This window comes from Mauremys mutica, chromosome 16 (assembly GCF_020497125.1).
Source record: "Mauremys mutica isolate MM-2020 ecotype Southern chromosome 16, ASM2049712v1, whole genome shotgun sequence".
NCBI lineage: Eukaryota > Metazoa > Chordata > Testudines > Geoemydidae > Mauremys > Mauremys mutica.
In genome coordinates this window covers 27467344-27593670 of record NC_059087.1, presented here as the reverse complement: position 1 = coordinate 27593670, position 126327 = coordinate 27467344, and the positions used below count along the sequence as shown (strand labels likewise).

General features: G+C 51.4%; 1 protein-coding gene and 1 long non-coding RNA gene across 3 annotated transcripts; one reads left to right on the top strand and one right to left on the bottom strand.

Moving 5' to 3' along the window:
• The first annotated feature begins 15207 nt into the window (after positions 1 to 15207).
• SCARF2 (scavenger receptor class F member 2) lies at positions 15208 to 113241 on the top strand. 2 transcript variants are annotated; one of them, XM_044990317.1, is made up of 11 exons: positions 15212 to 15428; positions 33582 to 33640; positions 37474 to 37575; positions 40614 to 41133; positions 41377 to 41595; positions 43591 to 43719; positions 62007 to 62110; positions 69754 to 69871; positions 90276 to 90397; positions 107567 to 107719; positions 108854 to 113240. In XM_044990317.1, the coding sequence occupies exons 1-11, from the start codon at positions 15280 to 15282 to the stop codon at positions 110089 to 110091; spliced, it is 2913 nt and encodes a 970-aa protein (XP_044846252.1). In that variant the 5' UTR covers positions 15212 to 15279; the 3' UTR covers positions 110092 to 113240. The 2 variants fall into 2 exon arrangements, with proteins under 2 accessions (XP_044846253.1, XP_044846252.1); XM_044990318.1 differs by lacking the exon at positions 107567 to 107719 and having other exon boundaries at positions 15208 to 15428; positions 108854 to 113241.
• Positions 49610 to 59795, bottom strand: LOC123351110. Its single transcript, XR_006573924.1, has 4 exons — positions 59677 to 59795; positions 55049 to 55172; positions 51724 to 51932; positions 49610 to 50564 (listed from the first exon to the last, which is right to left on the bottom strand). It is a non-coding gene; the product is annotated as an uncharacterized LOC123351110 (long non-coding RNA).
• Positions 113242 to 126327: the final 13086 nt, after the last annotated feature.

Below are 126327 nucleotides of genomic sequence, written 5' to 3'. Positions count from 1 at the left end.
AAAGAGATCCAGTCTTTTCTTACTCGTCCCCGGTCTTGCAGTTCTGCATCACACACTATCAGGTGGCCATGGCCAAAAGAACTTAACTACCGGTAATTACAAGACGTTTACAGCCTTTATTAAACATCTGCCATGTGACTGTAGGGAACCATTCCAGTCTAGTGTTGCAGAGGGTCAACTGCTGCCCAGACCAGCTCTCCAAGCATCCTTAGCTGTTGCGGATCCGGCTGTCAGGTCTATCTCCACGGTGATAGTTATGCTCAGGGAGGCATGACGCCAACTTTTGGGGTTTCCAATAGAGGTTCAAGACGCAATAGGTAACCTCCCCTTTGATGGTCATAAACTCTTCTCAGAGACCACGAATGACTCCCTGCACATGCTTAAGGACACCAGAGCTACCTTACGTTCATTGGGTGTTTATATGCCTACAAGCAAGAAGCATTGCAGTAGGTCCCAGACTGCCCAGAGATCATGCCCTGCTCAGTTCTCAGGGCACCAAAGACCCAGGGAACTCCCCAGAAAGAGAGAGATTTCAGAGGAAGAGGGCCATCCAGCCAGCCACCCAGGTATCATCTCAACAGCAGCTTTGGTGGGTTGGACGAAGGTTCAATTCCTTCCATTCCTCTGATTTTACAGTTGCACCCTCACTCCCTCTGGCGAACCGCCTTGTCCATTTTCACCAGGCCTGGGAGTGGATCACCATAGACCAATGGATCTTGGTGGCCGTAACATCGGGCTACGCCATCCAGTTTTTGCCACTCCCTTTCACACCCATTCCTGGCCCCTCTCATGGTCTTCTACTAAGGGAAGAGCTGGACACTCCTCCAGCTAGGAGCGATAGAGCCAGTCCTTTCCCCTCACAGGGGCAGGGGGTTCTATTCAGAATATCTCCTAGTATTGAAAAAGGATGGAGATTGGAGGCCACTCTTAGATCTAAGACAGTTGAACAAATTTGTGAAGCTTGAAAAAACCAGAATGGTGACTCTTAACCATCATAATTCAGGCTCTAGAGGAAGGGGATTGTTTTTCCTCCCTTTACCTACAAAAAACCTCTTTCCAAACACCCATCACACAGGAAATATCTATGATTCACTGTAGGCAAAGATCATTTCCAATAACAAGTGATTTTCTGTTGGTCCGTCTTCAGCCCCAATAGTGTTCTTGGAGGGTTGCGCGGTAGTGGTGGCTTACTTGTGTTGTCAGATGCTACTGGTGTGGTGCTCTGCTCTGTTCAATGTTGATATCAGTAGGCTGCGTGCATGTGTTCCCTCTGTGTGCTGTCCCAGCTCTGCGCAGATAGCTGACACAGCAGACCCCGAGAGAACCCCCAATGACCACAGACTCTAATAAGGTACGAAGGCACGTCGGCCAGGTTTATTGTCAAAGGAAGCACAATAATAGTTCCCTCTAGACTTTACTCTACAGGACATACTACGAATATGTGCCCCCTGGCAATGGACTCAGCTCAGTCAGTGGCGGGACTTTCCACTGCCCCCGAGGCTAGACAAAGACATCCACTCGGGTGCATTCTTATACAGAGGTACAAACAAGTTACACATCACTCCTGACGTATTGAGGTGCAACCCCTCTACGTAGCAAGGTACAACCCCTCTATGTAGTAAGGTGCTGCCTCTCACCTTGTACATGTGGGTTCGAACAAAACAACGCTATCCATCATATTACCCTTTTGGCCCTGTCATTGGGATGGGTCGGCCTGTTCCTTGTTATCTGTGTGGAGTGTACAAGTATGCGAATGTTCTGATATCTGGTGTCCAGTACCTTTTAGGTATGTCTCTTTTTGCAGTATAAGCCCTTCCCTTGCCAGCTTCTGAGAGCAGGGCCTGCCTCTGGCTCACAGCTTAACTTTGCTTTATGTTAGCAAAGTCTTGACCATTACTTTAGTTCAGGCCTCATACTGGGCCTCTGATAAGGGTTTATGTTTCAGGGCCTCATCTTACTACAACTTGTACCTCAGCGACCGGCTTCTCAAAGGCTGCTCTTTCCAGGCAGAGTTGTCGTCCAGTAAGAAGGCTCTGTTCTGAGAGTTGGGCCTATAGCTGAATCTAAAGAAACCCACATTAGTACCAGTGAAAGGAATACCATTTATAGGGGCATATATGGACTCAGGGACAGCCGGCGCGTACCTTCTTTCAAACAGATTTGTGACTGTCGGGACTGGTAGGGACGATTCAGGGAAGCCCTCAGACATCACTAAGGAGCTGTCTTCAACTCCTTGGCAATATGGTAGCTTGTACCTTTGGGATCAATCATGCAAGGTTACACCTCCACTTCTTCCAAGGTTGGTTGAGAACTGCCTGTTCTCTGACTAGGGACAGCCTGGACAGACAGGTCATGGTCCCCTTGCACGTGAAGAGCTCCCTGAACTGGTGAAAGGAGCAACACCATGTCTGGCCTGTGTTGTTCATAGATTTTAAGATCAGCAGGGATCTTTGTCATCATCTAGTCTGACCTCCTGCCTCATGCAGGCTAGAGCCCTGCCCCCACAATAATTCCTGGAGCAGATCTTTTCAAAAAAAACATCCAATCTTGATTTTTAAAATGGCCAGTGATGGAGAATCCACCACAACCCTTGGTGTAAACTGTGTTCCAATTGTTAATTATACTCAACCCTTAACATTTCCTGCCTGAATTTGTCTACCTTCAACTTCCAGCCATTGGATCATGTTATATCTTCTGCTAGACTGAAGAGCCCATTATTAAACATTTGTTCTCTATGTAGGTACTTCTAGATTATAATCATGTCTCCCCTTATAGAATCATAGAACTGTAGGGGTGGAAGGGACCTCAAGAGGTCCTCAGGTCCAGCCCCGGACACTGAGGCAGGACCAAGTAAACATAAGGAGGGTCTAACAGGTGTTTGTCCAATCTGTTTTTAAAAACCTCCAATGACTGGGATTCCACAGCCTCTTTTGGAAGCCTACACCAGAGTTTAACTACCCTTCGGGTCAAAGTTTTCTCTGCTATCTAACCTAAAATCTCCCTTGCTGCAGATTAAGCCCATTACTTCTTGTCCTATCTTCAGTGAACATGGAGAACAATTGATCACTGTTATAAAGACGACTGACCTTAACATAATTGACGACTATTATCAGGTCGTCCCCCCCCCCACCCAGTCTTTTCTTTTGACCATACATATCCAGTTGTTATTGGGGCTTTTTTAAACCTTCCGTCATAGGTGAGGTTTCAAAACCTTTTATCATTTTTGTTGCTCTCTGGACGCTCTCCACTTTGCCCACATCTTCCCTAAAGTTTGGTGTCCAGAATTAGACACAGTGCTCCAGCTGAGCCCAAGTAGAGTGGGACAATTACTCCCCCATCTTCCATACAATGCTCCTGTTAATACACCCAACAATATTAGCCTGCTGTGCAGCTGCGTCACACTATTGACTTGTATTCAGTTCATGATCCACTATAACGCCCAGATTATTTCCAGCAGTACTATACCATGCCAGTTATTCCCACTTTGTAGCTGTGCATTTGATTTTTTCATCTTAAGTCAAGATCTTTGTACTTGTCTTTATTGAATTTCACCTTGCTGATTTCAGACCAATTCTCCAGCTGGTCATGGTCATTTTGAATTCTAATTGTGTCCTCCAAGCTGTCTCCAACCCCTCCCAGCTTTGTGTCATCTGCACATTTTATAAACATACTCTTCTCTCCCTTATCTAAATCATTAATGAAAGTAGTGAATAATACCAGACCCAGGACTGACCCCGGTGGGACCCCACTAGGTACACCCTCCCAGTTTAGCAATGAACCATTGATCAAACCCAGGTTCTCAGACTCACTGCCATGGGGCTTCTTTGTGGGGTAGACACTCTTTATGCTACTACTCACATGCAGCTCAGAACACAGAAACACACAACAGCTCCACCTAGGACAGGGAGTCACCTTTATTAACCCTTGAGTGGAAACAAACCCCTTTGACCCACCTTCCTCCCCTGAGTGACTGACATCCACAGGGTTTGCAGAAGGAAACAGACCAATCCAGGATTTCACTGTTTAAACCCTGGATCACTCAGTAACCTGGGCACAAACAAATGTGGTTTAATGCAGCCCAATGCAAAGTCATACATCTAGGAACCAAGAATATAGGTGACAATGACAGGATACAGAGCTGTCTCCTGGAAAGCAGGGACATTGAGAAGGAGTTAAATGTTCAGGTGGAAACCAACTAAGCGTGCTCCCAGTGCACTGCAGTGTATAGGAGACCTCCTGTGATCCTTGGATGTTAAGCAGAGGAACATCAAGCAGGAGTAAGGAGATGGGATTACTTCTATATATGGCATGAGTGAGACAGTTTTAGGAGAATACATCCAGTTCTGTTGGCCACATTTCAAAAAAGGAGGTTGAAAAATTGGAAAGTGTTCAGATAAGAGCCACACAAATGACTTGAAGTCTGGAAAACCTACCTTCCCCGGGGAAACTAAAGCTCAAACTATTTAGTTTATTCAAGAGAAGGGTGAGATATGACTTGATAGCCGGCTTAAGTACCTCTGTGAGAAGATCTCTGATAACAGAGATATTTAAGTTAGCAAACCAAGGCAGGCCAAGGTTCAAGGGCTGGAACTTAAAGATAAAACATTCAAACTGGAAATAGGTGCTGGTAGATTTGGAAGGATTTGAGATTGGTAAATGTCAGTTTTACTGTACACACACAAATGGGTGAAAAGATATTTCCATCAATAATAAGAATTTACAGATAGGCAAAGTGGGATGGGGGGAGGGTAATGCTGCTTGAGAACTCGTCAGAGTCAAAACCCAGGAATTTAGACTTCTGGGTCAGGCTTGTTGCAAATGGGCTAGTGAATGAATATTGAAAACAGTTATTCTTTGACTTAAGGGTATTTACTTTGACATGATGCTGACAATTGGTGTATCAATGGTTTACAAAGCTTTACTTTTCTGAAATTCAAAGGGGCTTCTGTCCTGAAACAATTGTGTGACCCCCTCCAATAATTCCCCACAACTGTGAAAAATTAAATTGATCATAAAAATTCTTAAAAATAAATATCAACATTGTCCAATTACATGTTTAAACAATCAAATTCTGCCAAGCCTAGAACTAAGTCACAATTTTTTTAACTGAGAATAATTAGCCAATGCAGCAACTTACCAAATGATGTAGTGGATTCTTCATCACCTGGAGTCTTTTTACATCAAGACTGGCTGTCTCTTTCTAAAGGATACTCTGTATCTCAACCACCAGTCATTGGGCTTAATTAATGCTCTAATAATACCATGTAAAAATTGTTAAAAGCCCATTAAGGCTGTACAATGAAGTGCTGAAGAGGCAGGAAATGTCAGTTATGTCCATGCAGCCTTCGTTCCGCCCTCTGGTGCGGATGCATTGTGAAACAGTCCTTAATTCTATGCTCACAGACGTTGTTCCTGTCGAACCCCGGCCTGTTCAGTGCACAGGATGGACTGGAAACCGTGGATGAGGCAGCTGAGTCATGTTTCTTTTTATCCCCAGGCAGGAGCCCTGCCTTGAGCACTGCCCATCCGGTGTGCTGCGGGATGTATCCATAGGCGAGGCAGAGCTTGTCCAGTATAGTAAATTCTAGAAGTGCAGGCAAGAGGCCTCTTGTTCCTTTGTGACATGAAACAAGGATGAGTCCAGGATCCGCTGTTTTCTGCCCACACTGGCATAGCCCTGTGCCATCCCCACGCGTGGCAGTGCAGGCATACGCCAGACTACATTCCTCTGGGGCACCAGTGCGCCTGCCTTAAAGCAAATATCGGCCATGATAAATATAACATGGCATGTAGGAAATACAGCAGCCCAAGAACCGCCAGAGACCCATGGTCCATCTTGCCCAGGGCCTCTTTCCAACAGTGGCCAGAACCCTGCAGTGGATAATGGTGGACTAACCTGCCCCAGGGAAGTTTCTCACTGTACCCATCGGTGACACTCCCAGGGGTACCCAGGGTTGTAAGGCCCCTGCCCTTCCTGTGAGGACGTCTTGTCTGGCCCTGCTGTGGACCAGCTCTCTGAAACCACCAGCCCCTGGTAGCACCAGAACTGCCTCACAGGCCTCACTCTCTCTGTACAGCGAGTGCTAGAAAGGCCCCAAGTCCTCCAAATGTTCCCTGTAGCTTCCAGCCCCTGCTCCCCTGAACACTGAGTTACCAGGGCCACTGTTCCCAACACACCAGCTTCTTAATGAGGCCTCAGAACCCAGCTCTGCTAAACACACAAGAGTGAAAACAAGAATATTAGCAAAGAACAGTCTAGAGTGAGTTAGAGCATTGGAAACGGATGGTTACGTATAAAACACAATAACGCTCTTTCTGGAGCCTAAACATAACTACCAGGTTTGACCCTCCTGTCTAAGGAAGCTTTTCTCACCCAAAGTTCTCTCCAGTGGTTCCAGCCAGGCCTGGCCAACAGCCCTCTTTCATGCTGTCCATTTACCTCCTAGGTGAAGGAGCCAGGGTGTGAGGTTCTGCAGAGACCACAGCCCGGATGGGCAGGGTGCGGGATGGCCAGTGCCTCCATGCCGTTACCCAGCAGCGTTAGCACATAGACCCTATGGACGTACCTACCACAGAAAGTACCACCCCAGATGGCCAAACTGACAGCTTCTCTCATGGCCCCTTGTTGGTCCAGGCTCCCTATTTAAGCCCAGGAGGGGTTCCCGGAGGCGTCTGTGCAACAAGATGGACTCCTCCGCCAGCTGTAGCTACAGATCTGCCTGCCGGCTCGCTCTTGGACAACTGACCTCAGTTCTGAGCCTTGGCTCTGACCCCTGGTTCTTGACTCAGGTTCTGGCCTTTGACGCTGTTCTTGGCCATCACTGGTCCAGCCACTATGCCTGACCACCCACGCCCCGGTTGTGAAAGTTTGCACCCCTAACTCCCTCTGTGGAAATGGCCTCAGGGAGGGACTGGAAGCAGCAGGCGTACCGCCCCCCAGCACACCCCAAGGGACACCAGGACCACAGGAGCAGGTTGACCATCTCCAGGCAGAAAATCATGCACGGTGAGCTCAGGTGATGCACTTTTTGGCTGAGAATCAGCCCCTTTGGGAACAAGTGCCCCACTTGCCCAAAGAAAACACCGCAGCCAGGCATGGGTTGTGGCCCTGCCTCCTGAACAAGGTCCCAGGTACCCCCGCTTGAGCATTTTGATAGAAGCAGCCAAAAATTCAGAGGGCTCCTCAGTCAATGTCACCTATTTTTCCTGCTCCACCCCAGACCTATTCCACAGAGCAGGCAAAAGTGGAAGTGTTGGACTGGCCTTCCCCTCTTGGAACAAAATACCCCAGTGGTGTAGGGTTGGAACACTTCCCTGCAAGCCTTCTCAACTCTTCAGTGCTACTCAGCCGAAGCCACCCTGCGAAGGATCTGGCCAGGCCAGGCTACCTCGTACACCTCACCTCTCCAATGGCTCACTGCTGCCGCAGAATGGAATGGGACAGCTCGGCTTTATCCATTTTGAGGCGGGCTCCAGGGAGAGACCAAGGACGAGCAGGTCCGGGCAGAAACACCTACAAGTCTGGATGCCTTCATCAACTTGTATTGACAGCCCGTTGTGTGAGTGAAGGGAGGAGAAAAAAGGGTATCGCTGCTGCCCGGTCGATACCCCAGCCCCATCATCTGCAGACCAGACCCCCGAGCCCAGGTGGGTCAGTCTGGCTCACTGGCATCTGACCACCAAGGAGGGGGAGCAAGGCTGGTGTAATAACCTGTGTTTTTATGGCAGCGAGCCCAGCCCCAACTGGCTGCCTGCCCTTTGCAAACACGAGCCCGGAGAGACGTGACTGGAACGTGCCCTGGGCCACATAGGTCCTCAGCACACCTTCAAATACGGATACAGTTACGCATTCAGGGTGAGTCCCAACAGATACGTCCACACTGGGCCCTTGTTGATTCTGATGCTGATGATAATTTTATAGACACCAGTACAGCTCAAGCTGTGGAAATCCTCGAATGGCTGAAATCTACCCTGGACCGCCTAGAGATGATAGTCTGGTCACTCCTGTCCCCAGGTCTGATGGAGGAAGAGACTGCATCCCTGGAAGTCACCATCCAAGGACACCGAGCGACACTGGGATTCAGTGCAATCCATTATCTGCATTTCCCACTGATACTCAGCGTCTTGTTTCTGGCTCTCTACAACCCCCAGGTCGTCTGGTGGTAACAAAACATCAGCTTCCCCTACAAATTTTGCCAGCAAGTCTGTCTGCTCACAGCTGGCCATGGGTCTTTGGACCTGGGTAGACCCTTCTAGCGTGAGGCAGTGCTCATCTCAAGGGAATCCCAGGCACTGGTGAGGGGTCAGGTGGGGCCATGCTCAGGATTGACCCTCAACCTCTACCAGTCAATAGCAAAACTAGGGATGTTTTTGAGAAAAATAATGCGGCTACCCTACTCCCGCACCGGGACGACAACTGCCCCATAAATTTGCAGTCTAGGGCACAGGCCCTTTAGGGTCAAATCTACGCAATGTCTAAACCAGAGCCAGCCACTCTACCCCTTACCTCTGATCCCTGAACTGCTAGACCATGTAAGGTGGTCTTGGCTATCTACGAAAATGGACCTTTGGGGGTAGGGTTGTAGCTTGGTGCACATCTGGGCAGGGGATGAATGGAAGACCACCTTCCAAATCCATTACGATCACTTCAAGCCCTTAGTGATGCCGTCTGATCTTATGAACACCCTGGCAACCTTCTAGCACTTTAACGACGTGTTCTGGGACCTCTTGGACCAATATGTAGCCACCTATCGCGACAATACACTGTCAAACTGCCTGCAGTGACTCAAGAGCGAGACTCAGGGCAGACTGTTTGGAACCAGGGCACAAACACCAAATTGGCTGTGAATTCTATACATGGATTTCACCCACCAGTTATCAAGTGTAAACTCCTCAGGCCCTATAACAGCTAAACATGGAGTCACAGACAGTCCTCCTTGGGTACTCCGGTCTATCTGGCTACCCAGGTGAGCTTACCTTTGTGATAGATGGTCCCTTACACCAAGAATCAGAGAAATATTCAGGTTATTCCCAGTCCTAAAGGATCAGTCACTTAACACAGGCCAATCACTCCTTAGATCTCACAGCAAAGACAATGCTCGTTGCTAATCCTATAATAAACTATCTGAAGCTTTATTAACTAGGCAAAGGAAATGAGAGTTATGTACAAGATTAAAGCAGGCAAACATACACCCACAATGAGTTGCAATCTTACCTTTTGAAACTTAAGAGAAGTTTCTATAATAAGCAAGCTCTCTATGTCTGTTTGCCAGGAGCTGGGAATGGGCGACAGGGGATGGATCACTTGATTGCCTGCCCTGTTCATTCCCTCTGGGGCACCTGGCATTGGCCACTGTCAGAAGACAGGATACTGGGCTAGGTGGATCTTTGGTCTGACCCTGTCTGGCCGTTCTTAGGTTGGCTGACTGAAAACCTGTTTTTCACCTCAGCTGAAACAGACCTTATGACCATAATTTTCAGTGTATATAGATCACTCCTCACAAATCAGGCTTGTGTGCCTTTCACTATGATAGTGTGACACCACCCCCACCACCCCCCAGCTCTTACGTGAGACCTCCCATCACCTGCCAGCCCCAGGATACCCCTGTAACCCCTCTGAGCCCCTCGGTGCCCGGGCCCACCTCCAGCTAATGTCTGGCTCATGCCCTGAAGCAGGAGGGCTTAAAGCCCTGATCCATTTGTACGTCGGGTCTAGTACATGAGTGTGGATTATCTACAGACACCACTGAGCCTTTGCGTGACTCTTCCCGGCTGACGAGGCTTGTGTGCAGGCTGACAGGGGACCATCAGCTTTGCCTCATCCTGCAGCTCAGCAGCATGGCCACCAGGGGGAGGCAGTGCTACGTGCCTGGTACAGATCTGGAGCATCCTTCATGCCTGCTAGCAGTGAGCTGGGGCTATGCTGGGGGGGGGGGTGCTGCACCAGCCCCAGAGCTGCCTGCTGGGCCCAGGCCTTCTGTACTGGGAACCTGCCCTCAGCCCTGCCTTCCTCCCTCAACACAGGCCTGCTGGCAGCACTGGCACATCGCCCCCATCCATCCTCTGCCAGTTCTCCCGCCCAAGCTCCTGGACTCTGGCCTGGTCGGGGGGTGGTTAAGTGTCTGTGTTTCTGTCCTGGGAGTGGAGACCTGTGGCGGGGTTTGGCATGTCGCCTGAGGAGAACAGACTGGGTATGAGGGTGGGTCTCAGCTGGGTGAACCCATCCAGACTCCCTCAGGCATGAATCCAAGTCATCACCCCAGGGACCATAAATCCCCCTCCTCCTCCTCAACATGGCATCCCTGTGGCTTCTCCAAACCCTCAGCAATTAGCCAGTGTCAACTGCCAGGGACTAGCTGGTGGTCTAGCCAGTGGGCCGTACTGAGGACTAGCCAGAGGGGTCGTGGTCTCTCTGGCTAAGGTCCATTCACACAGCTGTGGGAACCTCCGCTCTGCAGGAATCGGATAACGTACCAACTCCACGCAGCCCCAATGTACTCCGGAGCCTGTGGGGGAGAGATGCACCAGGTCAAGCCTACCCTGAGCCCTCAGTAACCAACATAGAGATTAACCTGCCTCTTCGTGTAAATATCTACTGAGCAATGAACACAGGGTTGCTGTATTCATGGCCCTGGGCTGGAGTGATCGGTGACTAGGGTGTGGTGAGGAACCTAGCAAATCAAACTCTTTAAGACAGAAATACTCACAGGAGGTGCTGGTGCTGCCTCTTGGTGCTGTCTGTGGTAAGCGTGCCCTGCGGGTACAGTGACAGCCGGTGGCAGGTTATAACTGGATGTAAATCTTGCCAGGGTCCCGTTCTCCTGACGGGGAAGTGGAGGCCTGGTGCTAAATTGGAAAAGACTGAAAACCAAGGAGATCCAGCCTGTTGGGGCTGGGTCCTGCTTTGAGCAGGGGGTTGGACTAGATACCTCCTGAGGTCCCTGCCAACCCTGATAGTCTATGATTCTATGACAATGAAGGGGTCAGGGGAGAATAGGGTGACCAGATGTCCTGATTTTATAGGGACAGTTCCAATATTTCGGGCTTTTTCTTATATAGGTTTCTATTACCCCCACCCCACCCCACCCCACCCCTACCCCCATCCTGATTTTTCACACTTGCTGACTGGTCACCCTAGGGGAGAATCACAAAGAGAAAAGACAGGCAAACTCCAGTGACTGCTTGCCACAGAGCCCGGGTCCAGAGGACAGTGAGACAGGCCATTTCTGGGTTAAAGTTCCTGGAGTTGAGACTCCCTGGATCCCATATTCATAGGGGACTAAGGACCCAGTAGATGCTGGGTCACACATACAGCCAGCCACGGCCCAAGGGAGTTTGCTTCCAGTGCAGAAAATAAAGTGATCCAAAAAATAAAACTTCCCAGCCAGAGAAGAAACAGCTGAGCACCTGCCTTTTGCTGACAGCAAGACACTGCCTGAGAATCACAGCACCGATGCTCCAAGCCACTGGCACTGGAAGAGATGGGGACACAGGCTGGTGAATGAGAGGCACGTGATTCTGCTGCCCCAAGACTCAGTGAAAAGCCCCATTGATTTGAATGGCAGCAGGAGCCTCCAGCCCTGCATGCCAGGTGTAATAGAAAGAAGACGTCCCCTGAAAAGGACACCAGAAGTAAGCCCTTTGCATGACAAGAATGCAATGGGGAGGAAGCAGCCAGGGGGACTTCAAAAGGGGCTGCTCAAAGAACAGGCAATAAGGAAAACTCTGTACTGGAAACAAGATGGCAGAAAGGCAACCAGATACAGGGTCCGGCTGTCAGAGACATAAGTTCATTCCCTCTTGCTGAGCAGAAGCAAGGGTCAGGGCCCTGCAGGGCAGCTTCCCATTGGAGCAGAAATCAGGGATGCAGCGTCTGGGTATATTCTTAGGAGAACTTGTTTATTTAATGCTATAGACACCAGTTCTGGAACAGAGATGGTCACAAATGCAAAAAGGACAACATTCAGCCAAAACATGATCTGTCTGGAACATCATGTCGAAGGCCCACACATTCACAGGCAGTCGATGGGTTGATCAGCATGCCAGCACCGTTATCCCCATAGCTGGGTACTGTGGAGGAGGCCAAAGGTCAAAACACTCCAGGAGATGCAAATATTCTCCTTCGTGTTTTACAACATAGAATTTACCATCTCGCTCAGCATTCTGGAGGCACCTTTGCATGAGGCAGTGTCAGCACTGCACTACAGAGCACCAAGACGAACGTCCATGCCAGCCACGGCCAACGATCAGACCGAAAAGGTGAAGTGATGCCTCCAAGACTGGTAGCCAAAGGGTGATGAATTCAACAAACTCTGCAAAAGCCAAACAAGTAGGAAGGGATGCTGGCCTGGAGCTTTCCATGTCCGTGTGTCAAGTGACACCACCACCACCAGGGTTTGCTCCTCTGAAGTCTGGGCTGCCACATTACAGACGATCCCTGTTTCTTCCATTTGTGCTCTACTCACACAGCTAAATAACACATTTGGAGCTTGTAGTAAAACTCTGTTTTGCTGTCTATTTATTTCAACAAATACAACTACATTGTACTACTTGGAAAATGACTTAGCTACTATATACTGTATGTACCTGATGACAAACATGGGGAGTAAAATCTGGCCCCACTGAAGTCAACATGAGTTCAGTTCAGCCAGGATTTCTTTTGAAGCATCCAAATGTCATTAAGAACACTGACTACTCTGCCTGTGACTGCAGCTACTGGGGGATGTTCTTTTTCCTCCCTTGCTTGCCCAAAAAACTACTTCTTCACCACAGTGAGTAAGGTCTGGTTGGCCATGTCAGACCTAGGGGGAAAGGTGTGTTTTAGCATGTGTTAGCTAACACCAGTTAAAATTCTAACGCAGACAAGGCAAACTATTCTGTTAGCACTTCAGCTGGTCAAGGGAACCCCCAGTTAAACCTAAAATTTGAACAGGGGCTTGAAAACTCACCTTTTTCCCCCCTAGGGAAGACAACATTCATTGCTCTGAAGGCCAGAAGGAATCATTATGATTGTCTAGTCTGACTTGTATAGCTATAGCACAGGCCAGAAAATTTCACCTAATAATGTTTGCATCAAGCCAATAACCTCTGTCAGAACTATGATAGATCTTTTAGAAAGACTTCCAGGCTTGAGTTAAAGAGTTCGGGTAATGGAACAACTTCCTTCTGGATGGTTAATGACCCTCACTCTGAAAAGCATGCCTCTTATTTCTAATCTCAATTTCTCTAGCTTCAGCTTCCAACCATTGGATCTCACTGTGCCTTTTTCTGCTTGATTAAATAGCAGTCTGGTATCAGAACTGTATTCCCCACGTTGGTATGGGTAGACCGTGCCCAAGTCACCTTCTCTTGGCTAAACTAAGCAGATCCAGCAGGAGCAGAGAGGTTACTTTATCTCTGTATTTGGCACTGGGTGTGACCACTGCTGGACTCCTGTGCCCGGTTCTGGTGCCCACATTTTAAGAAGGCTATTAAAACATCAGAGGGGTTCAGAGAAGAGCCACAAGAATGATTAAATGATTAGAAAACATGACGTATAGTGAGAGGCTCAGAAAGCTCCATCTATTTAGCTTAACGAAGAGAACGTTCAGTGATGACTGGATCACAGTCTGTAAGTAGGACTTCATGTGTCATTATATAAGACCTGCATCTGTAATTTTCACTCCATGCATCTGAAGAAGTGGTTTTTTTACCCACGAAAGCTTATACCCAAATAAATCTGTTAGTCTTTAAGGTGCCGCCAGACTCCGTTAAGTGATGACGGGATCACAGTCTGTAAGTACGGAGCTGGGGAACAAATGGTGGGCTCTTCCATGGACCTGGGAAAGTTATAACATGATCCAATCATTGGAAGTTGAAGTTAGACAGGCTGGAAACAAGGCATACCTTTTGAAAGGTGAGAATAATTAACCATTGGAACAATTTATCAAGAGTTGGTGACTTCTCCCTTGCTGACTATTTTAAATCAAGACAGGCTGTTTTTTCTAAAAGCTCTGCTCTGGGAATTATTGTGAGGAAGTCCTGTGGCCTGAGTTTTAGAGGCGGTCAGACTAGATGATCATCAGAATGATCCCTTCCCTGAACTTCTTTCATCTCTCACTATCAGGCAGGTTTGCCAGCCTGGGAGGCGCTTTTCGAACTCTTTTAGTTGGGGATTGGTCCTGCTTTGAGCAGGGGGTTGGACTAGACACCTCCTGAGGTCCCCTCCAACCCTGATATTCTATGATTCCATGATCCCTTTCCAATTTTTCAACATCCTTTTCTGAAGTGTGGACGCTGCTTAGACATCCAAGGAGAGTGTTTGCCCTTTGTCACGTTCAGAGTCTGCTCTCCAGGGTACAGTCCCCCTGTGTGTGGCTTGGCTTTGATGTCTGGAAAGCGCTGGCTGGCTCTCGTGCGATTCACCGTCTCTCAGAGAGATGCAGTTAATGGGGACAGCTCATTTGCATATCGCCTTGCCCCCCTCCCTCGATCTGCGGCTGGCAGTGACCTCCCAAGTCTGTTCTCCAGCCTAATCGCCTGGACAAAGCGCTTCATCCCCCCCCCCCCCCCCCGAACTGAACCTCTCTATGGGCTCTCCGTTACTATGGGGTCCCGGCTGCCCCTGCTCTCCCACCCCTGCGGGACGGGCTACCGCTACCCTGACAGGCCATCTCCGCTCCTCTCCCGCTCTCTTCCCCACGCCGCTGCTGCGAGAGCCTTCCCCTCCGCAGCCACGGACCGGCAGCCTCCCTGTCCCGCTCCCCAACACGCTTCGGACACGGGCTGCGGGGAGGCTGGGGACGGCGCCGGGCAAACTCCTGCCCCGCTGGGAATCGCGGCACCAAGGGACGGCCCCGCTCCTGCCAAGCGACCCTACAATAACAAATGCCCGCGGGGCCTGGGATGGGGGCGGCCGCGCCCCTCGCTCTGCCCCCGAGCCCCAGGGGGAGAAGGGCTCGGACGGGGCCCGGGCCGGGGCCGTGGCGGGACGAGGAGCCGCAGCCCGGCCGGGCACAGGGCGGGGAGGCCCCGGGGCGGGCAGGAGGCGGCGGCTCCGCGTCCCCCAGAGCCTGGCCCGGGATCAGGGGAACCAATGTGGAATTTCCTGGCTGGCCGGGCGCCCTCCTGCTGCTGCCGAGAGGGGCGCGGAGGAGGCGGCGGCGGGGCAGCTCCGCGCTCGCACTGCAGCTTCCGGCCGGGACCCCGCAGGCAGCCGCCGCCGGGGAGCCAGGGCGGCCGCGCTCGGGCCGGAGAGCGGAGCGCGCCGCCCCGCACGGGACCCCAGCGGAGGAGACGCCGATGGAGGCGCCCAGGGGCCCGGCCGCCCGGCTCCGGGGGCGGCCTCGGCCCCGGCCCGGGCGGGCTGGAGCGCTGCTGCTGCTGCTGCTGAGCTGGGGAGCTGCCCAGGAGCTGCGTCCCGGCGGGAGGAACGTGTGCGGAGCCACCGGGTAGGAGCAGCCGCGGGAACCCGGAGAGAGCCGCCTCTGCCTGCCGGAGCGGTGCCCTGCCCTGCGTCCCCCCCGAGAGGGGCAGCTGGGGGCGAGGGTCTCGCTGGCCCTGAGACCCCCCCCCCGAGGGGCAGCTGGGGGCGAGGGTCCCGCTGGCCCTGAGACCCCCCCCTGAGGGGCAGCTGGGGGCGAGGGTCCCGCTGGCCCTGAGACCCCCCCCGAGGGGCAGCTGGGGGGGAGGGTCCCGCTGGCCCTGAGATCCCCCCCGAGGGGCAGCTGGGGGCGAGGGTCCCGCTGGCCCTGAGATTCCCCCCCCCAGGGGCTGCTCGGGGCGAGGGTCCCGCTGGCCCTGAGATTCCCCCCCCCCAGGGGCTGCTCGGGGCGAGGGTCCCGCTGGCCCTGAGATTCCCCCCCCCCGAGGGGCAGCTGGGGGCGAGGGTCCCGCTGGCCCTGTCCTGGCCCCCCGGATTGGGGCTGCTGGGGTGCCCGTTCCGGGGGGTGGGGGGTTACTGGCCGCTGGGGATCAGCGGCCCCTCCGGAGGAGGCTTTGGGTGGCTGGGTCCCGCCTGTGGCTGCGGAGACGGGGCAGGCTCTAGCTAACGGTCCCCGGCCGGCCTGGCTCCGACCCGCAGGCACCGGGCAGGGCAGGCTCGGGGAGCTCCCACATCTGTGCACAGCTGCCCTCGGCACCACCTGGGTCGTCCCCGCTGCCACGCTCGGGCTGGCCGAGCCTGTAACTTTAGTCGCACGTTTCTCGGCATCCCTGCGTGGAGTTTGCCAGCTCAGAGCCCCGCATGCCTTTGGCTCCCCCCCGCCCCTTCCAGCGAGCGCCGCTTTCGGGAGGATTAACCCCATCCTGGGCTACGGTTCTCGGGATGCTGCAGCGCCCGCTGCCCCCGGCCAAGCCCGAACCCCGCCAGCAACCGTGTGCCGCTCGCCCCAGCCCGCGGAGCGCCCCGGGGCTGGCAGTTCTGGGGAGAGTCCGTACAACCGCGCGGTTCCGAGGGAGAAACGCAGCCCAGGCGTAACCTAAAACCCAGTGGAAAGGAGGCTCCATCTGCTTTAGATTTATACTCTTGCAAACAAACCCTCCTAGACAAGAGACTTTCCAATTCTGTGGAATTTCTGTACCCCCCCCCCTTTCCAATGGAAGCATCTGGTTTGTTGGTTTTTTCTTTTGCAGGACAAAGTCCCTTTTGTGTGGTACTGCAGGGCGGTGGGGCCTGACACGGGTCTGGGGTGGGGGGCTAGGCAGGGGCTGGGGTATCTCATGAGGCGCTAGGGCCCGTGTCTGGGGGAAGGAGAGCAATTGTGCGGGGGTAAAAAAGGGCACCAGAGCTGGTGAGGAGCCCGCCCGGCCCTGCCCTCTGCTGACCGTGAGTGCACAGTACGTGGCGATTGGCGACTCCTGGCGCGGAGGAGACAGTCTCCTCTCTGGGGTCACTGGCCCACTCTTGGGCAGGGGCTGGATGAGGGGCGTTCGGGGTTAGATCGCCCATGGGCTGGAGCAGTAGAGAATCAAGGAGACTTTAATTTTGGATCGAAATGGCCTGGCTCTCCCAGTCACTAGATGAGCTGTGGTGGAGCCCACGGGGGACTGGCATGCCGAGGGTTGGCGCTGTTTCCCCTCCAACGTCTTGCCAGAGCGTCTGACTCCTCCAGCAAGGCCCAGGAACTCCAGGGAGTTGCTAGAGTCCCTGCCTCGCTCTCCAAACAGCTGCTTAGAGGCCACCACTTCCTCCCATTTGATTGTATCCCTGACGCTGCAGATTGTTTTCACAAGCCCCACGGCTCCGCAGCGCTGGATTTGAAGCAAGAGCTCATTTTCAGCGTGCGGCTGGAGTGGGAGGAGGGAAGGGGGTCAGAGGAACTGCCAACAAACCCGACATTCAAGCAGCAGGTTGGTTTGTGGGGCAGGAGCCGAGACCTGCTCTTTGCGGGAAGGAAAAGCCCCTCTCTTTGCTAGCCCCTGGCCTGTGCTGGGAGTGGGCTGCTGCCTGGGGACAGTGCACAGATTCACCTTTTGTATCGTGGCCTGTGAGGTCAAGTGAGTCCACAAGCTACTCCAGGAACAACACGCACCTTTCATGGGCTCTCGAGGGGCTGGGATAATGGGCTCATTGAGCAAACCTCCCCAGCTCTAGTGCCCTCGCCTCAAGTTACAGGCTGCGTTTTCTAGTGAGACAGTTTATGAACCAGAACAGGCTTCAGACCCCAGCCACGTGCTCGCTTAGGAGTTGGCCTTCTTGCTGCAGGGGGACTAGAGGATTTCACATTTGCTATTTAGGGAGGGAACCCTCTAATTTTCTGAAAGAAATACCGAGTATCCCCCCTTCCCCGCCCCACCCACGCCTCCCTTCAGCCACCTTCATTCCAAAAATGCAACAAAAGCCAGCGGAGAGACCACGTCCAGGCTGGCTCCCCCCCACCCCTGGTGTTTTCCAGACGCACTTAAAAGGAGGGACTTGCCTGGAGCCTGCTTCCAGGTGCAGCAATAGCCATATTGTTTTAAAGAACCAGTGCTTGGGAAGTGGAAACAAAATCCCTGCTCCGGGGCAGGCCAGAACTGAGGGAGCCCTGCCTGGCACCTCCCCACTCTCTGTAGGGAGGTCACGTCTCACCTGGTGCCCTTGCTACCAAAGTAAACGACATTCCACAGGATGCCTTGAACTTGACCCTTCCCCACCTTAGCGCCTTATTCTGGTTCTGCCTGGCAGGCAGGGTGGATGGGGAGCTGTCTCATTTCCTGGTCTCTGCAGTGGGGATAACCAGTGGAAGCTCTTCTGGGCAAGACCTGTTTATTGCAGAGCCTGTGAAGTGCCTGGGGCCAGGGGCCACAATCTCAGCTGGAGTTTCTAGAATCTAATAGAAATAATCAATACAGTAGGCAGGTTGGGTGGGAGCATGGGGAGGGGGGCAGCACCCTGGGAAACGGACACTAGTAAATAGTCGTTCTCCCCCACCCACCTCTGTAATGAATCCCAGTATCCGGTCTGAAAGATAGGAGAGTTGATGGGGACGGGGTGTGTGGGCTGGGTGTTGCGTCGCAGTGCCTCTCAGGCGGGCATGGACCGAGCCCAACAATCAATGTGATTGGTAGCAAAAGTCATTTATTTCTCTCCAGCATGCTCTTATATACAATTAAGGCAGGCAATCAAGCAATTGCTAATTGGTTAATAAAATACACACAGGCACAGCTACAACTTCATAGGGTAATTATCATCCTGTACAACTTTCTGATTTATTATCCTGTTTACTGCCTACTGGCAGATAAGAACCAGCCCAAGGCCAGCGTCCTTAAAGCCTAAACAACTCAGCTTCTAACATACCCATCTGCCAAATTCCCACAGCTGGGACAGGGTAGAGGGAAGAAGGTGGCTCCTCTTCTTCCAATTCAACCTTCCAGCCTCCCCCTGCCCCCAATGTTCTGCCCTGATCGCCCACTAACCCTCTGCCCTGCATACCCAGTACCAGTGCCCTGCTCCCATACCCAGCCATCCCCCACTCTGCTGCTGCCCCCGCACCTAGTCTACCTGAGAGGGACCTGATCTGTACATTTTTAAAATCTACTCATCCTAATGTCAGCCGCACTTAGGAACCCCAGAGAAGGAGGCATACATTTCATGGGAGCTTCCCACCCCTATGCACTGTGGTGGTTACTAGTGGAGTTCCTCCAGGATTGGTCTGGGTACCCATTTTATTCAGTGTTGTCAGTAATGATATTGGTACAAAAAGTAGGATTGTGACAATGAAATTTGCTAAGGATACAAAGTTAGGCACTGTCAATACAGAGGAGGATGGGCAGGTTCTCCAGGAATATCTGGATGATCTTGAAGTCTGGAGTGACAGAAATGGAATGAAATTCAATAGTACAAAGTGCAAGATCATCCACTTAGGGTCTAATACAAATATCTGCTACCAGCTGGGGGCTCATCATTTGGAAGTGACAGAGGAGGAGAGAGACCTGGGGGTGTGGGTCGATCACAGGATGACTCTGAGCTACCAATGGGATGCAGCTATGAAAAAAGCAAATGCGACCTAGGTTGTATCAGACAAGGCATTTCAAGCAGAGATATTGAAGAATTAATGCCATCATATGAGGCGCTGGTAAGACCACACCTGGAGCACTGCGTACACTTCTGGTCATCCGTGTTCCATTCCACATTAGGTGTGTGCACCGCGAGCACAGTCCCGGAAATTTTTCTCTTGGTGGTACCCGTCAGGTTGGCTCTAGCGCCCTCTGGTGCCACACGCTCATGCGCCGGTATACGGGGTCTGGCTCACTCCACATCCTCTCAGTTCCTTCTTATCACCCATGACTGTCGCTGGAACTGTTCTTGTTTTGACTGTACTCGGTGGTCTCTGTTTTACTCCATTTTCTCTGTTTTCGTTCTATCCCAGTTGTTTATTTCTCGCTTGGACTATTGTTAGTTTGTTATACATAGTTAGTTGGTGCTTCTTGCTGCGTTAGCAAAGTTTCATCTGTCCCCAGTACCTCATGAGGCATGCCTCAGTCTTCGGGCTTCAAGCCTTGAGCCTTCTGCGTCAAGGCCAGGCCTGTGGGTGACCCACTCTCCAGTTGCCTAAAGTGCTTGGGTGAGACTCATATCGGGGATCACTGTCAGATCTGCTGTCCGTTCAAGCAGTGTATAAAGAAGTGTATAATGGAGACCAGGTTGAAGTTCCTCCTGATGGAGGTGGTGCTCTGACCCTCTTTGGAGCCGAGTCGGTTGGACTCAACACCGAGTCCCTCCACGTCGGTGTGGAGTGCTCCTCCCACGGTGAGAGACTCTCAGCGCTGTTCCCCTTCACTGGTGCCGAGAAAGAAACAGAAGAAGCAGCTGGCCAAGAGGTGGTGTTCCCAGAAGGCCAGGCATGGGGAGTGCAGTGGAGTCTGGCCACTCCTCTGCCCTGCTCCGTGGGCAGTACCATTAATTCCGTCCTGTACATAGGCTCCGTTGAGTCCGGGACCCATCATCAGCGCCGGATGGACAGTGCAGCACCAGTGTAATCGTGGTACTGGGCACCCAGGAGGCGTTTAGTGCAGCCAGAGAGGTGCTGGTGCTTCCGGTACCGCTGTTGCTAGCAGCACAGGAGCCGTTGCTGGCGGTGCCGGTGGGCAGAAGGGAAAATATGTCCCATGGTCTCAAACCTCGAGCTGGAAGTGGAGGTAGTCAGAGTCCTCCCACAGCTTGGTCGATATATGGACCGCGGAGGCCCCCTCTAAGGTGGCTCTACCTCTCAATGAGGCCATCATGGGAGCTGTTAATGCTCTGTGGCAAACCCCATCCTCCCTGCCTCCCACTCAGAGAGGGCCAAAAAGAAGTAGTTTGTTCCCGCCCGGGGGTACGAGTACTTGTATCCCCTCCAGACCAGGGCTGCAAGGAGCGACCCCCCTCCCAAGGCGAAGGACTCCAAGAAACGGGCCTCTTTGGTAGAAAGTTTTATTCTACATGGGCTTTACGGTGCTGTATCTCCAACCAGCCGGCGTTGCCGGGAAGGTACGATTTCACGGTCTGGGGCTTTGTCAGAATTCAAGGAGTCGCTTCCCCAAGAGTCCAGGCAGGACTTCTCCGCTCTGGTGGAGGAGAGGAAGTCTGTAGGCAGGGCTTTCTTGCAAGCCACCCTGGATGCAGCGGACTCGGCGGCTAGACCCAGGGCCTCTGCCGTGGCCACGCACAGTTGCTCTTGGCTTCAGTGCTCAGGCTTGCTGACGGGGGTCCAGCCATCCCTTCATGATCTCCTGTTTGAAGGTGCTTCGCTCTTCTCAGCGCAAACGGATGCAAAGCTCCATGGCCTGAAGGACTCCAGAGCCAGCCTCAAGTCCCTGGGTCTCTACGCTCTGGCGCCTTTGAGGAAGCACTTCAGGCCCCGCACTCCACCCATTTCTTGGCTCTACCACTCCATCAGGACCTGCAAAAGAAATGGAGCAGGGATTTTAGACGCAGGCAACTGACCCCGTCTGCCTCAGTGTCCCTACCCAGCCCGCCCAGATACTGAGGGGACGCCCAAGGGCATTATACCTGTTGCCGTGTCACTGGATCCTGTCTCTCTGCTGTTTTCGGACCGCCTGTCCCACTTCAGCTCGGCATGGTCTCATATCACCACAGACCACTGGGTGCTGAGCACTGTGGAAAGGGGTTATACACTCCAGTGTATTCTCTCCCCGTCCCTCTTCAGGGACTCGTCTCATGAACAGCTGCTAGCCCAGGAGGTGCCAGCCCTCCTCTGAGTGGAAGCCATGGAGAAGGTTCCCCAGGACTTAAGAGGGAAGGGGTTTTACTACTGCTATTTCCTAATTCCAAAGGCCAAGGGTGCTCTCTGACCTATTTTAGACCTACGATGCCTCAACAGCTGAAGTTCCATATAGTCTCCCTGGCCTCCATCTTTCCCGCCCTGCATCCAGGGGACTGCTTTGCTGCCCTCAATTAAAGCGACGCTTATTTCCACATCTCACTTTTCCAAGCCGCAGAAAGTTTCTCAGGTTTGCTGTAGACCAGACTCGCTACCAATTTGCGGTTCTCCCGTTCGGCCTATCGGCAGCCCCACAAGTTTTTACAAAATGCCTGGAGGTAGTGGTGGCCTTCCTGAGAAGATGTGGGGTCCAAGTCTACCCAGACCTTGATGACTGGCTGGTCAAAGGCTGGTCCGAGGCCCAGGTGGAGGCTAATAATCCAGCTCATACAGCCAACCTTTCAAGCACTGGGCTTGCTTATAAACGAACAGAACTCTGCCTTGGCCCCTGTGCAGAGGATAGAGTTTATTGGAGTGGTGCTCGATTCCACCCAGGCCAGGGCCTTCCTCCCAAAAACCCGCTTCCAGACAATGGCATCATCAACAGAGCAGGTCAAGGCCCACCCGGTCACGATGGCCTGGTTTTGCCTCAGATTGCTAGGTCACATGGCTGCGTGCACATATTAGTGCAGTACGTCTCAGACCCCTTCAAGTTTGCTTGGCCTCAGTGATCATCTAGTCTGACCTCCTGCACAACACAGGCCACAGAATCTCAACCACCCACTCCTGTAACAAACCCCTAACCTATGTCTGAGTTAGTGAAGTCCTCAAATCATGGTTTAAAGACCTCAAGGTGCAGAGAATCCTTCAGCAAGTGACCCGTGCCCCACGCTGCAGTGGAAGGCAAAAAACCTCCAGGGCCTCTGCCAATCTGCCCCGGAGGAAAATTCCTTCCCGACCCCAAATATGGCGATCAGCTAAACCCTGAGCATGTGGGCAAGACTCACCAGCCAGCACCCAGGAAAGAATTCTCTGTAGTAACTCAGATCCTACCCCATCTAACATCCCATCACAGATCATTGGGCATATTTACTTGCTAATAATCAAGCTGAAGCATTTTTCCTTTTGGTCTTCCCAGCAAGGTCTCTCACCCGTCCAGCTGTCACTGCAGACCGTTCTGGAGTATTTGTTCCATCTGAAATAGCCAGGGCTGGCAGTCTCATCAGTTAAAATACACCTGGCCATGCTCCATGGATGGCTGATCATTTTTTGGCATTAGATGTCCATTCGTTTTATCAAGGGCCTAGAAAGACTATACCCTCAGACTCGGGAGCCCATTCCCCCATGGGACCTAAACCTGGTCTTGTCAAAACTCACAGGCCCCAATTTGAGCCACTGGCAACATGCCCCTTGTCTTACCTTTCTTGGAAGGTGTACTTTCTGGTGGCTATTGCTTCAGCCAGGCGGGTCTCAGCGATCCGGGCCCTTACATCACAACCCCTGTACACAATCTTCTTTAAGGGCAAGGTACAGCTCCGCCCTCATCCCACATTCCTCCCAAGGTGGTTTCACAGCTTCACAATAACCAGGCTATTTTCCAGCCGATTTTCTTCCCAAAACTGCAAGCGAGGAGAGAGGAGCAATGTCTCCACACACCTGATGTTAGATGTGCCCTGGCTTTCTATATTGAGAGGACAAGACCGTTCCGCAGATCCACGCAGCTCTTTGTGGTGGAAGCAGACAGGATGAGAAGCCTATTTCAGCTCAAGAGGATTCATCCTGGATCACATCGTGCATCCGCATATGCTACAAGCAGGCATGTGTCCAGCCACTGACTATACTGACGTCCCATTCTATGAGAGCACAGGCTTCCTCAGCAGCATTCCTGGTCCAGATCTCAATCCAGGACATCTGCAGAGCGGCGACTTGGTCGTCGGTACATATGTTTTCTTCCCACTACGCCATCACCCAGCAAGCTAGAGATGACACCGAGTTTGGTCGAGCCGTGTTGCAATCAGCATGTCCATGAACTCTGATTCCAGCTCCTATGACGCTGCTTGGGAGTCACCTAATGTGGAATGGACATGAGCAAGCACTTCAAGAAGAAAAAATGGTTACTAACCTTTCCATAATTGTTGTTCTTCAAGATGTGCTGCGCATGTCCATTCCAAGACCCACAGTCCTACCCCTCAGTCGGAGTTGGCTGGCAAGAGGGAACTGAGAGGATGTGGGGTCAGCCAGACCCCTTATACTGGCACATGAGCACGCAGTACCAGAGGGCACTAGACCTGACCTGATGGGTACCACCAAGGGAAAAATTTCCGGCGTCCATGCTTGCGGCGCGTGCACACCTGACATGGAATGGACATGTGCAACACATCTCGGAGAACAGCAGTTGTACAAAGGTTAGTAGCCGTCTTTTCTAACTGAAACAGATGCAGAGAAGAGCTACAGGGCTGGTCAGGGGAATGGAGGAGCTGTCTTTTGAGAGGAGATGGGAAGAGCCTGGCTTGTTTAATCTCACCAAAAGAAGGCTCAGAGGGGGGCTGATTGCTCTCTCTATAAATACGTCAGGGGGATAAACACCAGGGAGAGAGAAGAGCTATTGAAGCTAGAGGACAGTGTTGGCACAAGAACAAATGGGGATAAACCGGCCAGGGACAAATTCAGGCTGGAAATTAGAAGAAGGTTTCTCACCATCAGAGGGGTGAGGATCTGGAACAGCCCCAATAGGAGTTGTTGGGGGCAAACAACTTACTTGGTTTTAAGAGAGAGCTGGACAAATTTATGAGTGAGATCGTATGATGAGTTGCTTATAATGGTGGGGGTCAGGGCTCAGCAGCCCTGGGGCTTGCTTCCAGTATATGCCTTACGTTCCTCAAGCTCATGCTTCAGGGTTTCAGCCAGCGACTAGCAGAGGTCAGGAAGGGATTCTGCCCCCCCTCCATGTATTCTGTGGGGTTTTTAAAATCTATTTCCTCTGAAGCATCAGGGATGGCCATGGCTGGAGAAGGGACATAGGATGGGAAGGACCAGGGCTCTGAGGTGGTACCAAGCATTCTCTCTCAGGTGCTTGGCTGGCTGGTCCTTGCTCGGGGTCTAAGTGATCTGCATCTATGGGTTGGTCAGGAATTTCCCCCCAGGTCTGATTGGCCTTGGGGTGAAGGGTGTCATTTGCCAGGATTCTCTCAATCATTTCCCTGCCATTGTAGGGACCTCAGCACTGGTGCACCTCAGTCCCCCCGTTCTGTGCCTGTGGCACACACCAGTCTGCTCTCCTGTGGGCTGAGATACTTTGGTCTCATTTCAGTTGTTGGGTTAGTGAGCGGGTGCTGGGTGGGGCTGGTGGCCCATGCTATACAGGAGATCAGACTGGAAGATGTGGTGGGCCCTTCTGGCCTTTAACTTTGTGACTCTGAGGCTATGCCCATGGCATGATAAAGCAGGGCCTCACCTGGTCAGAAGATGCCATGCTGTCGTCCTGTACAGTGCAGAGGCCTGGTCTACACTACACAGTTAGGTTGACGTAAGCTGCCTCGCGTCGACCGAATTATGCCAGTGTGCGCGCTACAGCCTTGTCCCGCCGATATCAGTGCCCTGCTACACCGTCGTCATAACTCCACCTCTGCAAGGGGCGCAGCGCTTAGGTGGGTCTAGTCCTCACGTGGGCTGTTGGCTGTCTTTCAGCTCCATGCTGGATGCCATCCAAAGACTCCCTGTTCTGGGAGCTGAGAAGCCCAGGTACTCCCCTCCCCCGGCTGGCAGTCAAGAAGCTGGGAGCCCAGAAGGGCAGCTGGGCTCCCGGTGGGGAGCTGAGAGTCCCTCTGCCCTCCCCCCGCCCCCTTCAGTCGGTGGAAGCTCTCCTGGTGAGGACGTGCCCTGCTGACAGAAGGAGGCTGACATAATTTGGTCGACGTGAGGCAGTTTATGTCGACCTAACTGTGTAGTGTAGACCAGGCCTATGCATCGTACAGGATGACAGCATGGCATCTTCTGACCAGAAGGACCTAACATAGGTCAACTTAGGGCTGTAGTGTAGACCTGCCCCAGGCCTCTACATTCCTGTCACTTGTTACTCTTTGGTGTTTTGCAGAGGTCCTGTCCACGTCTGCTTGTTAGAGTGCCATAGCGTCTCTATCGGCTGTACCACGGCAGTGGCTGCATGAACATATGCTCTGTGAACCCAGTGTTCCTTCCCTATGTCTGGAAGTTGCTTATTGAGATCTTGGATCCTATGATGCCTTGTTGTTTTCTTTTTTCTGAAAAGGAGAATAATGTTGTTTGTAAACCCCCCTGTGCCTTTTCCTCAGAGTCGGGGTATTAACCTGGCCTATCCAAATTCCACCTGGACTGGAGTAGTCACATTCTGCATCCCTAAATTCCCTCTGCCGTTTTAACTAGACAGTTTTCCACAGCCTTCTGAATTCCCTGCCTCCTCTCTTGTGTAGCGTTGCAGTGCACTATGTGCAAGGCCACGTTCCCCCCCAGAGGTGGCTGCATTTCAGTGGTGGGTGAGTGATCCCTGGCTAAAGTATATAGTTCATATATTGCTTTACGTTATTGAGGTAGCAGGCACTGCATAAATGTAAAATGTTCCTTCGTCTGCTCCTCAGGATTAGAACTTCTCCCATCACTGGGGTTTTCTGGAGCATTGTCTTTGAAGTGGGTGATTCGACTGTGGTAGGAGCAAGCTCTAGTTTTGTACTAGCATTAGAGTCCAATTTTCATTATAACAAAACGAGATGAAGTTTGGGGAAATGCAGCTAATAATTGGGAGCGGGGAGGGTGGTGGAAATTAATCCTAAACCTCAAATCCTCCATGGGAGGGAGACAGCTGGAGTGACTGTGTGCAGCAAGTTAAACACCATCGGGGGGGTATTGTTTTCCAAATAGAAGGGGGCATAATGAGGAGAAGTGGGATGGAAGAGTAAATTTAGTCTGACTATCAGGATAATCCACTTCTCAGACTGGGGCAGCGCCTGCCTGGGTCGTGATGGGGATCCTGTCATTTGGAATATTGAAAAGTGGACTGATCACAATGCTAGTGTGTCCAATAGGGAGCAGTCTTGCACTAGCCAAGTGGGGTGACCTGTATGATTGAGCCCCTACACAACCTGGTTTGGCAATCCAAGTTATAGAAAACTTTTCACCTTCTCTTCTGCACACACTCCCATGAGACTCCTGCATTCTCCTCACTGCAGGGAGTAACCTCCTGGTTATGGCTACAGCTGCTCCCCTATAGTAGTGGAGGTCAAATTTGTCCACACCAGTTAGCCTTACTTCAGGACCAGGAAAACAGGCTCAAACAATAACTAAAAGTAGAATTACAAAACATCTGCATGACCATGATACAACAAGGATTAATCTGAACAGTTTCTGCAAAGGAAAATCCTGCCTCACTAATCTATTAGGGTAATAGATTTGCAAAAATGATGGAGTTACTTAGGGCCTTGAGTGACCCAGGAACTTAGGTGCAGCATGACAGTGCCTAACTTTTAGGTACCTAGAAAATCACATCACAGGAGCACACTACGATTCACAAAGCCTGAGCTCCTGTACAATGAATGGGAGGAGAGAGGTGCCGGAGGGCTAGACTGCACTAGAAGCACTACACCGACGCAGCACGTGTCCAGAAATGGATGATCAACATGATCAGAGGCTGGGAGAGACTTCTGTATGAAAGGAGAGTGAAAAGCAACTACCCTGCTGCAAGCAGAGACTGTTTGATCCTGAAAAGGAGGAAGAGCCAGAAACCCCATGAAGTCCACTCGATTCTTCACTGTTGCTGTTTATTTTTAGATTCTACAGTGATGGGTGGCAGGGTAGAACCCTAAGGGAGTGACAGAAGTGATTGTGACTGCTTAGTTAGAAAGGAGATGAATAAGAGGGCACATGTTAGGGGTAAATGAGATAATGAAAGACCTTGAGATAGCAAATCCAGACAAAGGGATGTCCAATGAAATTGAAAGGCAACAAATTGAACACTGACAACTAAATACTCTCTTACACCGTGCATTATTGACCATTGGAACTCACCGCCACAAGATACTGCTAAGGCCAAGAGCTGAGCAGGAATCAAAAGCAGATTAACATTAATATTGGTAGTGCAAACATCCATCAAGTTCCCCTAAGGCCAGTATTGCCTACTAGGGGTTTATTGCCCTTTCCTCTAAAGCAGCTGGTACTGGCGTCTGTCAGAGACAGGCCACTGGGCTAGATGGGACACTGTCTGACCCTGTCTGGCAATGTCCATGTTCCTGCGTGTCTACCTCTGCCACTGTCCTGCCCATCCCACAATTAACTCCTCCAGCAGCAATGGAGGCTTGAGTACGTGCCTCGGATTCTGCTGCACATGGTGCTTCGACAATTGGAGCAGGAGTGAAGCTGACACAGGTCGCATCAGATTCCTGCTGCTGCTGTGGAGATGCTGGCACCAGGGAGTCGAATCTGATAAGTAAAGTCCATGCAACGTTAATGATGAGCTATAGAGAACTGATGTTAGGCTGGGGCTGGCTTATTCTTCACTGCCTGTGCCTTGTATGAGTGTAAATTGCTACAGATCCAGCCCAGAAGGGGCCTTTGAGCTGAATTAAAACAAGCTGTCCAGGTTCTGACATTTTGGTGTGAGCTGGAGAAATTCCTCTGCTGGCCATGAGGGATGCAGTGTTTCCTGGAGCTCACTCCAGGCCCTGCACTGGTGTGCTGTGTGTGTGAGGAGGGCGGAGGGTCTGGTGGTTTAGTTGCTGTATTTGAAAGAGACAGACTTAGAACTGATTTGACATTTTCATCTCAAAATGTTTTAACTGAAAAAAAAAACCCGGAAACAGATTTTGTTTGTTTGTTTTGGTAAAAATGTTCAATTTCTGGTAACATTTGGGGGTTTTGGAAACTGAACATATTTTGATTTGTGTTTCTGTTGAAAAAAATGAAAAATTATTCATGGAGAACTTAGAAAAAAATGCATTTAAAAGTATTTCCTGTGAGAAAAAATTTCAGACCAGCTCTAGAGAGGCTCCTGGTGCCATTAGAGACTATGCTTCATCCCACCTCCAAACTAGGGGGAAGAGGGGAGACAGACACTTCTCAGTTGGCTGTAAATCATCACAGCAACATATTTCTGTTCTGTATTTGGGAGCTTCTCTCTGACACTTAAGGTCTGACCTTCCCCTCAGCTGCATGCAGCTGTGCATGAAAAAAGTGTTGCATCCAACATGAGGGAACTCTATATTAGACCTTGTCTTGATGGATAACGAGGAACTGATCACAACTAAAAATTAATGGTAGCTTAGATATAAGTGATAATGACTTGAGCACATTTTTAATGTGCAAACAGAATAAAGTCCTTATCAATGATGTATATACTTGGTGCTTTAAAAGGGCCAATTTCACAAAGCTGAAAACAATTATAAGCCAGATCAGCTGAGAGGAAGAATTTAATCAGAAAAACATGAATCATATTTGGGAATTGTTTAAGATCACTTTACTAGATGCCCAAGAGCCACAATCGAGGAAGAAGGCCATATTAGTTAAAAAATGGCCTGACTAGGAGGGGACGTGTGAGGCAAGTGTGTGTGTGTGTGTATGTGTGTAAACAAATGGAAGAATGGAAAAGTTGAGAATAATGAATAAAGATCAGAAGTTTTTTGTGACTTTAGATCAGAAGCTAGAATTGTAGAAAATTGATAAGGGAGGCAAATGGACACACAGAGAAATTATGGCCGACAGAGTTAAGGACAATAAGAAGGAATTTTTAAAGTATATTAGGAACAAAAAGAATCCTGAAATGATATTGGTCCATTACTAGATGGAAATGGCAGAATCATCAATTAAAAGCAGAAGTGTCCATTAAATATTTCTGTTCTGTATTTGGGGAAAAAACAGATGATGTAATCCTATCATAAGATAACACTCTGTTCCACAAATGTCTCAGGAATATGTTAAACAGCAACTACTAAAATTAAACGTTTCAGATCAGTAGGTCCAGTTAACTTGCATCCAAGAGTTTTAAAACAGCTGGCTGAGGAGCTCACTCAGCCGTTAACGTTGATTTTCACTAAGTCTGGAAGCACCAGAGAAGTTCCAGAAGACTGGAAGAAAGCTCAGTTGTGCCATTGTTTAAAAAGGTCACAGGATGACCCAGGTATTATAGGCCTGTTGGTCTGATGTTGATAAGATAATGGAGGGGCTGTTGCACGACTCAATTAATAAAGATTTCAAGGAGGGTAATATAATTAATACCAATCAACATGGGTTTATAGAAAATATATCTTGTCACTATCTTGGTATCTCTTTTCAACGAGATTACAAGTTTGGCTGATAAAGGTAATAGTGTTGACTTAATATACTTAGACTTCTGTAAGACATTTGACTTGGTACCACATGACATTTTGATTAAAAAAACTAGAAGGATATAAAATGAGCATAGCACACATTAAATTGATTAAAATCAGGCTAATTGACAGGTCTCAAAATGTAACTGTAAATGGGGAATCATCATCGGATGGGTCTGTTTCTAGTGGGGTCCCGCAGCAATCGGTTCTTGGCCCTATGCTATTTAACATTTTTTATTAATGACCTAGAAGAAGACGACATAATTACTGATGAAGTTTGCAAATGACACAACAATTGGGGTAAAAAAATGAAGAGGACAGGTCACTGATACAGAGTGGTCTGGGTCACTTCCTAAGCTAGGTGCAAGCAAGCAATATGCCTACATGTAACTGTATACATCTAGGAACTAAGATTGTAGGCTGTACTTACAGGATGGGGGACTCTATCCTGCGAGGCAGTGACTCTGAAACAGATTTGGGGCTCGTGGCAGATAATCAGCTGAACACGAGCTCCCAGTGTGACGCTGTGACCAAAAGGGCTAATGTAATACTGGGATGCGTAAACAAGGAAATCTCCAGTATGAGTGAAGAGGTTATTTTGCCACTGTATTTGGCACTGATGCAACCACTGCTGGAATCCTGTGTTCAGTTCTGGTGTCCACAGTTTAAGAAGGAGGTTGAAAAAATTGGAGAGGGTTTAGAGAAGAGTCACGGGAATGATTAAAGGATTAGAAAACCTGCCTTATGGTGACAGGCTCAAGGAGCTCAATCTGTTTAGTTTAACAAAGAGAAGGTTAAGGGGTGACTTGATCACCGTCTATAGGTACCTACATGCGGAAGAAATATTTAATAATGGGTTCTTCTACCTAGCAGAGCAAGGTATAATACGAGCCAATATCAGGAAGCTAAAGCGAAACAAATTCAGCCTGGAAAGAAAGTGTACATTTTTAACAGAGAGAGTAATCAGCCACTGGAAAAATTCACCAAGGGTCGTGGTGGAGTCTCCGTCACTGACAATCTCCAACTGTCTCTCTTTCACACACAAACACGCACAGGGTATGAGAGCTATGACAAGGCTGCCAAATGTGTGTGACAGGAGATGTCTCGCACATGGTCCACAGAACAGAACTTTGCCCGAGAGAGCAACAGATGAGCAACTGCCCTGTGAGTCTCAGAAGGGGAACCTCCGGCTGCTCCAGTCTAGCGCTTAGAAGAGCAGCTGGGCTGCTTTGAAATGGCCTGACTCCAGGAAGCTGAGCTAGGATCATTGCAGAAGCTGCTTGTTCAGCTTCTAGATGCCAAGTTTGGAGAGGGAGGAAACGGCAGACTGGAGTAGGGAAGTTCTGGGAGACAAGGGGCCAGGCAGAATGGCTGGCTGGCTCAGCTGCTCCCTTGTAGCTGCTTGCAGTTCCCACTTGTACGTAGGCTTGAAGCAGTGAGAGTTCAACGTTCCTGGGGCAGTTTCTGTAACAGCAAGTGGAAGCTGCAAGTGATGTTTGGGCCACAGCAGGAGTTGAGTTTAGTCCAGTCTCATCTTGGTAATTAAGGCCTGGGTCAGTGTCTGATGGTCTAACAGAAAATGACTGACCCCTCTCTTTAGGTATGGACTCAGAGGGTGTGTCTACATGGCAGTAAAACACCCACGGCTGGCACAGGTCAGCTGACTTGGGCTTGCAGGGCCTGGCCGGTGGGGCTATCAAATTGCAGTGAACACAGTTGGGTTCAGGCTGGATCCCAGACCCTGCAAGGTGGGGAGGGTCTCAGAGCCTGGGCTCCAGCCCAAGCCCCAACCTCTACACTGCAAAGTTATAGCTCCGCAGCCCAAGCCCCGTGAGCCCAAGTCAGCTGCGGGTGTGTTACTGTAGTGTAGACATACCCAGAGTGCTCTCTCCACTGCAGCTGGCCTCTGCCATGGCTCTAGCTTCAGACCTGTGTAACAGACCCTCTCCCCTCCCTGCTGGCTGACTGGAGCTGGTCAAGAAGTCGAAGGATTCTATGGATCTGGGTGAGGTGAAGACGTTTGGGCTCCGTGTGTTCCACCAAGCTCCAATTTTTCATTAGTGTGCAACTTTTTGTAGAAAAAATGTATTTCGTTTTCAAAAGGGGGATGCTGAAAACGAGATGTTTTTGTTTAGAAAGCATGTGACCGAGTTAGCCAATCAAAACAGGCCATGCAGAAAAATGGAAAGCTCCCCCCCCTCCCCGCCCCGTTTCATTGGGCCAGGCATCAGGTGGCGTTTCTTCTGAAGTATCAGAGGGGGAGCCGTGTTAGTCTGGATCGGTAAAAGCAGCAAAGAGTCCTGTGGCACCTTATAGACTAACAGACGTATTGGAGCATGAGCTTTCGTGCATGCATCCAACGAAGTGGGTATTCACCCTTGAAAGCTCATGCTCTGTTAGTCTATAAGGTGCCACAGGAGTCTTTGTTTCTTCTGAAGTTTCCATTGAATATTTTTCAAAATGGAGATTTTTGAAGAAATGAAACCATCATGGTAACTCCATTTTCAAATGGGAAATGTGGATGACAAAGTTTTCCTGCGAAGACTGTGGCCCCTCTGTTGCTGGTATCCTCTCCAGCTGCTCCTGCTTCTTCCCCCAACCTAGCATCACTTCAGGCGTGTCTGGATTGGCCCTTTACTCACACGCCAGCAGGCCCCGTCTCATGCAGACACGTGGTGGTTTGTTCCTCTGCACCAGGGGGGGCAGATGAGACTGAGATATGGCTGTGAGCGGGGGTGGCATATTGAAAGCATCGTCCCTTGCTTATCCTCCGACCAGCCTCATATAATACATCTACACTGCAAAGAAAAACTCTGTGGAGCAAGTCACAGAGCCCAGGCCAACTGACCCGAGGGAGGGTGTGGAAGCTCCTTTGCTGGAGGTTTCGAAAGGAGGCTGGCGCCATCTGTCTTGTATGGTTTAGACCCAACAAATCCTGCATCTTGCTAGGAGGTTAGACTAGATGACCCTTGTGGTCCCTTCTAACCCTGTGGTTCTATGATGCGGGTTTGCGGGGCTTGTGCTGTGGGGCTAAAATTAGCAGTGCGGCCGTTCCTGCTTGGGCTGGAGCCTGGAGTCTGAAACCTGGGGAGAGTCTCGGAGCCTGGGCCCCAGCTCAAGCAGGAATGTGTCCACACTGCTCTTTTTAGCCCCCAAAGGTGAGCCCACGTCAGTTGACTCAGGCTCTGAGACTCCCTGCAGCTGAATTCTTTTGTTTGGTTTGCATTGTAGCCGTCAGCACCCTGCATTGGGCAACCCTCGAGGAGAAGGAGATTTCCCCAAAGTATTCTCCAAGGGGTGGGGGGAGCAGAGCAGACCATGAGTGAGTGCCCCAGCCCCTGTGTCGGCCAGGACTTGCAGCCGCTGGCTGCAGATATTTGCCTTCTTCTCCAACAGGCCTGCCTGCTGGGTATAGTGGAGGCCTGGGCCTTCCTGACTCACTTCAAGCCCTTGGGGTGGGGTGGCTGTCTCAGAGCTGTGGTCCATCACGCAGGAGAGCGAGCTCTCTCCAGAGGAAGTGGAAGCCTTTGGCAGAGGGACCGAGGCACATGAGAATTGTAACCGGACCTTTGTGTTTTCCTTTGTGCAGCTTCTCTGGGTCTGTGTGCTGCCCAGGATGGAGGCAACAAGGAGACGAGTGTTTGATAGGTAAGCACCAGTATCCCTTCTTTAGACACTGCTTCTTCCTCCGTCCTCAGAGCCACCTGTCCTCCCATCCCTGAAGGGCGTTCCCAGCCCCCTTGTATCTGAGTGTGGCTCCCTCAGAGCTCTGTGTCCAGGGGGTTCCTTTGGGAGGGTCCCACCTTTCCTTCCTTGATCAGAGCTAGCCCTGGGGGCGAGGCAGGGACCAGCAGCGAAACAGTGGATGTCTGCAGGACACCGAGAGCACCCAGGGCAGTGGGCATATCCCAAAACTCCGGTTCACTTGTTAAAGTGGCATTGCAGCCGATGGATTGGAGCTGGGCTCCCCTCAGACAGCTAGTCACAGCTGGCGTCCCTTCCCAGCACGGTGCCAGCTGCCTCCAGGAGACAGCAAAGTGCAGATGTCTGGCTTCCCCTGCGAGAGGTGGGTCCGAGCACTAGTCCCTGCCCGTCCACCCAGTTTTGGAGTCTCCTCGCTGTGACTGCTGACAGCTGTTTACATCCATCGTAAAGCCGAGCCAGGTGCACTCAGGGGAAGAAGCCCACGGCAGTTTGTCCTGCATGAATCATTTTGAAGTGTTCCTCATTTCGGGCCCTTGTCACACACCAGGTTCCTCATTTGGGCCTTGGCAGGAGAATGAAACTCAGCTTCTGGGCTGGCCACTTACGCTCTGTACAGCCCTTGGGAGCAGCCCTTTCTGCCCCTCAGATGCCTCCCACGACTCTCTATCGGCCTGTGTTTGGATAGTCGTGGGAGCAGATTGATGGGTTTCAGAGTGTGCTGCCCAGCCCCCGTGGAGAGATGATGTCGCTCCCTGAGAGGCCCCATCTCTGAGGGGGGAAAAGGAAGAGAAGTGAAGGAGGGGGTACCGAGATACGGGGCTGGAAAGAAAAGGGAGGCCCCATGTGTGGAACATGTAGCGCTTCAGTGAATGTTGCTACAGCTCCAGGGCCTGACGTTCGGCTGGAGCGTGTCTGCAGTGAGTGGAAGAAGCAAGTGATGAGAATTTGGGGCTCTGTTGTGGACACTCACTGAAGTCCCCTGTGGAAAGCAAGGCCGTAACCTAAGGCACGTCCTAGATATGGCAGGATAATAGAGGGTATTCCATGGCGTGCTCTTCATTTCTGCCAGGAGAGCTCTGGCCAGGGCTGCTCCAGGGTAGGGTCATCGGAAGGTACTGTTACAATCAATCGGCTATTGTCAGTGGTTCAAAGCTCCCCTGGGGGCTGACGCTCGGCTTTCAGCGTCTCAGTCTAGAGGGCTTTGTCGAGTTCAGCTCTGCAAGAGTGAGTGTGTGGGGATTGAGAGTTCTTGGAATCTGCATTCCCAGAGCGTGGCTGTGAAACTTTGGGAGGCTATTTTTGGATTCCTGTAAAACTTCCCGCAGTTCCAGCTGGCCCCAGTATCCCTGACTTCCTGTTGTGTGGTATTGCTCTGCGCTGCTCAGCTGCTACGTTGTTAGTGCTGGAGGAAAGGCTTCCTGCCTATGTGTGTTCTGTGCACAGCCTCACTCGAATGCAACATTCAGGCTGAGCATGTATCACATGACTCCAGGGAATTCAGAGGTTACGGTTCCTGCAGGAAAATTAAGAGAGCCCCTTTGCATCTCCTGCATATACGGAGGTAACAATATAACAAACCAATACCTCAAGGTTTGCATTTAATGCTAATTATGATACTTTGTTTAGTGACTTTTATCTGACACTCTCAAAATGCTTCATGATTAACTTCTTAGTGTCTCCATCTGGAAGCCTCTTTCAAGGTCTCACAGCGGTCGGAGTCAATCAGGAAGGCAATCCAGGTTTCCTCAGCCCTAGGCCTGTTCTCACCACTAGTCTGGTTTATCTAATCTAGCTGTCTCTTTGAGGGTTTTCAATGTCATCACCATAGCATCTGGGAGCTTCCCAGGTAAGATGGACTGTATGGAGTCCCCTGCTCCTCTCCCTTCCCTGGGTGAGGAGGCTCTGCTGGTGACTGACAACGCTTCACCTACAGCTCTCGTGGGCTTCGGCTGGGGCTTGTGAGCTGTGTTGTGCATAGCTGTTGGTCATGGGTGCCGATGTGGTTGCTGAGGTAGCTGGAACCTGGCTTCACAGGCTGCGGACTGGGAACCAGTGGAAGGAACTGAGCCCAAGGGAGAAGTGCTCACGGCATCCTGACCCGCTGAGGGGCTGCTGCCCTGTGTTCAGGCTGCAGCTCTTGCATTTCGCCCACGCTCAGCCCAATGCGCAGTGTGCGACAGGGAGGTGACCACCGCAGGGATCGATGCAGCCCGGTCCCCATGCGGGAGGAAGGGCGGAGGTGCCTAGCGAAGGCACACCCGGACCAGAGAGCACCATGGACTCATGCCGCCCCTTTCTGAGTGTGGGTCAGCTGCTCCCGGGCCAGGGAGGTTCTACCCCTGTGGGCGGAACGCTGCAGGGATGCTGGTCGGGGCAGGCGGGGCTCCAGCCAGGCACAGCATCGAGCACTGGACAGGATACCTCTCCTCGGCCTCGGCCTAGCACCGGGCAGCGCCACTGCCTCCTTGTTGGGCGCCCCGCCACGCGCTGCTGCTGGCTGCCAGGACGGAGGAGGAGCTTCCTCCCAGAGCAGAAGGGTCAGAGCCTGTGCAGGCAGGGAGCTGTCTCCAGCAGAGGACATGGAGAGCCTTTTGCTGACCCTTGCTGGCTTTGCTGGACCCAGGTGGCTGAGGAGAGGTGTCTGACCCACGCTCTGCCCCCTGTACCATGCCCCAGCCGAATCCATGTGGTGTGCTGTTGCCGGGGCAACCTAAACTCCAAGAGACGTGATGCCTCCTGGCGGTCAGCGCCTGTGACAAAGGAGGCAGGCACCCTTCCCCTCCTCGCCCTGCGGTGCTCCGGGGGGCGCGAGAACCTGGCCGAGTCAGCTGGCTCCGTGCTGCCAGGCGCTGCCTTAGCTGTGTCTGCCAGAGGCTGCCTGGCATTCCCTAGGCCTGGGGGCTGGCATCCCCTCATCCCCTGAAGGTGGCCGGCTGCTGCCTCTTTTGCCGACTGTGTTCATTTAGGTTTGTAACAGGATTGGCCCTTTCTACCTGTAGCTGCCATGTTCCATCCAGAGTTTTGCAGGTGACTTCCATCCTTCCCTCTTGCAGCACCCGTGGCCTGTCGCTCGCCCAGAGGCAGGGCAGGGCCTCCCTGTCAGCTAGGCCTCTCCCCCTCCACTCCCCAGGCAGAGCCCCTGCTAGACCCCAGAGTGTCATGGCACCTGCTTTTGCCAGCCGAGCCCTCGCTGTGGGGTTTAGTGTGGCACTCCTGTGAGACTGCCGTTGCCCGACTCCAGGGCAAGAAGAGGCTAAGGGGGAGAAGCCCCCTTCTCTTAGACCAGCACCACACCGCGGGTGACCAGACAGCAAGTATGAACAATCAGGACAGGGTGTGTGGAGGGGTCATAAATGCCTATATAAGAAAAAGCCCCAAATATCGGGAATGTCCCTATAAAATTGGGACATCTGGTCACCCTGACCATCCCAGACTGGACTCTTGCCTTCTCCCACCCTGGTGTCCTTGATCTTCCACCCAAAGCACCTTATCAGGTGGCCAGAAGGCAGCAGTCTGCGGAGCACTGAGGCACCAGTTGCTGTTCTGCCGCTGCTTCCTGGCTCCATCCAGGATCCCACCTCCACCTGGGGACTTGCCCTGGTGCCACTGGCTTCCTAAGGGGAGCCGGGGAGGAGAGCGGTGGTGCTGCCTAGTGCCGACTCTCCCAGACTGCCGGAGGACTTCCTCCCTTCCCTTCTCTAGCGGAGAGTGCCAAGCCCCGGCTTTGCCTTTCCCTGCCCCGTCACTGTTCCCTGTCTCTCCCTTTCTCTTGGCAGCCGTGTGCGAGGGGAATTTCACCTGCAAGGAGAACGAGCTGTGCGTGAGACCCAGCGAGTGCCGCTGCCGCCATGGATACTTCGGGGCCAACTGTGACACCAGTGAGTATCGGGCGTCTGTTGGAGCTGGCCTCAGCAGCTCTTACCTCGGTCCTGGCACCGTCCCGTAGCTGAGTGACACAGCCCCGCCGAGCTCGCGTTGGTGCATACGCAGTAAAGTCAGCGAGTGCCAAAGCTCTGCTCCTGCACTATTGATGATCAAAGCAGCCAGGGAGCGCAGGGTTAACTCAGCCCGCTGAACGCGCCCTCTAAGTGTTTGATGTGGTACCGGCCCCTTTGCATGTTGTGCGCTTTCCTTTAGAAACTGCACTTGGGATAGATGCCCGCTGACCCCTTTGCCTGGGGCAATACAGGCTGCTGTTAGGGGGTCTCTGCTGCAAATTGTGCTGTTTGCACCTGGCCTGGAAGCTGACATGTTCTAGCTGGATTGCATCTTCTAAAGAGAAGCATGGAGCAGGGTGGCCTCAGTGCACTCTGGGAGCCCATGCTGGGTCTGCCACGCTGGTGTGTGGGTGACAGCACGCTGCTCCAGCTGCTTACGTATACATGCTTCACTGACTTACAAGCACAAGGCTGGAGCCTCCAGGGAGTCAGTCTGGGTCCAAGTGCCCAGGAGTGATCACCCCTACAAACCCATCCCAGGAGCTGTGGGCGTAAGGGGAGGCAGGGCTAGAAGTAGCAGTTGGACAAAGCTTTCCCCTTTCGAAATCCTTGTCCCCGCTCCAGCGGGGCCGCTTCCCAGGGTGCAGGCTCACCGCAGTGTTTTGCAAAGCTTCAGAGCTGGATTTTTCCCCAAACCAATCTGACACTTCGCACAGCAGGCTCACCTCCCCCAGCCGCCCAGCGAGGCACTGGGTACAGAATGCAAGTCACCCAAACGCTCTTTGAAACTGACAGCGCTCTCTAAGCGGACGACGGAGCAGCAGCAACGTATTCCTCGCAGGCAGAAGTGGTGCAGGCTTTCCCCCAAATTCCCTGCCCCCCGTCTCCTTCAGGCTGGCACCAGGAATGGAAAGTTTCAAGCCACAAGGGGGATTTCTGGGAAAGCAAACTGAGACATTCTGCTGGCTGCTGAATAATGACAAGCTTCTCTCTTTCCTTGTCCGTACCCCGGATAGAGCACAAGAAGGAGGCGTTAGCTGACCCCGTTGGCCCCCCACAGCCTCTTGGGATCCTCATTTCATTTACCTGCTGCCAGGGCTTAGCAGAGTGCAGAGTCTCACAGCCTGCAGTGAGGGGAATGGTTGGGGCCGAAACCTTTTTGTTCATTTAGTGTGGCCAGGAGAGTGACTAATGGTCCCGTCTTACTCCGCAGATCAGCTTCTGCTGGATTTGCAGTCAGTCTGCTCATGCCACTGACGTAAACAGGCTTTGATTCCTCCTTACTCCGTTTATCCCTGTGGAGCCAGCCCAGCCCAGCCCTGGCCAGAGAAGAGGCAGCTGGAGTCTGTTCTGGCTTAGGCATCATTAGTAGCATTGTCAACCGTGTTCGGACTGCATGGGCTAAAGTCTGCTCCCGTTAAGGGTCCCGCAGTTAAACATCTGGGGCTGGCCCGGGTCAGTTGACTTGGGCTTGTGAGGGTCAGGCTGTGGGGCTGTAAAATTGCTGTGTAGATATTCAGGCTTGGGCTGGAACCTCACAAGGTGTGTGGGAGGGTCCCAGTCCCAGAGCCCAGCATTTATAAAGAGCCTGGAGGGGCCAGTCACTGCAGGGTTTATTTATTGCTTCCTGCGGGAGAGGAGGAATTGTGTGAATCGGAACCCTGAACCAGCGGAAAAGTCCACGTGTCTCATAACCAGCCTCTGCTGACTCACTCCTGGTGACAGCTCCAGTGCTTGGCAGTTCGTAGCCCCGGCACCGCTGGGCCTGGCAGTTCAGAGCCCCGGCACCGCTGGGCCTGGCAGTTCAGAGCCCCGGCACCGCTGGGCCTGGCAGTTCGTAGCCCCGGCACCGCTGGGCCTGGCAGTTCAGAGCCCCGGCACCGCTGGGCTTGCCACATCAGTTATGAAAGTAAAAAAATTGCTTGAGTCCCAGCACCTCTTTAATTACAAATTAAGCACTGGCCGGCTCCTGTAGCTAAGGAATGGCGAACGCACCAGATCTCTCTCCCTGAGCCTACCCAGATTCTGCTGCCTCCCCGTCTAGGCAGGAGGCCTCCTCCCCACCTCTGAGCAGCTGGGGATCAGACTCCATGTCAGTCACAGGGGAAGATGTGTTTGATTCATTGCCCAGAGGTTGCTTTTGTTACGAAGCTACGTGTGCAGGGCGAAGCAGCTAAGGATAAGGACAGAAGTCATGCAACAGAGCAGACATGTTCACCTAAATAGGAACAAACTTCTACCAAGGAGAAGAGGCACTTTGCAGTGGGAAAGCCAGGAGGGGAGGGGAGGGAGAGGCCAGGCTTTGCCTGTCCTGAGCTCAGCCAGGCAGCTCTTGGAATTGTTGCCTCTGGAAGCTGCATCAGGGCTGGCTCCCAGCCCCTTTCCCTGGGACCTGCCCAGGCCTGCGTGTTACAGGGTGCTTTAGGGGGTTCTGCTGGAAATTGCTCGGCTGTCTCTTTGGTTGGAAGCTGACATTGTTTCCAGACTGAGACGGCTAGAGATGCTGGCATGGCTACTGCGTTCTTGTCTCCCTGGCCGCCTCATCTCGGAATCGCATGTTCGGTGGCAGCAGGAGCAGCAGCACAGCCAGCGGGCGCTATAGACTCTCGCGGGACCTGCTGGGTCGCTTCCCCTGCCGGGGCAGAGCAATGTGCAGACACAGAGCCCGTGCACGATGTGCGGGGGAAGCGAGCGTGCGAATGGTGCTCGGCTGCTGTTGCTGATTGTCGTGCAAGGGCCCTGCACTGCTCTTGGGGCCGAACCAGGGCTATGCAGACCTACAGTCAGCAGATGAGTGTGCTGGGTGGGGCGCCTTTAAACTTGGGTTTGGAGGTGCAGTCCTCTAAGGAGCTGCAGCTGGTATGTAAGCTGACAGGATGATGGCAAGAGGGGCCTGGTGACCGACCCAGGGACCCCTGCACCCTCCTCTTGGGCTCGGTGACTGCTCAGTAAGTCCTGGTGTGTTGCTTGTTTTGCAGAATGTCCCCGCCAGTTCTGGGGTCCAGACTGCAAGGAAATGTGCAGCTGCCACCCCAATGGCCAGTGCGAGGACGTCACGGGCCAGTGCACGTGCAACCCCAATCGCTGGGGGCCCAAGTGTGAGAACGCCTGTCTCTGCAAGCACGGCAAATGTGACCAGAAGACAGGCAAGTGCACCTGTGAGCCCAACTGGTGGGGTCCCCAGTGCTCCAGCTCTTGCTACTGCAGCCTCAACTCCCAGTGCGACCAGCAGACGGGGACGTGCCTCTGCCAGCCCGGCTGGTGGGGTCGGGGCTGCAACAACCAGTGCGTCTGCAACAACTCGCCGTGTGAGCAGTTCACCGGGCGCTGCCAGTGCCGGGAGCGAATGTTTGGCCCGCGCTGCGACCGCTACTGTCAGTGCTACAAGGGGAAATGTAACCAGGTGGACGGTACCTGCACCTGTGAGCCGGGATATCGGGGCAAGTACTGCCGAGAGCCCTGCCCAGCGGGCTTCTACGGACAAGGCTGCAGAAGGCGGTAAGTGTGCAGGGCTTTGGGCAGGTTCAGGCCCCTATGCTGCACCAGGTCCTGCCCACCCAGTGTTCTTGCAAGTTGAGGAGGGTCCCTGTTTCACCTGCCTTGTGCAGTCATGGCTTGGTCCTGCCCATGACGGGGTGGGAGGGAGGGGTGAGCCCCAGGCATACGAGACTAGCACGGGGGTGGGGGGGATTTCAAATGATTGCTCACGTTCTGGGTTGTGCTCCCTGTTGGCCTCTGTAGGTGTGGGCAGTGCAAAGGGCTGCAGCCCTGCACCATCGCGGACGGCCGCTGCCTGGCGTGTGAAGCTGGCTGGAACGGCACCAAGTGCGATCAGGCCTGCTCATCCGGCTTCTACGGAGACGGCTGCGAGAAAACCTGCCCCCTGTGCAAAGACGGCCACACCTGCAACCACATCAACGGCAAGTGCTCGCACTGCAATCCCGGCTGGATTGGAGACAGGTGAGTGGAGGCTGCTTTGTGCGGAACCAGGCTGCACGCTCCTGTGTTCTTCCACTGGCCAAAGCAACTAAGGCTACGCAGGACGTTTGTGGCACTACCTGCATTAGACACGTGGTCCCCTGACTCCTAACCTTTGCCTTAGCCACTAGACGATGCTGCCTTCCTCTGAACGCCATTTAAAGCCCTCTTCCGGGATTGGCTCTCCCCTCCTCCTGGGGCATCAACATGCTGGTGCTTTGTGTAGCGCTCGGTCAACATGCCCCAGTCCTGCCACGGAGCCGCCCTGCTGGAAGCTCTGGTCAGTCACAGACTGACATTGTCCTGGCCAGTCAGAGCATTCTGGCCCCAGCCTGCTTCCTCTAAGGTCAGGAACTGCAAAATGTTTCCCTCAGTACCTGAAAGCCCCCAGCCTGCACCCTGCTCCTGGGTGTGAGCCTGTGGGATGCAGCACCCCAGGGAGAAGCGTGTCGCCCTGTGGGAGCACACGGTACAGGATGCAGCATCTGAGCCCAGTACAATGGAAAACCAAACCTGTTGCCCACTGGGCGTTCCTCATTCGCTGGGGCCTGGCCTAACCCAGCCTGCAGGGAAACAGAGCCCTAGTGCCTCTGATGGGCCAAGAGAGAGAATGGCAGCCCCCTCCTCGATGCCCAGAAGCTGCCGGCAGAGGACACAGCTGTGGCAGAGGCTATGGTGAGCTCTTCCCAGCTCTGGTGGCCCTCGCTGCTCCAGGGCACTGCTCACCCCAGGGACCCCAGCTCCGCCAAGTCATTCCCTGTCCCAGCCTGCTGAAATGTGCCCAGTGCTTGCTGCTACGCTGGAGCAGGTGGCCTGTGCGGGCAGCTCCGTGGGGATGCTCATACGGACCCTTTCTTTCCACTCCATGTAGTCAGCTCTGGAATTCACTGGGGGTTTGTAAGCCCAGCAAATGGGAGGATGGTTAGCAGGAAGACAAGTTGTGTTTCGCTGGGCTGTTGTCTAACCGGATGGGTCACTGTCTCATCAGGTTGGCAGGATATCCTGTCCCACCTCTAATCCTGGCAGAAAGTGCCATCCAAGCAGCTCCTGCTCTGCGTTCTCTGCGGAGGAATTTATGGCTGGGCCTGGGCTCCAGTCTCAGAGCGGAGCATGGGCAGTGACCCGTGGGGACGTCCTGGGGCATAGTGTGGGCCGTGGCTGGGGGGACGTCCCTGGGGGCCGGTCTCAGAGCACAGTGTGGGCAGGGAATGGTGGGGAAAGGTATCTCAGGCAGAGCATGGTTAGGGAGGTGAAGAGAAGGAGTGTGTCCCAGGATGGTGTTCAAGGCTCTGCCGATTCCTGTCTGTGCTGTGTGGTCTCGGGGGGTGCCTCTCTGCTGCAATCACAGCTTCACCTACCAGACAGGCTGTAATCCCGTAGCAAGAGTGCCAGGCCAGCACTAAAGCTGCCTCCCCCAATGGCCACGGGTCCCACCAGCGATCATGGCACCTGCATTCACAATGTGGAGCTCTCAGAGCGTTTGCGGTGGCCTCGTGCTTTGAATCCCGGCTAATGCGTCGCACGGGCAGCGCTGTGAGCTGGGGTTGACGTACGCTGCTGCTTTCCCAGGAGGCCTAGAAAGAGCCCAGCGCGTGGAGAGAGGCAGCAGAACCTTTCCTTTGGCTGCCCGCATACCTCACAAACATTGTGAGCAATACGTGACCCCGAGCCCGGCACTCCCTGCATGGAGCCAAGGGTCAACTGGCTGAGGTGGAAAATGGCCTGGCAGCTCCCCACAGCTAAGCTCAGTCCTTCTACCGGCTAAAGGCTCCTGGTGACTCCGTCCCCACAGCCCCTGTACTCGGGACAGGGAGGGACCACACAAGGGCAGTGGCTTTGCAGCACTCCAGTGTGTTTGTCTGGAGAGTCCAGCAGCTGCACCAGGGTGCCTGACCCTGCCAGCGTGGCTATGCCAGCTCCCAGGCGTGCTCTCTCTGGTGCCCGCCCTGTGACCTGCTCCTCTTGGCCCTTTCCTAGGTGTGAAACCAAGTGTCGCAACGGGACATACGGCGAGAATTGCGCCTTTGTGTGCAGCGACTGCTTCAACGGGGAGTGTCACTTTGAGACGGGCAGATGCCTCTGCCGGGCAGGCTCTCACGGCACCTAGTAAGTAACTCTCGTGTCTCACGCTCTGTGCGGCTGGGCGTGCTGGGTGCTCCAGCCATTGCAGACAGGTCTGGATAAACACACCTGGATTTGGGCACATGGGTGGGGCTGTCTCTGACATCCCCAGGAGAGGAGGCTGCGGGGGAGAGCCCAGAGGAGTATGACACTGACCGGTGCTTAATTTGTAATGAAAGATGTGCCAGGGCTCAAGCAATTTACTTTCGTGACTGACATGGCAAACCCAGAGGTGCTGGGTCTATGAACTGCCAAGTCTAGAGGTGCCGGGGCTCAGCCTTAGGAAGCACTGACAGTGTCCCCTAAATAATCTCTTTGGAGCCTGCTGAAGGAGGACGGTGCCTTTTGATTGGAAGCACAACTCCCTCCAGGGGGAGCTAATTGATTGCTGTTCGTTTTTGTACTAGCTGTTCGTTTTTGTACTAGAGGTGAGAGGGGCTCTGTATGTCTCAGATCAAATGAACACTCAATGTATCAGTGCAAAGTTATTCTTATTTCTTCATTCCTGGCTTCCATCTGCTTGAACCCCATCAATGAAATTATCCTGGGCCTGTTTCCTATTTTCAGTGGCAGACCAAGCACTATACTTTTTCATTTTCACAAACCGCCCCTTCCAGGCTGCCCGGTGTTCATCTAGACACTCAAGCAGAATTTGCTGAAGAATATACCTGGATTTTGTGTGATATTTTCTGTTTGTTGTTATGCTCGTTTTCACTGGGAGATCTCAAAGCAGAGGGACAAACTGAACGCAATTCTTAATACAAGAGAGTAATTGCAAGTAAAGCAATAGCTTACATTCCAAACCTCTGTCACCTGCCACCATTCCAGAGACAACTCAGTATTGTTGCACATTCGTTATCGTCCTTCATACACCTTGTAAATGTATGACTCGGAAAAAGCCCCAAGTACACCAGTGCCGCTTTTAGACTTTAAAGTCAGAAGGGACCATTATGATCATCTAGTCTGACCTCCTGCACAATGCAGGCCACAGAAACTCACCCACCCACTCCTGTAAGAGTGTTCCACCCAGTCCAGGGAAGGTGGGGCTTTTTGTGTTTTTCACCAATCAAAAACCAGCCAAACACAAACCCAGCAACACAAACCCACTGAGCAACTCAGCGGCAAAGCAAATAAACAAGCAGAACTCTCAGAAGGGTTTTGAAATGGAACAGAAAACACATCCTGTGTTGTTCATGTCACACGCGCATTCATCCCTCAAACATAAACAGGCACAACTCGTTCAACACGGAAAACCTGCCGTGCTGTGAGGAAAACACAAAAAGCCCAGAATCCGCTGGTTGTGCTTGGTTTGTAATTAGATCGAGCCAGATTTCTGCTGACATGACAGTGGTGTCATGAGTCTGCCTGGTCCCACCCAAAGCACCTTGAATCGCTTAGGGAAGCCTCTCTGTAGAGCCCCTTGCTGTGGAAAATGTCCACTGTGGTTTTTCTCAAAGTCCTTCTGGTGGTAACTGGCTGAGAATATAGAGACATGCTCTTCCTGAGAGTTCAACCAAGAGTGACTGGAAAATTTTCTTGTCTAGTTAAGCAGCCGGGAGGCTGACGGTGATTGCAGAAGCAGGTGTGAACTTCCACAATGTGCTTTAGGAGAGTGCTGGTTGTTTTTTCAGTGCACAGAGCGGTTCCAGCTAAGGATGATTGATCCTGCACCTCCTCTCCTTCCCTTTGTTATATTTCCATTGTCAGCCCTTGTGGTGGATATAACAGCCTTGGCAATAATTCATGGTCACCAATCTTTGCTAATAGTGATTTACTGCATGTTTGAATGGTAGGTAGTAAGTGCTCTAGCCAAGGATCCTAGGGGAGGCTTCATCCACAGGCTGAAATTATTACCTCTTGTGGTTTACCAAGCCTGAAGATTACTGGAAATTCAGGTTTCTCTTTCAATTAATTGGTAAGATCTCTGTCTTGGAGAGGCTTATCTTGAACCCTAAGAGCGTTCCCTCTTCCTGTATGAGAGCAGATAGTGTTGGGAGGAGTATGAATTGCTACACATAACAGGGAGGGAGAAAAGCCGCCATATTCCCCGTTCTGATGGGAAGACGGGTTTAGTTGTGATGCAAATGACACAAAAATTAGTGGAGTGGTAAATATTGAAGAGGACTGGTCAGTGACGGTTGGGATCACTTGGTAAAGTGGGCACAAGCAAACAATATGTGTCTTAGTACAACTAAATATAAATATATACACCTAGGAACAAAAATTATAGGATAAAAGATTTAGAAAACCTGACCTATGAGGAAAGTTTACAGCAACTGGGCATGTTTAGTCTGGAGAAAAGAAGACTGAGGACAGACCTGATAACAGTCTTCAGAGCCGTTACTTACAGGATGGGGGACTCTATCCCTGGAAACAGTGACTCTGAAAGATTTGAGGATCATGGTTAAGGCTACGGTTTAGTCACGAGTATTTTTAGTAAAAGTCATGGACAGGTCACGGGCAGTAAACAACAATTCACAGCCTGTGACCTGCCCGTGACCTGTACTATATACCCCTAACTAAAACAGGGGCTGGGGCACCTGAGCTGTCTTCATGTCATTCGTTAATAGCTCTCCTTCCCTGCTAAGTAGAGGACCTACACTTTCCTTTTGTCTTGCTCTTGCTCCTAATGTATTTAAAGAACCTCTTCTTCTTACCTTTTATGTCCTTTGCAGGTGTAACTCATTTTGTCTCTTTGTCTTTCTGATTTTGTCCCTACATGCTTGTGCTGTTGTCTTCCTCCTTTGCAATTCATCCATGTTTCCAATTTTTGTAGGATTCCTTTTTGATTTTTAGGTCATTAAAGAACTCCTGATGGAGCCACATTAGCCTCTTACTGTTCTTCCTATCTTTCCTTTGTATTGGGATAATTTGCAGTTGTGCCTTTAGTATTGTCTCCTTGAGAAACTGCCAGCTCTCCTGAACTTCTTTATCCCATAGATTCTCTTCCCATTGGACCTTCCCTACCAGTTCTCTTACTTTAATTGGCTTTTTTGAAGTCCATTGTTCTTATTCTGCTGCTCTCAATCCTTCCTTTCCTTAGAATCACCTTCACGTTTGCAACCAATTCCTCCCTGTTGGTCAGAGTCAGGTGTAAAGTGGCTGTCCCCCTCGTTACTTCCTCCACTTTCTGGGTCAAAAAATTGTCCCCCATGCATTCCAAGCACTTACTGGAAATGTTGTGCTTTGCCATGTTACTTTTCCAATGGATGTCTCGGTAGTTAAAGTCCACCATTACTACCAGGTTCTTGTGTTTTGGATATTGTTATTTGTTCTAGAAATGCCTCATCCACCTCCTCTTCCAGATTTCGGGGTCTAGAGTAGACCCCTCCCATGACATCACCCCAATTTTCCCCTGCTTTTAGCTTTACCCAGAGACTTTCAACTGGTCTTCCTCCCTTCTCCTTCTGGACCTCAGAAGACATGTATATATTCTTGACATATAATGCAGTACCATCTCCCTTTTTCTTTGCCTGTCCTCCTTGAGGAAGTTATACCCCCCTATACCAATATCCTAATCACGAGATTTATCCCACTAAGTCTTTGTGACACCAGTTATGTCATAATTAGCTTATGTACCCATACGTCTAGTTCTTCCGGTTTTCCCCCATACTACTTGCATTTTTGTATAGCAGAAATCTATGATGTTGAGCGGATTCCCTCCCTGATTTCCCTCTTGATGTTCCTATGAGCCTCTTGTAAATTTCCATGTCCCCTCCCCACTGCCCCAACATTTAGCTCTCTCTTAGATTTAGTTTTTATGCTTACCTGTGACCTTCTGTCACCTGCCCCCTTTGAAAGTCATTTACAACCCACCTCAGTCGGTTGGCAAGTCTGTGTGTGAAGATGTTCTTCCCCTCTTTGGTCTGGGGAATGATCAAACAATTAGAAAACCTGCCTTCTAGTGAGAGACTCAAGGAGCTCAATCTATTTAGCATAACAAAGAGAAGGTGAAGGGGTGACTTGACCACAGTCTAGAAGTACCTACATGGGGAACAAATATTTAATAATGGGCTCTTCAGTCTAGCAGAGAAAGGTTTAACGTGACCCAGTGGCTGGAAATTGAAGCTAGATCAATTCAGACTGGAAATAAGGCACATATTTTAACAGAGTAATTACCCATTGGAACAATTTACCAAGGTCGTGGTGGACTCTCCATTACTGACCATTTTTAAATCAAGACTGGATGTTTTTCTAAAAGATCTGCTCTAGACATTATTGTGGGGACGTTCTCTGGCCTGTATGATACAGGAGGTCAGACTAGATGATCACAATGTGTGCATGAATCTATGCCAGCAAAGCCCGTTCTGATTTTGCTTTAGATTGGAGCAAGTCGAACCCAGGTGGAACCTAAAATTCAAAAAGTTGGAGGTAATTTTTTTTTCAATTTTTTTGAAAGGGGGGGGGTTGTTTTTACTTATTTGAAATTTGATACCAGAAAAAGTAATCAGAAAATTATTTATTTGAGAGGTTTTGTTTACCCCCCGGACTCCCCCACCACCATTGTGCACATACTGTCTCTCCCTTTTTTCCCCTCCGCTCTTCCTTTTTTTCCATTTTCCTACTGGAAAAGGGGGCAAAAGGGAGAAACCACAAACTGAGAAACCAAAAGAGTCCTGGGAAGGTTCTTTCCTTCCCTGCCAAAACTGGCCCAGGAAGTGCTTTCCATTCAATCTAGCTGCATGAATGAGTTGCGGGTCTTGTGCTCCCCCCTTCGAGTGAGTCCTGTCACGCAGTGCAACTCTATCGCTCAGGCTGCTGTCTGCCCAGTGAGCAAAAAACCGGGGCCTGGTTAGATTTTCACGCTTTTCCTAGAGGTTTTGTTTTTCACAGCAAATGATCATTCTCATGTGTAAGCCCAGGGCCTTGCGTACTGCACCGATGAGCGTTGTGACCATTTGTCTTGCTTACCCAGCTCACTGCATCTCCAGCAGCACCTGTAGTGAAATCACTTGTTTGTTTCAACTCTTCGTTTTCCAGACTCCCCTTCAGTGATTGATGGAACCGCTAACTTGAGGGAAATTTGCTGTCTGACTAATCGCTGTCTGCCTCGCCGCTCTGCTTTGCTTCCTCAAAACCACACCGCGGTGATTAACTCTGGGCAGCCAGGTCGCCAGTGCTAAGTGCTTCTTGTTGGCCCTTATTAAACTGAGTTGTGTAGGTCTCCCTTAAAGGGTCTTATCAGTCAGATGGGGAGATTTACTACTAAACTGAGACATAGCAGCCAGGATAGAAATAATCTCTCCTTGTCATCACGGCAGCTGCCAGAGATCAGGGGCAAAAGCTGCAGTACTGCCTCCAACCCCAGTAGAGGAGTGTGGGCCATCGTCTCCTCCCTGAAGTGGGGGATAGGGGCTGGTGGGAAGTTGCTGATGGCCGGGCACAGATCAGTGGGCACACATGCATGCACACCTATGCTGCAGCTTCGCAGTTCTGATTCTCTTGACGTTTGAGGCGTGTGGTCCGGTTTTGGGGCTGGGGCTCAGACACTCATGGCTTCCCAGATGTCCTGCTGGGGCCTGCATTCCCATGTGTCCCGTGGAAACCGTGCTAGCAGTGGGGTAGAGCTGGGCTTACGCTTCCAAGAAGGGCGTTGATGGCTTCCTTAGGGAGCTGGAAAGCAGCTCTGTGATTGGCCGGCTGAGTCCAGCCGGGGGCACTGGAGCATCCCTTTTACAGATTGCACCATGTGGTTCCAACCCTGGCTGCGGAAGGTCAAGGCCAGAGTCATGTCTGACGCATGGCACCTGGCAGGGAGGGCTTTGCGGGGTGCGCAGATGTTCGCTGACTCAGCAGTGCTGTCCAGCCTTTTGCTGCTGCTGCTTTTTTAAGTGGAGGAAAGGGGAAAGCAGTGGTGTTTAAGTGCCAATGCCCCCTGCAGTGTCACCCACCCCAAGGGTTCAGGCCCCAAAATCATGAGATTGGCTTAAAAATCAGGCGATTTTAAAACATGTTTTTGGTTTGTTTATTTGCCTTCTGGTCTTAAGCCTGGAGGATTCACATTTTCTAGCTTTCTTCCTGATCCCCAAAAACTAGAAATGTGCTTTCTGTAAGTGGAAACTGAGAGTCTCCCATAATCACCTGACTCCAGAAGCTGGGGCTTTAAGCAAAACACCAGCTATGGTGCCGATCCTGTTCACATAAGAGTTGGTGACGCTGCCAGAGCCTTGTAGGGAAGAGCGTTGGGCTCAGTCAGATGTGCTCCTCCTGGTGTAGTCGCATTGTGGGGGCCCCATTTCCCTAGAACCTCTCCAGCATACTCAGACAGGCGCAGGCTGGTTAGGGAGGCATGGGACACAGCGTGCACAAGCCAGGGGGCGCCAGTGCAAGGTTTGTGTGCACACGCTGCAGAGACTTGGTTTGTGTCATAAAGCCACAAAGAACAAAAGTGCCTCCTAGCTGTACAGGTCCAGGCTACACTCACGTTAGTGTGATGGGGTGAAAGCAGCTTAGCCAGACTTTCCCCTTCACTTCTTGTGCACAGAGACAACCGGGTCCTTTTTCACCTTTCAGGGGGGTATCGTGCTGGGTGGAGTTCTGTGCTGACCCTTCCACACCGTCTGCTCTCTTTATGAGGCAAGAGCTAGTTTTCTTGGTGCTGTTCTGCAGACTCACCTGGGATCTGACCCTCATGGGCTGGGTTTTCTTTGATGTTCCCCCCTGGAGTGTAGGCCCTTCTAATTATAAGAGCATCTTAGTCCTTTGTTTCCAGTCAGGCCGAGCTGATGTTCTGTGTGCTTGTGTCACGTGGAGGACTCTGGTAGCTGAATGAACACCCTGACTCCAGAAGAGCCATCCCATCCAGAAGGCTTTGTCAGCAGTTTAAACCCCTGCAGATGGGTTAAATATAACTTTGGTCAGAAGTTACTCATTGCCCCTGGCTTACAGACTAACTTCAGAAAGGAACTTGGCTTCACTTTGCTCAGGGTAGAAAACTTTGTGGTAACTTTCCCGAACAGCATGTGGGAATTTCTCTGCAGGGCACCCGGTGACGTCAGTGAGGAGTAAACCTGCATTTATTGCTGACAGTAACGTTAAAGAAATACCAGTAATTACAAGAAGGGAAGTGAGCTGAAGAACAGCTGGACACTGTTCCACCATCACCATCCCCCTGGAACTGAAAAGCAGAGACTTATGTAAAGGGTGATACCAGGATTACTGCAGGGGTCCCTCAGTCTCGCCTGTTGAAACAGTTCCATCGTATATAAATAATTAAAGAGTCCTTGGAGAAGGGGGATTAGACCCAGGGTCTCCCACCTCCCAGGTGGTGCCATAACCAACAGGCTGCAGAGTCATTCGCTCTCTGGCCTGGTGAATGTTTACATATTTATCCAGAGTGAAACCGTTTCAACAGGAGAGATGGGGGTGGGGGCAGCCCCACATCAGCCTATCCCGTGGCCCAGTGGTAAGAGCTGAGAGACCTTTCTCCCCTCAGAAAGAGGGGGGAGTCCCTGGTAAGCGCTGTAACCATTGGGCACCACTCCTCCTCTGGCCCTTCCATGTGAAGTAACTTGTTCTCCCCAGGAACGCCTTCGGCACCTGCCTCCAGGAGAGGGGGCCTGGCTGTGATTGCTACCAGTGGGAGGCACCTCGCCGCAGCCCAGACTTAGGCGCCAGTCTCTGGAGGGCAGGGCTTAGCACACACCCCGCCCATTGGCTAGTTTAGGCGGCTCTCTGCCTCTCCTGCTGGCTTTTGTGACTCGCAGTCTGAGGTTGCCTACATCTCCCCATTCATTGTATAGGAGCCTAGGGACTGAATTCAGGCTTTGTGACTCTCAGTGGTGGTCCTGTGATTTTCTAGGTGCATAAAAATTAGGTGTTGTGATGCATGAGCCCATCCTTTCTCTTCCTGTAACCCCCTGCCTGGGGCACAAGGCACCTTCCAACAAATGGAGCAGGGGTCCTACACACAGCAGCCTCCTTCACTGCACAGCCCTTCATATGCACAAGCAACCTTAGTTCTGGCATTTCTTGACTTTGCAATCTTACCAGTGTTCTGTTAACAGTTCTGTGGCATTTCCTAGTTTGTTAAAAAAAAAAGCAAACTGAACAGATTCCATCATGTGATCTCCTCTTGACACCCACACGGGTCATCAGCAGCGTAGAAACCTTTAAATCCACCACACAGACCTCTGCCACGTAAGCGAATGGAGTAACTGATAGCAGTAGTAGGTTGTCATCCTCTGTGTGGACCAGCACTAGGGGGAGATGAGACACTTTGCTAATGAGCTTCACGGATGTTTGTTGACATCAGAGGAATGGTGAGTTTTTGAACCTTGGATTCCTTTCCAGGCTCTGGAGAGGAGTTTAGACTAGTGAGCACCCCGGTTCCATTCTCCTCACCTAGGTAGTCCCAGTGTCCAATCCTCAGGCATTTCAGCCCATCAGTCCCCTTGCCCAGCTATTCCTAGTCCTCCCCCAACACTGACAGCTCCTTGCCCAGCCCGTCCTAACTCCCACCTTTCCCCTCTCTATCTAATCTGTTTCTCTTCTTTCCCCCCTCCAGTAACCCGCACACCCCACTTCCCCATCCTTTCTGTCTCCCTCCCTGGGCTCCTTGTTCAAATCTACTTCCCTTCCCCCCCCCCCGCCCCCAGGTCTGGTGCTTGCCACCCCCTTGCAGATTTCAAATCCCTGCTCCAAACCGTGGGGGGTGAGAGCTTCTCAAAGAATTTTTTCTCACTACGATTTCACATGAGCAAAACAAGGGATTTTTCACTAGCCTCCTTCTTGGAAATGGCTGAACCACTCAGGCTGAAATTTTCCAAAACAATTCAGCCTGAGGCAGGCGCCCAGCATCAAAAATGTCAGCCCAAACGGTTAACGTTTGGCACCGTTATAAGCAACTGAAAATAGGGTCTTATAACAGAAATGTCAGGCAAGTTTAATCATAGGTAATGCTACCTGCCTCATCTCTACGAACAGAGAGCAGCACTACTTCCCACCGCTGGCATCCAGTCCCTGACCCGGCTCCTCTGCGTGGATGTGACGCCTGCGCTGACTCTGTGCTAATCCCTGTGTTGTGCCTGGCACACGGTGCCACGTGGGCACGGAGCTGGGCCGGGGGAAGCTTGAAATGTGCATGAAATGTGCTAAGGCCAGGCTAGCCCAGCTGGGTCCCTTTGAGGCCTGACAGCGCAGCAGCTGCTGGCAGCCGGCTGGAACGTGCCAGCTACGCTCTGCCTGGTGGAGACAACGGGCCCTTGAGAGTCTTTGTGCTTTATCATTGCTGAAGGGGCTATGGCCAACGGACGTGGCGCTGAGAGAGGGCTGGGGTTTATGGTGGGGAAAGCAAGCGGGGGCAGAGCCGGATGGTGAATCCCTCAAGCGCATCCTGTGCATCCCGTGAATGAGGTCATGAGCATCTGGGAGCTCATCCAGGCACAGAGAAGCGGGAACCCTTAGACCAGGGGTGGGCAAACTTTTTGGCCTGAGAGCCACGTCTGGGGATGGAAATTGTATGGCAGGCCAGGAATGCTCACAAAATTGGGAGTTGGGGTGCAGGCTCTGGGGTGGGGCCAGAAATGAGGAGTTCAGCTCTGGGGTGCAGGAGGGTGGGACCGAGGGGTTCGAAGGGTGGGAGGGGGATCAGGGCTGGGGGAGGGGGTTGGGGTGCAGGAAGGGGTCAGGGGTTCAGGGTCTGGCAGCGCTTACCTCAAGCAGCTCCCAGAAGCAGTGGCATGTCCCCCCTTCGACTCCTACATGGAGGTGCAGCCAGGCAGCTCTGCGCACTGTCCCATGTACAGGCACCGCCCCTGCAGCTCCCACTGGTCGTGGTTTCCGGCCAATGGGAGCTGCAGGGGTGGTGCTTGGGGCGGGGGCAGTGTGTGGAGCCCCCTGGCTGCCCCTACGCATAGGAGACGGAGGGGGGACGTGCCGCTGCTTCCGGGAGCCATGGCACTCATGGAGTGGGGCAAGGCCCGGATCCCGCTCAAAGGCCGGATTAAAACGTCTGAAGGGCCAGATGTGTTTGCCCACCCCTGCCTTAGACACTGGCAAACTTCACAGAGGAAGGCAGCCTGTGCAGAGCACATTGGCAATGGACAGACCCAGTGCAGAGCACATGTCTGGAGGGGACAGCGGACCCAGCGTAGAGTGCACTGGGGGCAGCTCAGAGCTCATTCCTCATTGATTGGCTTGTTGTTTGCTACCCACCGCACCTGTTGCTCTCTAGACACCGGAATAAGTTCTCACACACACAGATCTGCACAGCAGACAGGGGATCCCCATCCTCTCTGCATGTCACCTCCTCTGCTAAAGTGCTGGCCCCTCAGCCCACCCCTGAAGAGAAGCTGCTAACGTGGCAGGAAGGGCCATAGATTCAGGTTCTGCCAGGCTAGGGCCCAAACCATGAAGGATTTATGGCTCCAAGCTAATGTCTTCACTTTCACCAGAAGCAGAGGCAGCCTGTGCAGCAGAGAGGTAACACGTCAGGTAGCCAGCCACCTGAGATACAAACCCCAGGACATCCGGGATGATCCTGAACTCATAGAACTGGACAGCCGGCAGCATGTCCTGAGCACCCTGACCGATTTCTCGGGACAGCTACGTCAAAAAAGGGATGATCCAGGGAGAACCTGGACAGGCAGCAGCCCTAGTGCAGCGCTGCTAATGAGCAGGTGATTGCATCCCATGCCTGGCCACAGCTCATGTAGAGTGCTCTACGCTGATTCAGGCTGCAAGAGACAAAGGAGCCTGGAAAGGCCATCTCTCCTTGCACTCGGGGCCACCCCAGCTGTCTAGCCACTCAGGCACTGCCAGAGGGCCAGCTGCAAATGTGAGGTGGCAAATCTCCAAAACACGGTGGCAGCTGCCATCTCTGCTCTTTCCGTGGCTTACTTCCTCAGCTGCGTCTGCACAGAGCTTCAGACAGCTGCTCGCATCTGAGCCCCAGTCTGGACCTGCAACAGGAGAAGCTGGGAACCTGCCCCACCCGAGGCGAGAGGTATAGAGCTGAGAGTCTGTCTCCAACTCCTGGCACTTCAAACCCCCCACCCTGAGGCAACAGGTGTGCTGCAGAGAGGAGCAGGTGCCAGGGCAGAGCCCTCAGGTGAGATGAGCCACCACCTTTGGGCTGCTCCTCCTGTGAGAATGGAACAGAGGCACCTAGGCACAATTCTGACCATAGAAGCTGAGCTGCACAGGCATGACACCAGCAGCCAGGGCACCGTGGTGACGGGCACCATCTGAGGCTCTCCATAGGACAGGACCTCAGTCAGCACTGTCTGTGGATGCTGTCAGATCCACAGTTACTCGTCTTGGTCCACCACCAGGAGAAAGCCACCTACCGATGAGACCAGCCATCCCTGCTTACCCAGTCCTAAAAGCTGGAGGGATGGGCTCCAGGGAATCTGAGGGCCCCATATATTGCTGTTGACACCTAAAGGCAACCTGTCATTCCTGGGGAATTACAGACCAGTCAGCTTAAATTCTGTAACCTGGAAAGATAAGGGAGCAAATAATTAAGCAATCAATTTGCAAACATCTAGAAGAAAAATAAGGTGAGAAGTAACAGTCAGCATGGATTTGTCAAGAACAAATTGTGTCAAGCCAACCTGATAGCTTTCTTTGACAGGGTCACAAGCCTTGTGGATGGGGGGAAGCGGTAGACGTATATCTTGACTTTAGTAAAGCTTTTGATACTGTCTCACATGACCTTCTCATAAACAGCCTAGGGCAGTGGTCTCCAACCTTTTTATGCCCAAGATCACTTTTTGAATCTAAGGGCATCCCAAGATCTGCCCCACCCCTACCCTGAGGCCCTGCCCCTTCCCCCAAAGCCCCGCCCCACTCACTCCATCCCCCTCTTTCTCCATCGCTCATTCTCCCCCAACCTCACTCACTTTCACGGGCTGGGGCAGGGGGTTGACGTTTGGGAGGGGTGCAGGCTCTGGGCTGGGGCTGAGAGGTTTGCAGTGTGGGAGGGGGCTCTGGGCTGAGCCTAGGGCAGCAGGTAGGGGTGCAGGAGGGGGCACAGGGTGCTGGCTCTGGGAGGGGGGTCAGGGCTGGGGGTTGGAGTGCAGCCTCCCGCCGAGCAGCACGCAGTTCTGGCGGCTCCCGGTCAGTGGTGGGCACAGCAAGGCTAAGGCAGGCTCCCTGCCTACCCTGGCCCCACACCACTTCTGAAAGGGGCCAACACACTGCTGTAGCCCCTGGGGACGGGGTGGAGGGCACATGGCTCCGGCCCCTCTCTGCAAGCGCCGCCCCTGCAGCTCTCCCGGCCAATGGGAGCTGCGGAGGCAGTGCTTTCAAGCAGGAGGGAGGGAGGGAGGGAGCACACGGAGGGAGACCCTGTCCCCCTGCCCCCAGGGCCACAGGGGTGCATTGGCCCCTTCCAGGAGTGGCGTGGGGCTGGGGTAGGCAGGGAATCTGCCTTAGCGGCAGTCACACTGCGCCTCTGGAGATCACGATTGACTGGGAGATGCTCTAGGATCGACCAGTCGATTGCAATCAATCGGTTGGTAACCACTGAACTAGGGAAATGCAACCTAGATGGAGCTACTATAAGGTGGGTGCAAAACTAGTTGGAAAACCGTTCCCAGAGAGTAGTTATCAGTGGTTCACAGTCATGCTGGAAGGGCATAATGAGTGGGGTCCCACAGGGATCAATTCTGGGTCCGGTTCTGTTCAGTGTTTTCATCAATGATTTAGATAATGGCATAGAGAGTACACGTATAAAGTTTGCAGACAATACCAAGCTGGGAGGGGTTGCAAGTGCTTTGGAGGATAAGATTAAAATTCAAAATGGTCTGGACAAACTGGAGAAATGCTCTGAAGTAAATAGGATGAAGTTCAATAAGGCCAAATGCAAAGTACTTCATTTAGGAAGGACCAATCAGTTGCACACATACAAAATGGGAAATGACTGCTGAGGAAGGAGTACTGCGGAAAGGGATCTGGGGATCATAGCGGACCACAAGCTAAATGAGAGTCAACAGTGTAACCCTGTTGCAAAAAATGCAAACATAATTCTGTGATGTATTAGCAGGAGTGTTGTGAGCAAGACAGGAGAAGTCATTCTTCCGCTCTACTCTGCTGATTAGGCCTCAACTGGAGTATTGTGTCCAGTTCTGGGTGCCACATTTCAGGAAAGATGTGGACAAATTGGAGAAAGTCCAGAGAAGAGCAACAAAAATGATTAAAGGTCTAGAAAACATGACCTAGGAGAGAAGATTGAAAAAATTGGGCTTGTTTAATCTGGAGAAGAGAAGACTGAGAGGGGACATGATAACAGTTTTCAAGTACATAAAAGGTTGTTACAAGGAGGAGGGAGAAGAATCGTTCTTGTTAACCTCTGAGGCTAGGACAAGAAGCAATGGGCTTAAATTGCAGCAAGGGAGGTTTAGGTTGGACATTAGGAAAAACTTCCTAACTGTCAGGGTGGTTAAGCACTGGAATAAATTGTCGAAGGAGGTTGTGGAATCTCCATCATTGGAGATTTTTAAGAGCAGGTTGGACAAACACCTGTCAGGGATGGTCTAGATCAGGGCTGTCCCTACCCATGCGCAAACTACGCAGCTGTGTAGGGCACCAGGAAATTTGGGGCACCAAATTCCCCCAGATTTCATGGTGCCCTACGCAACTGCGTGCTGCATCCATCTCCAGCAGCCAGCCCGATCCCCCGGATGGCTGAGCCGGCCCCTCGTAGGCTGCGCACAGCAGGGCCCAGGAAATCTGCCTCGGCCCCTGCCCCACCCCTTCCCCTCAGCCCCCGCCCCTGCTCCATCCCCACCCCCACTTCTATCCACTCCTGCTCCACCCTGTTCTGCCCCTTCCCCCACAAACCCTGTCCCCTGAGCTACGTGTCCCGGGGCACTGCAGCAGGGGTCGGGCCCTCCCTGCACTCACCGGGCAGCGGGAAGTGGCTCCCAGCCACGCCGCCGGTGAGTGTTGGGGGGCGGTTCCCCTCCTTCCCGCAAGCCCGGGAGCAGAGTGGAGCGGGCTGGGGCCAGGTCGCTCCACCTCCTGCCGCCTTGTGAGTGCAGGGACGGGCCCGACCCCTGCTGCCTTCCTGCACTGGCTGCTCCTGCCTCCCAAAGCCCTTGGGTGCATCCCCCCCCACCCCTCGGAGGCCTGGGACACCCCCTGCAGAGGCCTGGGAGGCCCCCCTCGGAGGCTCGGGGCCAGCCCCCCCGCAGGGGGGCTGCATAGGGCACCGCAATCTCTAGGGACGACCCTGGTCTAGATAATACTTAATCCTGCCATGAGTGCAGGGGACTGGACCAGATGAGCTCTCGAGGTCCCTTCCAGTTCTATGATTCTGTGATCTAGGATCTTCCTCACACGTGATTTCAGGAGCGTGTAGTAGTTGGGGAGGGGGTCCAGTTAGCAGAATGGCTAATTGGAGCTGGCACCTTGGCCTCACTATGGCCCCATTGAGCAATCACCAAACCATGTACAAAGGCAGGAGAATGGGGTGACCCAGTCCCATTGACTTCAATGGGATTCCTTACATGCTGAATTGCCTGGCTGGAGGCAGACCTAAGGGAAGGCATTGGCAATCCCAACAGATAACAAAGCCAACCCTGGGTCTCCCCACTGGATTTTATCAGCCAAGGAGCCATGGGTCCAGCCCACGTGTTGTGGCCCCCAGCTCCCTGAATGCCCCCAGAGCTTTAGTGAGCACTCCGGGAACTCAGACCTACGGGAACGGGACGTTCACCAGGAATGATCAGGCGAGGCATTTCCAGCAGAGCTAGGGAAGTATTAATGCCATTGTGCAAAGCACTGGTAAGACCTCGTCTGAAATACTCTGTACATCTCTGTGTTTGAGAACTATGAATTCCAACTGAAACCGGAGCAGAGAAGATCTAGTAGGATGATGAAGGGGGTGGAGGGCCCATGTTACGAGAGGAGACCGGAGGAGCTTTGCTTTTATTTAGCCTAGCAAAATGAAGGTTGAGAAGGGACCTGGCTGCTCCCTATAAATACGTCGGGGGGTAAACACCAGGGAGAGAGAAGAGCTATTGAAGCTAAAGGTCAGTATTGGCACAAGAACAAACGGTGACAAACCAGCCAGGGACAAATTGAGGCTGGAAATTAGAAGGAGGTTTCTGACCATCAGAGGGGTGAGGATCTGGAACAGCCACAATAGGAGTTGTGGGGGCAAACAACGTACTTGGTTTAAGCGAGAGCTGGACACATGTATGAGTGGGATGGTATGGTGGGGATGGTGGGGGGCGGGGCTCAGCACGCCTTGTTATGTCCCTAAAGCTCATGCTTCAGGGTTTCAGCCGCAACCAGCAGGGCTCAGGAAGGGATTCCGCCTCTCTCCCGCACCCCCCTGTGTTCGGGGATTGTTGTCTTTTATTTCCTTCCTCTGAAGCAGCTGGTCTCACCCTATTTACCGCTGTGGTCTGTGTATGCAGCTCTCTCTGTGTTATGTGGGCTGCATCCACACAATATATCTCCTACCTGTACAGCTACAAACAAAGCATGTTTCGTGTTTGTTATGTGACAGCACTAGGATTCAACCCACCTGGTACTTTCCGTTTCAACACTGGGCTGAGCGTCTGGAAAGCACAGCTGTGGAGCCTGGGAGCCCAGCTGGGGACTTCCCCTCCAGTCAGGGACTGCCCCCTTCATCCAACCCCGCAGGGATTATCCCCCCAGCATCCAGGAACCCCCAACGCTGGGCTGGCACATATGCCTGCTCTGCAGAGACAGGGAGCCTTGTCAAGGGCAGAACGCCCCCCGCCAGGACTGCCCTCTCTGGCAGCCAGCCCCCACCCAGGGACTGCCCCCCATGCACCCAGCCCCCCACCTAGAGTCTGTCTCCCATGCACCAGCTGCACCCCCCTCCTCAGCCCCCTGCACATTCCTCCCTGCGTCCCCCGCAGCCCTAGCCCCCTGCACCCTTTCCCCTCCCCACAGCCCCCCTGCCTGTGCCCCCCTTGGCCCTAGTCCCATGCACCCCCTTCTACACACTCACTGGTCTCCTACCTCAGCTGCACATCACTCAGCTGTGCAGCCCACCCTGCCGCTGCAGTGCTAGTGCCCGAGAGTTGTGATGCCCCAGGCTGGGGGCTGGTGACTAGTAGAGTGAGGCAGGGATCAGTGTGAACTCCATTCTCACAGCACATTCGGTCTTGGTCAGCACTGGCAGTAACCAGCACATTCATGCATTTGCAGGGGATGAATAAACTGGGAACCGTTCAGACCCCAGTGAGGAGAGATGAGGAGCCCAACGGGACTGTCGAGAATGGAGAGGAGTAACAAAGTGGGATTGGTTCTGGGGAAATGTGCGCAACCTCCTGTGAAACACGCGGGTGGGAGCAGAGAGCAGCAAGCAGGGAGTTGCAGACAGGGCTTGTGTGATTTGGGGCTGCACAGTGGGTGGTGTGTGTATGGGGGGCGGGGTGTTGGCTGTGTGAGACTCCGGGGTGACTGCACCTGGCACTTTGTCTTCAGCGCTGGCACTTGGTTACAAGAACAATCCTGAAGGCTGGAGGAAGCTCAGAAGAAAGCAAGGAAGGACCAGAAAGCTGGCGATTTGTGAGGGGAGGTTAACCAGCGAGCTATGAATGAGTGGTTCCTACAGGGGCAGGATACCACTCAGCAGGTACCATAGCTGAGGGCACAGCAGGGGCATACAGGCTCTCTGAGAGGCTCAGCCTATAATAGAAATGAGATGAAAGTGAGAAAGGGGAAGTTTAGGCCAAATCCCAGAGCAAACTTTGTGTCATCAGCAGGGATCCTAGAAATCCGTTTGCCACAGAAAAACGCGGAATTTGCCTTTTTACAGAGAACCTTGAGTTTCTTCCTTTTGTGAAAAAATAAACACCTATATTAACCATTAACTACATTTTAATGAAAGTACCAGTGTCATTTATTCAATGTGCGTAACCTCCCCCTCTTGTGGTTGATTTTTGAATGCCCGTTAAATTTACATCGCTAAACAGACTCCAATAAACTGTTTCCGGCGTATAGAGGTTACTCAATGGCATATAGGGGTTCGTGTGTTAATGCATCTCAAATTTCACTTCAGCGTCCAGGACTAACTCAGAAAGTGAGTTATGTTAATATAAAAGCAATTTTCACTTTATTTTTTGTGCATTTAAAAAACAAATCTGAAAATATAGAATACAGACACAAAGTATTTGGAATCTGGAAGAAATACAAATTGCAATTCTATTTTATTATAATGATTGGTGTCACTGGTAGGCTTCGAACTTGCTTAAAAAGTGTAAATACATCAGTAAAACATTGTGTTCAGCTGATACTGTATATATTGTGGCTAGGAAAACTAAAGTTCAGCGTTTCATTTTAATCACAGAAAAACACGGATTTTTATGTTTTTTTTATCGGAGAATTTTGGGGTTTTTATCACGGAAAACTAGGATCCCTGGTCATCATGAGCTGGCCCCCTGAGGGACGTGATGGCGTCCCAGTGTGAACAGGCAGGACCAAGCATTAGGAAACACCCTGAGGGACCATGCAGGCCCTGCAGAGTGATGCTTTTTCTCTTATTTCTGGCTCGTTGTCCACTCTGCCCTTCCAGCACCAGCGACGGGTCCAGGAGAGCCCCATCGTCTCCCGCTAGAGGGAGGTACACGGTTGCTCAGGCTGGAGCGGCAATGGAATCTACCTGCCAACGCCCCAGCTCCAGCCCTCAAGTGTCTGCTCCTTCCCAGGGCAGATGGTATCCTGGTCCCTGGGACAGTGTGGGGAGCCGTGGTCCCTTGGGTGCTGATGGCATCCTGGACTGCTGCACGAAGCGTGGGCCCCGAGCACAGCTTCTGGTGGATAAATGCCAGATGTTAAGGCCTGTTGGGTTGTGCTCTGTGGGCTTGGCCCACGCCAGCGATTGTGGCAGGAGCTGGGATCTCAGTCCAGCCTGTATCCCCATTCCTCATTTACCCTGGGCCATTCCTTCACTGGCCCCCAGGGTGGGTGCCACAGAAGTTAGCAGGGCTCTCCCATCTCCATGGCTGTGGCCCACTGCTCCCCTGACCCCGGCTGCTGCAGATGCTTGTGTGTCTGGCCGGTGGTGACCATACAGCTCCTCCCCTCTGTCCCTTCCAGCCCGCAGCTCAAGCCTGGAATGGGGAGTAGGGGAAGCCCTGAGCAGCTCCACTTCTTTGTTACGCACACGGCTCTTGTTGCTTGAGCCTCCAGGATACGGGAGTTTCCTCCCAGCACAGCTCCGGCCCCAGTCGGAGATCCAGGGCAGGTGTTGCGGCTCCAGGGGGTCTGACTCCACAGAGAGGGCTGTGGGGAGCCCAGTGGGGGGCTCAGAACTGCTGATGTGGGACTCTCTCTCTCCTCTCCAGCTGTAACCTGACATGCCCAGCTGGTCAGTATGGAGTCAACTGCGCCAAGGCCTGCAGCTGCCATGATGACACATGTGACCCCCTGACTGGAGCCTGCCACATGGGTGAGTGCAGCAGTTGTGTCTGGGTGTGGGGTCGGATGGGGAGGAGGACAGGGCCCCTTTCTGCTACATTATCTAGAAAAGAGGAGCTGTGGGGGTGGGGCTTTCAGCTACCCTGGTGCTTCTCTCCCCAGGCGCTCCAGCCCCCCTTACCCACTGCACCCAATCCTGTTGCTATGAGGAGCCAGGCCCACTTGCCCCAGACATAATTGAGATGTTCTCCAACTCTTCCTGCACCCGCTGTCCGGGAGAGCCCCCCAGCTCCCCCCCGCACTGGTTGGCTTGGATCTGGTAGGTTCTCACTGCATGTGCCTCTTGGAGCCACCGCCTGAGCTCCGGCACACTTCCTGTACGGGGCACAGACCGGGGCCCTCACTCTCTCTCCTGTGCAGACCTCAGGGTTTGTTGTCCAGGTTCCATAACCACAGGATGGCCACTGTGTCCAAGGAGGCCAGGCATTGTAGGCCACTCTCCAGATGTCAGGTTGGGCACTCTTCCACCATGTGATTTATTGGCTGCAAAGCTGCCCCACTGTCACCGGGTGGGGAGGAAACCAGGACAAGCTGGTGCATGGGTGCCGCAGCTCTGGTGGAGTCAGAGACTCGCCTGTTGAGCCTGATCCAGGATCTGCAATCAGGCGGACAAGGAAGCAGGTGCAGCGATAGATTCTTGAATGCATTTAGTGTTGTAGATTCGCTTTCCTGCTGATGTTTTGAGTCTGTTAGGACCAGAAGCAGTGAAGATGTTATCCAGCCTAGGCTGCCGGGGTGCATGCAGTGACCACAGCAACAGGAAGTTTTCATGTAGGGAACAGTCTAATTGCATTGTGTATAAACAGTATGGACTCAGCCTGGCTTTGCAGCAGCTTCTCCCTAATTGTTCCACCACTGCCCATAAATCTCAAGCCACAGTGCCCTGCTGTTCTGGTCCTGGGCGCACCCTCAGACATGCACAGAGCTCTGCTGATGCCCCTCAATCCCGACCTACAGCCCTCCTGCTCGGCCAGTTCTATTCCCTCCCAGGCACACAACTCTGTCAATACCTCTCAGTCCTGACCTGCAAAGCATCTGTTATCCTAGCCCTGGATCTGCTGTGATTGAAATGACCAGTTATGCCAGACTCCGGAGGTATTGTAGCATGAACTCAGACCTACGGGGTTCATCCTCGCTAAGCAGGGGAGTGGTGTTTTAATGACACATGTTTAAGAGTGGAGCCGCGGGACATGTTGCCCAGTGGTCAGTGCACATGTGAACCCAATGTGGTGAGCCCTGCTTCGATCCGCGACTAGTGGGCATGATGCTGACCGTGCCATGGCTGTGTCCTGCTGCCTGGTGTCACCTGACCACGACCTGCCTGTTACCAATCAGCTTTAAACACTATTGAATTCTCTAGTGAGGGGGTGACCAGAAGTGAAAGCCACGTGCATGGGCTCATCCTGGCGATTCATATACCCCCATCCTGCACCATGGAGCCCGTCCTGTCCCACCCTGCCCAACGTTAGCAAATTGCCATGACCCTGCCCTTTCCCACCATCCTCCCTTGTGCTGTGCGCTGCTCTGCTCCTCCACACCTGCTTCTGCTCTGCACAGGTGTGCACACTGGGAGGCGCCAGGAGAGAACTGGAATGTTATACAGGGAGCACTGGATGACCTAGAGGCCTGGAGTAGTAGAAATGGGATGAAATTCAATAGTATAAAGTGCAAGTTTGTGCACATAGGGACTAGTAACAAGCATTTTTGCTGTCAACTGAGGTCTTATCAGTTGGAATGGACAGAGAACGAGAGAGAGCTGGGTGCATTCATTCATCACAGGCTGGCTCTGAGCCACCAGTGCGATGTGGCTGCGAAATAGGCAGATGGATTCTAGGCTGTATCAGGCAAGGAATTGCCCCTAGAGGCAGGGAAGTGGGAACGCCATTGCCCAGGGCACTGGTAAGCGCTCGTCTGGAATACGGGGTACAGTTCTGGTCAGCCACCTTCAGGAGAGATGAATTCACACTGAAGCAGAGGCAGAGAAGGGCTGCTCGGCGGAGCAGGGGAAGGGAGCCCCTAGCGCATGAGAAGAGACTACAAGAGTTCGGTTGTGTAGCCTAGCGAAACACAGGCTGAGAGCGGGGCTGAGTGCTCTCTAGAAATACATCGGGGGGTAAACGCCAGCGGGAGGGACGAGCTATTGAAGCTAAAGGACAGTGTTGGCTCAAGAACCAATGGGGATAAACTGGCCCCAGGTAAATAGAGGCTGGAAACTAGACGGTTTCTCACCATGGGAGGGGCGAGGTTCTGGGACAGCTTCCCACCAGGAGTGGGGCAAACTGACCTGGTTTTGAGATGGAGCTTGGTAAGTTTATGAATGGGCGTCTGTGATGGGCTGCCTGCGAGAGCAGGGGACTAGACTGCCCCCTTCCAGTCCTGTGTCCCCCAGCCCGCTCGGTCACCTGGCTGAGGTTTAACCAGGGGCCTCTTGATTTGTGCCTTGTGCAGCACTGAGTCCATTAGGAGTGTGATCGGCAGGAGCATCCCCTGGCCCTCTGCACAGAGAGCTTCGGGCTGGGCTGTGGGTCAGCCCCCTTGTGCTGGAAGCTGGCACCTTTAGAGGAGTCAAGCTCGCTGGGGTGCTGCTTTCTCTGCTCTGCATGCCAGGGGCTGCCAGCTGTGCCAAGCTCTGTGCCGTTCCCTTTGATTCTCTCCGGGAAGTGGGGCGAGGCATGCGGCCTGCCTGAGCCCCCGTATCCAGCGCTGAAACCCGTGCACCGATGTGAGGAATGGGGGATGCCCGGAGCCAGTAGGCCGTGGTTCCTGTTTCCCAGCAGCTTGGGCAGGGCACGGGTGGGGGAGTGCAGCTGGCTGCCCGAGAGGCCTCACAGCTCAGGGCTGAGCTCCAGTTCCTCACGGGCTGGGTGTCCTGCTCGCTTCTTTTCCAGAGTCGCCAGGTTCAGTCTAGCGACTCCATTGGCCTCGGTGTTGCCGGCCCCCGTGCTGCTCTGCCAGCAAATGCCCTACTCACCCTCTCGTTCCCATCGGCGGGTTGTTCACATCTCTGAGATAGCAGCTCTGTTTGCTGTCTCCCCCAGGGGACTCCGGTCAGTCCAGTGGTTGGCACAGACCATCCCATCTGGAATTTGCACAGAGTGGTTCCTTGCACAGGGAGGGGAAGCTGAAGAATCCTCATTGTTGGTCACCTGGGCCCTCTGGCTCCAGCTCCCTGCTCTGATCTGCTTTTCTGTCTCCCTCAAGCCCCATGTAAGGGTCCCTTTGGAGCCTGAAAGAAGCCACAGTTGGACCGAGCCCTGCTGGGCCAGACGGCTCCAGATCTCACTTTTGCTCAGGCCCGGGGGACCCAGGATGGACCCCCAGAGAATGACGATAGAGGCCATGCTCCAAGGGGTAGTGACCGATAAGCCTGGCTGAGCCACCTTGCAAGCAACACTGGTGAACCCGAGACAAGAGATCAAGACGGCCATGGGTTGAGCAGCACCAGAACCAGTCTGAACACCATCAGAGAGATGCGTAGGAGCAGGAGCAGTGCACCATTACGCACAGAGTGTCAGGGATCTGCTAGGCCAGGGGGGCTCAGCCACATTCTGCCTCCCCTGCACCAGTTGCTGGGAGATTCCTCTTTTTCTGCAGAGCCCCAGCCCCAGTGTAAGGGCCATGGCTGGAGAATTGCTGCTCTTCAGCTCTTCCCTGCAGCTGGAAAGGCCCCTTGGGAGCCAGGAGTGGAACTGGCTCCTGGCTGGCTCCACCTTCATCCTCCTTCCTCCCCAGCAGGATTCCCCAGGAATCAGGCCCACCACATCACAGCCAAGCCCGGTAGCAGCCACTAGATTGGAGACGATTCTGTGGCGTTAAGAAGTGAAATGCATGGAGCGCTCCAGCTGAAATCCTGCAGGGCCAGGAAATTCCAGGCCGTACAGTGCAGACGGCAGCGCCAGCCTCATTGCACAGTGGGAGCACCGCTCATTCCTGCGTCTCTGGTTACACAGATGGTTTAAAATTATTCCTCTTCCTGTGGGACCCATGAAATGTGCCAGATGCTTTCTCTCCAGTGCCACCCCGTCTCCTTTCTCCCTTTTATCTCGAAGCTCATTGAACCTGCTGTCTGCAACTGCTGATTGGAGTTCGTCTCCTCCAATGCCATCTTCAACCCAGCATCCTCCCTCTGTGCACCACTAAAACAGCTCTCACCAGAATGTCCTCTCCCTGGCCAAACCCAGAGCCAGTGCTCCATCCCCCTCAACCTGCCAGCCACCTTCCATGCCATCAACCATGCTGCTCTTCTTGGAATGGTGCGCCCCTCGGGTTCTGAGCTGCTTGCCTCTCCAGGTCCCCTCCTCCCTTTCTCATCACTCTGTCAATGTTTCAGATGGAGGATCTTCTTCTTACCTGCCCAGGTTTCACAGAGGGTCCCCCAGAGCTCTTTGTTGTCGCCTCCCCTTCTCCCTTTAACCTGGTCTGCATAATCTCATTCAAAAACACGTGTTGACTCCTGTCCTTCTGCTGACAATCCCCAGATCTTAGGGGCAGCCCTATGAACTCTCAGGGAAGATTGGGTAGGAGCAGGGAGGTGACATATAGGCTAGATGAGACCATGACTGAACACTGCATCCTGTTCTGGTGTCAGAATTCAAAAACATGTTGACTAAATGCAGAGGATTCAGAGATGAGCCACAAGAATGATTCAAGATCGGGAAAACCTGCCTTATAGTGAGAGATGCAATGAGATCACTGTATATACGTTAATAAAGAGCAGATTAAGAGGTGACTTATCACAGCCTACAAGTGCCTACAGGGGACAAAGATTTCTGATAGTAGATGGTTCTAAATCCGCAGCTCCAGAGAACTTTCATCTAAGAGTTTTAAAAGAGCTGGCTGAGGAGTGTGCTGTACCATTAATGTTGATTTTCAAAAGTCTCGGAATAGTGGAGAAGTTCCAGAAGACGGGAAGAAAGCGAATAGTGTGCTAATTTCTAAAAAGGTAAATGACCCATATAATTATAGGCTTGTCAGCCTGACATCAATCCTGGACAAGACAATGGAGCAGCTGCCACAGAACTCGATTAATAACTAAACGGGAGGAATGTAATTAATGCCAATCAGCCTGGGTTTATGGAAAATAGATGCTGTCAGGGACAATGGGTCTTGAACACTGGTACACAGGGCTCTTAAGAGTCCATAAGTTCTGACCTGTCACCTTGGGTCCTCTTAATGACCTCCAGAACTACACACCCAACACTGATGGAGAACTCCAGCTCTGGGATCTGACTGGTGGAACTCCAGCAGTCCCCATTAGTCCCCTGCTCTATTTAAACCAAGCAGAGGAATAGGAAGTTGTCTGTGCAATGAGGTTTCTCCTATTTAGGATGCTCCCCCCCGAACTACCTGCTCCTACTGCCTGACTCTGGTCTCTTGGTAACATGATCCTGCCTGTCTCATGACACCTGATTCTCTATCTACCCTCTGGCCTGTCTTGGACTCTGATCTCCTGGTGTACGCTTAGCCTGGCCCCGACTCATGCTGCATCCGTTAGCTCAGACCACCCACATGCTGGTTGTGCCACAAGCTAACTTGAGATTTTCTTTGGAGGAGATTACAGGTTTGGTTGATACAGTGTTCACGTAGCAAGGTGTTTGACTCGGTGCTACATGGCATTTTAATTAAAAAACTAGAGCGATATAAAATGAACCTGGCACACGTTACATGGATTAAAAACTGGCCACCTGGTAGGTCTCAAAATGTTCCTGTAAACGGGGAATTGTCGTTGAATGGATGTGTTTCCAGTGGAGTGCCACAAGGATCAGTTCTTGCCCCTATGCTATTTAGCATCGTTATCAATCAGTGCTCTGGAAGAAAACTTAAAATCCTCACTGATAAAGTTTGCAGATGATACAAACTGGGGCAGAGGTAAATAACAAAAAGAACCGGTCACTGATTCAGAGCACTATGAATCAATTGGTAAACTGGGCACAAGCAAACAATATGCATTTTAATATGGAGAAATGTAAATATGTACATGGAGGAACAAAGAATGTAGGCCACACATATGGGATGAGGGATTCCAGCCTGGGAAGCAGTGACTCTGAAAAACATTTGGGGGTCTGGTGGTTAATCAGCTGAACATGAGCTCCCAGTGGATGGGGTGGTCAAAAGAGCTAGCGGGATCCTGGGATGTATCAACAGGGGGATCTCCATTAGGAGTAGAGAAGTTATTTTACCTCTCTGTTTGGTGCTGGTGGGACCGCTGCTGGACTACCACGGCCAGGGTGGGTGCCCGCAATCCAAAAAGGATGTTGATAATTGGAGAGGATTCTGAGAAGAGGCCCAAGAATGATTAAAGGGTTAGAAAACCTGCCTTAAAGTGATTGAACTTTGTTTCGCTTAACAAAGAGAAGGCCCAGGGGTGACTTGATCACAATCTTTAGTTATCTACACGGGGAACAAATATTTAATAACGGGCTCTTCCGTCTGGCAGGGAAAGGTCTGACACAATCTAGTGGGGGAAAGTTGAAGCTAGACAAGTTCAGACTGGAAATAGGGTGTAAATTTTTAACGGTCACAGTAATTAACCATCGGAACCATTTACCAAGGATTGTGGTGGATTCTCCATCACTGGCCATTTTTCAATCAAGATTAGATGTTTTATTCTAAGAGCTCTGTTCTACGAATGATTGTGGGGCAGGTGTCTGGCCTGTGTAATACAGGCGGTCAGACGAGATGATCGTAAGGGATCCTTCTGGCCTTGGAATCCATGAACAATCTGTGCGACAAAGGCAGACCCAGATGTAAGTGGAGGGAGCTGCAGCTAGAGAATTTCAGGCTGGAAATAAGGGACACATTTTTAACAGTGAGGTTAATTAACCACTGAACATCTCACCTAGGGGTGCGGTGGATTCTCTGTCACTTGGATTCTTTAACACTGGGATTCTCAAAGGGACATAAAGGCCTGAATTACAATGGGTATTGGGCATCTAACTCTCTGAGGATCCTTTGAAAACCCCAGCCTAAATCAAGATTGGGTGCCTCTTTCTAAGAGATCTGCTCTGGCAGATCTCTGGGTGTGGAAATTCTCTGGTCTGTGTTATAGGGGACGTCAGACTAGATGATCACAATGGTGCCCCTGGGTTTAAAATATCTTGTACGCGTTCGCCAATTTGCCCCACTCATTTCCACTCATTGCTTTGGCCGTGTCACTGCTCTTTTTGCATCCCTCCCTTGGTTCCCACTTCTCCACCGTATCAAACACCAACCGCTGGGCTTCACTTTCAGGGTCTTTCATGGCCATCCCCACCTACCTATCATCTCTCAGATGCTATTGATGCCGACTCTGCTCTGCCAGTGACGTCAGCCCCGGGGCTCACCGTGGGGCAGAGGGGCAGCTCAGGAACTGTCACCCCCAAGGGGGAGATTTGGGGAGAGATTTTATCATGGTCTCTGCTTGGTGGGGGTGCTGGTGATTGGACTCAGTGAGGGCGTCTGAGTTGCCTGGCGTTTGGCAGGGAGGGGTAGGCAACAGGGGAGATGCCTTCCCTCCCTCTTTCCCCACTCCGACTGGCCAGCCCATAGGATCTGGGACATGACTGGGATGGGCTACTGGCTCTCCACCCATCCCCAGGGCAGCGCGTTAATGGAGTGCCTTGTGTGTCTTTTCAGAGGCCAATCAGCGGATGGGGGTGATCGCAGCAGGGGCCCTGCTGGCTTTGCTGCTCATCCTCCTCCTCTCGCTGCTCTGCTGCTGCTGTGTCTGTCGCAAGAAGGAGGAAGCTCAGGGGTAAGTGTCTGTGCCTTTGCCTCAACAGTGAGAGCCCAGCGTGCGGCCTTCCTGGAGCTGCTGCCGTCCATCCCGGAGCTGCCGGGCTCCCAGCCACCCAGCCTGTCCAATGAAGCAACATGTTCTCTTCAGCTGGAATCTGCCATGGCATTTTTCAGGTTTGGGATGGAAAAATTTGAGAAAAAAAATTAAAAATTTCCTTCGAGTTTTGGAAATCATCCATAGCCTGAAAACTCCCCTGGGAGACACTATCCTAAACTCTCCCCCAGGAGAGGCTATTCTAGATTAATCCCCCCTGGGAGAGAGATCCTAGAATGTCCTCTCCCCCACCCCTGGCAAAGGTCACACACTCCGTACAAACTGAGCAGCAGCCAGGATGGCTCAAGGTATGTCTGCACTGGAGCTGGAGGTGCCAGTCCCCGCACAGTAGCCATGGCAGAGCTAGCAGCAGGAGGGGCAAGTTGTCCTGAGTACATACCAAGGATCTTAGACAGGATCACACCTGGCCAGCTAGCCCCCCCTCCCCTCCCCGCCGCTCATCCAGGTGCGGCTAGCCTCTGCTTTTAGTGCTGGCTCGGTCAGGAAAGAGGTGGCCAAATTGGAGAGACTCCAGAGGAGAGTGACAAAAACATCCCAGTCTTTACAAAACCTGACGCAGGTGGAAAGGTTAAAAAACGGAGCGTGTTTAGTAGTGAAAGAAGAAGACTGAGGCGGAGAGGCTGACAACAGTCTTCAAATATGTTAAGGGCTGCTATAAAGAGGATGATGATGGATTGTTGTCTATGTCCCCTGATGGCAGGACGAGAAGTAATGGGCTTCATCTGCAGCGAGGGAGATTGAGGTTAGATATTAGGAAATCTTGTCTAACTAAAGGGATCGTTAAGCTCTGGGCCAGGTTTCCAAGGGAGGTTGTGGAATCCCCGTCCTTGAAGGTTTTTAAGACCAGGTTGAACAAACACTTGTCAGGGCTGTTCTAGGTTTACTTGGTCCTGTCTCAGCGCTGGACGAGGTGATCCCTCCAGGTTCCTGCCAGGCCTATGTTGCAGTGTAGACGCTCCCTTAGCCTGCCCCTTGGGTGCAGCCGCTGAGCAAAGGGCAGGGAGGTGCAATGCGGAAGCTGAGCTCTCAGGGATCTGTTAATACGACACATGGGCTGAGTTCACTGAAGCCAGGGAGGGCAGGCGTAGAGTTTCCAGCAGTAACAATGGGCCCTTGTTGCCTCTGTGTCCCTGCGGAGCAGCTGCTGGGCCAGCTGTACCTATGGCCCCATTAGCAAGTGTCCCGATCCCTCTCCTTGTGCAGCGTGCCTGGGCCCCAAAGTGCCAGGCTCTGACAGGCCCGTTTAAATCCCCACCCTCAACGTCACCTCCCTGCAGGGTCGGCATTTATCTTGCTGCCTGAAAAGGAAAAGTGGCAAAGAGCCGGTCCTGCTGGAGTGCGGTCCGGGAGCCTGCCCGGCCACCATGTCCTCACTGCGGTACCGAGGGACGTGTGCCCCTGAGTGGGGAGCAGGTTCGGAACCCCCTGCTCTACTCCCCTGGCATCTCCATGGGAAAACTGCACTCAGCATGGCCATATCAACGCTTGTGTGCGCATGGCCTTAGCCTCTGCTCCTCCCACCATCCCTAGATGGGTCATAGACCCTTCCAGCATGGGCCCAGCCGTGCACTGGGTAGTGCCAATCAGCCTCTTGCCACTGACCCCCTCATGCCTGCAGGAGCTCAGTGGAGATTCCAGCCACTGAGGTCAGGTCAGGCTCTGCCAGAGGTCGGGCTGCAGCCAGAGCCCCGTGAGCCTGCGTTACCGTCCGTCCCTAGTCACAGCTCTTGGCTCGGTCTCTTATTTTATTTACATGGCAGATCATCGAGTGATTCTTACTGCCACTCGGGATACACATGTAGCACCTGCCCTGGGCGTGTGCCACTCAGCGTACACCTGACAGGCAGGGACGTGGCAGAAACAGCATGTGTCCGACTGTTCCAGAGCATGTTCCGAGCTGGACGGTCTTGTGGTCAAAGCGCAGCACTGGGGATCAGGGGCTAAGCCTGGGCCCAACACTGACTCTTGTGACCTTAGAGGGGTCTCATCCCATGATGGAGTGGTTTAAAAAAAGGGTGGGGGTGTAAATGAACCTAAACTAAACTCCACTTTCTAAGAAAGAGAAGCGGAGAAACTGTTTACCCTGATCTATGCTACTGGTCTCATCGCTGCTCTGTGTCTCAGCGTCGGCATCTGCAGACTGGGGGGAAGTCCCTGCAGGGACATGATAAGGCACCATGCAATAGTGGTTGTAAAGTGCTTTGAGATCCTCCCTATGCAAGTGCTCTCAGCCTCTGGCTCATGCCCCTAGGCCAAGGGGGCATTTGGGGGCAGGAAGGGGAAAATGCAGCATTGCCAGCAGAGGGAAGATCCCTTTAACCAGACCAAGGTGTTCCCCGACCTGGTTGGAAATGGCGCCTTGCCCATCATCCAAGGAGCCAAGGAAGTGAGTGTGCTCTTTCCCTAGCTATCCCACAGAGCAGCCACCAGTGGAGGGCACAGAACCAGATCAATGAGAAATCTACGTGATGGGCACTGCGCTGCGTGATTGCCAAATGCTCGGAGATCCATCAAGTTCACACCGGGAGATGAGAGCTGGCATAGGAGCTGGTTAATCCGGCGGACAAGGCAGAATGGGATCCGACGGCTGGGAGCGAATGCTAGGCAAATTCAGAACAGAAACACGGCACAGATTTTTAACAGTGAAGGGAAGTAGCCATTGGAACAATTTATCCAAGGACATGGGGGATTGTCTATAACTGGGAGCCCTTCAGTCAGGACTGGGGGTCTCTTTCTAAAGATCTGCTCTGGTTCAACTAGAGGTTATTGGGCAAGAATCCCTGGGTGGTTCTCTGCCCTGTAAACCCAGGAGGTCAGACTAGATCAGGATGGGCACTTCTGGCCTTGGAATCTGCGAATCCATGACAAAAACTCCAACTCGAATGGGAGCACTTTTGCTCAGCCAGGACTCTAGCCCCCTCACCCCTCCTCCTTCCATTCTGCTCAGACCCGTCTCTAGCCACCCCTACCCCTCCCCTCCCCTCCGCTGCTCAGCCAGGGCCCCCAGTCGGTGCACTCCCACCCATTTCTACAGGAAAGCTGGTTAAAATCAATATAAAATGTTTCCACAGCAGGGGAGTGCATTTCCCCTCATTCTCTGCAATGACTGAACTACTTTTGCAGACACTTTCCAAACATTTTCGACCTCAGACACAGACTGAGCCTGGAAAATTTCAACCAAAAAGGCAAAGATTTCTGAAAACTCTGGGTAATTGCAAACAGGTTTTTTCGTAATGGCCACTCTTAGCAGCCTTCGCTCCCCTGGCTTGGGCCCAATCCCCAGAGCTTTGCCATCTGCCAGTGCAGCCGTCCTGTAGTGCAGGGTGACGGGGGGGAGCGAGGGGAGTGCAGCCACCTCTGGGCAGAAAGTCCATCTAACAATGCACTGCAAAGAGGCCCTGGGAGTCAGGGCTAGCACTGCCAAGCAGAAGCTCAGGGAAATGTAGGTAGGAAGAACATAATTACCTTCATAGAATTTGGACAAGACACCAGGGTCAAACTCGTGCTGTTACAAGTGCCATGAAATCTTTGATGCCCACGAGGGATCAGGTCTGAACCTCCCCACCAGGCATAGCAGCAGAGTGACACTGACTTGGAGAAAAGTGTACGACCTGCTGAGTATCTGGTGCCATTACGCCCTCAGCTTCCCCTAGGGGCTTCCTGACCAAGTACTGGGCTCCTGACTTGATAGCTGCCCGAGTACACACGCATGTGGGCAGATGGGCTCACCCTTGCGCAGCACATGTAGGTGACCAAGTGACCACTGCAGGGACCAAGGAAACTATGGGTAACACTGGGTGGAAACAAGGGTGGAAGCCAAAGGTGGCATAGAACCGGGCTGTGTTGGGTAGAGGTGTGGCCCAAATTGTTATAGGCAAATTCTACAAAAGGCAGCAGGGAGACCCAGTCATCCTGTTGACAATTTAAGAGGCAACAGCGGTACTCGTGGCAGCGTTAGGCACCTGAAACCCAGGCAATCGCAGACGGCCCCAAGGAAGCTAGAGAGCCCCCTGAAAGCCTGATCCAGTCCACAAGGGCCTTCTCTTGGCCTGCTTGACAGCTGCTCATTCCTGCTCCCCAGTGGGGGCTCTGATAGAAGGACAGCCCTGCTACCTGGCTCCAGCTCCGCTCCTGGTGGCTCCAGCACCTGCACTCCCCTTCTCATTCCCTGCTACAGCAGTCCCCACGCTGACCCGCCTCTGCGTGCCCCACCCAGGGGACTGCCTCACAGCCAGGGAGAACAAGGGCCAGAGCTAAGAGGAGCCCAGGGCCAGCTGGAGCCAGGTAGCAGGGCCGCCAGCTGGAACAGGAAGGAACAGCTGATTCCTGGTAGGCCAAACAGAAGGCCTTTGCCGGTGGCTATGGTACCTGTGCTCCCCTGCCAGGCGGCCCCTTTCCCTCCCCTGCAGAGCATTCTCTGAGCCAGCAGGTGCCAGTGCCGGGCTCGGGCAGGAGTGAGGGGTGCTCAGAGGTGGGTCAGTGCAGGAGACTTTCAGTCCAGAACAGGGCGGGGGAGTGCAGGGGCTGGAGGTGCTAGGAGTTCGAGGTGGACTCGGGGTGGGGGGTCAGAGCTGAGAAGCAGAGCTGCCCGGACATTGGAGACCCCAGCTGGAGGCACAGGGAAAGGATGGGCTCTAGGGGGAGTCACTCGCTTCTTCTCTGGGCTTCTCCCAGCTCCGCCACTACCCCCATCTTCCTCCCAGTCCCAAGTAGGGGCCCCAGAATTGAACTGTTCAGGAGGCATCTATGGGACAAACACTACAATTGGGAGGTACTGCTCTGGGATCTGATTTACCCATTCTGTCTGTCCATAGTGTGTGGATGGTGCGCTGGTGAGATAAGAAGTGCTATGCTTAGGAGCTTAAAAAACTCATGCCAGAAGTGCGCAATAAATTGCCTCGATCTGACACAATGGCAGTTGGAAGTCCATGGAGCCAGAAGACATGTTCTAAAAGAGATGGACTGTCTCTGAGGTGGTTGGTACTGTGCAGGAAGGAACAAAATGTGCAATCTTGATCAACCACTGTGCACTACCGAGAACGAGTCAGATCCATCGTGAAGTCCAGAGACACAGTGGACCAGGGCTAGGACAGGTTGGGCAGTGTCTGGAGAAGGTTGAGTGGTTTCACATGTGTGTTTCTGATTCAGGAGCAAAGGTCACAAAAGCTAATGTATTTCTTGACAGAGTGCTCCCCCAGCCACCAGAAGGTACATGAAACTAAGCTCCACATTTTAGTTTGGCCAAAGTGACCATTGAGAGGTGCATCATGGCAAAGTTTCAGGACTTTGTGTCAAGGTAGACCATCAGGGACATAAATGTGTTCCCCATGGTAGAGGAAATGTGAGCCGGGCTGGGTATTTGCATTGTCCAAAGCCTGGTCGATCTGGGTAGCAAATCGGTCATGAGGCAGCCAGGACCAAATGATGGACATTAGGCTCTTCGCCACTGTTCCATTGACAAAATGTGACGGTTTACGGACTCAAAAGAGGTTCTGTGTGAGATTTGACATAGTCATCCTTGAGGGACAAGGCATCCACCTTTCCATTTCTAGCACCCAGGCAGTAAGTCATGACAAACTCAAATTGGGCAAAAAATAGTGACCAACAGATCTGATGCTGATTTACGTTTTGAGCCATACCGAAATATTCCAAGTTCTTGTGGCTAGTATTGACCTGCACCAGGATCATTCCAGGAGGTGACGCCACTCTTCAATGGTTGCCTTGGTCACCAATAGCTTCTTATCCCAAATGTTGTTGTTCCTTTGTGCCAGGGTTAACTTTTGTGAATAAAAGGCATGTGGGTGGAGCTGATTATGTGACCCATTTGTTGCGACAGTATGGCTCCAATGGTGAAATTTTGATGTACTGGCCTCCAAAGTAAATGGTTGGATGGGATCTGTATGGACAAGGATGGGCGCCATGGTGAAAGCTCTCTTTAGTTGGGTCAAAGGTGGATTGAGCCTCAGAAGACCAGACAGATCATTCTCCCTTCTGGAAGAGCGCCCTCATAGGGGCTACCAGGTGGAGAAAAGTTGGCAAAACCGAGGAATCATTATACCTATTGCACGTCCCTCGGAGCTGCCCACTTGGAGATGGCAAATACCTTACTTGGATCCATAGTCAGCCCTTCAGGCAAAATGATGTATCCTAAGAACCTGATTGTGCTCTGGTCAAATTCAAACTTTTCTAGTTAAGCATAAAGGTGGTTCTGGTGGAGCCCTTCCAAGACCCGGGTCACATATTGGTCATGAAGGACCTCGATGTCAGAGAAGATATCATCAAGGAAGATCACAACGATCTGGTCCAACATGTCTTTAAGAATATCCTTGATTAAATGTTGGAACATCGCAAGAACAATGCACAATCCAAAGGGCATTACCAAGTACTCAAAATGTGCGAACTGGGTGTGGAAGGCAGTCTTCCACTCATCCTATTCCTGAATACAGACAAGGTTATAAGCTCCATGGAGGTCCAGCTTGGTAAAGATCTTAGCAGAGCGAAGTGTCTCGAGAGCAGTAGAAGGGTATCGATTCCAGATGGTGACCTCATTCAAGGCTAGATAGTCCATGCAGTAGAGGCTTTGGAATCGACTAGTGCTTCTTCACTGGCCAGCATGGCAGGGTGCCGTAGACAACGTAGAATCTGCGGGGGTGTTGGCTGTTGGTTGGACACTGCAAAAGCCCTGGTGGACAGATGTGGGCTCTGCATGGCCAAATGAGGGGAGGAAAACTGGCCCAGCTCAGATCCCTCTGTCAGAGCTGGGGCATTTCCTGATCGAGGTGTTGGTCAGGCCTTACATGGACAAAATGAAGCAAAATGCTCAGGTTGTCCACAAAACAGACAGCGGTCTTCTGCCTGGCATTGAGCCTACTCCCCTTTGGAGAGGTGGGTCTGGGCCATATCAACCTGCATGGGTTTGGACTGCGGTGTGGGCACGTGAGATTGGCTGGTCAGGGCCATCAAACCTGGCATGGATCAGAGTAACATCCACCTTTCTTGGTGGCGTTCGGGTAGGCGATTGTTAGCTTTAATGACTAGGCCAGCCATAGCTCTATCCTGCTGCTATGAGGGAGCAAAGAGGGAAGTAGCAGCTCCTTTCCAACTGAAATAGCTGTGGAAAAAATCTCCCTGCAGTGTGGCTGCATCTCATACTGTCGACTGCTGCAGGAAACCTCCATTTGGCAGTAGTGCCAATTAAATTCCAAACCCATACATCTGGTTTGGAGAACGTGTGGTCTGCATCTAATTATTGTGCAGATAAAAGAAGCCACTTCACAAACACAGACTCATTGTCAGAAGTATTTCTTGGGAAAAGTCTCAAAATAGTTTCCTTCATCCGTGGTTTGTTGGGCTCTCTGGCTCTTTGTGGCTGTGCTGGCGCATCGCAGGATGGGGTTAGCTCTGGAAAGCACAGCCTGCTGCTTCCCCGGTGCAGAGTTCCAGGAGGAAATGGCAGCACCCCTGCTAGCAGCAGTGGAACGGCAGAATCTCTTTACAGTGAGTGGGACGGGTTCAGGTTGTGGCTAATTCTAAACTTTGGCAGGTTTGCCCCCTGTTCTGTGCAAAATCCTAGATCAGTGGTCCCCAAACTTTTCATCTTGTGCCCCCCTTACCTCTGTCCGCCCCCCACCAGCCAGGAGCGGGAGACGCAAACAGGGGTAAGGGGGCCCAGCCTGGGGGAAGGAGCAGCTGATGCCGGTAGCTAGGGTCCCAGGCACAGGGATGGCAGATGCAGCCAGAAGCAGAGCCCTGGGCAGAGGGCCACGAGCGTGGGGTTGGCAGCCAGGGCCCTGGGCATGGATCCCCGGGTGCAGGGCTGGCAGCCAATCCCCGGGACCAGAGCCAGGACAGGGCCCAACCACACCCCGCAAACACCTCCACAAACATTCCTCCACGCCCCTAAGAGGAACGCACTCCTCAGATTGGGGACCTCTGTCCTAGATGAATATGGAGTGTCACTGTTTAGCACCCTCTAGTGACAGCATGACAACATATCACAAGGCAATCAGCTGTGGGCTCCTGAAAGTGTGGGAGGGCTAGAGGGAGCTCTAGTGAGCACACAGCCTGTCTTTCTAGGTGTCGCCTTGGCTTTTCAGCCTGTTCACGTCACAGCGTTACCATGGTTATTTATTTATACTCCCATAGCACCTAGAAGTCCCAGTCATGGAGCAGGGCTCCACTGTGCTAGGTACAGTACAAACACAGAACTAACTGTACTACCTATAGCCATGCTACAAAACACTAGTCAAGGACTGTTTTGCTTAAACCCAGTTGGGGGAGCCCCACGCTACAAGGCTGCATCAGGCAGAAAAAACAGCTACTAACCTTCCCATAACTGTTGTTCTTCAAGGTGTGTGGCACATTCCACTGTAGGTCTGTGCATGCCTTGAGCACAGCTGCCAGAAATTTTTCCCTCGGGGGTACCCATTGGGTCATCTCTGGCGCCTTGTGGGGCTGCGCACTCATAGCACCAGTATAAAGGGCCCAAACGACCCCGCACCCTCTTAGTCCCTTTCTTCCGTCCAACTCCAAAAGAGGGGTAGGAGAGTGGGTCGTGGAACAGACATGTGCAACAGATCTTGAAGAACAACAGTTACGGACAGGTTAGTAACTATTTTTTCTTCTTCGAGTGATTGCACATGTCCATTCCGCTGGAGGTGAGTCCCAAGCCGTAGCATGGGAGGTGGGATCAAAGTTCATGGACATGCTGACTGTAAAACAGCTTGACTGAAACTGGCATCATCCCTAGCCTGTTGAGTAATGGCGCAATGAATAGAAAACATGCACCAACGACCAAGTTGCAGCTCTGCAAATGTCCTGTATAGGGGCCTGGGTCAGGAATGCTGATGATGATGCTTGCACCCTTGTGGAGTGGGCAGTCAGGATAGCTGGTGGCAGACCATCCGCCTGCTCATAATATGTGAATGCACAATGAGATCCAAGATGAAATTCTCTCAGCAGAGATGGGGAGGCCTTTCATCCTGTCAACTACCGCTACAAAGAGTTGGGTGGATCTACGGAACAGCTTGGTCCTCTCTATGTAGAACACTGGGGCACATCTAATGTCCAGAGTGTGAAGATGTTGCTCCTCTCTATTCATGTGTGGCTTTGGATAGAAAACTGGCAGGAAGATTGCCTGATTACTATGAAATTGAGAAAACAGCTTCAGAAGGAAGGTAGGATGAGGACGCAGCTGCGCCTTATCCTTAAAGAAGACCATGCATGGGGGTTCCAACATGAGGGTGTGGATCTCCGAGACCCTAATGGACACTAAGAAGGCCACCTTCCGTGAAAGGTATGACAATGGCCACATTGCTAGCAGCTCAAATGGGGGACCCATACGTTTTGATAAGATCATGGAAGGACAGGTTCTCATATTTGGGGGTATAGTCTTTCCAGGCCCTTGAGGAAATGGATGGACATTTCATGTGAAAAAATGGACTGATTATTCACCGAGGGATGGAATGCTGAAATTGCTGCAACGTCGACCTTAATTGATGAAATCACTAAACCCTGCTGTTTCAGGTGTAACAAATACTCAAGAACGCCCTGCAGAGATGACTGCGTGGGCAAGATTCTGCATTGGGAAGCCCATTTCATTTGGAGAGGTATGTAGCCTGGTGGAGGGATTCCTGCTACCTAATAGGACTTGGCGAACCTGCTCCGAGCAGGCCAGTTCTGCATTATTTAGCAATTGGAGCTTCCAGACCATTGAGTGGAGGCTGCTGAGATTTGGCTGGAGCAGTCAACCGGGGTCCTGAAAGATCAGGTCTGGAAGTAGAGGTAGTGGAATCAGTCACTATGGAAAGGCCCAGCAGTGTGGCAAGCCAGTGCTGACAGGGCCAAGCTGAGGCTATGAGAATGACCCTCACCTGATCCTGTTTGATTTTCAGTATGACCTTGTGCACAAGCAGGATGGGCGAAAGCATAGAATAGGTTCACTGTCCATGGGAGCAAGAAGGCATCCGTGAGCGAACCCGGGCTGTGGCCTCATAGGGAGCAAATCTGGTGACACTTTCTGTTGTGTCTGGCTGCGAACATGTCTATCCGGCGAGTCCTCTGCTTCTTGAAAAAATCCCTCATGATTTCCAGGTGAAGGGACCACTTGAAAGACCTGCTGAGGCAATCTGCCAGCTCATTTTGTGCTCCTGGAACATGAGAAGCCTTGAGGTGGATTGAGTAATGGTCTCAAGTTGCAGTGGGGGAGGTTTAGGTTGGAGATTAGGAAACACTATTTCACTAGGAGGGCGGTGAAGCACTGGAATGGGTTCCCTAGGGAGGTGGTGGAATCTCCATCCTTAGAGGTTTTAAAGGTCACATATTGAAGTCGTATCTGCCCAGCAGCAGTCTCACAGTACAGTAAACTTCTCTGCAGAAAAGGTCTAGTTTCTTGGATTCTTTTGCTTTAGGAGTCACCCCTTGCAGGCCCTGCCCTTTTCTTGGCTGTGGACACCACCAGACACCCAAAGGGGGTGAGTATAAGAACTCATAGCCTTGGGCAAGCACAAAGTACTTCCTCTTGGCCCTTTTTGAGATGGGGTAAAGAAGTCAGGGGTTTGCCAGAGGGCTTTCACTGGGTCCATAATGGCCTCAGTGAGAGGTAGGGCTACTTTTCACAGGTCTGCTGCAGTCACGGGGCCAACTAGGCTGTGGGAGGAGTCCCTCACTACCTCCGCTTGTAAGCCTAAGTCTGAGGCCACTCTCTTCAGCAGCTCCAGGTGGGCCTTGTGGTCGTCTTGAGGAGATGACATGCCCGCCCCAACACAGCGTCATCTGAGGAAGAGAAGGTCTGCACTGGCAGAGGGCCGACCTCCTCCCCTTTTGCACCAACAGGATCCCACAGAGCTGGATCCTGAAGCTCGGCACTGGCCTCGGTACCAGAGTCTGAATCAGGGGTTGCCTGATGGGATGGAGGCACCCTTCTATAGAGGCCATTAAACATCTTGAATAGGGCCCTGACATCGGGGAAACCCCCATGAGTTCCAAAATGGCCACTGGCATAGGCCAGTGACTACTAGGCCAAGCGCTCTATAGCACTCCTGTGCCAGGGTCCACAACGGGGCAGGGACAACTGGAGCAGTAGTGGGGCAACTCCTCAGATGAGAGGAGTACGACCCAACCTCCAAATCCAACAACAGCCTTCCTCTGAAGATCATGGAGGAGCCGTTCCTACCGTGTCGGAGATCGGTGCCGGAGCAGAGAAGCTTGCGTCGGGCCAGAAAGGTTGGTTTCCCTCTAGATGGTACTGCACGGCCTGGAATCAAATGGCAGATGAGGGCTACATGCTCCCTTCTGTCTGCCAGCACTAGCGCCACCAACTCTTGTACTGCCAGTGACAGCAGTACCGAGAGCACTAGCAGGTCTCTGGTTGCAGCAAACACCTCTGGCATGGATGGCACCACAATGGGGTTGGTACCTCACTGTCCCTTTTGGCCAGCTGTTTTCTGTGCTTCTTTCTCGGCACTGGGGATGGCGAACGGTGCTGGGACTCCCGTACAGCAGGAGGAGCGCTCCTCACTCACACTGAGGTATTCGGTGCTGAGTCGGACTGGCTTGGCTCGGAGGAAGGTCTCAGCACCGCCTCCATCCGTAGGAACTATAGCCTGGCCTCCTGGTCCTTTTTCGTATGAGGCTTCCGTTCCCAGCAGATCTGACAGCGATCCCCGCTGTGCGCCTCACCCAAGCACTTTAGGCAACTAGAGTGTGGGTCACTCAGAGGCATAGCCGTGTTGCAGGAGGCACAGGGCTTGAAGCCTGATGATGAGGCATGCCTCGGCACTGGGAACGGATGAAACTCTGCTAACTGACAGAAGTATCACTGGGAGATAAATTAATGCCTAGGATCTCTCCTGCATTCTCATCCATTTGGACTGCTCAAGCACCATACAGAGGCTGGAGAGCAGCTGGGTCTAACCAGCTGAGAAACCCCCAGTTCCTGAGCTAGCAACCACCTGCATCCAGCCCCAGAAAATAAGGTGGGGAGGTATGGTCAGTGTATCCAGGTTTCATGATTTCATCCTAAGTGTTGTGATCATTTGGGCTTTTTCCTAATGCCTCAGCTCTTCGAGTGTTGTGAATAAGTGGGAATCTTAGCTTCCATTTTAATAATATATGTTTCTAGCCCTCTGGTTTGAGGTCTTCCTGGGGAGAGGCACCCAATGAGTAGTGATGGGAAACTGCACCTCTACTGCTGGACCTCTCACTTATGGAGTCCCACAAGGATCTATTCTCTCTCTGTTCCTTTCAACATTGGCATGCAACCGCTAGGTGAAACTGGTCAGACAGCATGGACTCAAGTGCCAGCAACATGCAGATGACAGACAGCCCTACCTCTCCTTCGCCACATACAACTACACCACTATGGCCCAAAGCTTGGCTGAGATCCCCTCTTGGAAGAAGAACAGCAGGTTGAAGCTGAACCTGAATGAGACAGAGGTGATGCTGGTGGGCAGAGGAAAGCATTTTGAAGAGCTTGCAGCTACAGTGCAGTCTCTGTTATTTGAAGATACACAGCCACAATTGGTCAGTTCAGACCATACTCTCTGATGCTGAGCTCTCACATAGCAGCACCCACAAGAAAAGCTATCTATCATCTCCACTTGGCTACGAAACTCCATCCCATCCTGGCGGATGAAAACCTGGCCTCAGTTATTCATGCCTTCGTCGCCTCTTGGCTGGACTACAGCAATGGGCTATACCTGGGCATGAAGCCTTCAGCACTTGAAAAACTCCAGCTAGTTCAGGACACTGAAACATGTCTCCTTAGTGACACAGGCTACTGGGAGCTCATCAGACCTGTCCTTCCCTTCCTACACTGGCTCCCCAGAGAATTTCAGATCAAGTTCAGGATCCCAGTCCTTATTTTCAAAGTGACCAGGGTATCTAAAAGATCACATAAAGCTCTGGGACAAAGACCATGGTCGATAATTCTACTCCTCTGATATACTCTCAACAATAAGAGTAAAGCTTGTCTGTGTGGGGGCCAGGACCTTCTCTGGGTTCAAGTCAAGACTCTGCAATGAACACCCCTAGTGTGATGGGGTTGACTAGGCCCTGATGCCCCCTGCTGGAGGCCTTGTGGCCCTGCCACACCCTGCCCCAGAAAAGGGCAGTAGAGAGGTCCTCCAAGCTGCCTAGAGTGGCTGTGTGGGAAGCAGCCAATCAGAGCCCAGCATGCTAGTATAAGAAGAGCCGCAGAGCCCGTGTGAGTTCAATACCTTTCTAGCCCTGGAGGAGAGTGGAGGGTGTGCCTGGCTGGCTGAAGAGCTACAGGACCTCAGACATAGCAGTGCTGGCAGAGGCTGAGGGGAATGTGAAGGAGCTCCAGGCTGGCTGCTGGGACTCCACCAGGACAAGGCCCTCAGGTAAGGGTGAAGAATGTGCTGGAGCCACAGGGGAGTGGCCCAGGGAATTGTAGCAGCAATGTAGTTTATTTAAAGGGACAGGGCAGATGGCTGCTATCTATAGGGTCCCTGGGCTGGGACCCAGTGCGAGCTCAGGTCCCTCTGCCCCTCCCCCAGCCACTGGGAAAGTCGCCTGGATGTTAAGACGCCCTAGAAGGGGAACTTAACCATAGGAGTTGGAGAGCAGCAGCCAGAAAGGCCCTAAGAGGGCGAAGACATTGCCTCCAGGGAGGGAGCCCCAGGGCACCGCTCTATACCAGAGCAAGGACAGCTTGAGAGAGATGTTACGGAGGACACTGAGAAAGGCCCCTGTTGGACTTGTTGCTTTGCTTTTACCTCACAGACTGGCGATGATTCAGCCGGAGGGCTGAGTCACCGAAGACTCACCACACACACACACACACAGACACACACACACACACACACACAGAGGGTGCACATACTCGGCCAGGGGGGCGCTCATGAGAGGTGAGTGCACCCCATTACACCCAGGAACACAGGACCATCACAAACCTCACCACTTTCTGCTCCATGTGCAAGGCACATTTCTTTGACTTTGTCTTCTTTAGCATATACACAGAGCAACAGTATACTTATCATAACAGTTAATAAAAGGAGACAACCTACCAAAGCAAGACTCTCCACTGGAACTGCGTCTCCCTCTGGGGAGAGGATGAGAACAGAAAAATGGGACAGATCTATTGGTCATGTTGCTTAATGTACTACTGGAAGATACTCAGATGCTATGGTGATAGACATGGTATAAAAACCTATCTAGAACAGAACAGCCCTCATGGCTGCAGAAGTAAGTGTCTGGAGTGGCTGGAGAGTGAGTACCAACCTGTTAAGAAGCAGGGCACAGACCCCAAATTGGCAGTGAGTTCTGTACTTATATTTCACCAACCAAATATCAACTGTGAACTCCCTGAGCATTATAACAGCCTTAACATGGAGTCACAGACAGTCCCCTTGGGTGCCCAGGTGAGCCTGCCTGTGTGATAGCTGGTCCCTTCCACCAAAAATCACAGCAATATTCAGGTTACTCCCCGTCCCAAAGGACGGGTCACTTACCCCAGGTCAATTGCACTTTAGATCTCACAACAAAAGACAACTATTGTAGCCAGTCCTATAATAAACTATCTAAAGATTTATCAGCTAAGAAAAATGAGTCATTTAGAACGTTAGAGCAGCTAAACATACACCCACACCCACAGGTGAGTTACAGTCTTAGCTTCCAAAAGTTGATAGGCACTGCTGTAATATGCAAGCTCCATATGTCTTTTAGGGCTAACCCAGACTAAGCAGCTGGGGATCCCTCGCTTATGCTTAGAAATCTTGCCCTCCCATAGTCCAAGCCACATAGAGACACAGTTTGTTCTTGTCAGGGATTTTTATTCCCTCCCCTCACCCCCCCCCTCACCAGAGTTCAAGCTGATGGGTGAGTGCATGCACTCATTTCCTCTTCATGGGTAATGGAGAGGAGGAATGCAGTTAACAGAGTCTTTGTTCCTTCATGTTTCACAATGGCTCATTTGGTTTCCGGGCCTTCTTGGTGGGCAGGATCTAACACCTTGTGTAGGAAGCCAGCATTGTACATTGATTAATGTGTCTTTCCTGTTTGATGTGGGGGAGAGATAGCTCAGTGGTTTGGGCATTGGTCTGCTAAACCCAGGGTTGTGAGTTTAGTCCCTGAGGGGGCCATTTGGGGGCACAAAAAAATGGTTGGGGATTGGCCCTGCTTTGAGCAGGGGGTTGGACTAGATGACCTCCTGAGGTCCCTTCCAACCCTGATAGTCAATGATGACTTACAGGATTACAATGCAAACATGTAATGTCACATTATAACACAGGGTATAGATGATGTAAGTGAGATTAATACACATAAAGCCTAAATACCAAGCACATGTGTATAACTCTAATACACAGATTAACAACACTAACACATAGGTGAGCGTGAGTGGTTTCAGCTGTGTATTTGTCATTGTTCAGTTGAGGCCTAGGGGACTTGGCATCAGCCAGTACCTGCTCTGCCAGCATCACAATAAGCTTGAAAACATGATTCCTAAACACTCAGAAACCAGAAGCAAAGAAACAGAACCAGCATTTATTATTTTTTAAAATGTCATTATTTGGGAGGCCCGACTCATGATTTTTGAACACTTGTGGTCGGTGATGCTCATGGCTGCAGCAAGCTGGAATTGCCAGGTACCTTATGGTTCCTGACCTGCTTTGAAGATCATGCCAGCTCTGCCCAGCACTGATTCATAAACTACAGAGTCAGAGAGACCCTTGTGGCCACCTAGTCTGACCTCCTGCATAACACAGGCTGTGGGAGATTTTCATACCTGAGCCGTTCTTTTTAGGTGGCAAATCTGAGGAACTGTCCCAGACTGAGGGGTCAGTGGAGGAGGTTTTGGAACAAATCGATATATGAATGTCACCAGGACCAGATAGTATTAACCCAGGAATTCTGAAGGAACTCAGATATGAAATTGCAGAACTAACAACTGTGATATGTATCATAGAATATCAGGGTTGGAAGGGACCTCAGGAGGTGTCTAGTCCAACCCCCTGCTCAAAGCAGGACCAATCCCCAACTAAATCATCCCAGCCAGGGCTTTGTCAAGCCTGACCTTAAAAACCTCTAAGGAAGGAGATTCCACCATCTCCCTAGGTAACCCATTCCATCCTTAATAGGCAGCAGGTTTAAAACAAATACAAGGAAGTTCTTCTTCACGCAGCGCACAGTCAACTTGTGGAACTCCTTACCTGAGGAGGTTGTGAAAGCTAGGACTATAACAATGTTTAAAAGGGGACTGGATAAATTCATGGTGGCTAAGTCCATAAATGGCTATTAGCCAGGATGGGTAAGAATGGTGTCCCTAGCCTCTGTTTGTCAGAGGATGGAGATGGATGGCAGGAGAGAGATCACTTGATCATTGCCTGTTAGGTGCACTCCCTCTGGGGCACCTGGCATTGGCCACTGTCGGTAGACAGATACTGGGCTAGATGGACCTTTGGTCTGACCCGGTACGGCCTTTCTTATGTTCTTATGTTAGTGCTTCACCACCCTCCTAGTGAAATACTGTTTCCTAGTATCCAACCTAGACCTCCCCCACTGCAACTTGAGACCATTGCTCCTTGTTCTGTCATCTGCCACCACTGAGAACAGTCTAGATCCATCCCCTTTGGAACGCCCTTTCAGGTAGTTGAAAGCAGTTATCAAATCCCCCCTCATTCTTCTCTTCTGCAGACTAAACAATCCCAGTTCCCTGAGCCTCTCCTCATAAATCATGTGCTCCAGCCCCCTAATCATTTTTGTTGCCCTCCGCTGGACTCTTTCCAATTTTTCCACATCCTTCTTGTAGTGTGCGGCACAAACTGGACACAGTACTCCAGATGAGGCCTCACCAATGTCGAATAGAGGGGAACGATCACATCCCTCGATCTGCTGGGAGATCTGCAATGTAACCTATTGCTTAAATCAGCCTCTGTACCAGATGACTGGAGGATAGCTAATGTAACACCAGTTTTTAAAAAAGGCTGCAGAGGCAATCCTGGCAGTTACAGACCAGTAAACCTAACTTCAGTACCAGGCAAATTGATTGAAACTATAGTAAAGAACAGAATTATGATGTGTAGAAGAAGAGTCAGCATGGCTTTTATTATGCCCCAGCCTTTGTTAACCTGAGTAAAGATTTCACAGACACTCCAGCCAAAACACACTGGTTTAGATAAAACACTGAAACAAGTTTATTAACTGGAGAAAGATGGATTATAAGTAATAAAACCATAACCAATTAAAGATAAACACACACACTATCTTCTAAATTTTACCAAGCTAAATAAGATTTGAAACCAAAAAATTGTTTCTCACCCAAAAGCTTTCAGCAGTCCATACTAACTAGAAAACCTTCCAGCTAGGACCACTACCCCCACTTCAGTGATGGCTCTTTGTCTTTCAAACAATCTTGCTGCCATCAGTAGAGGTGAGAGAGGAGAAGTGACCAGAACCATTTTCCCCACTCTTTTTATATTCTGTGCTAGAAAAACCCTTGCTAGGTCATGGGGTTAGGCCATTCCATTCCGTACGTGCTCTGCAAACTGTCCTACAGGTGAATTGTAAATACTTGTTTACATCCCTCCTGTCAGAGAATAGCCACTTGTCTAATATAGTGAGATGTTACTGAAAACCCAGTTCACCATATCTGACGGTCTACCAATCCCAATCCCAAAGGATCAGACATTTACCCCCAGGTAAGTATGTATCTCAGAGCTTACCCAAACATCATGCTGTCAGCCAATCCTTAGTAAACTAACTAAAGATTTATTAATAAAAGAAGGAAGAGTGTATTCAATAGCTAAAGAATCATATACATATAGATGATTTTCAGTGTTCATAGATCAGGTTCATAGCAGTGATAGAACAGTCTGCTGGTTTGCAAAAGTCCCTCTGGTAACTTCTGAAAGATTGGAAGGGCCTCAGTCCATAGTTCAAAATACTCTATTTAGTTGTAAATCCACAATCCAGAGAATTGGAGTAGGAATGAGGCAAAATGGAGATGTCTTAGGTGTGTCTTATATCCTCTGCTATGTGCATGGAAATTTACTGTCCCAAACAAAGCCCACAGCCCCTGCATACAGAAAGTTACTGACAAAGATGGAGTCAGAGGTCACATGTCCTCATCACATGCTCTTAATACCCCAAGAGTAAACACATTTGAGATACAAATACATAGCCAAAACTCATAACTTCAGATATAGTGACGATACATGGATTTCATAGAATATCAGGGTTGGAAGGGACCTCAGGAGGTCATTTAGTCCATCCTCCTGCCAGGATAATCATACTTGACTGAGTGTAACTTTTCCATTTACACCTTACATGACATACTTTGTATCATAATTTAGTACAATTGTACGACAGTGATAGCAACAATGATATACATGGTCATCTTCAATCATACAACATCGGACACAAGATTCATGGTAAAACTGTGAGTTTGCAACACTGCCTCTTCCCTCAGTTTGGAAGCAAGTTCATTATCTGCAGTGTTTTTACTGTTGCATTTGTTAGATTTGCTGTTCACTCAGCTTGGTCACCAAAACTAGACTGGTTCCTAGTAGTTAAAACTTAACAAGCTAGACTTGGTTCAAGGTAAAATCCTCACCGCAGGGTCCCAGCAACATGGCTGGCCAAGTTCTCAGGCAGAAGTGGTGCTAGCCCATTGGGGCCCCTAAGCAGGAATATTTCCCCCAATAATAATAAATAAAAAGTGACTAGTGGGCCCCCTTGAGCCTCTTGGGGGCCCCCTTGAGCCTCTTGGGGCCCTAGCAATTGCTTCACCTGCTTATGCCTGGCACCAGCTCTGTTCTCAGGTCAGGATCTCTTCCCAAAGTCAAAAGGCTGGTTCCTTTGTCTTAGGTGAAAAAGAGAGTGAGAGAGAGAACATGGGGTGGTTTTGTCCCACACTTTTATAGTCCAGTCACCCCTTGAAATGGATTTTCCTGAGGGTTACTCCTAGATAATGTTCATTCCACTTGTGAGGACGGAGACATGAAGTCTAGTGGTTCCATGGTGGTGTTTGCTAAAATGCTGATGGATCGGTTCTTGCCTCGATTCGTTACCAAAGAATGGCCACTTGACAGGTGATTGCCAGTCAGCTTTGATGGCTAGAGATGTCGACTTGTCCTTCATCTTTGAGAAACTGGTTTATCCCCACCCCAGACTTCTCTGATAAATGCATTATAGTTATAATTTCAGCTTATGTTCATAACGCTTAATATGCATTTTTACACACATTACACAAGAAGATTGATGATCAGTGTGTCATTAGTTTTTAAATGATACTTCACAAGACATATTTTTCACAAAGATTATTACAATAGTGTGTAGGGTGTGAATAGAGGGATGCTTTCGGTACCAGCAATGACACAGCATGCAGAGGAGAGAGACGGTAAAGGGGATGCACTGGCATACAGGTGTAGTCTCGGCAGCTGCAGGTGGTGCCAGTGAAAGCACTGCCAAGGGGTGGGATTTGCGGTCCCAGCCAAAGCACTGCCAGGTGTTAAGGAGAGGTCTGAAAGAGGACATGAATTAGACATCCACTAGGAGTGTGACTGCCTTCGGGAGTTCCCCTCATGTTCAAGGGGTGGAATGGGAGAGCACACGTGTTTGTGGGAGAAGCAGCTCTCCAGGATGGCGTAGTTGCGGCAGAGTCAGTGCGGTAATAAGAAATTCAATTACCTGCCATTGTACCTTTGAATGGGATTTGTGAGCCCAGCCTGGATTGGAGCATAGAGGCTGGAGGCCTCATGTGAGGTCAGGAACGGTGGATAATGAGAGAGGACGTGGTGGCAGAGAGGAGCAAGTGGGAAGAGATTTCCTATCAGCCCCAGCAGGCTGGTCTGTGAGGATACAGGTGCCAGCACCATTAGCAAGGCTAGTGAGTTACTGAGCCTCAGGTACCCGGCAGGTCAGAATTGCACTTGAGACTGAATTTACTGCCCAAGGGCGGGGCTGAGCCGCTGGGAGCGCAGATGCCGACACGCATGTCTCACTGTCCAGCCCCAGGCTGCTCCGGGCCAAGATTGTAAACCCCTGTCTAGTCTGGCACCTCGCTGGCGATGGCTCCCCCTGGGGACCCTGCACCAGGCTGCGGTGGTGCTGCGCCTGCATTCCCATTCTGTGCGAGTCCTGACCCTGCTCAGCTCAGCTCTCTGGGGACCTGGGGCCTTGTTTTCGGGCTCTCAGCATTGGGTCCATGCCCAGGCTTGGCCCATCTGAAACGTCTCCAGCATGCGGCTGTTGGGATCCCTGTACATACCCCTGCAGGCCTAGCGCGGCTGCACCTGCTCCTGCTCTGCCAGCTCTCTGACTGATGCACAGTATTTTCTTGCAGTGGGAACCAGGACCCAGCAGCAAGCAAGAAATCGCCAGGGCGCTTGTGTGGCCGGTTCAGTCGAATTAGCATGAAACTCCCCCGAATTCCTCTGCATCGCCAGAAACTGCCTAAAGTTGTCGGTAAGGTGGTATGGCTCATTAACTGCTCTGGTGTGTGTTTTCCAGCCCCTAACCCAGCTGTGGAAGGAGTAGAAGGCTCTAACCTAGACAACCCACTATCCCCCAAGGCTAGCAACAAGCAAATCAACAGCCAAGGGCCCCCCCGCAATCAACAGCCAAGTATCAATCCCAACCCTGTTGCCTGCTGCTCAGAGTACACCCACTCTGTGCTGCACAGGAAACTTGACTGTCCTGCTGCAAGGAGCTATTGGCCCCCTGACTCCAGCTGCTATGGGGCCCAAGTGTGGAATGTGTGCCCTTCTAAAACTAGCTTATGCTGTATTTGCTGTTGTGATGTCTGAATGCATGGTATGTATATGCTGAGGGAGGTGTAACGTGTGTTTGTTGTGTTGCATTGCAACGGATAAACTGATGGGATTTTATGTGGTGCTGGATGTAAAGTATGCGTGTGCTATGTTGTACGTTGGGTTGTGCTGTGTGTGGTTGTGTGTGTTCCAGAGTATTACCCTTCTGTACTCCGTGCAAAGTCCCGTTGCCTCCATTTCAGTCTGAAGAAGAGAGTGCAGGGCCGTGTGTGGCAATGAGAGCAGTGAGTTTTGCAGTGGGGTTGCAGGGCTGTGAGTAGCAATGAGAATAGTGGACTTTGCAGTGGGGTTGCAGGGCCGAGTGTAGCAGTGAGTTTTGCAGTGGATTGCAGGGCTGTGTGTAGCAATGAGAGTAGTGAACTTTGCAGTGGGTTGCAGGGCCGTGTGTAGCAATGAGAGCAGTGAGTTTTGCAGTGGGGTTGCAGGGCCGAGTGTAGCAGTGAGTTTTGCAGTGGATTGCAGGGCTGTGTGTAGCAATGAGAGTAGTGAACTTTGCAGTGGGTTGCAGGGCCGTGTGTAGCAATGAGAATAGTGGACTTTGCAGTGGAGTTACAGGGCCGAGTGTAGCAGTGAGCAGTGAGCTTTGCAGTGGGGTTGCAGGGCCATGTGTAGCAATGAGAATAGTGAACTTTGCAGTGTGATTGCGGGGCCATGTGTAGCAGTGAGCTTTGCAGTGGGGTTGCAGGGCCATGTGTAGCAGTGAGCTTTGCAGTGGGGTTGCAGGGTCGAGTGTAGCAGTGAGCTTTGCAGTGCATTGCAGGGCTGTGTGTAGCAATGAGAGTAGTGAACTTCGCAGTGTGATTGCAGGGCCATGGGTGGGTGGCGAGGCTGGGTGTAGCAATTTGAGGAGTTTTCAACAAGTCTTTAATTTCTTCTTGGAGGTTGCTTGCTGATGCCTTAGCTGTTCTCTGTCTTGGCTCATGTTTGTGCTGGTGGGTTAAAACCTTCCCACTGTCACAGTGTGGTGGTTCATTTATGAATCTCCTGCTGTTTCCATCGTGTGTCATGTGTGATGTGGCGGGAGACACAAAGAAGTGCAAATCGTACGTTGGAATGTGCTGTTCTTTGACAGTAGTGAGGTCTTGTTTAGAATTTAAATTCTCCAAATACAGACTGGGCTGTCAGCGAAACACCTTGTTCATGTTTAAGATGAAGATCCTGCTCAACCCTGCCCAGCCACACAGAGGGTGAGGGGTGGGAGAAGCCCTGCTCTGGGTGTCCATGCAGGGCTTACACCACCAAAATCTGGAGCAGGAGAGATGGCAGGATCTGCATACCCATCATCCAGTGTGCAAGGATCATGGCATGGGCTTAAATATCACAGGATTTTTTAAAATAAATGTTTATTTGCCTTCTGGTGTTTGAGCCTTGAAGGGTCACGTTTTTCTCCACAGCCCGGACAGCTTTCACATAACACCTTACTGATGGAACATGCATATAATGAGTGATGCAGAGTTGATGCACCCAGACGCTATCCTGGCTGCCAACTTTTGGGCGGCTTCATGTGACACTTAGTGCACATTATCCAGTGAGCTTGTACCCATGTTCTAGTAGCAAGCTGTAATATGAAAGCTGCCATGGCTGCGGAGAACATGTGACCTTAACCTTTGTTAATGCAAGGTGAGATTCTCCTGTAATCACCTGACTCCAGGAGCTAGGGCTTTTAGAAAAACACTATTATGAGATTTGCAATAAAACTGTGATAGCTGGCAGCATGGCTAAAGGCACCCAGAACCTCCAGTTACTCCCATACCCCCAGGAACTGCCATCACACATTGCAGGAACCCCCCAACACCCACCCAACTGCCCACCAGATACCTCCCAGATTCCCCCACCTGCAAACCCATGCACTCACCTACTGCAGCCTCTCCCAGACACCCCAGCACCGACCCATCTATCCCCCTGAGACCCTCTCCAGAACCCACTCACCTGCTCCAACCACAGCTGCCACAATCTGTGCAACTCAATGCCATGTCCCTGTCACTGTCTGGAAGTTTATGGTCACATGCAAATTATTTGGAAGTCTGCCAAAGAGCTCCCTGAATAATTTGCACTAAGTGTCCCACGGAGCTGCCCGCAGCTTGGCTGCTAGGATAGCGTCTGAGCAACATCCCACTGGTGTTTGCGCAGGGGGTGGGAACACCTTTCCGGACCTTTGCACGGCTTCTTGTACCCATGTCCCATCCACGAGCTGTCCCTGGAACCTCCTTTAAAGGGGCATATGTCTTGTCATCCCGTGCTGTACAGTGGAGCTAGAGCGAGGTGGTGGGGATAGGCTGGGAGTCTTACCTGCGATGCGTTTGGGTTGGTTTGCAATAACTGAGTGATTGCCCCTGTGCTGTGGTTGGGGTGTAACTTCCTCCCCCAGCCCCGCACTGAAGGAGAGCTGAGCCGCCCCATTCCCAGCCCATCCTCAGCCCAGGGCACTCAGGTGCCAGCTCTCCACAAGAGCCCGCGGCCCGTGAGCCTGGCAGCTCCCCTCCACTGCGGGCAGCTGCGCCGAGTGCTGCTCTCCTGAGACGCTGCTTTCTCGTGGCGTAGCTGTAGCTCTAGGACTGTGGCTGGGAGCCAAGGGAACCAGAGCGGGAGGACCATTACCCCGAAACGATAACAAACGCTGTGTTTATGGGAGCGAGTGAAGCAGGCCTTTCTGGACGAGCGGCAGCTCCGGTGGGGAAGGATGAATGGAGCTGTGTGCGCTTCCTGGAGCAGGCTGCAAATCAGACGTTTGTGTAAACAGGGAGACAGAGGGAGAACTCCTCTTGGGCCCCGGCTGTATGAAAGGCGGCTCCTTACGGCTGAGCTCCTGAGCGTCACTCGCCCATTCAGCGGGTAGTGCCCCAGGCTGACTGGCACGGCTCCTCCTGACCCGTCAAGGGCAGAGTCCCCACTGTCTCTCTGGCTGGCTAGTGGTCTTTAATTAGCGGAGCGGCAATGCACCAATTACAGGAAGGCTCCTCTGCCCGGGAGCATGGCTGCTCCTCAGGGCCTGCTGAGCAAAAGTCCAAGGAGCCATGATCGGCTCTCACACCCGGTACTCCCGCTAAGGCGAGGGGGAGGCAGGCAGCCGCAGAGACTGTTTGTGTTGCCAGGGGCCTGTTAGTTCATTGGAATGAAATGCTTTGGTCACAGGCTGCTCTGTTTGCCTTGGCTCGCAGACCTTGCCATGTGGTCTTATTATTATCCTGGCTTCGGAGTGGGCTGGAGGCCGATCCCCCCGCAGCTCCTCAGCAGGATGAAGGGGCAGTGCCAGGAGTAGAAGTGCAGCCTGTTGGGAGGAAGGGGCAAACACGCCCTCCCATTTGGGAGTCTGGCTTCAGCTCCTCGAGGAACTGGGCAGAAGCACAAATCCAGTCCAAGGTTTGGGAGCTCCAGGAGAGGCTGGGCACTAAACCAGCCCTGTCGCCCGACCCCCACTGGGATTTTGGGCACAGCCCAGGCAATGCCAGTTCATGGGCCTGCAGGGTCCAGTTGTGCCTCTTGTCAGATATAGCTTGGTGCGGTTCTTCATCCACGTGGGTGGAGAGGGGCAGAGCCTGTGTCAATGAGGGGAAGGCCGAGGATCAGAGCCGAGCTGGCTGTAGCCATTTGCCCCTATGCGCAGGAGAGCAGGGCACTCCCATTGTGATGCAGTCGCGTTTTACACCTATTCTGCACTGGAGTGAGTGAGTCCGCAGGGGCCAGAAGGAAAAAATAGTGATTCTACTTGGGCAGGAGCTAGTGAACAGGAGCAGCGAACGCGAGGCTGCCAGTTAGTTCTCCAGGTGAAGGAGGCACGCGGAGTGAGTTTGTTGTCTGTGGGTTTGCTTGCTGTGGGCCTGCTTGATTGAAGTTTATAGTGGGGTCTGTCTGGGGGGCCATGTGCTCAGCCAAGGGTGACCAGACAGCAAGCATGAAAAATCGGGACGGGGGTGGGGGGGGTAATAGGAGCCTATATAAGAAAAAGACCCAAAAATCGGGACTGTCCTTATAAAATTGGGACATCTGGTCACCCTAGCTGAGCCTAGCAGCCCACTAGGCTCAGCTGAGAGCTTCCTGACCAGGCTCTAACCTGCTTCCTTTGATCCCCTTTAGGATCCCAGGCGAAGGGGTGGGGCTAACTCAGGGAGAACAAGGGTTTTTAAAGCCAGCTCCTAAGCGACCAGAGGAGCTAGCAGATAGGAGCAGCAAACAGTGGAATTTTGCAGGGGCATTTTGAGAGGGAACATAAGAGCCAGATATGCCTAACAAACATTCTCTAAACTTATGTCAGTAGCCTTGGTCCTCCAAAGAAACACACACACAGAAACAAAAAGAAACCCTGCCGGAGTAAAGAGAATGCAGGCAGCAGTCCAGCAGCAGAGTGGGGGCTATGCAGGTTATTGCACTGTGGGCTGGTGGCATGTGTGTGTGTATTCAGTGTAAGCAGCTCCTGGCCCTCAAGAGACACAGTATGGGCTATGGAGACCAGAGTGGCAAAACTGGAGATGCTAAGGGAGGCAAAGAAGTACATAGAGGAGGCTTTCCAGGACACAGCACCCCCGCTCTGACCACCTCTGTGCTGTCGAGGAGGATGAAAGTCTCAGGGAAAGAGAACATTAAGCTGGAGCAGAGGGAAGTGATCCCATAGTCAGGCTCCTCCTTCCAGATGACGTCATGCTCTCCTCTCACACTGAGAACACCTCTCTGAGGGAGGGGACCTGTAGCGATGCGTGACTCATCCCTGCGGCACCTCCTGCTGGTTGTCCAGGGAATTAGCTCTTCCAGCCTCTGGAGCGCCCTCTGCAGGCTGGTGTTCTGCTGCCGCTGGACCCAGTGCCCCTTGTGTTTGTGTTTGCCGCTGCCCCCGGCAATACCCCTGCAGTCTCAGGGTCTCCTCACCCAGGGGAACCCCCACCCCCTATCCCTACCTCACCTCAGTCATAGGCTACTGCCAGTCACCAACTAGCCCCCGCGCCCTGGGCATACTGCAGTGTCAACCACTCATCATAGGCAAGGTTGGGTCTGGACCTGTTGCCTCTCTCTGCAACCCAGTGCCTCTCTGGGGCCTTGGACAAGGCCCTACAGCCTGGGTAGTTGCCAGCCTGGAGTTCCCCAGCCCCTCTGGCCTTTCCTCAGCCCTGCCTCACTCTAGGCACCCTGAGCTTCCCAGCAGCCAGCCCCCCCTGCCCCCCGAAGGCAGAGAGAGATTGTCTGTGCTTCTGGCTCAAAGCCTTTTTATAGGGGCTGGCTGTGGTCTGTTTAGGGCATGGCTCCCAGCTGTGCCTACTTCCCCAATCAGCCTGGGAGCTGCTTGCCCCAGCCACAGCCCTCTGCTGGGCTGTTCTAAGCCCCTCAGGGCAGGAGGGGGTGACCACCCCGCTACAGGACCCCAATTATTAGGGAGAGACAGGTAATAGTAATGGGGGATTTGATCATTAGAAATACAGATCTATGGGATTGTGATGACCAGGAGAACCACCTGGTGAATTTCCTGCTGGGTGCGAAGGTTGCAGATCTCTCGAGGCATCTAGAGAGACGTATGTGAGTATTGGGGAGGAGCTGGTGGTCGTGGTACATGTAGGTACCGATGACATAAGGAAAGGTAGGAGAGAGGCCAAATGTAGATTGCTAGGTAAGAGATTAAAGTCCAGGATCTCCATGGTAGCATTCTCTGAAATGCTTCCAGTTCCACGCGCAGGGCCAGTTAGACAGGCAGAACTGCAGGGTCTCAATGCGTGGATGAGATGATGGTGTAGGGAGGAGGGTGTTAGGTTAATAAGGAACTGGGGACCTTTTGGGAAAGGAGGATGGGCCCCTCTGAAACCGCAATGGAACCAGATTGCTGGCATGTCAAATTAAAAAGGTCATAGAGGTTTTAAACTAAGGGCTGGGTGAAAGCCGAGAATGCGGAGGAGCACATGGTTCAGAGAGAGACATCCCTTAGGGGAGGATCTATTAACGAATTCTCTGTACCCCAGTAAGGAGGAGAGGATAGATGCCGATAAAGTACTGGTAGGAACTGAAGAGAAACAGTCAAACAAAAAAAAAAAGTCCCACTGAATTACATCACATGAAGGCAAACAACTAAATATTGACAAATTCCGTAAGTGCCTGTATGCAAATGCAAGAAGTCTAAATACTAAGATGGGTGAACTTGAGTGCCTGGTTTTAAATGAGGATATTGATATAATATGCATCACAGAAACTTGGTGGAACGATTATAATCAATGAGACACGTTAATACCAGGGTACAAAATATACAGGAATGACAGAGTAGATCCTGCTGGTGCATGAATGGCAGTGTATGTGAAAGCACAGAGTCAAATATCGTAAAAATCTTAAATGAATCAAACAGTACCATAGAATTGCTATGGACAGAAATTCTGTGCTTGAATAATAAGAGTATAGCAGTAGGAATATACTACTGACCACCTGACCAGGATGGTGATGGTGATTGTGAAATGCTCAGGGACATTAGAGAGGCTACAGAACCAGAAAACCCAATAATAATGGGGGATTTCAACTATCCTCTTATTGACTGGGTGCATGTCACCTCAGGACAAGATGCAGAGATAAAATTTCTAGACACCATTCATGACTGTTTATTGAAGCAGCTAGTCCGGCTCCTGGAACCCACAAGGGGAGAGGCAATTCTTGATTTGGTCCAAAAGGTGAATATATATGAACCACTCGGTAATAGCAACCATAATGTAATTACATTTAACATCCTTGGTGTGGGGGGGATACCAAATAAACCCTTGAGAGTAACATTTAACTTCAAAAAGGGGAACTACACCAAAATGAGGAGGCTAGTTAAAGAGAAATTAAAAGGAACAGTCACGCAAGTGAAATGCCTGCAAGTTGCATGGGAACTTTTTAAAATACCGTAATAGAGGCTCAAACTAAATATATACCCCAAATTTAAAAAAAAAACAGTACGAGGACCAAAAAAAATGCCGCCATGGCTAAACAAAGTAAAATAGGCAATTAGAGACCAAGACACCTTAAAAATTGGAAGTCAAATCCCACTGAGGAAAATAGAAAGGAGCATAAACTCTGGCAAGTCAAGTGTAAACGTATAATTGGACAGGCCAGAAAAGAATGTGAAGAGCAACTAGTAAAAGACACAAAAACTAACAGCATCAGAAGCAGGAAGTTTGCCAAACAATCAGTGGGGCCACTGGATGATTGAGATGCTAAGGGAGCACTCAAAGAAGACAAGGCCATTGTGCTAAATGAATAATTTGCATCTACTGTCACTGCAGAGAACCTGAGGGAGATTCCAACACCTGAGCCATTCTTTTAGATGACCAATCTGAGGAACTGTCCCAGATTGAGGTGCCAATAGAGGAGGTTTTGGAACAAATTGATAAATTAGTCACCAGATAATAAGTCACCAGAACCAGGTGGTATCACTCAAGAATTCTAAAGGAACTCAAATATGAAATTGCAGAACCACGAATTGTGGCATGTAACCTATCACTTAAATCAGCCTCCATACCAGATGACTGGAGGATAGCTAATGTAATGCCGATTTTTAAAATAGGCTCCAGAGGTGATCCTGGCAATTACAAGCCAATGAGTACTAACTAAAGTACCAGACAAATTGATTGAAACTATAGTAAAGAACAGAATGATCAGACACACAGATGAACGCAATATGTTGGGGAAGCGTCAGCACAGCTTTTGTAAAGGAAACCATGCCTCACCAATCTGTTCGAATTCTTTGAGGCTGCCAACAAACATGTAGACAACAGCGACCCAGTGGCTATAGTGTACTTAGACTTTCAGAAAGGCTTTGACAAGGTCCCTCACCAAAGGCTCTTAAGCCAAGTAAGCTGTCATGGGACAAGAGGTGAGGTTCTCTCATAGATGCCTGTATAAACAATATTGGGGAAAGGATAGGAATAAACAGTCACTTTTCACAGAGGAGAGAGGCAAATAGAGGGATCCCCAAAGGAGCTGTACTGGGACCAATGCTGTTCAACATATTTGTAAATGATCTGGAAAAGGGACAAAGTTTGCAGATGATGCAAAATTACTCAAGATAATTAAGTCCAAAGCAGACTATGAAGAGTTACAAAGGGATCTCACAAAAACGAGTGACTGGGCAAAAAATGGCAGATGAAATTCAGTGCTGATAAATGCAAGTAATGCACATTGGAACTTATACACAACTATACATACAAAGTGATGGGGTCTAAATTAGCTGTTACCACTCAAGAAAGAGATCTTGGAATCATTGTGGATAGTTCTCTGAAAACATCCACTCAATGTGCAGCAAGGATGAAAAAAGCGAACAGACTGTTAGGAACCATTAGGAAAGGGATAGATAATAAGACAGAATATATCATAATGCCACTATATAAATCCATGGTACGCCCATACCTTGAATTCTGCGTGCAGTTCTGGTCACCCCATCTCAAAAAAGACATATTAGAATTGTAAAGTACAGAGAAGGTAAACAAAAATGATTAGGGTTATGGAACAGCTTCCATCTGAGGAGAGATTAAAAAGACTGGGACTGTTCAGTTTAGAAAAGAGACGACTAAGCGGGGATATGATAGAGGTCTATAAAACCATGACTGGTGTGAAGAAAGGGAATAAGGAAATATTTCCCTTCCCATAACACACGAACCAGGGGTCACCCAATGAAATTAATAGGTGGGAGTTTAAAACAAACATGAGGGAGTTCTTCTTCACAGAACACGCAGTCAATCTGTGGAATTTGTTGCAAAGGGATGTTGTGAAGACCAGAAGTATAACTAGATTTAAAAAAAATTAGATCGGTTCATGGAGAATAGGTCCATTAACCAAGATGGTCAGGGGGGCAACCCCATGCTCTGGGTGTCCCTAAACCGCTGATTGCCAGAAGCTGGGACTTCACTCGATAATTGCCCTGTTCTGGTCATTCCTCCGAAGTGTCTGGCACTGGCCACTGTTAGAAGATGGGATACTGGGTTCTGTGGACCCAATAGGGCCACGCTTATCTTCCTATGCTGGAATAAGCCCCTCAACTGCTCTCTCCGACATTGTATCTGCCTTCCCTTTTGGGTGTTTCCAGAGGATAGGATAAAACCTAAACCCTCCTGCTTCAGGCCATGAGCCACCAACCACTGATAGGGCTAGGGAGAAATTTCCCCTCTGCACGTGCTATTCCAGAATTGTCTGGTAGGGGGTTCTTACCCCTTCCTCTGGACAGCTGGGTGTGGCCACTTTCGAAGATAGGACACTGGGCGAGGTGGAACCTTGCTGTGACCTGGGCTGTACAGGGGCTGTGTTCCTATGGCAGCCCGTGACAGGCATTAGCACTTCAGTGCAGGATCACAGATGAAAAAGCTGCACAAGACCATCCAGTCTGCCTGCTGGGGGTCTGATCAGGTGTTATTTAGCAAAGACCTCTTCATGTTCTGTATAGAAATTAGAGATGGAAAAGGAGGCCTTGGAGCTGGAGAGGCCTTCTCTAGAGTCTTGTCCAGGGTAATTTGAAGGTCCCAGGCGAAAGCATCAGTTCAGGTGGAGTTCCCGTTTCAGGTGCAGGGCAGTGCTGGGAGTGCACAGGGGCACCTTGCAGGGGCCTTAGAATTAAAACAAACACAAACACTATTCAGACCCCAGGAAATGCAGTGACAGGTGCACGTCTGAACACGAGGCACCCAGCCTAATTCTGCCCTTTGCCCCAGGAGGATTGTCTGGTGACTTGTGCTACAAGTGCAGTCGTAACCCCGCCTTGCCTGGGCTTCTAGTATGTGTGTTTTTCCTGTTCTTGGAAGGTAACATGTGCTCACCCTACTGGTCTGTGCCAGCAACCACAGCCAAGTTGGTGTGTGAGAATTTCCTCAGGGTTTGTTTGTTTTCTAATGTTCCTCAGTTCCGCTGAAAATAGCCCTTCTCGGCTTCTCCTGCAGCCCTAGGAACTCAGTGGCCCATGGAGGTCCAAAGGTAGGCAATGCCTGTGGGTCTGCTGGCCAAGCAAGGTCCCTTGTGGCATGTAGTCCTTGTGCTGCAGATCTCCTGTCTGCAAAATGGGAGTCTCAGTCCTGCAAATCTCTGTAGGGCCTGACGATCAGGGCTCCTGTCTTGCGAAGCTGAGGAGGACATGTAAGAAGCAGTTTCCTGACCATTGACCTTTAAATGTTCCACGCAAGTCCCCTGCTCTCTACGGGGTTTGTGTGTGTGTCTAGGGCAATGCCCATGTTACAGAAGGGAGGAGGATCTGAGGTATGTGCGGGGGTACAGGAAGGAGGAGGAGTTTAGGGGGTGTGCGGGAGGATGTACAGGAGGGAGCGGGAACTGGGGCATACACTGCAGTTGCTCTATATTGCTTTAGGTCAGGGGTAGGCAACCTATGGCATGCGTACCAAAGGCGGCACGCGAGCTGATTTCAGTGGCACTCACACTGCCCAGTCTGGGGGGCTCTGCATTTTAATTTAATTTTAAATGAATCTTCTTAAACATTTTTAAAGCCTTATTTACTTTACATACAACAATAGTTTAGTTATATATTATAGACTTAGAGAAAGAGGTCTTCTAAAAATGTTAAAATGTATGACTGGCACGGGAAACCTTAAATTAGAGTGACTAAATGAAGACTCGGCATGCCACTTCTGAAATTTGCCGACCCCTGCTTTAGGTGATACAAAGCAGTGTGCACCCACTGAAGTGGCTTATGCTATGGCTGCATTGTGCTGCTCCAGAGTGTACCAGTGAGTCTGGCCCTGGAAGTTACAATAAATACGACCTGAGGTTGACACTTTGTATAATCACATCATTAAAAATAAACCCTGGGGACATTCTCTGGGAGTTTCTTGTTTCATGGATGAAATTTTACAATAAAAGAACCCAAGGAAATTCCCAGAAAAAAAAATATGTTAAGAGGAGTTAAGACTGAGTCCATGTCGCTAGGACAGGGTAATATACAGTGCAGGGATATTGTGATAATCCTCAAAACAAGCCGTATAAACCCAGGAAAATGAAATCTCCACGTTTTAAGATAAGCAAGGCACAGCGAGGGCCAGTCGCTGGTCAGAAAGGGTAAGTATTTGCTGCAGAAAATTTTGCATAGAAACTAGAAAGTGAGAGACGGAGCAGAACCGTTTACAGAGTGAAATGCACTTTGGCTTTGTCTAGACTGGGTTTGTCCAGACGCGTGCTAATGTGCTTTTAAACACCGCTCAGCACTTAGTGTAGACGAAGAGAGAGTGATGTATAAAAATATGTTACGTGGGGTTGTGATCAATCCAGGGGGTCTCCTCAATAACAAACAACCCTAATTGCAACCTCAGCAAATACTCAGTGCTGAGAGATGTGCAGAGTCCGGGTTCCAGCGGGCTCCATGTTTGTGGGGGGAGCATGACGTCATCACTGCTGCGGAGGGGACTAACGTGTGGTGGGTTTCCTTAGCTGGTGAAGTTCTGTGGGAAGAGGTGGTGTGTCACAGCTGGTGGAAATGTACCATGAGCCCATGAGGGTCTGTCCCACAGCTTACCATTACCTTGCTTCCACAGGTGTCACTGGGGGATGTTGCACTTACTGAACCTTCATCCTGGCTGTACAAAGTGTTTGTTGATGTGACTTCCTAGGGTTTCGATACGGCGAATGTAGGAGGGTTTGGGGGGAGGCATGGAAGGGGGACAAGGAAGCCTGTTTCATCCCCTATGGTGTAGAGATATGGCGATAGGAGGAATGTCTGAGGTGCAGGGCAAGGTGACACACTGTGGTGGGGAGCCTGGCAAGTAGGTCTCTACCCTCTTTAACTCCCAGAGAATGGTGCCTGAGCCTGCCGAGTGCCACAGCTGCTCCACGAAGGTAGCCACAGGTCCTCAGAGCACAGGAGCCTCGCCTAAAGCTTCACAGCCCCCGCACAGGGGCCTGTAGCTCCAATATCTAGGGAACCCCAGCTGCAACTCCTCATCTCAAGCGCGGTTTGTGGTACAAAATGTCTCCTCGCAGCTCGACAGGGTACCACCGTGTAGCTGTACCAAGCCGTGAGCGCACCCCTTTGGCTTAGGGAAAGGTGGACTGAGCTGGAGAGCGCGAGTTCAAATCCCACCTCTTCCTCACTGCTGGAATCTCTGGAGGAGCATGCTAAATGTTCAGGCCGTGAGCCCAGCTGCGTAAGATCCTGACCCTCTGGCACCACAGTGGCCTTTCCCTCCTGTGCTGTCCCTTCAAGACAAGTACCATTGGGGCCAATCTCAGAAACCTCAGGGCTACTGATTTGAGAAAACTCACCTAGTTCAGTCTAGACCGTGCTGCCAGCAGCTGGTGCCAGAAGAAAGGTTCCTGGGGCCTCCATGCGCATCTGCTCTGCTGAGGGGTCTTTTGTTGCATACAAATAGCCCCAGCCCCGAGACACACTACTCAGCACGTGTTTATTTCACAAATAAGCATCACACCTCAGGCGAGATGGGGCCTGTCTTGGCTTGGGCTCCTCTCTCCCCTGCAGCTGCTCACAAACGCTCCCTCTCACCGGCTGGGCTTCATTTCCCTGTTTGAAATCTCTGGACGTTTAAACAACGATGAAGGGAGAATTTCATTCTGTCACTTCCTGGGACTGAGCAGGGGGAAAGGAATGATCTGAGAACAGCCGGGAGCTAAGAATACTCAGCTCTGCGAGCCAGCTGCTGCTCAGCACTGGCCCTCTGGAGTCCATCCCAGCCTTCCTCTCCATGGGCCTGGCACTGCTCGGAGGAGACTGGCTTCTGTCTGGGCAGCATCCTCCAGCTTTGAGGAGGTTTCGGTTGTGAGTAAGTCTCGGTTCACCCAGCCGCTGGGAAAGCTGTTGTGCATCCCTGCTAAGCTGATCCAACGGGGCTCTCTGGGACTTTGCCACAGACGCAGCTTCATCCCCCAGGAGGCAGGGCCACGCTACTGCTGGCTTTTCCGTGTGCAGCGAGGAATGTGACGAGTGGACGGAAGCTCAAAGGGAGCCTCCTGCGTGCAAGAGGAGGAAGCTGAAGTCAGAGCCACATGGAACCACGCACCAAAAGAGCAGCTGGGGCAGGGATCTGCCTTTGCCTTCGCTTCCAGTCCTGATGCTGGGCTGGCCTAGCCTCCGTGCAGCCTCCTCACAGGCTATGTAGGAGTTCGGTTGGGATGGCCCCTCCTGGCCCGAACACACATGACTCCATGAGCAGCAAGGGAAATCCCAGCAAACCTTTCCTCTCACTGCCCTGCCCGCGCCGCACAAAACCTACCCTGCCTAGGAAATCAGCAGCAATACTTGGCATTAAAATGCAGGAAGTATTCAACATCCTATGCGCTTTCTGTCCCTCTGTACACGCCTCTCTGTACACACTGACATCCTCTCCCTAGACCTGCACTGCCCTCCCACCTCCAGACTCAACCCCAGGGCCTGCCTCTTCATGCGGAAATGTGCCAAATGCAGCTCTGTGTCCTTGCTCCTCTGGCATGTCCCACCTGAAGATCTGAAAGGGCTCTGTAAACACTCCTGCAGTCTCTCAACCCTCCCTCCCACGCCCACATGAGGACTGCAAAGAAATATACAGCGATCATGTCACCTGCCACTAAAATGCAGCCGCCTCAGGAGCGGGACTTGGCAGCTATGTTACACTACACAGCCGTTTAGGAGAGGAAATGAAGGTGAATACCACAGTCCAATTGCTACTACAGGGAAAATGTACAGAGGCCAGGTGGAATTGCCTGAGTAGGAGTTTGGCCAGGACGTTGGGCATAGCACCCTGGCTCTTACGGGAGTCTGAATGGGGTCACAGCCTTTCTTCTTTATATTGTGCAAACATATGCCTGCAATTTTTGTGCCCAAAAACTGAGAGTGCAAAAAGGGAGGCCAGGGTGAAAGCCTAGCCCCATCAAAGTCAGTGGGAGTTTTGCCAATGCTTTAATGGGACCAGGAATTCTGAAATCCGCCCAAAGTGTCGTGGGATCTTTCAAGAGAACATCTTCTAGCAGGTTAGCACTCCCTAGCCTTCCAGTGGGCCCATGCTTAGGCAAGGGCACCCCCTGCTTATCCCCAGGACCTAGCTGTTCCCATTCACATACGTACCCAGGCTGATCCATTGGCACTCGAGAGCTGATGGTGAAAGGTGCTCTGGCTGAGTACATGGCAGGGAATAACCTGCCATTTCAGGCTGAGCCCGGAAGCTTTTCCGGGCGGTATTGTCCTCCCGTGTTTGCCACTTCCTGGGAACTGCGGCAGCAGCAGCGGCTCCAGGCACCAGCACGCCAAGCGCATGCTTGGGGCGGCAAGCCACTGGGGGCGCTCTGCCGGTCGCCACGAGGGCGGCAGGCAGGCTGCCTTCAGCGACTTGCCTGCGGAGGGTCCGCTGGTCCCGCGGCTTCGGCGGACCCTCCGCAGGCAAGCTGCCGAAGGCAGCCTGCCTGCCGTGCTTGGGGCAGCAAAATGTCTAGAGCGACCCTGTGCGTCAGGAAAGACCATATATCACAGCTGGCCCCTTGCCTTGGGTGAGTGGGGAAACCTGAGTGCTGCTGTACTCTTTGAGCCTAAGCGGGAATTCAGTGTGTGTTTAGTGGCTGAACCTCCAGCAGCGTGGAAGGAGCCCATAGGAAGTGGCCAGCTTTCTCCCAGCCACTGTCAGCCTATGATTTATCTGAAAGTCACCCAGAGCCAGATGTGTGAGCCAAACAGCTACAGGAAACGCTGTTCCCTGGGGGTTTGTTCTGCACAGGAACCTCCTGTTGTGGAGCTGGCACTGCATAGCCAAGGCGGGACCCAGTGTGTCTCTGCAGAGCGCTTTCAGTCAAGGAGCCAGCTACTCACAGGTTGCACTCTGGTGAGCTGCTTTCTACAGCCCTTCTCTCTTCATTTGAGCCTTGCTCTCATGCACTGTTCAGCTGCTTCAGAGGAAGGGGCAAGAACACCTGCAGCTGGTTCCTCCTGACCCACATCCGTTAGGGCTAGGTTATTTTTATCATATCTCATCTTATTTGTCTCCTTTCAAACAATCCCCATCATTTTAATCTCTCCTCATCTGGAACTTTTTCCACACCTCAAAATCCTTGTGTCTGAACCTCCTCTATTTCCACAATATCCTTTTAGAGCCGCGTGCACTGGAACTGGGCAGTGTTCCACAGGAGATCGTACCATTGAAAATCTACACTGGCATGCCGAGATTTTCAGTTTTATTCTCCATGCCAGTCCTTACGCACCAAAACATTGTGTTTGTTTTCTTGGGCGCTCTTGCAAATGGAGCAGAGATCTCCACGACAATGCTCAGGTCGTCTTTATTTGGTGCTGGTGTGGCCAGTTTTGGTGCCCACAATTCAAGAAGGTGGTTGATAAATTGGAGAGGTTCAGAGAACAGACATGAGAATGATGAAAGGATTCGAAAACATGTCGTATAGCGATAGCCTCAAAGAGCTCAATCTGTTTTGCTTAACAAAGAGAAGGTTAAGGGCCGACTTGATTACAGTCTATAAGTACCTACATGGGGAACAAATATTTAATAATGGGCTCTCCAGTCTAGCAGAGAAAGGTCTAATGTTGTCCAATTACTGGGAGTTGAAGCTGAACAAATTCAGACTGGAAATAAGGTGTAAAATGTTAACTGTGAGAGCAGTTAACCATGGGAACAATTTACCAAGAGCTGTGGTGGATTCTCCATCACAGTCAATGTTCAAATCAAGATTGGGTGTTTTTCTAAATGTTTTGCTCCAGGAATTTCTTTGGGGCAGTTCTCTGGCCTGTGTCATACAGTAGGTCAAACTAGATGACCACAAGGGTCCCTTCTGGCCTCGGAGTCTGTGAATCAAGGACCCAGTGAGGTGTATGAGGGGTTTGAATTATTTCTCCAGATGTAAATTACTTTGCATTTCAATACATATTTGGTAAAAATATTCAAATTAATAAAATATTGTTCTGGTTTGAATTCTATAAAAAGGAAACAACGGCAACATTTTGAAAATTTTCACATTGTTTCTCTTCTGTTTGATCAGTTCTAGTCATTGTCCATAGTCCAGTAAATCATTAACACTGGGCCTGTGTCTGGCTCCAACCCAGTGGTGTCCTGTGTAGCTCAGTACCAAAAGTACATTCTGCAGATAGTTACAGCTTGTTCTTCCCTTCACTATTCCAAGCAGGCGGGGGGGAAAAGATTTCATTTTCATAGCATAATATACAGGGCTTCACTATATATAATGCAGAGAGCATTTGATATATAAATTCATTAACATCATTAATATCCACAGTTGTTCGCTCATGACTAACCTAAATAATGTGTAATCTGCAAATTTTGCCACCACCCTTCTTCCCCTCCCCATTTCCAGATCATTAATAAATCTATTAAATAACACAGGGCCTAGTATGGAGCCTTGCGACACCTCCAATTAACCACTTAGGTTGAAAATTGACCGTTTATTCCTACTCTTTGCTCGCTGTCTTTAGACTAGTTTCTATCCATGACGACATTTCACCTTGCAACTCATGACAACTTAGTTGTCTTAAAACTTTCACGAGAGACTTTCTCAAAGGCTTTTTGAAAGCACAAATAATTATGTCAGCAGGTTCTCCCTTTACCAGCTATTTTTAGTGACACATTCAAAACATTGTAATAGACTAGAGAGGTATGAGTTTCCATTTTAGAAGCCACCCTGGTTAGTTCAGATCATACCATGATCATCGAGATGTTTTACTATTTTATTTTTAATTATTATTTCAACCAGTTTCCCTGGTATGTAGCCCCTGTTGGAAGTGCTAGGATGGCTCTGGATGGGCACTCTCTCGAAATTGAACTGGCTCTCTGGGAGAGGGAGTCTCTCTCTCTCCCAAGGTTGTACAAGGAAGATTGCACATGGAGGTGATGTGAGAGTGCTGCTCTAAACTCTCCACTCTCTCCCGTTGCAGTGGCTCACCATGACCCGGAGAACACCATGAACTGCAGTTTCATTGAGCCACCATCAGTAGTGGAGCAACCATCTCCCTCCTGGTCCTCCCGGGGCTCCTTCTCCTCCTTTGACACCACCGACGAGGGACCGGTGTACTGTGTACCCCATGAGGGTGAGTGGACGTTGGGCAGGGTGGGCAGAGCCAGGAGCCTGATAGTGCTGCTGGATAGGATGATCCCCACTGCCACTGCTAATCAATCTGGGCTCTCCAGCTCTGGGTTGTTCCCCTGGCAGAGCATCCCCTGTGATGCAGGGGGGTCACATGCCTTCACAAGTGGGGAGTGATACAGAATGTCTGTCAGTGCACACTGGGATTGGCACCAGCCCACCCATCCGCCGAAAGACAGCCCTGCCCAACAGATGGGAGCTCAGCAGAGATGCTGCCCCGCCTTCCCCCAGTTGCACTCTTTCCTTCTCTGTCTAGTTGACGTCTCAGAGGCACGCTGCCAAGGCTCATCCTGGAGGTTCCTCTGCTCTTGAAGCTGTCCAAAGTGTGTACAGTGCTTTGTGTGGTTCTCCCAAGCCAATGGGACGATTCTTTCTCCTTCAGAAATAAAGCAACCAAACCAACACCCTGACAACGCCAAAGCAGCTCTAAAATAAAAGCCATGGTTATTTTAGAAACCAAGAGAACACATATCTCTGCTCAGAATGGACACTGTTCCTGCAGATCCTCATTCTGGGACACTGGGCCCAGGACTCCTGGATGCCGCACCAACCTTTTAGGAGGGCCAAGCATTTCACCTCGTGGCAATCCATGTCTCAGCAGGCTCTTGTCCCAGAAGCATGATTTTCTCGGACCTTAGTTGTAGGTTGTCAGCCTCCAGCATGTGGCCTTGTTATTGTACTGAGGGGTTTTGAGCTGTGTTCTGGCTGCTCCATTGCCCTAGGTTGTCTGACCAACCCCTTCAAGAGAGCCAACCCCAACATACAAACGAGGCTGCTCTGCTCTGAGGGGCTGGCTGGTGGGGACGGTATCGCAGGCCCATGTGAGGGGGTGGCTATAAGGCCTATGGGACAATGGATGTGTGTGGGTGTATAACAGGACTGTGGGAAGGCGTATAAGGTGCATAGGGCAGTGAATAGCAGGGACAGAAGGCCCATGGGGGTAGTATAAAGCATTGCCTGATTATAGCTTGTGTCCCAACCCTTTCCTCCCGTCCCTTCGCTGTGGGGCCCTCATGCCCCGTCCTGGCTCCTGTGCACCATGGCACAGTGTAATGGATCTGTGCTTTCTCTTTTGCAGAGGGTGTGGGTGAAAGCAAAGAGCGAGGCCCTGCCTGCAGCCTGGTGGAGAAGCTGGCACCCCCAATCAGCGCGGAGGAGGCTGGAGAGTACACCTTCTTGAAAGAGACGGGCTCCGTCAAGGCCTTCCAAGCAGACAGCAGCGAAACACCCCTGCTCAAATCCTCTGACAGCGAAAGGTCGTCCTGTGGCTCCGGCTCCACCAGCGGAGCCCTCTATGCCAAAATCGCCCGCCTCTCCAAGCAGTCCAAGGATGAAGATGAAAATACAGTGGACACCAAAAGCCCTGGAGTGAATGGTAAATCCCCCTCCCCGGAGAGAACCAAGCCCCCTCCCCCCGATCCCGCCACAAAGCCTAAAGTGTCCTGGATTCATGGGAAATACAACTCCAACCAGTCCAACTCGCTACCCGCTCCCAGCATGTCGCCCGAGAGAGCGGCCATGCAGCCTGATTGCTCTGAGCACACTCAGGCCAAGAGAAAGAGAAGCCCGAGTGAGACCTCGGCTGGTCTCCACGGAAAAGCCGACGACAAGGGCAGTGCGAGGAGCAAAGAGAAAGCGCAGAAACATCTGAAAGAGCTGAGCTTCCCAGAGGGCAAAGCTGCTTTCTCTGGGGAGCCCCAGTCACCATCCAAGCCCAAGCAGAAGACCAAGGCCAGTTCGGAGCAGATGGAGAACATCAATGGGGCCGTCCAAAATGCTCTGAAAAAAATGGGAACCTACCACCCAGACAGGAAAGGAGGGGAAGGCAAGGAAGCCCCCCGGAGCCCCAGTCACAGCAAGCCACGCTCCGAGGCCGTCCACCCCCATTTGTCTTCGGAGGCAGCCACTTTACTGGCTGCTCAACTGAAGGAAAAGACTCAAAGCCTCAACAAGGGCGATGGCAGCACCCGGCAAAATGGGGTGAGCCCTTTGCAGCCCCAGAGGGAGAAGCCCACCCCTCCGCAGAAAGCCAAGCGCTCTGTGGCCACCAGCAGCAGCCAGAAATCCAGCAAGCCTGCGCTGCCAACCTCCCCCAACCTGCAGAAACTGATCAGCCCTGTATCGGAGACCGCGGTCAATGAGGCCAAAAGGGCAGAGAAGCAAAATTCCAGCAGCAGCAGCAGCCAGGAGCACGCGCCCCTGAGCGACCAGACCAGCAAAAAAACACCCATTAAAAAGCCCCCTAGGAAGAAGAGCAGAGAAGCCACCTTGGAGCAGCCCAAAGCAGCCATAATGCCCCCTCAGACAGTTCAGTAGAGGAGTCCCGTGGGCCCCAGGTGCTGGCCTGGTACTGCACCAGACAAGTGTTGGCAGGCAGAGGAAGCCTCTCTGCTCTCAGCAAGTCTGCAGGAAGGGTCAGTGGAAATGGAGGTCTGAACTGGGAAGTGGGCTCTGGAGAAGCCCCCGAGCCATCTCTGTCCCACACTGGGGCCTCGGACTCTTTGCCCATCACAGACGCCCACCTCCAAGCTGCGCTGTGCCCTCTGCTATGTATCTTCTCCTCCCGGGGGCTGGAGCAGCTTGCGTCCCATGTTTCTCTTGCAGGGAGAAGGACCGCATGGAGCTCCCCAGATGTGGAAGGGTTGGCCGGGTTGCATTGGCCTGCCCTGAGTTCTGAGGGGGGAGCTGCATGAGACTCTGAGCAGGGCCCCTTGTCCTTTTTGTAGCAGTATTATTGGTTGCATAAGCAGCGCTTGTTTACTAGAAATCCCCGTGTTGTATTCTGCAGTAACGGATTAGCTTGCTTCCTGTATCCTAATCCGGTCTGTCGCATTCACATTGGCGAATGGCTGCCAGAGGCCAAGGCTCTTGCTCCGTGTATTAGAGGGGCAGACAAGGCCAGTGCCAGTCTTCCCTTGTTGCTAGCCATGTGCCCAAGGCCAAGGGCCCCTGTATGGTCCATCCTGAAGGTGGCTGTGGCAGAGAGGAGCCGGCTGCGGAGCCTGTGTGATCCAGAGCAGTGGAGCACTGGGACCAGCGGTGCTCACTCTCTCGGGTTTAGTTTGTGTTTCTTCCTTGCCATGTAGCTTTTTATCTTCTGAAGATGTAAACTCCCCCCGGGCATCACCTTCCTCTGCAGGCACGCTGCTTCGGTCAGCGTGGGGTCGAGCTGGTTTCGACTGATGCCCCCTCCGGTGTCTGAGGATGTTGCTGCTGGTGGTGGCTTTGAAGAAAGTACTATTTATGGCCTGACGCCATTCAGAGAGGCTGTCCCGGTTAAGGGGGTCCATTCCACTGGAGTTGTGTGGCGTGATTGGTACTACAGAATTTGGCACATCTGCAGAAAGCTTTCCTAATAAAAGTGTATTTCTTCTCTACCCTTGGTGCTCTCTCCTCCCGTGCCCTCTGCCGATCACTGCCTGCTGCGTGGCTGCATTAAGGCTCCCACCGGGCTCCTTTTGGTTTATTTTAATGCTTAGTGGTGTGAGACCCTGCCCCTGGACCCAGCCCTGCTCCCTCTGGAGGGGACGTGGAGTTCCTTGCAGATTACAGGGAGGAGCCACGCGCCTTCAGAAGAGACCTTCAAATCCAAACATCTCAATGACACAGACCAAGTCCCCGCCTGGCACCCCTGTGCAGGGCACACTGTATGAAATGGCTGCCCTCTCCCGCCCCCAAGGTGGCTGCTTTTCAGCAAGGCACAGTTATGGGAATGGCATCATAAGCTGTTAGCATTATCATTCATTGGCTCTGTCACCTCAGCCTCAGGGCCTCTGAGCTGGTCGGATTGAACCTGAAGCTGCTTTTCTGCCCACTCAGCCCACGGCCTAGCCACTGATAAGTCCTTTATGTACAAAACAAGCACCATATTGAAATGAGGAAGCAAATAAAAGGGAAATGGAGCTGGCCCTGTATTGCCAGCCTAAAGCTTCCAAAGTCATGAGCTGGACCCCAAAAATTCATGCGAGCCAGAATTTCCAAATGAGCTAAGCAGGTAGGTGCCCAAATCTCTCTAGTGGTTACAGACAGTATAGCCATGTCTGACAAAGCCCCTCCTTGGGGCCCCAGCAGGGATGGAATCCTGGACCTCTGGATGTGATGTCATAAAACTACCCTCTCACCTGAAAACTAACTATACTGAACCCTAACTTACAACTAGAAACTGTCTACCTGCAAGAAAAAACAGGAGGCTGAGCAGTCTAGGTGGCCATGCTTGGGTTCTGTCTCAGGCTGCGGTGGGAGCGAAGGAACTGAGGGTATTTTGCCTGTGCACCCCTAGAATAGCCTCGGTATCTGCCGTGAGAAGGCATAGGGCACCTGCGGGGGCCAAACAGGCACTGCTAGCTAGACTGCACCAATGAAGGGCTCAAGAGGCACAGGCACACCTGAAGTGGAGCACCCATAGAGACACTACTTGAAGAAGAACCAGCTGTTAGTGTGGAGACAGTCGCAAAATCGGAAGCCTCTATATGCAGTATAGCCACTAGAGGGTGACATAGCCACACTGTTAGCAGGGGTTACATAAGCACATAATTTGGCACATTCCTTCTGAAAGACAGTGTGGCAAAGTAGATGAGATGTGGGTCTGTTATATTAGAGGCCTGTGTTTCATTTTCATCGCTACCGTTAGTGACATTGGGCAAAGCACTCGTTTTTGTAGCTGGGAAAATAGATGAGCTATTGTTATCTCCCCTCAGACAGCAGTATGAGGCCTTGGTTAATAAGAAGCGGAGCAGATATATTATCAACGGGCAGTGGAAGAACCAGGGCTACCACGCATGATCTCCTGACTTGCATCTCACCACATCTGCCCCTAGGCAACCAGGCATTCACTCATGCTGTGTTTCCCCCATATTATAGATGGTAGGAGCTTTTCATGAGAGCTCCTGCAGCAGGGGCCAGAATCACAGCACTGCAAGAGTTAGCAACGCTGTGAAGCCCTCCTGAGGTGCAATGGGATGTCTGTAGCCCTTCTATAAGAGCGGCAGGGAAGGGAAGCAGGTGAGCCACAAAGGTGTGAGCTGGGCTAGGTTGGGGGGCTTGCCATAGCTTCTGGGGGCCTTTCACAATGTCACCAAGGCAGAAGAGCCTGAACTAGCCCCCAAGACCCTTGGATAACTGAGGAAGCAGTGGACACAAACTGTGCTCTCTGTCTTCAAGAGACTCCTAGGCTGGCTCCCTCGGCAGGCCCCTTTCAAACTGGTTTAATTCACCCCTGGCAGCAGAGGACAGTGAGGCTGGCCAGACCTAAGGACCAGATTGGTAAAGGTATAACATGCCTGAGGATGCTTTTGGACACCTAATGGGATTTGCAGAAGTGCCTAAGCACCTAATTCGCATTGATTTCCGCAGGAGCTATGCGAGGCAGTAATGGCCATCTCACAGCCTAGCAACAGCTTTAGGAGCCTGATTACCTTGAACCATCCCGCCCTGACTGCTCGCTCCACAGAGAGGACTGCGGCGTTGCAAGGCCCGGTTCCTAGGCACCAAGGCATTGTAGGAGGTGCCCAAGAGAGGGCTTCACAGAAGCAGGCCAGCTGAGCAGGGAGCCGCTTGCGCTGGCCTGTAGGAAATGAAAAGGAGAGGGGCAGGGCCTGGGGTCCAGATTCACAGAGATATTTCGGGTGTGTCTACACTGCAATTAGAACCCCAGGGCTGGCCCATGCCAGCTGACTCGGGCTCGCAGGGCTGTTGAATTGCAGCGTAGATGTCTGGGCTTGGGCTGGAGCCCAGGCTCCTGGGAGGGGGCTACACCGCAGTTAGACGACCCAGCAGCCCTGGAGACCGAGTCAGCTGGCACGGGTCAGCTGCGGGTGTCTAGCCGCAGTGTAGACGTCCCCTTAGGCACATGGCAGGCCGGAGGGAAGCCATGCTCAGCCTCAGTCCCTCTCGGTGCCAAAGCCAGGTCAGCCTGTCCCCGGCGTAGCAGACCAAACCCAGCCCCAGAAAGCGCGAGAGCGCCACCTCCGTAGCGCAGCGGTCGTTAGGGCACTGGCACTGGCACGGCAGGCTCGCTCCTGCCTACGTCCTCGCCCCCAAACGGCTCGGAGACACCTTGTGCGGTTTATTTACACCGTTCGCTCCCGCCGCAGCTCTGCCCCCACAGCTCTGTTTTGGCCCATAAATCGTCGCACCATGGGGGGGGAGGTCGCTCTCCCTGTCCTCTCCCTTTGTATCAGGCAGTGGATTGAGGACCCTCCACTCACCTCCCTGATTGCTCCAGGACTGGGATTCTCCCGACTCTCCAAAGAGAGCCTGTGCTGCTTCTCCTTGGGACTGCAGTGGGGTGGGGCACCTCCACAGGTCCCTCGACCGCTCCGAAGGAGCCTGGCGTGTCTTTCTCCACTGTCCCTGCTTCCTTAATTATTAGCTGCTCCCCCTTGGCCGACTCTGCTTTCCTCCCCTTTCACCTGAGTTAGGCTCTGTCTAGGGGTGTCTACATCTGCCCCCCCCCTCTGGTTTGGGGTTTTTCTTCCCATCACGCTCCATTTCCTCCTCTTGGGTTTTCTGTTTCTCCACCGCCACCGTCTCCCTGCCCCGTTACAGTGTTGCCACTCACGCAATTGGATCGGGATACTTGGTGTTTCTCTTAAAGCCCTGCCCCTGGAGTCCTCTGCTTCTCGAGCCCCAGCTGCCACTACAAACAAAACTGACCAAGCTGGAAAACACAACCCCCGAAGCCGAGGGTCTCAAACTTATTTTGTTGGGACCCCCTTTGAAAATATTTCAGGGTGTGATGACCCCCCCACCCCATACCATGCTACCCTTACTTCTGCGCTGCTGCTGACGGCGGCGCTGCCTTCAGAACTGGGCACCTGGCCAGTTCTCCGCCCGCTCTCCGGCCCCCCAGCACTGAAGGCAGCACCGAAGTAAGGGTGGCAATACCACAACTCCCCTACAATAGGCTTGTGCCTCCACCTTTTGGGTAGGGATCCCCCCAGTTCAAGAAACGCTGCCCTAAAGGTTCAAAGACCAGCCAGAAAATGGACTTATCCCTGCTGGGGACTCATGCTGCCCACCTGGCACTCTGGGGCTGGGACTGTGGGGGTGGGGGCGGTGGCCACAGGGGAGGTGTGTGCTCTGGGCTGTAGCAGGGGAGGGGAATGGGTGGGCCCTCAGGCAGAGGGGGATGGGCTGGGGGCTACCCTCCCCCAATGTTCACCCGTGGGCCATGGCTGAGAGAGAGGCTCTGGGCTCCCATTTGCTTAGCCCCACCTCAGCAATTACTGTTTTTAAAAGGTGCCAGCAAACAAGGTGGCGGCTTAATCTTGCTTTCTACAAAAGGGTTGGTATACATTAAGAACACGTAAGAAGATTTATAAAAGAGCAAACCAGCCTGAATCCACATAACTAAACCGTGGATGCAGTGTTGCCAACTCTCATGATTTTGTCACGACTCTCATGATAATTATTGATTTCCTTAAAGCCCCAGCTCCTGGAGTCATGTGGATGTGTGATGATTTCAGCCTTTGTTCTTAAAAAAAAAAAGTACATTTCTAGCCCTCGTGACTGTGGAGAAAGTGTCAAAAATGTGACCCTAGCACATCCTAAAGTCTCAAAAAGCAGAAGGCAAGTAAAAAGAACAGCAAACCTATTATTTTTACATAATCTCATGATTTTAAAACCAAGATCATGATTTTTGGTGAGCCTGACTCATGATTTTTGACCATTTGGAGTTAGCAATACTGTAGATATGAGTAGCCTCCAGTGGAGACAGTGTTGAAGAGTATGAAAAGGAGAAAGGTGGTGAAGGCTGCTGGTAGATCCCCTATTTTGATAGGGTTATACCAACAAAGGAATATAATTAAATGGAAGTTGGTCTATATCACACCCAGACACTTCATATAGTTACAGCATACTTGATGGGTATAAAGTTCTCATTATTTTAATGTTGTGGTTCCTAGGTTTTAATAATTGCCGGGATCACCTCTAGAGCCCTTTTTAAATATTGGCGTTACATGACTGGAAGTTAGCTAATATAACACCAATATTTAAAAAGGGCTCTAGAGGTGATCCCGGCAATTACAGACCGGTAAGTCTACGTCGGTACTGGGCAAATTAGTTGAAACAATAGTTAAGAATAAAATTGTCAGACACATAGAAAAACAAAAACTGTTGAGCAATAGTCAACATGGTTTCTGTAAAGGGAAATCGTGTCTTACTAATCTATTAGAGTTCTTTGAAGGGGTCAACAAACATGTGGACAAAGGGGATCCAGTGGACATAGTGTACTTAGATTTCCAGAAAGCCTTTGACAAGGTCCCTCACCAAAGACTCTTACGTAAATTAAGCTGTCATGAGATAAAAGGGAAGGTCCTTTCATGGATTGAGAACTGGTTAAAAGACAGGGAACAAAGGGTAGGAATTAATGGTAAATTCTCAGAATGGAGAGGGGTAACTAGTGGTGTTCCCCAAGGGTCAGTCCTAGGACCAATCCTATTCAATTTATTCATAAATGATCTGGAGAAAGGAGTAAACAGTGAGGTGGCAAAGTTTGCAGATGATACTAAACTACTCAAGATAGTTAAGACCAAAGCAGATTGTGAAGAACTTCAAAAAGATCTCACAAAACTAAGTGACTGGGCAACAAAATGGCAAATGAAATTTAATGTGGATAAATGTAAAGTATCAGAGGGGTAGCCGTGTTAGTCTGGATCTGTAAAAGCAGCAAAGAATCCTGTGGCACCTTATAGACTAACAGATTGCAGCATGGTAAAGTAATGCACATTGGAAAAAATAACCCCAACTATACATACAATATGATGGGGGCTAATTTAGCTACAACGAGTCAGGAAAAAGAGCTTGGAGTCATTGTGGATAGTTCTCTGAAGATGTCCACGCAGTGTGCAGAGGCGGTCAAAAAAGCAAACAGGATGTTAGGAATCATTAAAAAGGGGATAGAGAATAAGACTGAGAATATATTATTGCCCTTATATAAATCCATGGTACGCCCACACCTCGAATACTGTGTACAGATGTGGTCTCCTCACCTCAAAAAAGATATTCTAGCACTAGAAAAGGTTCAGAAAAGAGCAACTAAAATGATTAGGGGTTTGGAGAGGGTCCCATACGAGGAAAGGTTAAAGAGGCTAGGACTCTTCAGCCTGGAAAAGAGGAGACTCAGGGGGGATATGATAGAGGTCTATAAAATCATGAGTGGTGTGGAGAAAGTGGATAAGGAAAAGTTATTTACTTATTCCCATAATGCAAGAACTAGGGGTCACCAAATGAAATTAATAGGCAGCAGGTTTAAAACAAATAAAAGGAAGTTCTTCTTCACGCAGCGCACAGTCAACTTGTGGAACTCCTTACCTGAGGAGGTTGTGAAGGTTAGGACTATAACAGGGTTTAAAAGAGAACTGGATAAATTCATGGTGGCTAAGTCCATTAATGGCTATTAGCCAGGATGGGGGAAGGGATGGTGTCCCTGGCCTCTGTTCGTCAGAGGGTGGAGATGGCTGGCAGGAGAGAGATCACTTGATCACTGCCTGTTAGGTTCACTCCCTCTGGGGCACCTGGCATTGGCCACTGTCGGTAGACAGATACTGGGCTAGATGGACCTTTGGTCTGACCCGGTACAGCCATTCTTATGTTCTTATAATAAACAAAGTCAATAATAATTTAGCACAGGATCCAGCTCTCTTCCCTTGCAGGCAGCAGGGCCGCCCGGGGGGAGGGGGGGACAAGTGGGGCAATTTGCCCCAGGCCTCAGGCCCTGCAGGGGCTCCCATGAGTGTTTTTCGGGGGCCCTGGAGTGGGGTCTTCACTCGCTCCGGGGGCCCCAGAAAACTCTCACGGGGCCCAACCCCCCGGAGCTTCTTCCACTCTGGGTATTTGGTGGCAATTCGGCGGGGGGGACCCCCCACCGCCGAAGACCCCAGGCCCCCTGAATCCTCTGGGCAGCCCAGGCAGGCAGCTTGATTTTAGATCTATTAATAACAGAATATTTGTAACTGTCTTTGCAGAAGGGTCACTTATGGTGGGGAGTTTAAGAATAAGTGAGCTCAAGATTTTAGAACAGTCTTGTCACGGCACATGTTACAAGAAGTTTTGTCAAGTTTGGGTTTTTCTTAAGTATCTAGATCATTCCTTGCTAGTAATGATCAAGATCAAACATTTAAAAACATTGACCGGGATGCATATAAAACAGTAATTTGAAGGTAATTGATTAGCATCCTGGGGGTGAAGGGACAGAAAAATCAAAGTTAAATTTTAAGGAGACAAAAAAACCTACAAACCTTGCATAAAAGAATGGGACGTGCATTTAAACCCCTCTCCTTCCACAGAGGACCAGTACATGCCGTACTTATAGAGAAACCTGAAGAGGTCTTTAGGTGAACTAGAAGTATTATGAAGGGGCAATAAGGCTTATAGATAAAGAAAACAGAAGGAAAAGAGTCAAATAAATACACACACAAAAAGTAAAATTTAAAACCAGAGAGATTGTTGAAGAAAGCAGGAGGTTTTATACAAATCTTTACATTTCCATCAATAAAGAGCCTATGGGGAAGAGTGTGGAATATATTAATCAGGCCAACATACCAAAGTTAACTCTGGACCAGCTGACAGACCAGTAGAGGAAGAGGAGGTTCTGGAAGTGATTGAATCAAAGCCAACAGGAAAATCCTCAGGACCGGATGGGATCCCAAGAGCGTTTTGTAAGATGACATTAGATATCACTGCAAACAAACTAGCCACTTTATTTAATGATTTTGTTAGTGAGGAGATTCCCCAATCAGTGAAAGAGGTGGAGAAGGTAGCAATACCAAAGCCACAAAAGGACGAGCTACTGTGTGGCTTGTGCAGTCCAAGCTCATGTCTTAATGTAGACATGAAATTATTTTCAAAGCCTGCTGACAGAAGACTAGAAGCTGTCCTTCCTCAGCTAAAGCAAATTGATTATATACATAAGAGACAGCACATGTGTAACAGACAGATGACTAATACCATTAGACAGATCATAGGAATGAGTCATAATATGCAGAATAAAAGAGGTTTACTGCTGTCCTTAGCGAGAAAGCCTTCCCTAAAGTAAGAAGAACAGGAGGACTTGTGGCACCTTAGAGACTAACACATTTATTTGAGCATAAGCTTTCGTGGGCTCCAGCCCACTTCATCGGATGCATGCAGTGGAAAATTACACAAAGTAAAACTATTTCCCCATGCTTATTCCCCCCACCCCACCCCTACAGTTCCTCACGTCTTCTTGTCAATTGCTGGAAATGGGCCATTTTCATTACCACTACAAACAGTCCTTTTTCTCTCCTGCTGATAATAGCTCGCCTTAACTGATCACTCTCCTTATAGTGTGTATGGTAACACCCATTGGTTCATGTTCTCTGTGTATGTGTATATATATATATATCTTCCTACTGTATTTTCCACTGCACGCATCCAATGAAATGGGCTGTAGCCCACGAAAACTTATGCCCGAATAAATGTGTTAGTCTCTAAGGTGCCACAAGGACTCCTGTTCTTTTTGCGGATACAGACTAACACGGCTGCTACTCTGAAACCTTTCCTAAAGTAGACTGGCCTGTCCTAAAAACACCGCTGGCAGAGATGGTTTTTGGCTAGAATACAAATTTAAAGGGGCACACGCCAAAGAATTTCAGTTACAAAGAGGAACCAGACAAGGGCAGCTGGCACAAAAAATATATATATCAGCATAACAGCATGGCAGAAGTTACAGTTAATAAAACAGAACACAACATTGTGCTGTATGCAAATATGATACTGGCGGCTACCAATCCAGTACAATGATTTACATCCGGAAAGAAGTTAATGAATTCAATGATATGCCAGGCTATGAAATGAATTACATTAAATATAACATTAAATATAGGGCTGGAGGAATCTATGATCAAACAGCTTCAAAACACATTTGAGTCTGTGTGTCCTTAGTGGTCAATATTTCTCCTAACCTCAGCTGGCTCTGTGAAATTAATGTTCATCCCCGTTATTTAGAAGTGAAAAAAGGAGTTGTCAGACTGCAAAAAATGACGTTTGGCTTGGCTTGGCTGCGTAGCAGTGGTAAAAACAAATTGGTTGCCAAAAAGTCATTTTCTTTTTCAGGTCCTACCAAAAAGAACTCTAGAGGAAATTCAAACAAGAATTATTAAATTTGTTTGAGACAATACGTCCCCGAAAGTAAATAAGAAAACTCTCATGTGACCCATTCGGGGAGGGGGAATGGCAGTATCAAAATTACTAGAATATTATTGGGCAGCTCAGAGCAGATGGCCAACAGCCTGGCAGCATGGTGACCCCATAAACATTAGGTGAAAAGCAAACAACGGGATTTAAAATATACTGATTTTTTTACCTACAAGATTTAGACCAACACAAAGGAATCAGAACAACACTTTGGATATAGAATCTGACCCAGATGAAAGGTAGCGCCCTCCCTTCTCCACTTGCAACTATCAGAATCAATACAGATTTGCAACCTGGATTGCCTTGTGCATGATATGATGCGGGGGAGGAGACAGTGCATGCACAGCTGTTCTGTAATGATGACAGAATACACGTTAAAAGAACAGGAGTACTTGTGGCACCTTAAAGACTAACAAATTTATTTTAGCATGAGCTTTCATGAGCTACAGCTCACTTCTTCGGATGCATAGAATGGAACACACAGACAGGAGATATTTATACATACAGCGAACATGAAAAGGTGGAAGTATGCATAACAACAGGAAAAGTCTAATCAATTGAGATGAGCTATCATCAGCAGGAGGAAAAAAAACTTTTTGAAGTGATAATTAAGATGGCCCATAGAAGGTGTGAGGAGAACTTAACATAGGGAAATAGATTCAATTAGTGTAATGACCCAACCATTCACAGTCTCTGTTTAGGCCAGAGTTAATTGTATCTAATTTGCATATTAATTCGAGTTCAGCAGTTTCTCTTTGGAGTCTGTTTTTGAAGTTTTTTTGTTGCAAAATTGCCACCTTCAAGTCTGTCACTGAGTGGTTAGAGAGGTTGAAGTGTTCTCCCACTGGTTTTTGAATGTTATGGTTCCTGATGTCAGATTTGTGTCCATTTATTCTTTTGCGTAGAGACTGTCTGGTTTGGCCAATGTACGTGGCAGAGGGGCATTGCTGGCACATGATGGCATATATCACGTTGGTAGATGTGCAGGTGTACGAGCCCCTGATGGCGTGTCTGATGTGATTAGGTCCTATGATGGTGTCACTTGAATGGATATGTGGACAGAGCTGGCATCGGGCTTTGTTGCAAGGATAAGTTCCTGGGTTAGTGTTTATGTTGTATGGTGTGCGGTTGCTGGTGAGTATTTGCTTCAGGTTGGGAGGCTGTCTATAAGCGAGGACTGGCCTGTCTCCCAAGATCTGTGAGAGTGAGGGATCATCTTTAAGGATAGGTTGTAGATCTTTGATGATGCGCTGGAGAGGTTTTAGTTGGGGGCTGTAGGTGATGGCTAGTGGCGTTCTGTTATTTTCTTTTTTAGGCCTGTCCTGTAGTAGGTGGCTTCTGGGTACTCTTCTGGCTCTGTCAATCTGTTTTTTCACTTCAGCAGGTGGGTATTGTAGTTTTAAGAATGCTTGATAGAGATCTTGTAGGTGTTTATCTCTGTCTGAGGGATTGGAGCAAATACGGTTGTATCTTAGAGCTTGGCTGTAGACAATGGATCGTGTGGTGTGTCCGGGATGGAAGCTGGAGGCATGTAAGTAAGTATAGCGGTCAGTGGGTTTCCGGTATAGGGTGGTATTTATGTGACCATCGCTTATTAGCACAGTAGTGTCTAGAAAATGGACCGCTTGTGTGGATTGGTCTAGGCTGAGGTTGATGGTGGGATGGAATACACGTTGGGTTTTTAAAGGCTCATTTGGGATTGTTAGTGGCTATGCCCTGCCCTGCAGCTCAGGCAGGGCAGGACAGCACTAGGACGGGAGCATGATGCCTGGAGTCACTCAACAGGCATCAGTAACCGAGAGACCCTTGGCCATTCACGGCAGTAGAAGGCCACCTAAAGAAGAGCCACTGGCAGCCTGAGGACAGCAAATTGTGAACTCTGCCGCTCCCCTCTGAGAGGTATGGAGGCTCTGTCTGCTTCCCTGGGGCTCCCCAATGGTACAGAACAGGCCCCCAGTGGCCACACGCAATCTCCTGCAATCCTAAAGGTGGCTCTTGACGTCCATCAAGCCGCCGATTTGCTGTTGAGCCTCCAAAGAAAGTGTTTCCTCCATTGCTGTGTTCAAAAGCGGTGTGGGCTCCATCAGCCAGTCACCCAGAGTGCCCAGACTAAGACGGTTTACAGTTATTCCTTCCTAAGTTCATCGCCATAGTAACTTGTCACCTCATCAGAGTCCCCGGAGTTCATCCTGCTGCCCTATTTCAGCCTAAACAAATGATAAAAACCAATAATAAATATTTTTTTCCACAGGCTTTGCCATTGGTGCCTGTATTTTCAAATATCTCCACACAAAAATGTTATGGGTCAAGCTAACACCTATTACCCACGTAACGTTCTATAAATGGTTTCAATGCAAGAGCTACTGGTGAAGTTTCATTTAGTCATTGACATGCTTAGCCAAGTATCACGGAAGCGTGCGATGCACTTTCACAAAAATCACTAATTTGTTTAGCCTCGTGAACGTCAGTATTACTAGCCCCCTTTTACAGATAAAAAAATAGGTGACAAAAGGAGGCTGCTTAAGGTTAGAAGGGGACGCTCTGGAAGGCACCTGTCTTACTGTATGTCTGGTTCTGCAGTCTGTGGCGCTGCCATGGTGGAGTTTGCTTCAGACCTGGGCTCTAGAGCTGGTCCCAAAACCTGCTTTCGCCCCTCGAAAAATGTCAAATGAAAATTTTTCATTTGAAATTTTTTGTTGAAAATGTTTCAATTTTACCTGGGGCAATTTCAGAAAGAAACAAAATGACTTTTTCACTTGGTTTCAATTCAAATAACAATTTTCATTTTGATTCCATTGTTATATACAGAAAAATGTATTTATTTTTGTCCGCTCTGCCTCCCTTTATTCCACTCAGAGCAACAAATTCAATATCTTCAGAGTATGGGGGTGGGGGGGGTCACTTTTCCCTTTTGCTGCTCTGTAGCTTTTCAAGTTGGAGATGTTTTGAAAAGTTACAGAGTGTAAAAAATTCCAATTTGAAATTAAACAAAATGAAAATTGTTCCCCATTTTTGGGTGGGAAAATTTTGCCTACTGTAATTCCTACAAAAATAGTCTGTTAATTCTGAGGCCTCGCTTACAGTTTATGGGGCCATTCCTCTACCCCATGCTTCTTTCTTTGCATCACCCGGGCTGTGATACAAAGGGAGTTGAAACCACCCACAGGATGCCTGCTGGGGATACTTCTGACATGAGGAGTCCCAGATGGCCATAGGGCCACCATAGCCAGCTCCTACCCCAGCCTCCTTACAGCCATTGGTACAGGGGAAAATACTGGAGCCAGGTATAGAACATGCTGTTCTCTGGCTATGCCTGGCTGGTGGTTGGTCCCCCAGGACTGTCATAGTCACAAGGCAAAATGGGCTTCTGCCCCTTTTAGTCCCTCTCGAGTGCATCGCTCTTGTGACAGGTTTCCTTATCTTCACTCCTCTCAGACGGTTTTACGGCTCCTAGCTTGGCTTTTTGGTCTGCAGTCTCTGGCTACCAACCATGATAACGTGACAGACCCAGTCGGGTTTGGCACCTGTATGCCCTCTTCCTCTGGGAGCCTGTGACCGGGGGGCTGGAACAATTTTTATAGTGGGGGGTGCTGAGAGCCATTTAATCAAACTGCAAACCCTGTATAGAATGGAAACCACTTCAAGCCAGGGAGTGCTGCTGCACCCCCAGCATGCCTAGTTTCAGCACCTCAAAAGTGACTCAAAAGCAGCATCCTCATATTCTTTCCTTGCAAGTTTTAGCTAAATTCCACTCAGCCCAGACAGCCCCTTTTCCTGGCCTGAACAAGAGGCAGCCCCTGCCAGTGTCGCTCTGTCAGAAACTCACCTGCAGCTTCTGCCCATTCACCCCACCCCACACACACGCGTCTTCTCAAGGCCTGGGATCCGTTAATGGTTTAGTAGTCCCTTTACTCCTATACTTGGACCTGAGAAAAAGAAACCTTGCTAGCCTGGCTCCAGCCAGACAGACAGGTGGGCATTTCCCAGTTAAAAGATTCCCCATTGTTCCCTTATGGTACTTTACATTGCAGCAGGAGGGGGGGGGAGGGGAGAGAGATAATATCAAACAGGTAAACTGAGGTGCCTATGATATTCATAACTATAATACAGAGATCTCCCTCATTCTCCATAGGCAAAGGGAACAAGTTAGAGCAACCCCAAGGCTGTTCTAATTTATGCTCGGCACAGAGAATCAGGGAGCTGTAATTGGCTCCCTGACAGTGTTTCACACACACATACACTTGGCTGCACATAGTGGAAGCTGGGCACAGCAGAAGATCTGGTTCTATGAGTCAACATTAACTGTTTCACTTCTGAGTTTCTTAGCAGAATCAGCCAGCTAATGTGTTTTCCCTCCAATCCCAAACTGCCTCCTACACTGTGCTGATTGTTTGAGTCCTTTTCATAGTTAATTCAACAAAAACTCTGTTGTTTAGTTGACTTGAAGCTGCCACAGGATTTCCAGTCTGCTGTACGGAGGAGCTGCAAATACCGGGAGACCCTGCCACCTTGCTGTGGAGTGCAGGGGCCTTGGATATCACTAAGCCACTGTCTGTGTGGGCTTGGAAGGGGTGTGTGTGCAAACTTGCGGGCTGCGGCTCAGACAAGATGTTGGTAGGATGAGGCGCTCCCTGGCCATTTGGTACGGGTTACAGCAGCCACTCGTTGATGAAGTGCATCCGCCATTTGCTCCATTGGCTCACGTCCTGTGGCTCGTGTTAGACCCAAGGGCTGCCTATGGCTGAGCACAGATAACTGCAATGCCTGGGATGCCTGGTCTCCTTGTTGCTTGGTGAGAAGGGGAGCTCATCTGCTTTCAACTGTAGAGGTATCACTACAATTACAATTACCCAGGCCTTTGCCATCTTATGATTAGACTCCTACAATGCAAACACCATGAAACCACCCAGAAAGAAGCCAAAGTTAAGTGTAGAAATTGGCTACCCCATTACGCAGCAGTTACCCTGTGCTCTAGAATCTGGACTGGCTGCCTAATGCCTTCTGGTTGGGATTTAAAGAGTTAGTATTAAGCTACAAAGTCTTAAGTGGTTTGGCCCTGATTACCAGGGATCCTAGTTTTCCATGATAAAAAAAAGCCCAAAGTTATCTAAGTAAAAAACATAAAAATCCACATTTTTTCTGAAATTAAAATGAAATGCTGAACTTAGTTTCCCTAGCCTTCCAGAGCTGGGTGGCCGGAGAGCAGCGGTTCCTGGCAGGGTGCCCAGCTGTGAAGGCAGCACCGCCACCAGCAGCAGTGGAGAAGTAAGGGTGGCAATACCAGACCATTCCACCTTTACTTCTGTGTAGCTGCTGCTGGTGGCGGCGCTGCCTTCAGAGCTGGGCACCCAGCCAGCAGCCACCGCTCTCTGCTCCGCCTTCAGAGCTGAGCACCCAGCCAGCAGCCACCGCTCTCTGCTCCGCCTTCAGAGCTGAGCACCCGGCCAGCAGCCACCGCTCTCTGCTCCGCCTTCAGAGCTGAGCACCCGGCCAGCAGCCACCGCTCTCTGCTCCGCCTTCAGAGCTGGGCACCCGGCCAGCAGCCACCGCTCTCTGCTCCGCCTTCAGAGCTGGGCACCCGGCCAGCAGCCACCGCTCTCTGCTCCGCCTTCAGAGCTGGGCACCCGGCCAGCAGCCACCGCTCTCTGCTCCGCCTTCAGAGCTGGGCACCCGGCCAGCAGCCACCGCTCTCTGCTCCGCCTTCAGAGCTGGGCACCCGGCCAGCAGCCACCGCTCTCTGCTCCGCCTTCAGAGCTGGGCACCCGGCCAGCAGCCACCGCTCTCTGCTCCGCCTTCAGAGCTGAGCACCCGGCCAGCAGCCACCGCTCTCTGCTCCGCCTTCAGAGCTGAGCACCCGGCCAGCAGCCACCGCTCTCTGCTCCGCCTTCAGAGCTGAGCACCCGGCCAGCAGCCACCGCTCTCTGCTCCGCCTTCAGAGCTGGGCACCCGGCCAGCAGCCACCGCTCTCTGCTCCGCCTTCAGAGCTGGGCACCCGGCCAGCAGCCACCGCTCTCTGCTCCGCCTTCAGAGCTGGGCACCCGGCCAGCAGCCACCGCTCTCTGCTCCGCCTTCAGAGCTGGGCACCCGGCCAGCAGCCACCGCTCTCTGCTCCGCCTTCAGAGCTGGGCACCCGGCCAGCAGCCACCGCTCTCTGCTCCGCCTTCAGAGCTGGGCACCCGGCCAGCAGCCACCGCTCTCTGCTCCGCCTTCAGAGCTGGGCACCCGGCCAGCAGCCACCGCTCTCTGCTCCGCCTTCAGAGCTGAGCACCCGGCCAGCAGCCACCGCTCTCTGCTCCGCCTTCAGAGCTGGGCAGCCGGCCAGCAGCCACCGCTCTCTGCTCCGCCTTCAGAGCTGAGCACCCGGCCAGCAGCCACCGCTCTCTGCTCTGCCTTCAG

Coding starts and splice junctions, on each gene's coding strand:
- SCARF2 (XM_044990317.1), top strand. CDS start 15,280: ATGGAGGCGCCCAGGGGCCCGGCCGCCCGGCTCCGGGGGCGGCCTCGG. Junction 15,429..33,581: donor AACGTGTGCGGAGCCACCGG/GTAGGAGCAGCC, acceptor TCCTTTGTGCAG/CTTCTCTGGGTCTGTGTGCT. Junction 107,720..108,853: donor GTACTGTGTACCCCATGAGG/GTGAGTGGACGT, acceptor TCTCTTTTGCAG/AGGGTGTGGGTGAAAGCAAA.